Here is a 144,179-nt window from a genome sequence, read left to right on the forward strand (position 1 = left end):
TACTGATTGCAATGAAGGATCGAATAGCTTACAAGTTTAATGGTAATCCACTTGAAGAGAATTTCTTCATTTTTTTTTTTGCTTTTTCCTTTCATTAGAATTTTAGTGTTGTCCAGCACTGAGTAGTCAGATGATGCTATTCAGCACACTGTTTCCAACATCCTTAAAACACGAAATCTGTAGTTTAGAGATGATTTTTTTCTTGGAAGGTTGTGTGGTTGGTGGCCATATGTGAGCATGGAGGATAATTTCCTTTTCTTCTCTTTCCCATTAAAGTCCTTTATTACAGTTTGGAACTCTCATATAGAGATGAATGTTGCTGTAGAATAAAAAAATCATGGTGTACAGAAAAATGGACCCTTTGGGTATATCTATACACCAAACAGAGGGGAGAATAAATTTAACTTACTGTTTTTAAAGAAATATAAATATTTCATTGTTTTCTTCTCTGCCCTTGTCCAATCAAATCGTATACATCCCCAAAATTTGTAGACTTTAGTGCTAAGGGAGCCTTAACCCAGTTGTATTTTTTCCACACCCCTCAAGAACATTGTACAGTTAGGGATGAACCATATCAAGTCCCTGGCTCTAGCAGGCCTGTGATTGGCCACTGAGCTAATCTGATAATACTTGCACCCATGAGCCCAGGTAGATGATAGAGGAGTCAAAGAGCTACCTTAACTTCCATTGGTAGTAGTCAGTGAGCCTGGGTTTTTTTTGCTTTCTTTTTTTTTTTTTTATGTTGTTGTTAAAGATAACAGGTTAGTCAGTGTGGCATTGGAGAAAAAGGTTGTGCTTTGAAGTCAGACAAACCTGGGTTTAAATCCCTGCTTTGCCTCTCTCAACTAGCCATTTGTTTCATGTTTGTTTTTCCTTTTCTAATGAGAATCCTAATACCTATCTGCCGTGCAGGGTTGTTGAAAGAGGTATTGATAATGTATGATGTACATGGCCCAAGTTAGATGCTCAGTAAGTGAAATTATTATTATTAGTCTCTGACTAACAATTACTGTTTGTAGTTCTTTTGTTTTTAATTTCAAAGACATAACTTGAATGAAGTAATCCCATTCTTCGCTTTTTTAATTTCAGAGAGCTCTGCTTCTAATTGTTCTTTTCTGATAGTAACTGGGTTGCATTGATGTAAAGTGTATTCAATGATTTTTTCTTTTGCTTTTCCTCTGTTCTTTTTTATTGAAGCTGTACCTCTTGAGTTTCTATGAAGCAGGTGTGTATCTCTATCAATACTATGAAGTCTGTCTAGACCTTCCTTTTTTCACGAGATTAGTATTTGTTGAGTGGTCTCTGCCAGGCTCTGAGGATGCATAAGTGTGCACAGGGAATAGTCAGAGAGCTGAAGTAAAAACTTGTTGTGACTAGAATAATCCTATTGTCCAAATTGTCCCTATAAACTCAGACTTAGGAGTTGTTGAAGCAGGTATAAGCCTACATGGTGAAATTTTCCAGGACTAAATAATAGGACATTTCCCCATCAATTTATAGTAGACCTGGTGCTTCCACCCTGAGAATCAGTGTTTAGTCAAGGCCTTGACTCTTTTATCTGCTGATGAAGGAGAATGTGTGCAAAAAGCTACACTTTTCCCCTGCAGCATTCTCTGAGCACATTAGCAAAATTTCAGTAATAGATCAGCAACATTACCTTAGTAAAGAATAGGGAACTGACAGAATACACTCATGAAAGATTTGCTTTCGTTGGGGAGGCCATCTGGAGAGGACTGCCAGGACAAAGGCAGCCTGGGACAGGGTGGAAAACCTTGGGCCATTAGGGTCTGTGGTCACCTCCAGGATGACCTCCAGTGATTCTCACTTCTTGTTAGTCACACTGTGTGTTGTTCTCTCCCATTTTGAATAAGGGTTACCTTAGTAACCAATAGTACATTGTGGAAATGACTCCTAAGTGTGACTTCCAGAGGCTTCTGCCTTACTCTATGAGATCCCTCAGATCAACTGCTCTTATGGGAAGCCAGCTGCGATGTCATGAGGACACTCAAACAGCCCCATAGTTTCTTGGGGTAAGGAACTGAGGCCTGCTGCCAGCAACCAGCACCAGTTAGCAGTATGTGAGTGAGCCACGTGGGAAGTAGATTCTTCAGCCCCAATGCAACCTTCAGTGACTGTAACCCCAGCTGACGTTTTGACTCTAACCTTTTGAGGGACTCTGAGGCGGAACCCACCAAGCTAAGTTCCTAGCCCACAGAAATTGTGTGAGGTAATAAATAATTATTATTTTAAGTCATTAAGTTTTTGGATAATTTGTTAAACAACAATACATAACTAATACAGAACCCAGCATGTGGTGCTAGATTCCTGGAAGAAAAGAGCAACGTTAAAAGAAATATTAAAAGGGTAGATCAGGGAGGCCAAAGAGACATTTTCTTCACGTTTTGCCCCAAAGTGGTATAGTTTACACTTCATAAAGGGGATGTAGTCATGGGGCTGGGAATGGTGGGAGAAAATGAATTCAATAACTAATTCTCAGAGCACCTGAATGAAAGGAAAAAAAGGCAAAACGATGAATGTTACTTTGGGAAGGACTCCTGAATATGAAGGCTTGGAAATGGATCTTTCAACATCCTGTGAAGTTGTGAAAATTGTTTTGTACTTGAACAACCCTTGGATTTCATCAGACAGTAGGACCACAGTAATGTGGGTAAAAAAAAGTCTCCTGAGATCCTTGAGTCATTCTTTTTTTTCCTCGTACAAGGCTCTAGTTAAGGCTACCAAAGACTATCTCACCTTTTAAAAGTCAACATGCCAATGAAGGCAGCAGTTTCAAGGCTTGGCAAAAGGTTTCACATTCATTTAAACAAAAGGGGCTCTTTCTAAAATTATCTCTAGCTATATTAAACTATGAATCATGTTTGTACCTCTAGGAAGGACTTAAGTGACATATTAGCATTTAGGGAAGAAGGCTTTGTATTAGAGAGTAAAAAATTTTTAAAAAACAAATTGCTGTCTTACTACATGGTTTTATAACTGTCAACTTTTTATGTGTTTTCAATTGGGGGAAAGGATGAGTTTCTTTGGAAAGGGGCAAGGCAGGAAATCAGTAATGATTCATACCACTTTTTCACATGCTTCCCTGATGAGTTTTAATCACAAATCTGGGTCCACTTGTGTAACAAAAACATTAAAAGAGGGTGTTTTAAACTACGTCTTTTTATTAATCATGTATTTGGTCTTGTAAACAATACACGCAAGCACATCCTTGTTACGTCAGTTGGAAAACAGTGATTAACTAGCTGTTTAGGAGACGGGAGTATCTTGCAATTTTATATGTACTTCTTAAGTAGCTGTGTGTTTTCTCTTGGGTGATTTAATTTGATTTAGGCAAATTAAATTTTAGAATTTAATTGATTTTTAATTTTAATGATCTCTCTCTTCTATGCTTTGCATTTAATGGCATTTTTTAGGACTGCCACAGTAGTCTTTTGAAAAAAGGGCACATTTACTTGAAAGAAATATACTTTGTTATTTCTGAGTCCCTTTGAAATCGCTGAAGATGGTTTTACTTTAGCTTTCCCTTCAGCCTAATTCCCTTTTCCCCTTTGTTTCTATTGGGATGAGGTAATCCTGGGTTTGTAGAGTCTTTTGTGATGGAAATGGCTATGACCACACAGACGCGGCATAATATTTACTTGGAATAAGAGAAAGAGAAATATCAATAGTGCTGCTCACCAAGCATTTGAAAATACTTGTGTCTTTCATTTCCAGAGAGAAAAATACCACTTTGCATGTTCATTATTAATTTAGGTAACTGAAATATAGTGTGTGTTCATAAATTGTGAATCAAAATTGAATGAGGAGTGAAATTTAAAAATTAATTATGGCAAGATCTGAAGTTATGAAGGCCAGATGTATTAACGATGCATTAATATAGTATAAGACATTCATAAGTAAAATAAGGAAGTTATATGGAGCTGAACAAGCTCATCGAACAAATAGGGGTGTATGTGAATACAGACCCTAGCTTCGTTGTTGTAGCCTGATTCTGAAGAACAGGTCAGCAACCTTTTTCTGTAAAGGGCCAGACAGAAAATATTTTAAGCTTGGAGGCCATAGGCCTCTATCACAACTACTCAGTTTTGCAGTTGTAATAGAAAGCAGCCAGGGACAATATGGGAATGAATAGATGTGGCAGTATTTCAATAAAACTTTATTTATAAAAGCAGGCTGCATGCCAGATTTGACTTGGAGACTGTAGTTTGCTGCCTCCTATCCTACAGAACATAATTTTTCTTATTTACTTATTTGTAGACCAATGCACTGGAAAGGGAGTTTGAAGCAGCTTACAAGTACAGGTCGAGCATCCCAAATCTGAAAATCTAAAATCTGAAATGCTCCAAAATCTGCAACTTTTCCAGTGCTGACAAGACATCCAAGGCAAATGCTCATTGGAGCATTTTGGATTTTGAATTTTTGAGTTTCAGATGCTCAACTGGTAAGCAAAAGGCAAATTTCCCAAAATTTGAAAAATCCTTAAAAATGTATATAGCAGGGTCAAGGCACAGTAGGACCTGGAGAGATTTTGTGGGTAGGAATGGAGTGGGCTCTAGCCTATAGTAGATTGAGTACATCTATTGCTAACATCCGGGAATCACTTGGGAGCAAAGTCAGTGTCTGTGGACCATTCAGTTTTCATTTGAGTGAATATTATATGTAACCTGTGCTGAGGATCTGCGTAGATGCCCTTCTTATCAGCATTGGTGAGAGCCTTCCAGGTGGGGCCCTTGACACCTAGAGGGGTGATGGTTGAAAAGAGAAATCTCCTACTCTATACCCCAGTGTGACTAAACAGGCCTAGCTCATCCCCTCAACCCCTGCCACTCCACTCACCAAATGGAACAGAAATTAAACACAGCCTTTTTAAATGTATATATCCTTTGTCCCTATGCTTCCGCTTGCAGGAATCAATCCTAAGAAAAATTTTAGGGAAGCTGCTAAAAACTGATATGTAGGCTGGGCGCGGTGGCTCATGCCTGTAATCCCAGCACTTTGGAAGGCCAAGGTGGGCGGATCACGAGGTCAGGAGTTCAAGACCAGCCTGACCAATGTGGTGAAACCCCGTCTCTACTAAAAACACAAAAATTAGCTGGGTGTGGTGGTGTGTGCCTGTAATCCCACCTACTCAGGAGGCTGAGGCAGGAGAATCCCTTGAACCCGGGAGGCAGAGGTTGCAGTGAGCTGAGATTGTGCCACTGCACTCCAGCCTAGTCGACAGAGTGAGATTCCATCTCAAAAAGAAAAAAAAAAAAACAAGAAACAAAAACTGATATGTAATATTCAAATTTCAGCTTCATTTATTAAACCAAAAATTGGAAAGAAGATAAATATCCAACAGGAGGAGAGTAGGTAAGTAAGTTCTGAAATATATGAGATGAAATAATGTATTATCTTTTAAATGGTTTTTGAGGACAATTTTATGACAGGGAAATGCTTAATATAATTTTAAATGAATATAGCAGAATGCAATATGATCATAATTTTGTGGAAACAATATTGCAAAAAGACTAGAAGAAAATATATTGTGGAGGAGATCACTAGCTATCTACCAGAATCCCTTCTCTTCTTCCTGATATATGGGCACACTACATTTCCCAGCCTCCCTTGCAGTTGCATGTGGTCATATGACTAAGTTCTCTCCAGTGGTTTGTGAGCATAAATGATGTATTCCATGTACAGATTTGACTCATAAAAATTTCTCACACATGTTTTTCTATGCCTTTAAATTAAAAAAAAAAAGTTTTACTGTCTTCAGTTGATTTGGATGTTGACACTCAGGGCAACCTTGGAAGTCACATGATGAAAATGACAGAGTGGCATCAGCTTAGGATCCTGAATAACCACAAAGAGATGAGTTGTCCTGCTGACCTGAGTGCTCATCTAGGACTGTTACTTGAGGACTGTTACTTGAGGGAAGAAATACATGTCTATGAAGTTCAGCTACCATGGTGATGCCTGATAGAACAGATGGGTGTGCATGTGAAACACCCACTGAGGACTTCCAGAAACATTTGGTTGGGGGGTGGAGAAGGCATGTTTTATAGGAACCCAAGGACTTTTATTTAAAAATGGGAATATAAACCAGTAACCTTTTAGCTGCTGTTCAAATCATCCCTTGCACCTGCATGCTGATGAGGTCTGAGAAAACTTGAGCTACATGTATTATTTGTTTGTTTATTTATTTATGTATTTTTGAGACAGGCTCTCACTCTCTTGCCTGTGCTGGAGTGCAGTGGTATGATTTTGGCTCACTGCAACCTCAACCTTCTGGGCGCTCAGTTGATCCTCCCACCTCAGCCTCCCAAGTAGCTGGGAAGAAAGGTGCATGCCACCACACCCAGCTAACTTTTGCACACATTGTAGATAAGAGGTTTTGCCATGTTGCCCAGGCCGGTCTCGAACTCCTGGACTCAAGCCATCCCATCCCACCACCATGGCCTCCCAATGTGCTGGGATTATAGGTGTCAGCCACCATGCCCAGTTGTACATGCATTTTTTTTAAACTTATTTTTAAAATATGTATTTAATTAGGAAAGTTAGGAAAAATACCAGTGTATACATAATGAAATGGGGAGGTATAAATAAATCTAAAAGTGTGGGCAGAAAAAGAACAAATTTATATAGAAGGTAAAAACCCAGGAAGATGCTGTACACGTGAGCCATTGAAACCTACACAGTTTCTGAAAATTGAGCAAAAGTTTAACTCTGATTTTCCTACCAACCAAAGTGATTTGTTAGTTGATTAATCCACCAGTCTCTTATCTCTGCAAATATTTCCTTCAGCAATTATTTCTGAAAGAAATTTCTCAATGTCTCTTTATATAGGAAACAGCACCCTCAGCAATATCCCTTAGAAAATACCAGAATGGGATTTACAGTGCTGCCTCAAGATGAACTGAAAGGACATTGAATCAAAACAAACTTTAGGAAAAGAGAATCTAAAGAGGGATTGGGAGGGACAACTGGACAATGGGACATCGGTGATGACAGCCCCACTTGATCCAGGAATTAAACCTGTGTCCAGAAAAAGCTTTGGAATTTCTGTCTTTCAAATAGTCTTTCATTCATATCCTTGCTCTTTGAGGCGTTTTACAAGTTGGGCAGCAGGTGATTTTCAGGAGCTTTCTCAGTAACTGCTATAGGCTCCCATCTTCTTCCATTTGCCCACATGTCTGCAATAACTGGTGGAGAAAAATAACTTCTCTATTGCCATCTGAGTCTTGAGGGAGTTCTTTTCAAGAACAAAATTTAACTTAGAACCATAGTTATAAGGGATTCTGGGAAATGCATTTCTGAGTTTCTCCCTTGTGATGCTGAGCAGGGCATAGAAAGAGGAAGATATAGTGCTGAGTGGATAACAGATCATCTGGCACACTTTGGTATATGGGGCAGACTTCCAGTATGGCAAGCCACCAAACAGACAGGCAAACTGAATTTACCAACAGTAGGTAGTTATAACTCTTTTTTTTTTTTTTTTTTTTGAGACTGAGTCTCTCTGTCACCCAGGCTAGAGTGCAGTGGCACGATCTCAGCTCACTGCAACCTCTGCCTCCCGGGTTCAAGCTATTCTCTTGCCTCAGCCTCCCAAGTAGCTGGAATTACAGGCACTCGCCATCATACCAGACTAATTTTTTTGTTTTTGGTAGAGACAGGGTTTCACCATGTTGGCCAGGCTGGTCTCAAACTCCTGACCTCAAGTAATCTGCGCGCGACGGCCTCCCAAAGTGCTGGGATTACAGGCTTGAGCCATGAGGCCCAGCAACATTTTTTGATTAAAAACATCTGATATGTTGTGGCTCTGTCCCCACTCAAATCTCATCTTGAATTGTAGCTCCCATAATTCCCACGTGTCATGGGAGGTAATTGAATCATGGGGGTGAATTTTTCCTGTGCTGTTCTAATGCTTCTTGTTAGCAGCTGCCACCTGTCTGGTGATTCTGTCCAGATCTCTCGTCCCTGAGGTGTCAGTTTGCAGCCCCCATCTTGGTCCTTTTCCACCATTTTCAGCCCCTCCTGGGCTTGGAGGACCCAGCGGGCCATTCTCTTGGAGCCTCGGCTGAAGTGGCTGGGCATGACGCTTTTACTCTGATGTCCCCCATAGATCTTGGTCATGGAGTTAACTCCAGCACCACCTGTAGGTACCGGTGCTGTGCTGTGGAAGCAGCTCATGTGTAGAACCAGTTTTCATCACAGGGAGGAAGCTCTTTGTGCTTGGCCAGCTTGATGGTGTCCACCCATCCAGGGACTTTCATCTTCCTGGACTTTTTGAGAATGGCTGCCAGAGCTCTAATGAACTCCTGCTGGTTCATGTTCTTTTTTTTTTTTTTTTTTTGAGACAGAGTCTCGCTCTGTCGCCCAGGCTGGAGTGCAGTGGTGCGATCTAGGCTCACTGCAAGCTCTGCCTCCCAGGTTCATGCCGTTCTCCTGCCTCAGCCTCCAAGTGGCTGGGACTACAGGCGCCTGCCACCACACCTGGCTAATTTTTTGTATTTTTGGTAGAGACGGGGTTTCACCGTGTTAGCCAGGATGGTCTCGATCTCCTGACCTCGTGATCCACCCGCCTTGGCCTCCCAAAGTGCTGAGATTACAGGCATGAGCCACTGCGCCCAGCCAGTTCATGTTCTTTACAGTAATTCCCCAGGCATTGTGCAGCCTCCGTGCTGCCAGCCAGGGGAAAGGGATCAGATGGTTTTATAAAGCGCAGTTCCCCTGCAAACACTCTCTTGGCTGCTGCCATGTAAGATGTGCCTTTGCTCCTCATTTGCCTTCTGCCATGATTATGAGGCCTCCCCAAACTAGTGGAACTGTGAGTCCATTAAATCTCCTTCCTTTATAAATTACCCATACTCAGGTAATTTATAATTACACATACTCGGGTATGTCTTTATAGCAGCGTGAGAATAGACTAATACAACACCTCAAAAACAAAATTATATGCAGAAATTAAAGCAAAATTTTATTAGAATTCTTAAAAGTGTATGTGGCATGCTGATTATAGTTAATAATGTATCATATACTCAAAAATTGCTAAGAGAGTAGATCTTAAATGTTTTCACCAAAAAAATGAGGTGATGAATATGTTAATTAGCTTGATTTAATCATTTTGCAATGTACACATAATATTAAAACATCACATTATACCTCACAAATATATACAATTTTTATTTGTCATCTAAAAATAATAATAATAAAAAAATTTAGCTGGGCACGGTGGCTTATGCCTGTAACCCAGCACTTTGGGAGTTTAAGGTGGGCTGATCCCCTGAGGTTGGGACCTCGAGACCAGCCTGGCCAACATGGCGAAACCCTGTCTGTACCAAAAAATACAAAAATTAGCCAGGCATGGTGGTGGGCGCCTGTAATCCCAGCTACTCAGGAGGCTGAGGTGGAAGAATTGCTTGGGCGACAAGAGTGAAACTCTGTCTCAAAATAAATAAATAAATAAAAATTTAAAAACCAGATATCGGTGACCGCCAGAGTGTTCACTACTTTAAGAATGTAATCTATTTGGCATTAGTTTCTGAGGTGCTAGTGCCTTATGTCTAAATATTCACAGAAATGGCTAAATCAAATGTTTGCTTGTGCAAAAAAAGTTATCTATATATAAATGCACAGGGAGAAAGATACACACCAATCTGAGAATAAAAGTACATCAGGAGAGGGGAGTAAGGTACTGTAGGACCAAAAGTAACTTTTATATAATTTACATTATTTAAAAATTATAAAATATAATTTTTTGTGTATTAATTCTGTAATTAGAAAGAAAAAATAGAGCTATCCCAGGATGATTAGTACCTAAAACTAATTTCTGTGATGCCGTATTCTGTGACAGCTCTTGAAGTCAGCAAATGATGGAGAGCTTGAGTTCTACTACAATTTCTGCATTAGCAAGATATGGTATATGACTTTGCTTATTATTTTATGCTCCTAGGCCTGTTTTCCTGCTTGTAAAACAAGAGGATTGGAATAGATGGTTTCTAAGATCCTTCTCAGCACAGAAAGCCTATAATTCTAGGTTTTGTTGGAGTGAAATACTGGAAGCATGGAACAGTTCTGGGGGTGGGGAGATGGTACTCCAAGGATGGTCTCTGGGAAGCAGGAACTGCTTGAGGCTACTAGGAATTCAGAAAGTGGAAGGATGGGCAGTTGAAGCAACTTCGTATCTATTAAAATTTCACAGAAGTTCAGCCTTTTCCTATGAGGCACTTGAGCTTGCACAGGGAAACCTGTCCTAATGTCTATTAACAGGGTTTAGTTTTAGCTGGTTTGCAACAAATTGCTCTATGGGTAAGTTATGGTGGGTATCCTTTCTGACTCTTTGGGTGTATGTTACATAGATTGTTGAATATAAATTCTAGCCATATGTCATACTTAGGTGCATCCAAAGAGAGATACTTTTTCCTTATATCCATTAGGAAGAATCTAGATGTGGAGTCTTGATGTTTTCACCATTTTCTACTATTCAGGGATCAAATTTTGCTAACAGTTTATGTTAAAGCAGGGGATCTACCCTTTTAGGGACTGAAAGACTGAAAGTGAATGTGAATATCCTTCAAGTAAAAGTGAAACTAGACGAATTATTTATGCAATTTAAAGAGAAGAAACACATAAAGACTTTACAGCATATCAGTTGAAAAAAAAATCTCTTAGTAAAAAAGCATATCAGCACAAAACAGCCTTAGTTTTCTGTTACTTGTTATAAAACATAATACATTTTCACACCACTTCTTGGGTAGTATTATTTATTTTGACATTTATTACACATCATTTATTTCCTGAATACTGCATGTTATACAGCAGAGTCTATTAGAGACACTGTGCTTTAAAAGCCCCAGAAAAATACTTAGAAAGATGGAAGACACAGGTATAGGAGCTGAAAAGTAATTCTGTATGTTCACAAATAGAAATGGTCAATATTAGGATGTTAATTTTCCCCCATTGACATAAATTCAACTCAAACCTAGTCAAAATACCAGTAGAATTTTTTTTGATAAGCTCATTATAAACTTTATGTGAAAATGCAAAGGATCTAGAAAAAAACAACAATTTAGAAAAAGATGAACAAAATTGGAAGACTTACTCAGCCTAATTTCACGACTTATGCTAAAGCTACAGTAACTGAGATGATGTAGTCTTGATGTAAAGATAAAAAAAATAAATTGAGACTCTGTCTTCCAACAACAACAACAACAAAAGATTAATGACTGCCCTTCTGGATTTCAGACTTGCGCGGGGCCTGTAGCCCCTTCGTTTTGGCTCATATGTCCTATTTGGAATGGGAGCGTTTATCCAATGCCTGTAACCCCATTGTGTCTTAGAAGTAACTAACTTGCTTTTTATTTTACAGGCTCCTAGGCAGAAGGAAGTTGCCTTGTCTCAGATGAGACTTTGGACTTGGACTTCTGGGTTAACATTGGAATGAGTTAAGACGTTGGGGGAAATGTTGGGAAGGCATGATTGGTTTTGAAGTGTAAAAAGAACGTGATATTTGGGAGGGGCCGGGGCAGAATGATATGGTTTGGCTCTATGTCCCCACCCAAATCTCATCTCAAATTGTAATCCCCATAATCCTCACGTGTCAAGGGAGGGAAATGATGGAAGGCAATTTGATTTTGAGGGTGGTTTCCGCCATGCTGTTCTCATGATAGTGAGTGAGTTCTCATGAGATCTGAGGGTTTGACAGTTTCTCCTTCACATGCTCTCTCTTGCCTGCTGCCATGTAAGACAAGCCTGCTTCCCCTTCTGCCATGACTGAAAGTTTCCTGAGGCCTCCCCAGCCATGTAGGAACTGTCAGTCAATTAAACCTCTTTTCTTTATAAATTAAAAAAATAAATCAATGGCACAGAATAAAAAGTCTAGAAATAGACTCATGCATATACAATTGATTTAAGAAAAGGTATCAAGGCAATCCAATGCAAAAAGGATGATCTTTTCAACAAATGGCACTGAAGCAATTGGCTAGTTGTGTACAAAGAAGTGAACCTTGACCCTTACATCACATCATAAACAGAATTTAACCCCAAATAGGTCATAGATCTAAATGTCAGTACTAAAAACTATAAAACTGTTAAACAAAAACGTGAGAAAATCTTTTAGGTGGTGAGCTTCTTGTGGCTAGGGACCCACCCCATCACTCTTCATTTGTTTTTCTCTCTCTTCAGCACCTACCCTGGCTCATAGAAGGTATCCAAGGAATGCTGGAATTCAGTGAGACCTTGCTTTGTGGCTCTGACAGTGCTGATGGTCAGGGAACCTAGATTTGTGCACTTATATTTCAGATCCCCGGTATATTACCCCAAGGTTTGGCTTCACTCCTTTTGTACTGTACTGGTGGAGAATGGGGAGTTGCAGAAGCATCAACCCCCACTGGGTAATTCTTTGATGCCCCTCCCCTTGGGATTTGCCTACAGCATTTCTAACCTGAAAGAATGTGACCTCCAATATTGGGGGTCCAATCAGCGCTAGTAGATCCTACCCTGGTTTGAACCCAGTGATGCATTGCTCCCTGGCCACCCATACTGAAACCCTGAGAAAACACAGTGTGCCAGAGCACTGAGGTTTATTGGTGCAAAGGTGGCTCAGCTCATGGTAAGGGTTGTTCCAAAAGAATATAGTGAAGGGCACTTAAATCACCATAAGCAAGCAAAATATTTATTTTTAAAATATGCACTGGAAGGATTTGATACTATTTTTATTAGGGGAACAAACTCTCTTCATTTCCTGTTCTCTGAATTAGAGGCCTCCAATTCATTTGGCTCATAACCTAGACAAACCCTGGGAAGATATACTGCAACTGGGAATGCTTTTGACTTCCTTCTTTATAGCCTCACTATTATGCTACCTATTTTCTAAGCACTGGCAACATTTTCATGGAAAACTTGAGATGATCTAGTCTGGGTGGAGCCAGAACTAGAACCAGACTCAGGTGAGTCCTTGTGGAAAACTGTTGTCATTTAACAACATAGGTCCTACTCGCAACCGGAATACAGTTGCAGTTTTAGCATGTGTTAGAACTGAATGGTTGGAGATTAAGAAGGGTCACCTTGCTCAGAGCACACCTTGTACATCTGTGAACTTTAGATTCATGCCTTCTTAGTAGGCATCACGTCTTTTTCCTTGATGGATTTTCATTCTCTTCCATTGTGGTTGAAGCACTGGTTTGTCTCATGGCAGTGGGTGCTTTACTTTCAGTGACAGTTTTCTTCATGGAATACCGAAAGAGTATTGCCAGATAAGCATCGTTTGATTCAGGTCAAGATTACTCTAAGGTAGGTGACTTCACCCAGAAGATGGACTGCTCTAGGATCTAGAGTTACTTTAGAACACCCTCCTACCACACTCAGCACTTCACCGATTCTATTTCACAAACTATAATGGTCACATATGACAATCATTTAAGCAAGAGCTGTGATAGTTACTATGTTGCTATATTGGAGGAATTCTTGATAATCACATAATTTATTCCCATTTCCAAAATGACCATACCTATATGCTTGGACATTGTATAAAAACATTATATTTGAGGGTTAAATTAGCAAAAGTTATCTTCAAACAAACCTAGATTTGTATGTGTTACTTAATGATAACGATGGGGATACTTTCTGAGAAATACATCCTTCAGTGATTTCGTTGTTGTGTGAACATTATAGAGTGTACTGTCACAAACCTAGATGGTATAGCCCACTATGACCCAGGCTATATGGTATAGCCTATTGCTCCTAGGCTTCAAACCTATACAGCATGTTTCTGTACTGAATTGTAGGCAATTGAACACAATGGGAAATATTGGTGTATCTAAACGTAGCCAAACATAGAAAAGGTTCAGTAAAAATACAGTACAAAAGATAAGAAGTGGGTTGGGGGTGGTGGCTCATGCCGGTAATCCCAGCACTTTGGGAGTCCAAGGCGGGTGGATCACCTGATGTCAGAAGTTCAAGACCAGCCTGGCCAACATGTTGAAACCCCATCTCTACTAAAAATACAAAAATTAGCAGAGCTTGGTGGCAGGCGCCTGTAATCCCAGCTACTCGGGAGGCTGAGGCAGGAGAATAACTTGAACCCGGGAAGCAGAGGTTGCAGTTAGCCAAGATCATCCCATTGCACTCCAGCCTGGGGTACAAGAGCAAGACTTCATCTTAAAAAAAAAAAAAAAAGGTAAGAAGTGGTATATCTGTATGGGATATTTACTGTGAACGGCTTGCAGGACTGGAAGTTGCTCTGGGTGAGTCAGTGAATGAGTATTGAGTGAATGTGAAGGCCTAGGACACTACTGTTCACTACTGTAGACTTTATAAACACTGTACACTTAGGCTACACTAAATTTCTAAAAGATATTTTTCTTTCTTTGAGAATAAATTAACCTTAGCTTACTGTAAGTATTTTACTCTATAAAGTTTTTAATTTTTTAAACTTTTGATGCTTTTATAATAACACTTAGCTTAAAACTCATAGTGCACAGCTATATAAAAGTATTTTCTTTCTTTATGTTTCTGTTCCATATGTTTTCTTCTATTTAAATTTTTTACCTTAGTTTTTCTTTTGTTTTGTTAAAAACTAAGACCACACACATACATCAGCCTAGGCTTACATAGGGTCAGGATCATCAATATCGCTGTCTCCCACCTCCACATTTTGTGCCACTGGAAGGTCTTCAGGAGTAATACCATGCATGGAGCTGTCATTCCCTATGAGAACAATACCTTCTGGAGTACCTCCTGAACGACCTGCATGAAGCTGTTTTACAGTTAATATTTTTTCATAAGTAGATGATGCACATGGTAAAATACCAATAAAAAGTATAGTATAGTAAATACATAAACCAGGAGCATAGTCACTTATTGTCATTATTATATACTATACATAATTGTATGTGCTATACTTTCAAAGGACTGAAAGCACAGTAGATTTGTTTACACCAGCCTCACCACAAACATGTGAGTAATGCATTGTGCTATGACTCAGAGATGGCTGCAAAGTCACTGGGCAATAGGAATTTTTCAACTCCATTGTAATCTTGTGGGACTACCATTGTATATGTGGTGTATCATTGACCAAAATGTCATTATGCAGTGCACAACTGTATATACATATATGAAATGCACATGTACGTAGGTTTTTTTGTTTGTTTTTACATCTTTCAACAGGCTTCATAAAGTCAAGATCTTTTTGTCTCTCCTCACTGCCCACTGCTCCAGATACTTTAAGAGTAGCTGGCACATTGGCCCAAGTCAAGCAGAAGAAGGGCTGAATGTTTCATCTGTGGATTTCAAAGAACTTAAATTTTATACTACTTCCACATTCTCTGCTACTGCTATAACACTGAGGCTTTTTTGTAAGCTAGTGTTCAAAAATCACTGCTAAGAAAGCAATGTATGTTGATAGGTTCTAATGTGAACTAGGGGAATTCCACCTGAAGTTGGTGGTGGCTTTTATGGTGCCTGACTTGCCTTCAGTGCTGGAGTTTCACCTTGTGAATTAAGATCTTCTAGGGCTGCTATAACAAAATACTATGCACTGGGTGGCTTAAACAACATACATTTGTTCTTCACAGTTCTGGAGGCTGGAAGTCCAAGGTCAAGGTGCCAGCAGGGTTTGATTTCTGGTGAGGGTTCTCTTCCTGGTTTGCAGATGGTTGCCTTCTTGCTGTGTCCTCATGGTGGAGAGAGAGAGGCCTCTGGTCTCTTTCTCTGTACAAGGGCATCAATCTCATTATGGGGGCTCCAACTTCAGGACCTTATCTAAACCTAATTACTGCCCCCCTCCAAAGGCTCCACATCTATTCCATCACATTGGGGATTAGGACTTCAACATATGAATTTTGGGATAACACACATATTAAGTCCATAGCATACTTCTTGCCCCTAGTTGCATGTTGGTTCTTTCTATGACTTTACTGAACACAAAGCATAGCAACCTGAATAAGATTGTAATTGTGCTTCTCATCATTGATCCCCGGGAATAAAAGGCCTTGTGAATTTTAATTCTTATAAATTTTGCCTTAAAAGAATATTATGTGGCTATGACTAAAGTCTAGCATCCAGAGAAGTCTATGTTAAGAATTCTTCAAAATGAAATTTATTGGGGATACCCTGAATAGCACACTGGCAGGAGTTATATTTTTAAACTGTGTAGGCTGGGAGGATTTTACTATTTACTTTTGGTATAAACAGATTTTTATCCAGCACTTACCAACAACTTGACCTACATTTCACATGGTACAACAAAAAATTTCAATGAAAAATAGAAAACAAGAGTACTGGATTAAAGCCAGGAATATTTAAGAGAGGGGGTGTTTATAGGTACTTCTATTTACTGTCTTAAAAATGGATGTAATACCAATGAAGGTTCTAGGATTTTATTTCTGCCCACATTTAAAATGTTCTGAATACCACCAATGCATGTGGTTTACTTTCATAAAATGTTTACAGAGCACAGTTAAACAGCATCCAATTTCTGGGGTTAAACTCAGAATATTACGTATTTTACTGAAGTAGAGTGCGATCTCTTGAGTAAAGCTGGACAGTAGGGGCATTTATACTGTGCTTTTAAGTTCTAAGCCAATTCCATTAATTGTATTGATGCTCCAATCCATATTTTAGTAATAACCACTGTGGCAAATGATATTTATTGTTCTTTCATCTTTCTATTTTGGGTGAAGGACAAATATTGTCATATATTTTGAAAACCTTTTGGAAAACCCAGAAAGAAATAGACTTCTTTTTCTTCCACTGTGCCAGGCCTCTTGGTACAGTTTTTGAAACCCAGTCAATATTTTAGCATTAGAGTACATTTCAACTCAAAATAGCTGCATTTTGGCCGGGTGTGGTGGTTCATGCCTGTTATTCCAGCACTTTGGGAGGCTGAGGTGAGCAGATCACCTGAGTTCAGGAGTTCGAGACCAGCTTGGCCAACATGGCGAAACCTCATTTCTACCAAAAATACAAAAATTAGCCAGGCATGGTGGTGCGTGCCTGTATAAACCCAGCTACTCAGGAGGCTGAGGCAGGAGAATCACTTGAATCCAGGAGGTGGAGGTTGCAGTGAGCCGAGATTGTGCCACTGCACTCCAGCCTTGGCTACAGAGTGAGACTCCATCAAAAAAAAAAAAAAGCTTGTTTCAAGGGCTCAATAGCCTCATATGGGTAGTGGCTACAATGTTGAATAATGAAGAGCTAGAAGAATAAACATCAAAAATATTAATAGTTGTCATCTATAGGTTGTACAATTATGAATTTATCTCTTTGCTTACTCATATTTTCTAGATTTATAATAAACATATGTTACCTTCATAAGATGAGAAATCTATGCTTAATTTAAAATACGTCATAAAGGGACTTTATATGGTGAAACTCTCATTTGTTCATACCTCTAAAAATTCTAGTGGAGAGAGACGTAGTCTGTTTTTAAGACAGTTGAAGTTTGTGACTTCAGTACTACAGGCATTTCAGAGAACTGTGTGTGTGTGTGTGTGTGTGTGTGTGTTTATGTATATAAAGATCGTGTATGAAGTCCTTTCTGTGGACCCTGGCAATCTCTACAGTCATGGAGGTGTAGTGGCCCTGAGGCACAAGAACAAGCCTTTTGGTGATGATCATTAGCCTGAAGTTGCAGTCCTGAATTTTGATCAAATCTATTTTTCTTCATCAGAGTATTTTTACATTTGTCAGCCCAGGACGACCTACTGGACCAAACACAAAATCTGGGATAGATAGTTCTTGGGTTAGTTGTAGAGGTTAAGCGTGAGCATTTCAGAGTATTTGGGGCCAGATTCCCATCAAAAACAATCCGTTGGGAATTTGGAGTACCCAACTGTTAGCCAAATTAGGGTCTAGTTCAGTATTCCTATGAAATGACACACTGGAATTATTCTGTCAGAGGGAGCTATGGAATGTACCCCACCACATGATTAGATAGCTCTGAACTATAAACAGTGGAACTGTTGGAATGCCAAATGGAGTCACATGGAGATAAGTGACACTTTACATCTTAGTGGCATCACAACAAACTACTATATTCGTTAAAGATTTACACTTTGGGTACCTTGGCCTATGTAAGTGATGGCCTAAAATGATGGCCTAAATCATTTCTTGTTCCCTTAGTATTTATTATAGTAAAATTAGTCATGATAAAAATCATTTGACATTAATGCCCATGTCATAAGTACTTATCAAATTTCTGCCCCATGATTCATTATTAATTTTTCAAGATATTCCCAGATGTTCTGGGGATGGAGTTAAGATGTCCCTGGGATGATTTTCCAAGGTTATGACTAGAGCAATTTGGTCCAATCTGACAAAGTCTCATGTGCCCGTAAGCATAAAGCACCTGCCAAGACACATGTGCACCAGACCACTGGAATTCCTTGGCATTGTTTTACGAAGCAGGAGGCTTGGGTAGTGGGACACTCAATAAACTACTCAGTATTTCTTTTTGTTTTAAAAACAAGGCATTCTTACAAAACAAGCCTTGTCTTTGGTTTCCGAACTACAAAATTCTGAAGCTGGGGTTTTCAGGAAACCACTGTATTTCTGAATGAAATGTTGCTAAGCCCCATCATCATTTTTGGTTATTGCACTCTGTTCAGAGGCTCTCATGGTTTATTATAAGCCATTTCATACAGGCCTTGGTAAAGATACTGTTGTAGAATTAAAGAGAAAACATGTGACATCTCTTCTTTTTTTAGGCTACAAGAATTAATTGACATTTTCCCTGGCCTTTTCTTTGACTCATTGGCAGAATAGATATGATACAAAACTGCTCTGTTCCCTGTTTCATAGAACAAACTATTTGAGGAAGAATGTTTTCAATGACATTCCATGGAGTGGAAAAATTAGTCTCCCCTATGTACAGGGATAGTCACAGAAATTTTATGGTCTATCAAACCTAGGATTTGGAAAAAATAATCCAGTGAGCTTTACTAAAGTTTCCAAAAAGACTTTGCATCAGGGCCAATTGCTTTAACAAATAGACCCCAAAGTATATAGGTTTAAATATAATACAAGTTTATTTCTTTTCCATATACCAGTGGTAGGCAGGGGAAAATGTGGGCAGTAGCTTTCCTCCACACAGTCATTTAGAAATCTAGGTTGATAGAGGTCTTGCTAACTTCTGTATATGGATGCACCAAGGTTTTCCCAACAGGGATTTCCTACTAGGGAAAATAAGCCAGAGAAAAGAATTTTATGGACCAGAACTGGACATGGCATGTAACATTTCCATGGCATGAGTGGAAATCTTGAGTTCATAGGCTAGAACTCAATTTATATGGTCTTACCTAGTTGCAGAGAAGACCAGAAAAAGTAGTCCTTAGCTGGGCAGTCACTTTTCAAAGAATCTCTACACTGTGGATGGGAGACCATGAATTTTTGGTGACAGTTAACTACCTATATCATGTGCTCTACCATATTTCTTTTGAGAAAATTTAGACAGATAAAGAATTAACACTAGTGTTTGAAATGGAAAATAACAGAAGAATAAACCATTCTCCCCATGAATAGCCTTAATGGTGATACCTTCACCACTGTCTCTACTATCTCCATGAAACTACTGTAGAGGAGACTGAAGAAGGAAGAAAATGGAAGAAAAGAAGGAGGGAATCTCAGAGGAGGGGAAAAGGAAGAGAGAGAAAAAGAGAGAAAGGGAAAAATATTGTGGGAAACATATGATGAAGGAGTGAGAAAAATAAAATTGGACTTCCCTGGATACACTTGAGGGATTAAAAAAAGTTAGCAGCATTTTACTTCTCTTGCAGTTTTCCCTCTCAAATGTGAGATAAGTTCACACAGATTTTGTGTGGGCATAGCTGGGCTCTGGTTTCCCTTCACTTCAGAAATGTTCTAATACTGATTTACCATTACATTACATCAATAAAAAGATAATATGTGAAAAGACTTTGTAAAGTACAAAGAATTATCCAACTGTAATTAATATGGATTTTAGCATGAGACCTGATACATATTTTTTTAAAGGCTGTTTAAAGGTTGTTCCTGGGCTAACTCAGAAAATCATGATTTATTAATTGCAAGTCCTTTATATTTTGTTTTAAAATTGTATTTTATATTAAAATATAAAATGCATACAGGTAGAGGCATAAATCCCCATTGTGCTGCTTGATTAATTTTTGCAAAATGATTAGGAAGAAACATAACATTACCAACACCCAGCCGATCCTCTCATGCCTGTTCCTAATAATGATCCTCTCTTGTTCCCTCAGAGGTAACAACTTACACTTCATATAAATGAAATTATATGCTTTGATTTTATTTTCTGTGAGATTAATTTATACTGTTGTATGTGGCAGTAATTTGTTTATTTTTATTACTGTATAAAATTTCATGATATAAATATATTTACCTATTTTACTCTTCAGGGGCATTTTGGTTTCCAGTTTTCAGCTATTACAAATAACATTGCTATGAACATTCTTGCACATGCTCTTTTGTCTGCATATATACACATTTCTCTTAAGTATTTTACCTATGAATGAAATTTCTATGTCATTGAGTGTGTATACTCTTGTAGTATATATAGCTAAATGGTTTTTCAAATGGTCACAATTTATCCTCCCAGTAGCAGTGGAGGAGAGTTCCAGTTTCTCCACATCCCAGTCAGCACTTATTATCATTAGTCTTTTTAATTTTAGTCACTCAGATGGATACAAATTTCAAATTTTCTTGATTAATGATCCTGAGCGCTCTTTCATATGTTTGACAGCCATATCCTCTTATGAAGAGCATGTCCATATCTTTTGCAAAAATAATTGTAAAAATAAAGTTGTTAGTCTTTTTCTCATTACTTTGTAGGAATGTCATATACTCTGATCAATCTTTTGTCAGATATCTATAATGCCTGTATCTTCTCCCCTTCTGTGGTTTGCCTTTTCATTCTCTTAATGATGTCCTTAAATGTGCAAAAGTAATTAATTTAAACAATCATGTTCTTTAAGGATAATGCTTTTTTCATGTGATGGTCAAGAAATTTTATACTATTCTAAGAATATGAAGATAGCATACTTTTTTCTGGGGATGTTATTGTGTGACAACCTTTAATATATATATTTACAATGCTTGGAATTAAAGTTTTAATATGGCATGAAGGTAATTCAATATTTTTTGTGTCAACTGGATATCCAGTTTTCATATCACGAGTATAGAAAAGACTCTCCTTTCACCACTTGTAATGTAATAATGTCTTACCCAGATCCCCATTTAGCAAGCCAGTGCACCCACACCTCTAGATGCTGTGTGTCAACTGCTAACAATGTCAAATGTTTCAGAGAATTGCCATCTTCTAATGAGAACCACCACCCCTGGGAAGTTATATCTCCTCTGGGAATGGTCCTCAGACAGTGAATGACTAATATGGGACTACTGCTGGATTCCTTGCCTCAAGAAGGGTCAACACCGTGGTGTGGTTTATGCTTCTGAGACTCCCCTCTGGATTAAGCCGTAGCTAGCCTTTACCAGAAAACACAGCCTTACTTGGCTCTTTAACCTTTCCTGTTATATTTCCTTCTCTCCCTATATAGGAATAATTTCCTGAAAAGCACTCTCTCAAATCACATGCATTACAAACCCTGTCTCAGGCCCTGTGTCTGGGGAACTCAATCTAATGCAGTCATTTCCAGAAGTGCTTCCAGGAAGCAGACTCTAGGAATGGTATTCCCAATTTGGATCACTTTCTGGATGTATGACAGAGTACCTCATTACCAGTTCTGATAGCCTGTTGTGGTATGCAGTAGAGGACAACTGCTGAGACATTCACTTGTAGTGAACTAGGATAGGATATTATGAAAGAGGTTGCATAGGTTTGTAAAATATCTATGACATTTGGAACATAGAAGAGAATAATTACAAGAACTGGAAAATTTGGTGGTTGTTGCAGAATATTTTGGAAAGAGAAAATTATAGGCTCAGGAAATCTGCCACCATTTTATTTTATTTTATTTTATTTTATTTTTGAGATGGAGTTTCGCTCTTGTTGCCCAGGCTGGAGTGCAATGGTGCCATCTTGGCTCACCACAACCTCTGCCTCCTGGGTTCAAGCGATTCTCCTGCCTCAGCCTCCCGAGTAGCTGGGATTACAGGCATGTGCCACCATGCCCAGTTAATTTTGTATTTTCAGTAGAGACGGGGTTTCTCCATGTTGGTCAGGCTGGTCTCGAACTGCCGACTTCAGGTGATCTGCCCACCTCGGCCTCCCAAAGTGCTGGGATTACAGGCATGAGCCACTGCACCTGACCATCTGACACCAATTTAAAGCAAAATGTGAGAGTTAGGGGGCTGCTTAGGTAGCCTTCAAAGTGACTTCGTTTCTCGCTAGTGGAGGACAGATACAGCTGAAGATCAGGCCCAGGACCTAATTTCTAGGAGTGGCAGTACTTCAAAGACAGGTGAATTCTCAGTCTAGCCAAGTTTCCTATGCTAAAGATAATTCCCTGATAGAGAAGGAGTGAGACTGTAAGACTTGATAGAAGGTTATCTGGGTAGATATACTTGAGCATTAATAATCCTCTTGTGCTCTCTGGGCTTGCAGAAGTGGCACCAACTCTCCATTGCAAAAATATAGAGTCTCCCTTTCTTGAAGACTATTAGACAGGTAGCAACAAAGTGTTGATTCTCTTCAGAATTTGCCCTCAATTCTCCTTCTGACCACTAGACCAATACTAGGATTACATTTAAGCCTGAATCATCTAGGCATATGCTGGGGAAAACTAATAGGGGGAGTGATTATATATTTTTTAATGAGAAGGTACTGTCCATGATACAGAATTTAACATATGGCAAGCACCCTTGGAGATAATTCTAGTACACTGCTGGATTGCTCTTGGACCTTTATGGAAAGTCATGGTCCACATTAAATGAGATAGAGAAGCAAAAACTGGCATGGCAGATTGTAAAGAAAGGAATAAAAAAGTTTGGAGATTCTATACCCATGAGGTTGCTAACTTGGATTGAATTGACTAATTTCTTAAAAGACACAATCTAAAAAATAATTACATAAAATACACAATCTAGTAAAATTTGCACAATAAGAAATAGCTAATTCACATAGGTGTATATCATTAAAGAAATGGAATCAACAATTAATACTGTACAAAATAGAAAGCACCAGGCCCAGATGTTTTCACTTGTGAATTCTACCAAACATGAAGGAAGAAATAATGCCAGTGATTTACAATATCTTCCAGAAAATCTGAGGAGAGCAAAACTTCCTAACTCATTTGTGAGGCTAGTATTATCCTGATACCAAAACCAGATAAAGACATTACAAGAAAAATATACACTGACACCTCTTGTGAACACAGATGCAAAAATCCTCAATAAAATATTGCAATTTGAACCTCAGGAAACTCAAGACAAAAGGGAACAGTGCCTGGTTTTAACTTCATATCATTAAAAAGGCATAAGAGGGTAGAAAAGATAGTCTTGAATTGCCGCCACCACCCCTTCCCCATTACCTCAACAGTTGCCACATGGCATGGAGAATCTGTGTGCTTGGGGAAGGAAGACAATAGTGATTGTGGGATTTTGCTTTAGAACTCCATGCTGCCTTGTCACAGTGAAAAGCAATTTTAGGCAGAATTCAGCTAGCACCCACAGAGTGAGCATTTAGACCAGCCCTATCTAGAAGAGACTTGCTCATCCCAGCAGCTGGAAACTGAATTCTGACTAAAAGGGGCTAAAGTGCTCTGTGGCTCCAAATAAACTTGAAAGGCAGTCCAGGCCAAAAGCACTACAATTCCTGGGCAAGTCCCAGTGCTATGCTGGGCATGGAGCCAGTGAACTCTGGGGGCACATGACTCAGTGAGACACCAGTTGGAGTGACCAAGGGAGTGCTTTTGTCACTCCTCACCCAACCCCAGGCAATAGAGCTTGCAGCTCCGGGGGAGACTCCTTCCTTTGCTAGAGGAAAGGAGAGGGAAGAGTAAAGAAGACTGTCCTGCAACTTGGATACCAGCTCAGCCACGTTAAGATAGAGCACCAGGGAGAGAGCTGAGACCCTATAATAGTCCATTCTCACACCACTATAAAGAGCTTCCCAAGCCTGGGTAATTTATAAAGAAAAGAGGTTTAATTGATTCACAGTTCCACATGGCTGGGGAGGTCACAGGATATTTACAATCATAGCAGAAGGGGAAGAAGCACATCTTACGTGGTGGCAGGTGAAAGACAGTGAATGCATAAAGGAGGAGCTGTCAGACACTTATAAAACCACCAGACCTCGTGAGAACTCACTCATTATCACGAGAACAGCATGGGGGACACCACCCTTGTGATTTAATCACCTCCTACCAGATCTCTTCCTTGACACTTGGGGATTAAAATTCAAAATGACGTTTGGGTGGGGACACAAAGCCTAACCATATCAGATCCCCAATTCCAGGCCCTAGCTTGTAGACATTTCCAGACACACCCTGGGCCAGAAGGGAACCCACTGCTTTGAAGGAAATGACCCAATCCTGGTAGGATTCATCACTGCTGATGAAACAGCCCTTGGGCCCTGAATAATCAGTAGTGGTACCAGGCAGTAGTCCCTGTGGACCTTTGGTGAGATTCAGAGATGTGCTTCAGATGTGACCGGGCATATTCCCAGCTATGGTGGCTATGGGAAGGGATTTCTGCTTGAGAAAAGGAGAGGGAAGACTAAAGGGAACTTTGTCTTGCAGCTTAGGTACCAGCTCAGCCACAGTGAGGTAAAGCAACAAGTGGGCCCTTGAAGGCCCTGATTCCAGGCTTTGGCTCTTGGACAGCATTTCTGGACCTGCCCTGAGCCAGAAGGGAGCCCACTGCCCTGAAGGGAGAGTCTCAGGCCTGGCACCCTTCTCCATAAGCTGATTGAAAAGCCCCTGGGCCTTGAATGAACATCATTAGTAGTCAGGTAGTACTCATCATGAAAATGGGGCAGTGGTAGCCACGAGGAGAGACTCTTCTACATGTGAAAAGGGGAGGGAAGAGGGCTGTGAGGATGGTTCAACACATGCAAATCAATCAAGGTAATACATCATGTCAACTGAATGAAGGACAAAAATCATATGATCATTTCAATTGATACTGAGAAGAGATTTGATAAAATTTAACATCACTTCATGCAAAAAGCCGTTAAAAAGCTGGGTTTAGAAGGAACATACCTTAACACAATAAAAGCCATATGTGACAGGCCCACAGCTAGTATCATACCAAATGGGGAAAAACTGAAAGCCTTTCCTCTAAGATCTGGTACATGGAAAGGATGCTCACTTTCACCACTGTTATTCAACATAGTACGCAAGTTCTTGCTAGCACAATCAGACAAGAGAAGTAAATAAAAGGCATCCAAATTGGAAAGGAAAAAGTTACATTATCCTTGTTTGCAGATGATATGATCTTATATTTGGAAAAATCTGAAGACCACTAAAAAATTATTAGAAGTGATAAACAGATTTAGTAAAGTTGCAGGACACATAATCAACATACCTAAATCAGTAGCATTTCTGTATGCTAACAGAGGACAATGTGAAAAAGAAAGAAAGAAATGAGTCCCATTTATAATCACCACAAATAAAATTAAATACTCATGAATTAACAACAACAACAAAAAAAAGGAAATCTCTACAATGAAAACTATAAAACAGGCCGGGTGCAGTGGCTCACGCCTGTAATCCCAGAACTTTGGGAGGCCAAGGCGGGTGGATCATGAGGTCAGGAGTTTGAGACCAGCCTGGCCAACATAGTGAAACCCTGTCTCTACTAAAAACACAAAAAATTAGCCGGGCATGGTGGCGGGCACCTGTAGTCCCAGCTACTTGGGAGGCTGAGGCAGGAGAATCACTTGAACCTGGGAGGCAGAGGTTGCAGTGAGCTGAGATTACGCCACTGCACTCCAGCCCGGGTGACAGAGTGAGACTCCATCTCAAAAAAACAAAAAGAAAAACTAAACCCATGAAACATTGATGTAAGCAATTGAAGAAATTGAAGAGGACACAAGAAAATGAAAATATATTCCATGTTCATGGATTGGAAGAATGAATATTGTTAAAACATCCATACTACCCAAAGTGATCTACACATTAAATGCAATCCCCTCCAAATACCAATAACATGCTTCACAGAAATAGAAAAATAACCCTAAAATTTATATGGAGCCACAAAAGACCAAGAATAGCTCAAGATGTCCTAAGCAGAAAGAACAAAACTAGGAATCCCCATTACCTGACTTCAAATTATACTGCAGAACTATAGTAACCAAAGAGCATGGTACTGGTATAAAAACAGACACATAGACAAATGGAACAGAATAGAGATCTCAGAACTAAATCTATATTTTTACAATGAACTCATTTTCAAAAAAGATGCCATGAAGATACATTGGGGAAAGGATAATCTCTTCCCTAAATGGTGCTGGGAAAACTGGATATGCTGGGAAAACTGGATAACCATATGCAGAAGAATGAAACTAGATCCCTATCTCTTGTCATATACAAAAATCAAATAAAAATGGATTAAAGACCTAAATCTGAGACCTCAAACTATGAAACTACTAAAATAAAACATTCATGAGATGAGACAACCTACAGAATGGGAGAAAATATTTGCAAACCACCCATCTGACAAAGGATTAATAACCAGAATATATAAGGAGCTCAAACAACTCTATAGGAAAAAAAAAATCTAATAATCCAATTTAAAAATGGGCAAAAGATCTGAATAGACATTTCTCTAAAGAAAACATACAAATGGCAACAGGCATATGAAGAGGTGCCAACATCATTATGCATCAGAGAAATGCAAATTGAAACAAAAATGAGATATCATCTTACCCCAGTTAAAATGGCTCTTATCCAAGAGATAGGCAATAACCAATGCTGGCAAGAATATGGAGAAAATGGAACATTTGTACACTGTTGGCAGGAATATAAATGAGTACAACCACCATGGGGAATAGTTTGGAGCTTCCTCAAAAAACTAAAAATAGAATTACCATATGATCCAGAAATCTCACTGCTAGGTATATACCCAAAAGAAAGGAAATCAGTATGTTGAAAAAATACCTGCACTCTCAGTTTACTGTAACACTATTCACAATAGTGAAGATTTGGAAGTAATGTGTGTTCATCAACAGATGAATGGATAGAGAAAATGTGGTGGTACACAATGAAGTACTATTCAGCCATAAAAAGAATAAAATTCTGTAATTTGCAACAATATGAATGGAACTACAGTTTATTACATTAAGTGAAATAAGATAAAGATAAACTTCACATGTTCTCACTAATTTGTGGGAACTAAAGTTTATAAGAAATGAACTCTATAAGATAGAAAGTAGAATGATGGTAACTAGAAGCTGAGAAGGGTAGTGGGGTGGGGGAGAAGTGGAGATGGTTAATTGATATAAAATTATAATTAGAATAAATAAGATCAAGTATTTGATAGCACAACAGAGTGACTACAGTCAGCAATAATTTATTGTACATTTTAAAATAACTAAAAGGGTATAATTGGATTGTTTGTAACACAAAGAAAAGATAAATTCTTGAGGTGATGGGTGCCCCATTTATCCTGATGTGATTATTACATATGGCATGTCTGTATCAAAATATCATATCATAAATATGTACATATCATAAATATGTACACTTCCTTTGTACTCACAAGCAGTTTTAAAAAATTTAAAAAGTGCTGTTAAAACTTTGTTTCATCCATAAAATTATTAAAAATATTGTATAAAATTTCCTTCTGGCAATGTATACATGAAACATACACTAATTTTGTGTTTAGACTTGGGTCTCAACATATCTCCTTATGTATGTGTAAATATTCTGAAATCTGAAAAAATTCAAAATCTAAAACAGTTCTAGTCTTAAGCATATTGAATAAGAGATATGCAATCTCTGTTTCTTATGTGAGTTTTGATAGTTTGAGTCTTTCAAGGAATTTGTCAGTTTCATCTAAGCTATCAAATTTGTGAGCATAGAGTTGTTTATAATATTCATGTATTACACTTTTAATATTCATGGGGTTAGTAATGGTGATTCTTATTTTATTCTTATATTGGTTATTTGTGTCTTCTCTCTGTTTTTCTTTGTTAGCCTGGCAATAGTTTTGTCAACTTTAGTAATCTTTTCAAAGAACCAGCTTTTGATTTCACTGATTTTCTCTTATTATTTTCTCATGTTCAGTTTCATTGACTTATGTTCAAATTTTTATACTTATTTTCTTTTGTTTCATTTAGACTTTAATTGTTCTTCTTTCTCTGGTTTCTTAAGGTGGACACAGGTTTTTGATTTTAGATCTTTCTTCTTTTTAATGGCATTTAATGCTACAGATTTCTTTCTTAGCACTGCTGTAACTCTATCCTACAAAGTTTGAAAAACTGTATTTTACTTTTGTTTAGTTCAATATTCTAAATTTCTCTTGATATTTCTTCTTTAAGTCATGTGTTATTTAGAAATATATTGTTCAACTTCCAAATATTTGAGTGTTTTCCAGCTATCATTCTGTTGCTGATTTCTCCTTTAATTCCATGGTTGTCTGAGAACATGCTTCATATGATTTATATTCTCTTAACATGTTAAGGTGTACTCGGTGGCTAAAAATGTGACCTATCCTGGTGAATGTTCATGTGAGCTTGAGAAGAATGTGTATTCTGCTGTAGTTGGATGGAGTATTCTATAAACATCAATTAGATCCAGTTAATTGATAGTGATTTTCAGGCCAACTGTATCTTTATTAAATTTGTGTCAGCTTGACCTATCAGTTACTGACAGAAGCATATTAAAGTCTTCAACTATAATAATGATTTTTTTCATTTCTTCTTGCTGCTCTATCCATTTTTGCTTCATATATTTTGACATTATTGTTAGGTGCATACATGTTTAGGATTGTTATACCTTCTTGGAGAATTGAGCCCTTTTTCATTGTGTAATATCCTCTTTAGCTCTGATAATTTTCCCTCTTCTAAAGTCAGTCACATTTGTCTGAAGTTATACAACTACTTCAGCTTACTTTGATTAGTATTATTGTGATGTTCTTTCTCCATCCCTTTACTTTTCTCTTGAGTCTTATATTTGTAGTGGGTTTCATAGAGACATATCTAGTTAGGCCTTTTAAAAAAATCTGCCTTAACAATTGTAGTCTTTTAATCAGTGTTTTATACTGTTACCATTTAAAGTGGCTATTCTGGGCATGGTCGTGTGCTCGTATAATCCCAGCTATTCTGGAGGCTGAGACAGGAGAATAACTTGAACCCAGGAGGGAAGGTTACAGTGAGCTGAGATTGTGCCATTGCACTCCAGCTTGAGCAACAGAGCAAGACTCTGTCTCAAAAAAAAAAAATGGCTATTTATATAAATAAGTTAATATGTACTATGTAACTATTTTTTATTTATTGCATTTTTTTGGTCTCCCACTCCCAGTTTTAATTGATCATTTTATAAGATTTTTAAAAAATCTGTTTTAGCATAACAATTATACTTTTTTGAAATTAAAAAAAAGTTTCCCAGAGGTTGTAATATATATATTTAACAAATATCAGTTCACTTTCAAAGAACACGTGTAATGCAGATGCCTTATAACTGTGTGCTCAGTTCCTCTTTTCAGTCTTTGTAACATTGCAGTCATTCATTTCACTTATCCATATGCTATAGACATTGTTACTATTATAACTTTAACAAATTGTTACTATTATTACTTTAAACAGTTATCTTTTAAGAAAAAGAAAAGTAACAGATTCTATGTTATCTTTATTTGTTTCTTCACCGATCCTCTTCTTGTCTTTCTGTAGTTCCAAGTTTCCGAACTAAAAAATTTCCTCTGCCTGAAAGACTACTTTTAACACTTCTTTTAGGGAGGTCTGCTGGCAATGAATTCCCTCAGTTTTTGTTTGTCTGAGAAAGTCTTTATTCCTCTTTCACTTTTAAAGGATAACTTTGCTGGACATAGAATTCTACACTGGTAGTTTTTTAAGACTTTAAAGATTTTACTTCATCCCTTTTTTGTTGTATAGTTTACGATGAGAAGCCCATTGTAATTCTTATCCTTCTCCCGGTACAGGAAAAAAAGTTTTTATCCTTTGGATTCGTCTCAGATTTCCCTTTAGTTTTTATTAGTTTTTGCAATTTGAATATGACAGTGTAGGTATGTGTGTGTATGTGTGTGTTGATATTTATCCTGCTTGGTGTTCTCTGCACTTCCTGGACTTATGGTTTGTTGTCTGTCATAAATTTTGGAAAATGCTCAGTTTTTATTAGCCTTTGTTCCTTCAGCTCCTTCCTTCTTTCCTACCTCCTTCTCTCTCTCTCTCTCTCTCCTTCTCTCTCTCTCTCTCTCTCTCTATATATATATATATTCTCTGGCGTTTCAACTATGCACATGTGACACATTTTGCAGTTGTCTCATAGTTGTTGGATTTTCTGTTAATGAGGTTTTTTTTCATTCTCTTTTCTATCTTTGTTTTAGTCTGAGAAATTTTGTCAATATATCTTCAAGCTCACTAATTCTTTCCTTGATCATGTCTAGTCTACTGATGACCCCATCAAAGGCATTCTTTATTCTGTTACAATGTTTTTGATTTCTAGCATTTCCTTTTTATTCTTTCTTAGAGTTTCCATCTTTCTGCTTACATTATCCATTTCTGTTTACATGGTGTCTCCTTTTCCTCTTAGCGTACTTAACATATTAATCATAGTTATTTTAAATTCCTTGTCTGAAAATTCCAAAATCTGTATCATATCTTGTTCTGATGCTTGACTTGCCTTTTCAGACTAAGTTTTTTTTTTTTTATCTTTTAGCATTATTTGTGTGTGTGTGTGTGTGTGTGTGTGTGTGTGTGTGTGTATCTGAAAGCCAGACATGATGCATTGAGTAATAGGAACTGAGGTAATAGGCCTTTAGCATGAGGTTTTATATTTATCTAACTAGGATTTCAGCTGTTTAATGTTTGTTGTAGCTGTAAATGCTAGAAGCTTCAAATTCCCCTAATGTCCTCGATTTTGTTTCCTCCATTGTCTTTAGACTTCCTTAAGAACTTCCCTTGACTCTTTACATATAGTCTACATCTTGTGTCTCTGTCACAGTTGTTTTACTAGGGCCTGTTGGTGTGGTGGTGAGGTGTGAGGAAGAAATGGCATTTTGTAATCTTATAATTAAATTTCAATCTTTTAGTGCACCCGTGTCTCTGGAATGTGATCTTAAAAGTGTTTTCCAGTAGTATAGCTCATTCCCTAATTCCTTTCCATGGCTGCAGCTCTATTACTTTGAAGCTATAACCTTTACTGACTTTTTTTTCCCACCTTAGGGGAGGTGGGTTAGAAGGAATGCCCTTTCCCCAGACAGGATAAAGCTCTGGCAAAGTCTTTTCCCCTGTAAGTAGAACTTTGGTTAAGGAGAGGGCTCTGAACATATTTCACAATGATTAACCTTTTCCCACCCCCAACTGCCAGAGCCATGAGGGGATTTCTTTGGGATCTTCACTGTGATCACTTGGTAGTGCTCCTGGAGGTAAAGCCCATGGAAATCTGGGGAAATACCTAAGAAAAAGGCCTTTAGGAAATTTTTACCCTCATAGTAGTCCATACCCAGTCTCCAGAAGTTCATCAAAATTTCCATTTAAGTGTTCCTATCAGTTAACAGCTCTTGCAACTTTTTCTTTAGGTAGTAAGATTTCAACTGTGACTTAGGATTCACTTGTTTCTCCAGATTTTAGGGTGATGGTTTTCCCTGAAACTTAAGTTTTCTGATGAGTCCAAGAAAAGCCATTGATTTTCAGATTACCCAGATTATCTTGTTATAATAGGAGAAGTGATGATTTTCATGCTCCTTACATGTTGGAATTGAAACTTTAAGTTGCCCAGTGACGTTTAATATAATTATGAATATGATTAAATTTAGGCCTACCACTTAGTTAATTGTTTTATGTTTTCCCTCTGTTTTTTTTGTTTAAATAGATTTTATTTTTTTAGAGTAGGTTTAGTCTCACAGCAAAATTGAGTGGAATGTATAGAGAAACTTTTCATATACCCCAATCCTCTACAAATGCATAGTCTCCTCCATTATCAACATTCCCCACCAGAGTATTACAATTTGTTACAATTGAACCACACTGACACATCATAATCATCATCTGCCATTATAGTACCATACAGAATAACTTCATAGCCCCCAAAATCCTCTATGCTTCATCTCTTGTATTTTTTCATTTTCCCCTTTTTACCTTCAAGTAGATTACTTGAATATTTTGAAAATTTCATTTTAATTTCATCTGTTGGCTTGTTAGCTATACCCTACATTATTTTTAGTGGTGGTTGTAGGGGACTACAATATGCATTCTTAATTTATAAAACTATCTTCTTAGACATAACATTGTGAAATTTCAGACAAAGTGTAAGAATCCTGCAATGGTATAATTCTATTTATTGTCCCTTCAGATCTATTGGCAATTCATCCCCTTAGTTTTCTCTCTTCTGAAAATGCCTATATTTCACTGTCATTCTTGAAGGCTAGTTTTGCTAGCTGTAGAATTCTTGGCTGAGAGGGCTTTTTGCTCTTCATTATTTCAAAGATTTTGTTCCACTGTATTTTGTCTTCCATAGTTTTAAATGAGAAGTCAGAATTCTTGTTTCTTTGTGTTTAATGGATGGGTTTTATATGGCTGCTTTCAATATTTGCCCTTTATATTTGATTTTTAGCCCTTTGACACTGATATGTCTACTCTTGGTTTTCTTTGCATTTATTCTGTTAAAATTCACTGGTTTTCTTAAGGCTGTAAACTTACACCTCCAAATTTGAGGTATTTTGGCTATTATTTCTTCAAATATTTTTTCTCCCCCATTCTTTCTTCTGTGTCTATTGATATGATAAAGTGATTTTTCTTTTCCTTACCTTGTTAATGTGATGGATTACATTACTTGATTTTTGAATGTTGAACTAGCCTTGCATGCCCCGTATGAACTCCACTTGAGCATATATAATTATTTTTATACATTATCGGATTTGGTTTGCTAATATTTTGCTGAAGATTTTTGCATCTATGTTCATAAAATACATCGGTCTGTAGCTTTTTTCCTTGTATTTGTCTGGTTTTAGTATTAGGGTAATGCTGGCTTCAGAATAAGTTAGGAAGTATTCCTTCTGCTTCTATCTTTTGAAAGAGATAGTAGAGAATTGGTATCATTTCCTCCTTAAATGCTTGGTAGAATTCACCAGGGAAACCATCTGGACCTGAGGTGTTCTGTTTTGTAAGATTATTAGTTATTGATTAAATTTCTTTAGTAGCTATAGGCCTATTCAGATTGTCTATTTCTTCTTATATGAGCTTTGGCAGATTGTGTATTTCAAGGTATTGGTCAATTTCATTAAGTTATCAAATTTGTGGGCTTGTAGTTCAAAGGTGTGTTCATGGTTTTCTTTGCTTATCATGGAACTCTTTATCTATTTGTTCATATGTTTTCTTTATTATCTTTCTGATGTTCCTGGGATCTATAGTGATGGCCTCTCTTTTGGTTCTGATATTGATAATTTGTGTCTTTTTTCTGTTTATTCTTAGTCTGGGAAGAGGTTTATTAATTTTTTAGACTTCAAATTGCTATCTTTTGATTTTGTTAATTTTTGATTTCCTGTTTTCAATTGTATTGATTTCTGCTTTGACTTTCATTATTTCTTTTTTAAAGCTTACTTTGGATTTAATTTACTCTCCTTTTTCTAGTTTCCTAGGGTGGACACTTAGATAATTGATTTTAGATGTTTTCTTTTCTAATATACTCATTCAATGCTGTAAGTTTCCCTCTAAGCATTGCTTTCATTGCATCCCACAAATTTTGATAACTTGTATTTTCATTTAGTTCAAAATATTTTCAAGTTTTCTTCAAGATTTATTCTTTGACCCATGTGTTATTTAGAAATGTGTTGTTTAATCTCAAAGTATTTTGGGATTTTCTGACTATCTGTCTGTTATTAATTTCTAGTTAATTCCATTGTGGCTTGAGAGCAGATGCTGTGTGATTTCTATTTTTAAAAATTTGTTAAGATGCATTTTATGATACCAAATATGGTCTATCTTGGTGAAAGTCCCACCCGAGTTTGAGAAGAATATGTATTCTGCTGCTGTTGAATGAAGTGGTTGATACACATCAATTTTATTCATTTGATTGCTGAGCTTGACTATGTTTTTTTCTGATGAGCTGCCTGCTGGATCTGTTCATTTCTGATGGAGGAGTATCAAAAATCTTCAACTATTATAGTGGATTTCTCCATTTTTTCTTGCAATTCTATCAGTTTTGCCTCCTACATTTTGATGCTCTGTTTTTAGGCACATACACATTAAAGATTGGTATGTCTTCTTGGAGAATTGGGCCCTTTGTTATTATGTAATTCCTGTCTTTATACCTGGTAACTTTCTTGAATTGTAGCTCCCATAATGTCCATGTGTAGCTTGAATTGTAGCTCCCATAATGCCCACATGTCATGGGAGGGACCCGGTGGGAGGTAATAGAATCATGGTGGTGGGTTTCACCCATGCTGTTCTCGTGATAGTGCATAAGTCTCATGAGATCTGATGGTTTTATAAAGGGTAGTTTCCCCGCACACTTCTCTCTTGCCTGCCATCATGTGTGACTTTGCTCCTCATTTGGCTTCTGCCATGATTGTGAGGCCTCCCAGCCATGTGTAACTGTGAGTCAATTAAATCTCTTTCCTTTATAAATTACTCAGTCTCAGGTATGTCTTTGTCAGCAGTGTGAGAACAGATTAATATCTACTATGTTTGTAATATCTATATTGATATAACTACATGCCTAGGTGTAGATTTTTTTCCATTTATCCTTCTTGGTGTTCTCTGAGCTTACTGGATCTGGAGTTTAAAGTCTGATTTAATTAATTGGAGGAAATTACCAGTCATTATTGTCTTGAATATTCCTTCAGTTTCTTTCTCTTTTTCTTCTCCTGATAGTCACATTACCTGCATGTTACAATTTTTTGTCATTGTCCCACAGTTCTTGAATATTCTGTTCTTCTCTAACATTTCATTATTTATTCCTTTTCAGAATGTCCAGTTATTCTTTCTTAGAATGTGCATTACCCATTCATTATTGCATGCTGCCTGGTTTTTTCATTACAGACCTTCACATATTAAATCATAGTTGGTTTAAATTCATGGTCTGATAAATATAACATCTTTTCCATACCTGGGTCTGATTCTGATGCTTGCTGTGTTTCTTCAAACCGTGTTTTTTGCCCCTTAGTATGCAATTTTTTTTTGTTTAAAGCTGGACATAATGTGCTAGGTAAAAGGAACTGGGGTAAATAGGCCTTTAGTAATGTGATGTCGTAGTAAAGTTTGGGGGAAAAGGAAGCATTCTGTAGTCCGATGAGTAAGTCTGTGTCCTTTGGTGAGCCTGTGCCCTGGGCTGCAAACCTCATCATTGCTCCTCAGTTCATACCTTCTTCCCCTTAGGTGGCACAGGATGGTTAGAAGGGGCTGGGGGTTGGATATTTCCCTTTCCCCAGGTAAGTTAGTCTGATAAAACCTTGGCAGGTTAGGGTCTGGTAAAATTGCTTTTCTTGAGAGGAGGCCTTATTAGGAGGGACAGAATGCTCTGGCATATTTCAAAATGATTATTTTTCCCCATTCCCTGGTGGAAGCATGAGGAGATATTTCTCTGATCTTCACTGTGATAACCTGATAGAGCTCCTGGAGGTAAAACTAAACTGTGGAGGCTGCCTAATGACTAGGTCCCCCTAGTGTGTTCAACTCTTAGACTTGTCCATTCTGAGCCTCCAGCAATTCGTCTATTACAGTTCAGGTTTTCCTAGCCCACTGCTGATTCCTGCAGAGTTTCTGCTTATGAGTTTTTGCTTTGGCAAGTTGTGATTCTCTGTATCTGTCTGTCTCTCCAATTTCGGGGGCAGTGGTTTGCCTTGTGATCTCACTTCTCTGATGGTGTAAGCTGTTGATTTTTCAATTTGTTCAGTTTTTTACTTCTTGTTATGACAGACAGAGTGGTGACTTCCAAGCTTCTTACATGCCAGACTGGAAACTAGGAGTTCTTTTCTTTCTTTCTTTCTTGAATTCCATTTACACATGTATTGGACTTTTGATATTGTTCTACTTGTTCCTTTAGTTTTCTCATTAAATATTTTTTCTCAGCCAGGTGTGGTGGCATGAGTAATCCCTGCACTTTGGGAAGCTGAGGTGGGAGGATAGCATGTGCCTAGGAGTTTGAGACCAGCCTGGGCAACACAGGGTGACCCCATCACTACAAAATATAAAAACATTAGCCTGGCATGATGGCTCACACTTGTGGTCCCAGCTGCTTGGGAAGCTGAGGTAAGAGGATCTGCCTGAGCCCAGGAGGTCAAGGCTGTAGTGAGCTGTGATCCTGCCACTGCACTCCAGCCCGGGTATTACCCACAGAGTGAGACCCTGTCTCACACACACACACAAATTCTCTTCTTCACATTAAACAATTTCTCCTGATCTACCTTCATGTTCACTGACACTTCTGTCTGCCATCTTTATTTTGTTGTTAAACCAATCCTGCATACCTTCATTTTAGAAATTTTATATTTCAATTTTAGAATTTGTGTTTTGTTCTTTTTTATAGTTTCTATTTTTCTTCTGAGATTTTTATCTTTTCATTCATTAGGAGTGTATTTTCCTTTACCTTACTGAACTTTGTTGAAATAGCAGCTTTATAGTATTTGTTTGGTAATTTCAATGGCAAATTCATCTTATGGTTGGCTTTTGCTTTTCTATCTTCTCCCTTGAGAATGAGTCACATTTTCCCACTTCTTCACATATCAAGAAGTTTTAAATTATATCCAGGATACTGTGAGTTTTATGTTGTATGGTCCTGAATTCTGTTATATTTTTCCAAAAAGGATTTATGTTTCTGTGCTAACAGGCAATTTACCCAGTGAGATGCAAATTGCAAACTCTGTTTTGCCTATGGTAGGTAGCAGCTTAGATATCAGTTTTGTTCTTTTAGTTTCAACTGGAAGTTGTTTTGGCTCCGTCATCTGGTTCTTCATACAAGAAAGATAAAGGTTTTTTGTTGTTGTTTGTTTGTTTGTTTGTTTGTTTGTTTGACAGCGTCTTACTCTGTTGTCTAGGCTGGTGGAGTGCAGTGGCACAATCATAGCTCACTTCAGCCTTGACCTCCCCGTCTCAAGTGAGCCTTCTACCTCAGGCTCCCGAGTTGCCACAATGCCCGGCACATCTTTTTGATTTTTTGTAGAGATGAGATCTCACTATTGTTGCTCAGACTGTTCTCAAACTCCTAGACTCAAATGATCCTCTTTGGCCTCCCAAAGTGCTGGGATTACAGGTGTGAGCCACTGCGCCCAATTTAGAACGTTTCTGTTTTTTCAAACAAAACAAAACAAAGCAAAGTATAAGCCACCTTGCAACATGCCATGACTACAGACAGACTGCTTTCAGAATAAAATCACAAAAATAGAAAACTCCTCCTGCACTGTTGCCTTCTTCCAAATGTCAATATCCCCTTAACATCTCCCTGGTCTTTTCATTCCCTAGAGCCCTGAAGTAGTTGCCCACTGTATTTTGTCCAGAATTTATATTTGTTATTTGCAGGTTGTTTTGTCTGTTAAGGATTTATTCTACCATACTGGAAACAGAAAACTTTCAGACTCTGGTTTCACTGCAAGATTCTCTAGTCTGTACCACAGCCGAATGACCATCAAAGAGAATGTTTAGTTTTCTGAAATTCCATTGCCTCACCAGTAAAATGGAGTTTCAAATGAATCAAAACATGTAAACAATGTATTAGTGTTCTCCAGAGAAGCAGAACCAATAAGATATATAGAGATATATGAGAAGAGATTTATTATAATAATTGGCTCACTTGATTATGGAGGCTGTGAAGTTCCACAGTATGCTATCTGCAAGCTGGAGAACCATGAAAAGTGGTGGTGTGATTCAGTATGAGCCTAAAGGCTTGAAAACCAGGGAAGCTGATGATCTAACTCCCAGTCCTATAGGCTGGAGGCTTGAGAATCAGGGTGGGAGGTGATGGCAGGTAGGTGGTGGAGTTTGCTGGTGTCAGACTCTTAAGTCCTAGAGTCTGAAGTCCTCAGAACCAAGAGCTCTAATGTCCAAAGGCAGGAGAAGATGGATGTCCTAGCTCAAGAAGACAGAAACGGAATTCATCCCGTCTCTACATTTTTTTTTTTTTTTTTGGTGACGGAGTCTCCCTCTGTCGCCCAGGCTGGAGTGCAGTGGCGCGATCTCGGCTCACTGCAAGCTCCGCCTCCCGGGTTCACACCATTCTCCCGCCTCAGCCTCCCGAGTAGCTGGGACTGCAGGCACCCGCCACCACGCTAATTTTTTTTGTATTTTTAGTAGAGACGGGGTTTCACCGTCTTAGCCAGGATGGTCTGGATCTCCTGACCTCGTGATCCACCCGCCTCGGCCTCCCAAAGTGCTGGGGTTACAGGCCTATCTCTACTTTTTTGTTCCATTCATGTCCTCAAGGGATTGGATGATGCCTGCCCATGTTGGTGAGGGTGGATCTTCTTTACTCATCTACTGATTCAAATGCTAATCTCTCCTAGAAATACCCTCAGAGACACACCCAGAAATAATGATTTTTCAAGTATCTGGGCATCCCTTAGTCCAATCAAGTTGAGACATAAAATTAACTATCAGAGGCAACAATGAAATGTTAATTTTCTTTCTCCATATCTTCTCTTCTTTCACAGACAGATTCAATCTGTAATCCTGGATTTTCCATGTTCAAAAGCCAGCCTGAAACCATCATTTCTGGCAGCAATTTTATAAAGTAGAGGCTCTAATTTTCTGGCCTTGCTCCATTTAAATGAGAACTTCCCCTACCTGTCAGGTAGTGGGAATAGGACAGGAGGAAGTTACCTAATCTTAGTAAAACCAATAGCTTAAAGCTGAACTAAAGTAAACATATTTGTTCTTACAAGTCCTTTGGCTTTTTCCCCAAACTCCCCCAATGCCAGGCAGTTTTTATAAGTCATCTCTTCTACTAAGCCTTCTCCATGTTGCTAGTTCCTTCAGTTTTTTCTCCCAGTTTTTCATAGGGAGTTTACTGACCTTCTAAAAGTATTAATTCATTTTATATGCAGAAAGGTTTAGTTATAATCTTGTCTTATCTTATTTCCTGTAATTATCTAAAAGCTCTTTTTTTTTCACAAATAAAATGGCCATGAAGTATTAGACTAATTGAACTCATTTATACGCCCAGAGAGGAGTACTATGACCAATGACCAACTTTTAAGCAAGGATTGTTGGTTTTGTTTGCTTGTTTTGAGATGGAGTTTCACTCTGTCACCCAAGCTGGAGTGCAATGGCTTGTATTTTTAGTAGAGATGGGGTTTCACCATTTTGGCCAGGCTGGTCTTGAACTCCTGACCTCAAGTTATCTGCTTGCCTCGGCCTCCCACAGTGCTGGGATTACAGGTGTGAGCCACTGCCTGTGTTGTTTTTTTAAAGTTGCCATTCCATTCACTTTACAAGGGAAAGAAAAATGATGTATATCGGCTCGCAAGATCTTATTTGCAATTCTGAAATCCAAAAAGCTCTGAAAATTTAAGTTCTTCTGCAAGTTTGGTACAGATTCATTTGGCTGAAAAGCCTGACTGCAACTTGTATGAGGTTTTTCTTAGCCTTTCATTATCAATTTAGTGTAAGCATTCATATATGTCGCTGCAAAAATATTGATGTGGTTGATTATGGGCTGCTGCTCAACATTCCAGATTTGGTGTTTTGTAATATATAGCATTATACATTACCTGTCTAGAATTTGAAAAGTTCTTAATTTCATTTTAATTAATTAATTAATTAATTGATTTTTTTGAGGCAGGGTCTCACTCTGCCACCCAGGCTGGAGTGCAGTGGTGCCATCACATAGCTCACTGCAGCCTCAACCTTCTGGACTCATTTGATCCTCCCACTTCAGCCTCCCGAGTATCTGGGACTGCAGGCGTGCACCACCATGCCTGGCTAATTTTTATATATTTTGTAGAGACAGGGTTTCACCATATTGCCCAGGCTGGTCTTGAACTCCTGGGCTCAAATGATCCTCCTGCCTCATCCTCCCAAAAGGCTGAAATTACAGGCATGAGCCATGGCAACTGGCCCGAAAATTTCTTAATTTTAAAACAACACATCTTGTTCTTAGGGTTTTGGATAAGGGATTTCAGATCTACATTTATAAAGACAATGTTTTACAAACTTAAAAATGCTTCATAAATTTTTATCACACTCACCTTAATAAATTGTTAGAAATTATTAAAACAGTACAAATTCATGGTCAGAGTATCACCTCTAAGTAATTTCTAATAAACAGATGGAATGGAAAACTTCTATTTTATATATATATGAAGTATAGAAGTATGGACATATTCATGTCTTATATTTTATATTAAAAATTATATTCCATAAAAGCAATTATTTAGAGATAATATACTATTGTGTTAAACAACCACCAGCAAATTAAATTCGACATGATATAATTAACTAACATTAATTTGCATTTAGATGTTAAGAAAAGCAGCAATTGGAAAACCACAACCTACTCTAGTCAACAACATATGCTGATTGCCCGAACTACAAAAATTCTAACTTTCTGCACATTTGCATCACAGTCCAGTCCAAACCTTGCAAAATTTCAAAAAGTTGTATGATAGCCAGACTTGAAAGCAAAGCAAATTCTCAGAAAGCCTTAAGAATGAGCTAATGTTAACTTATGAATATAAAATGTCAGTAGCCTTTAATTAGTCATTTTACAGTTATAAGGTAATAAGGTATGTAAAAATGAAAGCCAAAATAATTTATCTTTTCAGGTTGGGCACAGTGGCTCACATCTGTAATCCCAGCACTTTGGGAGGCGAAGGCAGGAGGATCGCTTGAGTCCAGGAATTTGAGACCAGCTTGAGCAATATAGTGAGACCCCCATATATACAAAAAAACGTACAAATTAGTCAGGTGTAGTGGTGTGCGCCTGTTGTCACAGCTACTTAGGATGCTGAAGTTGGAGGATCGCTTGAGCCCAGGAGGTTGAGTCTGCCGTGAGCCAAGATGGTGCCAGTGCACTAAAGCCTGGGCAACAGAGTGAGACCTTGTCTAAAAAAACAAACAAAAGCCCCCAAACAAACAAATACAGGGTTTTCATTTTTATGGTTAATTCATGACTCATTAAGATTACCCAGTAGGCCAGAAACCATACTATAAAGGTCATTGATCTAAAATTATGGTTATTGTGTTGAATGGGTGATGGTATTTGGTGGTAGGGCTGAAGACAGACGGTAAGACTCAGTTTTTCCAACATAGTACAGTCATCAAAGACATAAGAGCAGGAGTGAACAATGAGATATCCACTTTGTGGGTACTCATAGAATTAACATTAACAAATATAAGGAAAATACTCTGTATAATTGTTCTTTGATGCAGTTCATAAGATCCACAAAACCATTTCATTTTCCTACATTTTGTCACAAGTGCGGATGTTTTAAAATGATGCAAGGAAGTTACATTATAGCAACAAGGACAGGTCGAAGCCCTTAAGTTGTTTTAGGTAAATGGACCTATGGTTAGAACTTTGTAACTTTTTACTGTCAAACAGGCCTCATGAGTTTTTCGTTTTGATGATTAGGGAGGAGAGGATTTTAATGCAAATAAAATTTTTAGTGAAATTGTACCGTTGCCATTTAAACCTCCAAGACCGAAATTATATTGACCCTGTGAGTGCATCTTTGAGGTCCCGATCGAAATCACTATATCTCTTGATTAGATGTGTGTATTTTCATTTTTGTTGGTTTTCTTTGTTTTCTTGATTTACAGGGCTCTGTAAAGTCTTTCATTATTTTCCCTTCTAATCTGTAGATTTTCTTTCCTTAGATTATTTATTATGGCTGGCTCTTTTTAAATTCTTGCCTTATTTTAAATATCATTATCACTTCCCTTACCCTGATTCTGTCCTTGCTTTATTTTCATCATAACACTTTTCTTCGTAACACTTAAAATTATGTTAAATGTTTCTTTCTTTTTAATTTCTCCCCCGCCCCCTCCTTTTTTTTTGAGACAGTCTCGCTCTGTCTCCCAGGTTGGAGTGCAGTGGTGCGATCTTGGCTCATTGCAACCTCTGCCTCCTGGGTGGAAGCAATCCTCCTGCCTCAGCCTCCTGAGTAGCTGGGATTACAGGCATGTGCCACCACACCCAGCTAATTTTTTGTATTTTCAGTAGAGACAGGATTTTGCTGTGTTGGCCAGGCTGGTCTCAAACTCCTGGCCTCAAGTGATCTGCCTGCCTCAGCCTCCCAAAGTGAATGTTTATTTCTAGTCTCTCTTCATACCATGCCCATGTAGGTTTTAGGACAGCAGCAACCTTGTATTGTTTCCTACTAAACTGCTAGTCCAAGAACAATAGGTAACACAGAACAGGTACTTAATAAATATTTGTTGAATAAATGACTTAACATGTGAATGAACAGATGAAGAGTTAAAGTGAAGGAAAATTGCAAGTATTTGCAATGGGTGAAAATGCGAGATCCACTATCACTTAACTATTTCTTGGATATCTTAAATGCCCAGTACAATATTAATACTATGGAGTGTTTAGATTTTGGCTTAAAGACTTTGAAACTGGGAGTGAATAAAAAAAGTACTGTCCTCCAATATATCTCAAAAATTGCTGTGATTCTTTAAAATGCTTATCTCTAATGGGACACACAGAAAAATGGCAGCCAATGCATTAGCATAGCATTCAGAGACATAAAGCTTAGTGATACTCAAGGCTGGAAAGGTCTTTTATTCCTTCCCTTAATTCCTTCCCTTCACTGTCTGATTCCTCAGCACAGGAGGCTGGATAAAGTTGAACTGTGTTCCTGATGAGTCAAGCCAGGGCTGGGCTGATGTCCTGCAGGGTAGGACAAGGCGTGCCAAAATTAAAAAGTAGAGTATTTTTTAGTTTAAAAGGTAAATTTGAGCTTCCAAAAATAAAAATCGTAGTATATTGGGTAAACAATGAAGTAAAACTGAGGACAGAAACAGAGTAATGTTGTCCAAGAAAATGACTACACATGTTCATGACTCATTGCTTTTGCTCACTAAACTATACGATGCATGGGGAGATTGAATTGGTATGAAGGAAGAGATTTGAATAAGGCTTGTAGATATACTGAGAAGAACACTAAATGTGGCCTCTAGCCCTCAAGATATACAATCTAAGGAAATAATCTAACTTCTTTGAATATGTTTTCGTATCCATGATGTGCAAATATAATATATGCCTCAAAGTCTGTGTGTGTGTGTGTGTGTGTGTGTGTGAAAATTAATCAAGAGGAAGTAAAATAAGCTATCTTGCCTACAGGATTTACTCAATTTGTTGAAATGTCATCTTATGAATGCTAGATCAATATTTGAAATCTACTCACCTTTTGAAAAGCCATGAATCTGAAATATAGCCTAGGATATTGAGAGAGCAATTTTCTCAGGATTCATCATTAATCAAACATGTATTGAGCACACCAGTTTGCATAAGCACTGTACTAAGCTCCCATGACCCAAAGACAAAAGAAATATAATCTAATGGAGAAATTAAGAAGTATATAATGCTGTTGTTATAAAAATGTCTTTCAGCTACAATACTGTAAATAACAATGATTTAAAGTAGAACGTGACTAGTACAAGAAGAGAAAATAAAAGTGTTGTACGCATTAGAAGACATAGACAGAACTTTCATCTGCAGCAACATGGAAATACAGGGAAGGCAATATGGAAAATGGAATGCTAGATAACAATTCCTTTATAAGTTAATGTGGCACAGGTATGCTATAAAGATAGTTTTACATGGATATATTTTTTGATGCCTCACTTTAACATTGCAAAGTGTCAATTTTCCTAGTTGTATAACGAATATTTTAATTTTTTCATTCTTTTATTTGAATAGTGTTTGTCATTTACAGAGTCTATAATGTACCTATTAAACCTTCGACGATTTGTAAGAGTGAGCCCAGAATAGAGCTAACAATGGATTAAATTGTGAGTGGCTTCAATTCTTCTGATAGAAATTGTGAGACTGTCACACTTGAGAGCTAATTTCTCAGCAATATAAACCATTGGCTTCAGGAACATTTTGTTCTGAAGCAAATGCTCAAGGTATCTTGATTTAAGTGAATTTATTTAGAAAGTGAGTGGGGTTGAATCTTATGCAACTGTTTGATTAAGTTTGACATTCTTGGGAGAGTGATACTTACTAAAAGGTAAGGCTGTAAATGACAAAAAAGTTCCAGAGGAGGCTCTAACAAAATAGAGAACATGGAAACCATTTGAAAGTTTGAGAGTAAAAGTTAGTGAAGTCGTGGAAACTGTTAACCTTTGGAAGACAATTTTGAACTGTGTTTAGGAAAAAGTCATGTACAACTCAACTACCTCTCTGGGATTTGAATCTCAACCTCCATTACTTAGTGTCTTTCAGCTCCCCACACATATTGTTTCCTATCCAAAAATCTTGGACGGAAAAAATATCAAAGTCCTACATCGACTTCCTGTAATTATAATGCCATCATTTACATGAAAAAATTATATTGTATAAACATGGAATGACTCTGGGAGGCAGCAAGACAGAATTGTTGAAAAGTTCACATTATATTGAAAGAAAGGCATTATCATTTTCATAAGGCACAGAATACTTTGAATTATCTGCAAACAAATCCTTACCAAGGCGAGAGAAGGCCTGCTGTGTTTTGGTGAATAGATAAGATGGCATTTGAAATAACACATTAATTGTTTATATACAAATGATGCTATTAGATAGTACTAGAAAACAGTTTGTTCTCTTAAGTAGGTCAAGCATTCCCTCCTGAAACCTTGTTTACATCAGAGATTTCACAAACATAAATTGCTCTCTAGAAATACTGCAAAGGAAGCCCAAGTCAAATATCACAAATTCCAGATTAATGGAGCTTGAATTGAAGAGAGAGTGCTGCCTTTTACTTATGTATTAAAGTTCATAATATTTCGTTATTCTTAATCAGTTGATAATCTGCATGTATCCACTGGTTAAAAACAATTTTACTGAATGTTTGGAATGCTTTCCTGTGAAAAACTTCAGATGATAAAATATGGACATGAAATTCTAGATCTTCCAGAGTCAATATTTAGCTTAATTCTCCCTTATTTTTAAGGACATGAACATTTCAGCTGCGAGATCTAATGGGCAGAGGTGTTGTAAATAGACTCACCGCCAATGGTCTCTTTTTGACATCTCTGCCCTACCCATGTGCCTGAGCTACACAAATGGCCAAAAATGGAAGAAACAAACCAACATTGTAGTTTCTTTGTAAATGTTCTTTTATTCTCACTTCACTTCTTTGAATGGCCTTAAAAATTACACTAATCCATGACAATCATGCTCTTTGCAGTCTCTTTTCTTGAAGATATTTGTCACAAAATGGATCTGCAGTGCATGCTGTCTTCCTTGGAAATTTTCCCTTCCCTGGCCTTCCCTTCCCCTCCTCTCTTCTCTCCTCCTCTCCCTTCCTTTTTTCTTTTCTCGTCCCTGTCCGAATCCTGATGGAACAAATCCTCACTGCCAGAGTTAGCAGAATCCAAACTATAATCGTCCTTTTAGTATAACACATACAATAACATATTATAGCAGTGAGCCAGAACTAGAACCTTTGTAATTTATTTTTTTTAAAAAAGGAACGAAATCTGTTGACTTAAAGATGAACTAAGACCTTATTTTCAGACTAAAAATTAAAATAAAATCAATCCCCTGGGTTTTTCTTTTCTTTCTTTTGTTCTTCTTTTTCTGTGTGGCTTCATTATGAAATAAAATGGCTTTATAAGTAAAACAAACCTGTATACAAATGACTAAAATAAAGGGATAAAGACTTATCCCATTTTTTCTCTTTTTCACCCAAGGAACTATTTTTTCACCTAAAGAGAGATCTGAAGACTTAAACATGATTCCCTGAAATAACCAGCCAGCAATTCTGCAAAAAGGGAACCAAAATAAATACATCTTCTTAGAAGTCAGTTATAATTTCACATCTGACTTTTTTTTTTCTCTTTTGCTTACATGTTTCTTAATCCCTATTCCTCTCTGTCCCCATTCTACCTCCTTTGGGGAAGAGCCAAAGATCCCGGTAGGGTATCTGGTCTCCCCCTTCCTTGACAACTGATATTGCTACTTGAAATATTTCTCATGCAGATTACTTCAGGAGACTGGTGAATTAATGCCTTGTGATGACAATGACCTAGAAAATATCCTTAAATAATTGCTGCTAATAGGCTCAGTTTTGTGATGGATATATTCTTAGAAATAAATTGTACCTGAATTTTAAGTGAACAGCTCAGGGTTAATCTGATTTCCTTTGGTTTATTTTCAAAGGAATGAGTAGTTTACTTCCAAGAAAGTTTATATTTTGTTTATGCTAATGTTCTTTTAGGCTATATTTGATGCCTCATTATAAGGCTGTTCCTTGTGCCATGACCTTCATGTCCAATATGGACGAATTAAGCCTTTTGATTATCCTCTAATTCTAAATGTACAGAGACTAATGTCTTGATGATGAAATGATCTTACTTCCTTATTTCAAGACGCAATGGATTTAGGTCTAGTAATATCTTTGTCTGAGGCTTGTAATCTTGATGAGGTTTACTATTTTCCTGTTGATCTATATCTTCCTTCTTTTTGAACCAGTGATTTCTGATCATTCGTTCTTAAGACTAGGTTCTAATTCGCATATCTAACTCCAACTCTTAGAGTTATTTCTCTGCATAAACTGGGCCACACATTATACCTTACTGAATATAGGAAAAAGAAAGAAGAAATTTGCATCTGGTCATGCCCATGATACTTTTCTCTCAGAGGATCTTTACAAGTAGGTTTATTTGTGACTTCAGATTTTAGATAATCAGTTTTACTCAGAGGTCGAGAAGTTCAAACTTTTTTTGTGGGGAGGGGATAGATGGAGAAGACAGTGAAATTTCAGAAATAAGTACTTCATTCCAAGATCTGGATGCTGAGTGTTGGAGGACTCATTTGACATTTTATTTTAGAAGCTGACCCAGGAGGACTCTGGTGAGGTGGTATTGAGATATCCTAGTTAATGTGATATTTATTCTTGAATGATTTGATTTCAATACGTATTTGGAATCTTTTAGAAGAAAAAAAAACCAAAAAACCTTCAGCATCTATGGAGGAAAGCAGGTATATGCCACATGTCTTTGACAGCAATGCATGCTGTTTTGATTGATGCAACATATTTACCTTGATAAGTTCCCTCTCATTAGTTTACATCTATACTAAATTAAACTAAAATCACCAAGGAACTGTTGTCTTTTCTGTGATGAGGACCAGTGTGATTTTGCGTATATGCAAATAAGTACTTTAAAATATTTTAATAAAACATTTTAGGTTGAAAAAATTAGCACAAAGTCATGAAATAGACAAATGTCTATATAACTCTAGCTTAAGAAATAAGACTTTTCAGTTACTATTTCCTTCTTCCCTTGACAAAGATAAACATAGTCTTGAGTTTTCATGCATGTTTTTATTTATGTATTTAATTTATTTTTATAGATTTAAGGGGTGCAAGTGCAGTTTGGTTACACAGTTATATTGTGTAGCGGTGAAGTCTGGGCTTTTAGTGTAACCATCACCTGAATAGTGTGCATTGTAGTCATTAAGTAATTTGTCATCCCTCACACTCCTCCCACCCTCTGGCCTTTCTGAGTCTCCATTGTCTGTTATTCCACTTTCTGTATCCATGTGTACACATTATTTAGCCCCCACTTATAAGTGAGAACATGAGGTACTTGAGTTTCTGTTTCTGAGTTATTTCACTTAAGATAATGGCCTCCTGTTTCATTCATGTTGCTGCAAAAAACATGATTTCATTCTTTTTTTTATGACTAAGTAGTGTGCTACAGTATTTCCATACCACATTCCCTTTGTTTAATCATCCACTGATGGGCATCTAGATTGTCTCCATGACTCTGCTATTGTGAATAGTGCTGTGATAAATATCCGAGTGCAGATGTCTTTTTCATATAATGATCTGATTTCCTTGGGTGGATACACAGTAGTGGGATTGCTGGGTGGAATGATAGTTCTATGTTTAGTTCTTCAAGAAATCTCCATGCTGTATTCCATAGAGGTTGTACTAATTTACATTAACAACAGTGTATAAGTGTTCCTGTTTCTCCGCATTCTTGCCAACATCTGTTATTTTTAGACTTTCTAATGATAGCCATTCTGACTGGTGTAAGATGGTATCTCTTTGTGGTTTCAATTTGCACTTCTGTGATGATTACTGATGTTGAATGTTCTGTCAAGTGTTTGTTGGCTATTTGTGTGTCTTCTTATGAAATATATCTTCATATAATTTGCCCACTTTTTAATGAGGTTATTTGCTTTTTTCTTATTGAGTTGTTTGAGTTCCTTGTAGATTCTGGTGGATATTAGGCCTTTGTCAGATGCACAGTTTGCAAATAATTTCTCAATCCTGTAGGTTGTCTGTTCACCCTGTTGATTCTCTTCCCATGTAGAAATTTTTTAGTTTAATTAAGTCCCATTTGTCTACTTTGTATTTTTGATGAATTTGCTTCTGAGGTTTTAGTCATGAATTCTTTGTCTAGGCCAATGTCTAGAAGAGTTTTTTCTACGTTTTCTTCTAGAATCTTTATTTATTTATTTATTTATTTTATTTAGAATTTGTACTTTATAAGTTTCAGGTTATACATTTAAGTCTTTAATCCATCTGGAGTTAATTTTTTTAATATGGTGAGAGATATAGATCTAGTTTCTTTTTTTCTGTTTTTTAATTTTTTTTTTTAAGAAACTTCACTAGCAGGAAAGGTCCAGTTTTATTTTTCTGCATGTGGCTATCCAATTTTTCCAGCCCCATTTATTGAACAGGATGGCCTTTCTCCAGTGTATGTTTTTGTTGACTTTGTTGAAGATCAGCTGGCTATAGGTATGTGGCTTTATTTCTGAGTTCTTCATTCTGATCCATTGATCTATGTGTCTATTTTTATACTAGTACTATGCTGTTTTGATTACTATAGTCTTGTAGCATAATTTAAAGTCTGGTAATGTGATGATTCCAGCTTTGTTCTTTTTGCTTAGGACTGCTTGGGCTATTTGGTCTCTTTTTTGGTTCTATATGAATTTTAGGATTGCTTTTTCTAATTCTATGAAAAATGACATTGATATTTTGATAGGAATTGCATTGAATCTGTAGATTTCCTTGGGTAGTATGTTCATTTTAATGAATGTTCCTTCCAATCCATGTGCATGAGGTGTTTTTCCATTTGTTTGTGTTATCTACAATTTCTTTAATCAGTGTTTTTTAGTTTCCCTCATAGGAAACTTTTACCTCTTTGGTTCAATGTTTGCATGTTTTTATATTTTGCTAATTTTGCATGCAAGCTTAAACAATGGTATACACACACACTTACACACACACACACACACACACACACACATATGTTTATAGTTGGTCCTCATTTGTGGATTCAATACTTGCAAATTTGTCTACTTACAAAAATGTATTTGTAACTCCAAAGTCAATATTAATGCTGCTTTTACAGTCATTTGCAGGTATACACAGAGCACAGAAAAATTTGAGTTGCTCAACTCACATGTTTCCAGCTGAGGACAAGCAAGGTGATGCTCTACCTTCTTGTTTCAGCTCTCATACTGTAAATAAATGTCCTTTTTACAATCCATTTAGTGTCATGTTTTTCTGCATTTTTGCAAATTTTGTTGGTAATTTCAGTTTAAAATGTAGTGTTGAAGTGTTTCTAACATTCCTAAGTGCAAGAAGGCTGTCATGTACCTTATGGAGAAAATGTATTTGATAAACTTTGTTCAGGCATGAGCCATAATGCTGTTAGCTGTGAGTTCAATGTTAATGAATCAACAACATATATTAAATTAGATGTCTTGAAACAGAAACACACACAAAACAAGAATATGTATTGATCAGTTGAGGAAAACATTGTACCTGAAATTCAGAGGAATCTAACCCTGTATTTCCTGTTTGAGCAATGGTTTAGCTAATTCAGTGTTCATGGTGACTTTATAGGAAATAACTACCATGAATAATGAGAGTTGACTGCATATATATATATATATATATATATGAGAAAATATACATTTCTCTTTGCAAATAAAAGTCCAATTTTGTGAAATTTTGTTTTAGATATATAAGTATGTGAGCATATAAATATATATATATGTATACATATATGTCTATGTATCTCGGTGATTGTATAAATTATATTTCTTACTCTTGGTCCTGGTAGAATTTTTTAAAAATTTTAATTTAATTTAATTTTAAGTCCTGGTATGTACATACAGGATGTGCAGGTTTGTTACAACCCATCACCTAGATATTAAGCCCCACATGCATTAGCTATTTATCCTGATGCTCTCCCTCCCCGCTCTCCCCTGAGATGCCTCAGTGTGCATTGTTCCCCTCACTGTGTCCATGTTCAGCTCCCACTTAGAAGTGAGAACATGTGGTGTTTGGTTTTCTGTTCCTGTGTAACTTTGCTGAGGATAATGGCTTTCAGCTGCATCCATGTTTCTGCAAAGGACAAGCTCTCATTCCTTTTTATTACTGCGTAGTATTCCATGGTGTATATGTACTGCATTTTCTTTATCCAGTCTATCATTGATGGGCATTTGGGTTGATTCCATGTCTTTGCTATTGTGAACGGTACATGCATGTATTTTTATAATAGAAAGATTTGTATTCCTTTGGGTATATACCCAGCAATGGGATTGCTGAGTCAAATGGTATTTCTGATTCTAGGTCTTTGAGGAATCACCACACTGTCTTACATAATGATTGAACTAAATTACATGCCCACCAACACTGTAAAAGCATTCCTATTTCTCCACAGCCTTGCCAGCATCTGTTGTTTGTTGACATTTTAACAATTGCCATTCTGACTGGCGTGAGACTGTATCTCATTGTGGTTTTGATATGCATTTTTCTAATGATCAGTGATGTTGAGCTTTTATTCATATGTTTGTTGGCCGCATAATGTCTTCTTTTGAGAAGTGTCTGTTCATGTACTTTGCCCGCTTTTTAATGGGGTTGTTTGTTTTTTTCTTGTAAACTTGTTTAAGTTCCTTCTGGATATTAAATCTATGTCAGATGAATAGATTGCAACATTTTTCTCCCATTCTTAGGTTGTCTGTTCACTCTGATGATAGTTTCTTTTGCTGTGCAGAAGCTCTTTAGTTTAATTAGATCCCATTTGCCAATTTTGGCTTTTGTTTTTGTTTTTCTGTTGAAATCTTTGCCCTTGCCTATGTCCTGAATGGTATTGTCTAAATTTTCTTCTAGGATTTTTATAGTTTTGGATTTTATATTTAAGTCTTTAATTCATCTTGAGTTAATTTTTGTAAAAGGTGTAAGGAAGGGGTCCAGTTTTGATCTTCTGCATATAGCTAGCCAGTTTTCCCGTCACCATTTAGTAAATAGGGAATCCTTTCCCCATTGCTTGTTTTTGTCAAGTTTGTTGAAGATCAGATGGTTGTAGATGTGAGGTCTTATTTCTGATATCTCTATTCTGTTCTATTGGTCTATGTGTCTGTTTTTGTACCAGTAACATGGTAGAAAAATTTTTAAGCCACTTATCTATAATGGTATTCACATTTAAGTTCTCCTGGACTAAAGATTGTGTACATCAATGAAGCCAGTCTAGAGGTTAATTAAGTTGACTTCTATAAATCATTTAACAAAAAAAATTGCAAAGTTCAAAATAACTTTCTAGAAATAATGGCTCAATGTTTAGAAGAGCCAACAATTATTACATCTATCAATAGGGCTCAACTGAGCTAAATTTCTTTAGGATCTTTAGTAACTCAGGTTAGTATATCTTAAAGCTTCTAAATTTCAAAGGTGTTAGGGCCATGTCAGGGTTTTACTTCAGGTCTGTTCCGTGCCAAGTCAAGTGGACATAATTCTCATGGGAGGGAAAGCTAGGAAGATTCTTTCCGCATGATTCTTGTGCATGAGAACAACCCTTGGGAAACATAATTAGGGAAAAGAGAATAGGAAAAATATATCAGCTCCTTAGAGAACTCGGAGAACTCGTTAAAGAACAAGATAACTTGATGTTAATGATCTGCAATGCACTGGTTAGGTTGTTTGTGTTTGGATCATATCAAATGTTATTCAGTTCAACACTTGGAGTCAATAAAACTTAAATTATGCAAACATCTTTTGGATCTCATAATTAAATCTCATGTTTTCTTATTATCTTCTCTTTCATATCTAATGCTAATATCTATTAGAAGAGGTTTTGTTATAAACCACTGCAATAGAAAGTCTAATGTCTTCAGGTTGCCCTAATAAAGACTGAAAAGTAACCTCTAAAACTGGCACTGTGGATTTAATGGAAACAAACAAGACTTGAAATTTGCGTTTGATCAGTTGCATTCTCTTGCATCATCTAGACTTGTTTTATTCATAATGTGTTTCAGCCCATCAGAAAAACAATGCCAAAATATTAACAATGCAAGCTTTTGAAGGCTTGTTTCCTTGCATTATATTGTGTCATCTTTGGCTTCATCTGTAAAGTTCAATTTTTATGTTTCTTGTTAGGTAGAAAATTCTTTCCCTGAAGGGATGTCATTAACACTGTTAGTGAGTAGGTGCTAAGGGATGCAACACACTCTCTTTAAATTATGTAAGCCAGTTTTATTGTCCTTTCTGCTGGAATTCCTGCACCTCCCCTGCTGTTGATTGGTCCTCCATAGGCTTTGGCTCTTGACTGGTCTCTGCTAAGACAGAACAGTCTTTTTTTGTGCTGTGTTTAACATTAAATTGTGGTCCACAGAGTTCTTGCAAACCGGTAAAAACTAACTGAGCTTCCCTTAAAGTCAATTTCCTCATTGGAAGGTTCTGAGTGATTTCTACAGACTTACACTTGGGTCCCCCAAGTTCTTTAGGGAGCTAGAACTTTCTGAGTCAGAGGCTCTTATTAAAGTTCGTATATTTCAAGCAGGTGCCTCTCATTCTAAAGAACTGTGGGTAGAGTGAAGAATGATTTTGAAATTTCCATTCTTAACTCTTTCTGCCTGGCTTCCCTGCTTACCAGATGTCTTAAATGTGTTGCTGTGTCACCATTGTACATTGACTCAGCTAGACGTTGACCTTAGATTTACCTCAAGGCACTCAAGCCAAAGGAAATAGTTAAGCAGGAGCTAGAGCAAACAAATAGGCCCACATGCCTTATATGTTTACTATAATCACCTGCTTAAATGAAGGCAATGTTAATGCAACTAGGAATTATTTTTGCATTAATAAAAAATACTTCTGATGATATCTAATAGCAAAAGTAATTCTGACAAGGAACAGTGGTGGCCTCAGGGGAGATAAACTGGGTGGCTAGGGTAAAGGGAGGGAGAAAGAAGGAAGGGTGATTTACATTAATTTCACTGAACAACCTTTTGGAGTTTGTATTATCTATTTAAAAATAGAAAATGTAGAACAAAGCAAATGTAAATAAAGACAATGAAAAGAGAAAAATATTTCTGCCCAATTACTTTAACTAAAAGGGAAACAATGGCATACCGGTTTTTAGGAGAACTTTCTTTTTTTATTGTGGTTTGCCTTCTGATGAGTCTGTAGCCTTTCTGAACCTAAGATAAACCTTGGGGGTGGTGAGGAGGATACTTTGATGAACGTTGAACTCTCTTTTGCTCACATGCAATGGCATGTGCTATTTTGTATCTCAGGTTTCATTTGGGCATTTATCAAAGCATCAAAGAGTCAGAAGGGTTGCTAAAGGCCATCATTTAGAATTAACATCTATCCCCCTTTTTCTTTTTACAAATGAGAAAGCTGAGGCTGAGGGCTACATCAGGAAGTATTCAAGCTTACACAGGCCTGGTAGGGCTGGGTATGATGCTAGATGGGGGGTTCTTTCCTCAATATAGTTATAGCTGGTGACTTACTCATATAGAGAACAGTGACTTAGTTGGTGAATGTGGACATAATTACAGGCAGAATTTGGTGTCAGTATCAGGAAAGCCCAAAGATTCTTTGTTTTAAATTTATAAAAATGTCAGAATGGAGACAACTGCACCAAGTGAAGGACAATGTAAATTACAATCCAACCTCATTTCTCTATTGGAGTGGAAACTTGGATGGGAAAGGCCATATTTCATGCAGTGATGACTACCCTAACAGTTTCACACACTCCAGTGAACATTACTAGTTTTGCTCTCCTTGTCCATATGTGTTTGCTTTTGTGCCTCAAGGAAAATGGGAATAGAAAGAGCAAGGCCTTTCCAGGAGTGGAGGCTAAATGGCCTGGTCTTCCAAGACCTCAATGGAGTAGGCTCTTAGGAAAATACTACGTTGGAAGAAAAATTTAATTAATTAAAATCTAAATGTTGGCTGGGCACAGTGCCTCATACCTGTAATCCCAGCACTTTGGGAGGCCAAGGTGGGCGGATCACCTGAATTCGGGAGTTTGAGACCAATCTGACCAACATGGAGAAACCTCGTCTCTACCAAAAATACAAAATTAGCTGGGTGTGGTGGTGCATGCCTGTAATCCCAGCTACTCGGGAGGCTGAGGCAGGAGAATTGCTTGAACCTGGGAGGCAGAGATTGCAGTGAGGTGAGATCACACCATTGCACTCCAGCCTGGACAACAAGAGTGAAACTACATCTCAAAAAAAAAAAAAAAAAAAAAAAAAAAAAGAAATCTAAATGTTTTTGTGAGGACAGATCAAGAAGCTTGTGAGAAAATAAAATTGTGGTGTTCTGATGCAGATGCTGGTTCTTAAGAAATAGGAATTTGCAGCAAGTGGCCTATGTCACTCTGAAGGGGTTTTCACCATTGGAGCTGTACTAAGTTGTGCCCAAGGATGGGGCTGTGGTCTGGGTCAGAAGTGACTTGATTGGTCCATTTTTACTTGTATTCCCAAGAGTCCCTGAAATCTTTCCCTGAGATGGAGCTGTATCACTACAATCCATCAGCACATGACTATTAGAATGTACTTTAGAAGACGTACTTCCGATCTGATGAGAATTGCTTAAAATTTTTAACAGCTTCCCATTGCCTTTGGTCAAAACTTGTTCATGAAGTCAAAACTTGTTCATGAACCTTGCAAACCTGGTCAACATCCCAGCCCCATTTTCCTCCATTCCCCATGAACCTGGAAGTCCCAGCCTCTCTGAATTGCTTGCAATTCCTTGAATGTACAGCAGCCTGTCATGTCTCTGAAACCTGGTTACCTGCAGTTGCAAGATGCCACCTCCTTCTTTTTATTTTTTAACCCATTTCCTGTTTGTATTTGATATCTCAGTTCAAGCATCATTTCATATATTATTTAGTCATCAAAGATTATTGTTACCGGGGACAAAGATGAGTAAAACATGCACCCTACTCTGGAGGAGCTTTTAGTCAATGAGCAATAGATACGTAAACGAATGATGAGCAATTTCCAGATCTCTGTACAGGCAACAGTAGGGCATACGAGAGAAACGGAAAATATTTTTTGATATCTCCAGGCTTTCAAAGCCCCTGACTCAGTGCTCCCACACTTACTAAAACTACCACACACTCAAATCATTTGGATCTTAATCACTGGCCCATTTTCTCTTCCAGGAGAACCATCTTGATAATTTCTAAATCTCCAGCCTCTATTGCATATTGGCCTATGAGAGTGCTCCCAAAACGTTTACATTTAGTAAATAAATGTAGAAATGATGACACCCAAGAAGTCCTAGAATCCTGTGTAATCCAGTCAATGGTAGGGAGCTGGGAGTCAAAGAGAATTGGGCCCTGAATATGTGACATAGCAGGACAAATCTACCCATAAGCTCAGATAATGGAGGAGAAGCATTCAAGAATCTTATAGATTAAGCCACTCAGCCAAGAAAAGAATGGAACAGGTGCCGAAAAGAAGTAGAAACAAGAAACCTGAAGACCAATAAAGAAGGGAAGGGAGAGAGGTACTGGTTCATCCTCTGAAGTCAGGAGAGCCAGTCCCATCTAACTCAGCTGAACATTTCTAGGACGTTTCCTAACAAAATGTTCTGATTTCCCCCCTTGCACCCTCCTTATTTATTTATTTAGTATTTACTTATTTATTTATTTTTAGTGAGCTTAATTAGGTTTTTTTTATGCAACCCTAAGAAATTTTACTTACATATTATTATTAATGAACTCACGTTTTTAGAACAACACGAGGGAAAGTAATTAGCACATAATTCATGAATTCATGAGGACACTTCCCCCTACTGACTATGTTTTGATCTGCTGTCATATGTTTACATTTAAAAAATATTTCTGAATAGATTAAAAAATGATGATGAGTTTGTTAGTCTTGTTACCTGAAAATGAAAATGACCTGGACTACTATAGCCAAGAGAAGGAATGAAATGGATCAATTATTTGCTTCATTTGGCTGGTCATCATTATTGATTTGTTTTGGTTTAAATGACCCAAAAGAGTGTTCTGAAGCATCTCCCAAGGATCATAAGCAGTCCTAAGTCCACATCCAAATCTGTATAATTAGTAATTCTTGTAACTGGCAACATGACCTAAGAGCAATTGGGAACACTTTGCATGCAAGCCATAAGAATATATATCCTATTATAATAACAAAGGTCAGATGTATAGGGATATTAATAAAACCAAGAAATTCCTAGTGTTCTTGAAGAAAAGGAGTAAGATTTGACTAATTAACTTGGAATTCAGGTTTAGAACAGATAAACATACATTCATCAATTATGCCAAGCTTTTCTAATTATTCAAAGCTAAAAACTATTTGGAGATATTCCAAAGACTTCTACATTTTTATAAGTATTGATAAGAAAAATAAATCTCCTCTTCCTGATTTTAGGGAAACAGACCTATATGCTATGTTTAGTTGCAGACACTTTCCATCTCTTATGTTCTATGATAGTACATCTATCTCCTTTACAATTATGTTGCTTTGTTCTTCTGTTAATGGTTTTATTATTGATATGTCATTTATTTTAAGTTATCCCCACTCCTGTTGAAAATGAATAAATAGAGGATATTTCCTTCTCTTGCAGCTATATTGATGAATCTTTCACAGTTTTTATTCCTTCCAGTCTGAATGAAACTCCCCACCATCCAAAGCAGACAGGAAAGTCCCCACATGTTGGAATGGGATGCTACGCTCGCTGTTCCCAGGGCAGCAGACCTTCATCGTTCCTTCTATACAAAATTTTTCAAGCAGTACACAGTCTCAAATTCTGGGCAATAAAAAGGAAGTGACTGGTTTTTATTATATGCAGGATATTAATGCTTATAAACATTTATTAATAATATATATTTTCATACTTAATAACTAATAGCTCAAGAAAGTAGTTTATATATCCCTACCTACAGAGGGAGGAAAGCCAAGATCCAAGACACATCTCCGATTTGGGATTTAAAATCTGCTTCCAAATTGATGTGCTTAAAATCAGTTGTAAATTCTAATACTTTGAAATTCACTTTGGAAACTTTGGTTTGCTGTTGGAGAGAGATATGACATTTGCAGAAGAAAGTTGGCTGATGCGTGAGCTGTGGGAGGAGCATGTGCCCTTAACTAGCAGTGCTTCCTTCTTCACTGCAAGGTTCCTTTGTGTTCTCTGCACTCCTTTGGGGAAAGACAGCTTCAGTGAAGCTCTGCATTCTCAAACATCTATTACTCTTTGGCTTGAAGATTCTCTTTTCTACAAAACTTGTTGGATTTTCCCTGACTTCTTTTAGAAACTAATGTGCACTATTTGATTTCTTTTTTCCCTAAACAACTAATAGTTGTGAGCCTTCGACCAAGAATTACATCATTTAAAATGGAGAGAGACCACATATTCACACTGAGCTTTCTTCTGTGATCCAAGTCATATTCTGTCCATGCTAATTTTCATATGAGTACCCAAGCTATGGAAAGGAAGATGGCTAAATATTCCCTAAAGGTTTTTCAAAAAGACTGACACTAACTGTTAAAAAAAGAGACAATTAGAACATTTTGAACATGGGTGGGCTATTTGTTATCATAGAATCATTTTTAATTGCTTAAGTTGATATAATGAGTTTTTGGCTATTTTTTAAAAGAGTAATTATTTTACGGAGATATATTGTGAAACATTTGTGGATACAATAATATGATATCTGAGATATGCTTTGAAAGAATATGGAAAGGAGAAGTAGATGGGAATATGGATCAAATAAGATTAACCCTTAGTTGATAATTGTTGAAGCTAGGTTCTGGGAATAGTTTGTTATCAGTTCTGTCTACCATTTTATGCATTTAAAATGTTCTGTAGTAAAAAGCTGAAAAAAAAAGTCTTAAAATATTCTATTGACAATTTATGGTTTCTTTCTGTGTGCTGTCCAGTCCAGTCTTGGTTCTAGAAACCACAGGAGTGAGTAGAGAGAGGAACAAGACTAAGCATAGAGTTGGTGATTGGAGTGTGTGACTGTGTCTATTTCAGTGTTTTTTTTGTGTAACTGTGCATTTGCTCATATGTGTAGATTGGTCATTGATTAAGTGAAAAATTGGAAATATATGTAAAAGCTTAATAATGTATTCACTGTTTTTATATCTATACATTAAATTACTCATTTTTTAAAATCCCTTTTATTAGTTATGTGCAACTGTATGATAGACTTGGAAATATCTTTAGTTCTCAAGTTTTTTAGCTGTTCTGTAAGCAAACTTTCAGGTAAACATTACTTTTGCTTAACCACAGAAAAAAATTTAAGAAAGATTGAACAACTTTCCTAACATTCATTGCATTAGTAGCATAGGCAGAAAATAAGACCATTAGTAATATTTTTAGCTCTTGGTTTACCAATTTCCATGTTATCCTAACATTCCCATGAGTTTTAGTCACAATTTTTATTTTTTACTATAATAAAATCAAATATTTTAAAACTTAGGCATCATGGAACAAGTTTAGATAATGAAGTGCCAACTGGATTTTGGCACCGTTCCTTGCATATTTGTCATCAAGAGTCAAAAGTAATAGGAAAGAAATTAGATAATAGCAGTTTGGTTTCGCAGAAATGGAATTGACATTGTACAGTCAGTGCTGTGGAATTCCGGATTCTGCAACTACAACTACCATCCTCTCTAATCAGTTTCAGCAGATACATTGGGTTGAATTAACATCCGGAAATCTTTTACTACAACGAAACTAAACATTTTTGCCTAAGTCTACAATGTTTAGTCATAACTCATGTTTGTTCTTTTTGCATTCTGAAACTATTATACATGGCCTGTCATTGAATTACTTTCCTTTAGTGTTCCTTTGTTGAGTTTGGCCAGGAAGCTTGCCCAGCCTTATGACCAACTAATACAGTATTAGGCATTTTGGAGACAGTGCTGTATTTCTTTTTGTAACAAAGTTTTCAAAGTCAAAATTGAACCAAATTCTCTTTGTCTCTCTGATATCACTAACTTTTAGTAAAAGGAAACTCCATTTTAAGGTAATCTCCCTGTCATGTGGTATTTCTCTTCCCTAACAGAAATTGTGAACTCCGTCTTGGGCCACGCGCCACCAAGTCCACTTGAACCACCAAGCACAACAGTCTTTATTTTATCTTTATTTATTTTTTATTTTCTGAGATGGAGTCTTGCTCTGTCACCCAGGCTGGAGTGCAGTGGTGCGATCTCAGCTCACTGCAACATCTGTCTCCTGGGTTCAAGTGATTCTCCTGCCTTACTAGCTGTGTTTACAGGTGCCCGCCACTATGCCTGGCTAATTTTTTGTATTTTTAGTAGAGACGAGGTTTCACTGTGTTGGTCAGGCTGGTCTCGAACTCCTGACCTCAGGTGATCCTCCTGCCTCTGCCTTCCAAAGTGCTGGGATTACAGGTGTGAGCCACCGTGCCCGGCCTACACAACAGTTTTTAGATTTCAGCTAGGGTAACTGTGGTTTACTTCCCCAGTTCCTTAGACATGATTAAACAGAACACATTGTGTAGCTATGTGTGTGGACCTGGAGGGAGTTCACAGTTTTTGTTAGGGAAGAGTTAGTGCTTTGCCTAAAACAGATGGGACATGTGTGTACTACACTTGAGACCTCCATAGATTAGAATGAGTGTGAGAATCAAAGCCATTCTCTTTCCAAGTTTGGATTTGTTTATTTCTTTCTGTTTCTGCTTAATTCACCCTTTCAGCACCAAGTTGATAAAATATTACACGGAGATATTCTTATTTTGACACCAGCATACCAGCAGGTAGAATTGTGGGCAGGGAATAGACAGTATCCAAAGATTATTTTTGCTTGTTGGTAACTTTTGGGTAATCTTAAAATGTTAAACTAGATTCCATACAGTGGTTAATCCATACAATGGCTCTCTCTGAGAGACAGTTTACTGGTGGCAACATTACCAAAGTCACAGGCAAATACCACTTCTGTGCTTTTTCCTGAGTCCAGATGATTGATTTTAAAATTAAGGAGTTTCTGCCATTTTCAGTGAAAGAGATTAAGGAAAAATAAAAAGTGGTATAATAATAATGACACCATGGCCAGCTAGTTCCTCTCTAGCCACTACAGGTCACATTATAATAATGGAAGTATTAATCCTTACTTATCCCACCATGAAACAAAGATACAATGGTGATCACTGTTTTAAATGGCAAATTCTACTCTGGTAAGTAAATTAGTCTGCAAGCTTTAACCAATAAGGAAACACAGAAGAGAAAAAGTCAAGAACAGATAAAATTTTAAAATGTGCCTAAGGTCATGTAGATGACTGTGTCAGTGTTTAATCATCCTGCCTTTACCCTTTGACAGATAGAGACCCTCCCTCAGTCATCAGTTGGAACAGCCAAGCAACTCCTCTGCAGTGTAGATCCAGGGGACAGAGTGACTCATAATCCTTCAGTGGTGATGTTACTATTAGAAGTCAGATCCAGCCACAAATATGTAACCCAGTAAGATATCCATAGGAAAATAAATTCAAGACAGACTATCCTCTATTCCAAAGTTAGTCTCTTAGAATTAGTCAGGCCTTTTTGATTTGAACTATGTTTTAGAAAAGGTTTAACTTCCTATGGAATAATTCATTTGCTGAATGATAAAGTCAGTTCAGAAGTATCTGGGGTTGCCATCTACATAGCTTGCACCCAAATAAAGAGAAATAAGCTAGAGTAAGCTTTGACCCAGGTGCCTAAATAGGTAAGTTAATACACCGAAGTTCTCAGCAGTCACCGTGAAAAATAAAAAGTAAAACTCAAAGACTACTGTTTGCACAATTCTTGACCAAGCATTTAAAAGTGCACTATGAAATGCTTATTAAACACCTTGCAGACACATATTAACATTCCTATTAAAATTAACCTGATCTTGGTTCAATAAACTCATGCCATGAAGAAATATGACATCTGTGGAACATTTAATCTCAGTAATTGGGTCACAAAAATACTAAACAGAGACCTAAACTCACATGGAAATGTTTACTTTTATTTAAAAACAGAATTCTCAAGTGCCTCTCTGCTTTCTGATTTCATTCAGGTCAAGAATAAAAATACTGAAATGTGGCAGGATTTCTAACAGAATGAAAGCCAAGAAACACTGAAAACATAGTTTTGAGATTTCCGGTTTAATTTCCAGGACAAAGAGATTCATTGTTGGTTTTATCATCTATGCTACGTAGATACCTGGATAAACAAAAGCTGTCGACCTCTTCGGGGTCACCTGTTGCCCCATTTTGGCTCTGATTTTGCACTGCTCTTCACAATACAGTGCTGGGATGAATCCAACCTCTCTTTACCACAATGGCTCCTAATCATTCCCAAAGGAAGAACTGGAAAATACTTGGAATTTTTCTTCTATAGTTTCACATTAGTTTATTCTCAGAGCACTTATCATCTGTGTTTTGAGCCACATGTTGGGTAAAGAAATATGTAAGAGGGATTTAATCACTTTTTCTCCCTGAAGGGTGATATTGTATTTTTGTTAGCATAGTGTTTATTTTGTTTTGCTTTGACACATGGCTTCTGTAAAAATTTCAGTCAGTCTTCCTCTTCGGATTTAAGTACTCAATTCCAGGCAATGAAGACAAACACCAAAGCATGACTTTTTAATATTGTAAATTTAGTTGCTTTTCATGATTAATCTTTTCATGGTATCATTCAGCTCATTATCTTATACATATTGTCTGTAACACAAAAGAATGTATCAATTTTGTGAATTCATGACAAAATTTATGAGTACTCAGGTTCCACTTATCACAATCACAAATGCTGTTTTCTTTTCTTGTAAACTTACTTCATTCTTATGCTCAAATGAAGGAATAAAAGCATTTGCTAGCAGCCAATATTCTAATATCAGCTTTGCATACACAGTTTTTTAAAATAAGACAAAGAAAAAACTGAAAAGGGAAACAGAAGTTATTAAATTTGGTTAAGGGATGACACCTGGTTTTCTGCTGCCCTGATTTGTTTTGGACTAGAATGCATTGAACAGATGTCATTCTTTCTTTCTTTCTTGCTGGGATTTTTGTCGAATATGTTTTGACATATTACTCTATTTATTTATTTATTTTTTGCATTCCCATAGCCACCACCCTATGTCCACTTTTAGCTACATTTCAGAACTCAGCCATAGCCTCCTAACTGGCAATGTGGTAAAATAGTAGCAAACTCAGGTGACTATTCATAACAGTAGAATGAAGCTGGTAAAACTCAGAAAGGCTGGGCTTAGCTGCTAAAACCCCCTTTGTGGTCAACTTATTGCCATTTGACTTCCATCTTGGATCATTCTTGCTGAGTTGCCATATACCCATTCTTTTTCACTACCTAAACCATTGCCTCACACCATGTTCCTTCAATGATTCTGCTACTAAACTGAAAGCTCCTGGTTTTATTCCTGTTTGGCATGTAGGAATGACTGTTCTTTTATCTTCGACCCTGACCTCTAACTCTGGTATTTGCTTTCTGCTTATGCTTCCTGGCTTCCTTCTACTCTGCATCCACTCAAAACAACTAGCACTTTGCAACAACAGACTTCAGCTTCCACGACAATTAATAGTAAAAGTTATGGAAGAATATAGCTCATCTTGATGCCCAGGTTATCTGCCACCAAGGGAATTATTCTATGGCTTTGTCTTCTGTGTACAATATCTGTTCTCTTTTCAGAGACCTTCACCAGTAATGTATTTATAAATGCAAACTGGTCTCTATTGGAAGGGAAGGTGAATAGCATTAAAGAATACTTTTGTATTCCATGAATTCTCAGAATGGCTTTTTGATAGATTAGAAGACTCTTCCAGGTTGCATGATTTTTTTTAGTGTGCTGACTTTTAAAGTTCTGGTATCATCCACTCTTACTACATCAGCTCTTACTACATCAATGCTATATTGGCATCCATTCCATAACCTTGCCTTCTTTATTTTTGTGTCACCTGACATAGCCGAATGAAGCATATTATACGATTTGTGGCATCTTAATCTTTGAGTCTTCAACTATTAATAGCACTTTCCTTCTCTGTGCTGGGTATTCCGCTGCTTTTTTTCCACTGGTGTCTTTTGATATCACATGTGCCATAGACATGTCAGCCCTTTAGGCAGAAGTTGCCAAAGTCATTTTGCTTTTGACTTTATCCCATTTCAGTCTGGCCTTTGAGTCTTGACTTATCTCCCAGTTTTGACCTATCTGCTATTCTTGGACTTAGCTGCTAATCTGGCTTTCTCCAGCTCTGGCATCCTTAATGGCTGAAACTCATTTGTCTGACTCTTTTTAATCTCAATCACATGGGTGGGATTTCCTCTTGCCCTGTCTTTAGCTCCAAAGACTCTACAACTTGATGATATGGTCAACTTTTGCGGCACAGAGCATCTTGATCCTCCAGTAAGGGCCTTCTGAAATACAATGCGGATTATTCTTCATTTCCCTCTCGAAATTCATTCTTTACCCTTCCCTTACCAGCTCCGTTCTCCAAAAGCCTGGCCTTTTTTGTTTTTCTTTTTTTTCTTAGATGGAGTCTTGCTCTGTCACCCAGGCTGGAATGCATGGCACGATCTCGGCTCACTGCAGCCTCCGCCTCCTGGGTTCAAGTGAATCTTCTGCCACAGCCTCCTGAGTAGCTGAGACTACAGGCGTGTGCCACAATGCCTGGTTAATTTTTGTATTTTTAGTAGAGATGGGGTTTCGCCATATTGGCCAAAGCCTGGCCTCTTTATGGACGGTACCACTCAAGCTCCCTTGGCTTCTGGTTTCTATTTGAGTTCAGCAAAGCTAGAGATTAGCAGACAGGAAGTGAGAGTAGGTGGGGTATTTTTATTCTCCCTGTTTCTTCTCAGTTTGGGCAGTGGCCATCTTACTTTACCTATATTCACAGCTATTTTAGTTAGGTGGTCCTTCTTTTATGATTCTGGCTCTCATTGGGTAACACGATCCTCTTTTTATCTTGAGTCTAGGGGAGGTAAAGGCTTTCTACTATACCAGTCTTTGCATGTTTCACCATCCCTCATTGGTAGTCTTAATCAGGTCCACACCGTTATAAAATGTTTTATCTTAAAACTTTTTTCCACTAGCCCTTTGATTGTACCATACGTTTCTTGCTGGATTTCTGATTAAGACGTGGGCATTGAGAAAAAGACAAAAAGCACAGGTAATTGGAAGTAAGAGGTCTTTATGAATGTGACTTCCCTTTAGGAGACAGTGATGTGAAGGTCATAGTATATGTCTCAGAATTATGTGTACCTACACCTCAGACAGATGGAAAAACAGGCACTGTGAGGAGAAGATTGCTCAAGGAATATGGAGACCTAGGATTTCTCTTTGAGGGGATATTATGATATGAACATTATGATGGATACATTTAGATAGTCTTTTACTCTTTTGCTAAGTTAGTTCTTTATAGAACAAGCACAGTAACAGGCAATAGAGTAGGCATAGGAAAAGTTAGAGCAGAAGTTGGAGCATTATGAATGGATTTCCATCAGACAGTCCACCCAGAAGGACTTGAACTGTTCTCGTCCTTTGGGGGCAATGAGTATCTACCATACTGGAGCCAACTTAATAATTAAATTTAAAACTATATAACTTTGGGGATTGGCTCTCCTCTTTGCTGAGGCAGAAAAAAGAGCAATGGACAAAGCTCTAACACCTGGAATAGTGAATAGGTAAGAGTGTTTTAGCTGGATAGTGTGTTGAGAGAACAACAGAGACATTTCTGGCAGTCCTGTAGACTTGAGTGGTTCCATGCTTATTATGCTGAGCAGGAAGAAGTGGCCATGGGCATGCACCTGTTGAAGAGTAATGACAAAGGATTCTGAGATTTCCTGCAGAGCTGTGAGTCCTTAGGAGCGGGACCAGTAAGAAGCTAGATAATCCTAATGTATACTCATTTTCTAATGAAGCTTCCTTAGTGATATGGCAATGGTGCCAAATTCAAAGTTTAATTCAACCAATACACAAGTGACCAAAGTATTGCCTTAAATCACTGAGTTACAACTCTAACATATATCCATATTTTTAAAGCCCATCAAATTGTAGGAAATTTGGGATATTCAATCACAGTGTGTAGCCTCTGGTATGTTTTTGGTCAAAAACACTGAACTATACAGCCAGAATTAAGTGGAAGTTTAGAGATTATCCAGTAAATTCTTTTGTGGCAACAGCCAAAAGGGATTATTTTGGTCTCTGGTTGATTTTTTTTTTTGGCTTATTTGGCCAATTTTAATTGGCTGTCTATGGCAGACCAAAGTTAACAGAAGACTGTGGGCTTCCAGACAAGGGACGATCATTAGCAGAATGAAATTGAGTCATATCCTGGGAAATCACAAAATCCTTTGTGTTTTAACTGGGATTAAAAAGGAAAAGTGAAGGACAATATATCTGTAACTTATTTTTGGCACTAAGAAGTTAAATACTGAGAGAAAATCAGATGATGTTAAAAATAGGAGTTACATGTTTTAAAATTTTAGGTCATAGAGAAAAATTATTAACAATAAATATTTATCTTTTGAGCTATGCCTATTGAAATAGTTGATATATAGACCCAATTCAGCAGATTTCTGCTCTGTTTTTTGGGCAGAGGTGATTTCAGACAAGCCTCCAATCTCTGCCCTCTCTGTTTCTCCAGTTCTATCCTACTTAGTAAAGAACCACACAACCTGCACTCATGGTGAACAAAGCTATTATTTAATGGAATCTTTCCACTGTGAAACCAAATTATTTTAATTGGCTTAAAATAATAATAAATACTGAAAGCCAAGTACGCGACCTCTGGCCCTGCTGGTGTTTAAGATATCATACTCATCATACTTTCTGGTGAGTCTCAGGCCTGTCTCTGAAGAAGGGCCAAATGTAAATAAATTCATCATGTTTAGATCAGGGTTTTGCCAATGTATATTATGTCTCATATAAGCCCTTATTATATAACTTCCTTCTTTGGGTTTTACAGAGTTCTTGTTTGTTGACATTCAGGGTGTGTCTAGAAAGTGTATTTTTGATTCATCCTACTCACCTAGGCAGAGTGCCCTGGACATTAGGGGTTCTGGTTTATACTTTGTGGTTTATTTTTTGTGGCTATATATTTCTTACATTTTGTTCATGTGCCCTTGGACTTCTCAGGAAACGCTTAACAGCTCATTTTTATAAATCAATAAATAAGTAACTAATACATCATGGATCAAAGGCCACAATAGCAGCACTGTAGAGAGATTTATATTGTCCTAGGCACTTATGCACTTATAATGATGATATCCTTGGACCCAAGGCCTAACACATTTTTCATTAGAACTATTAGATTCCATACAAGATCAACAATGACAAACACTCTAGTGAAAATGATGAAAATTTAACAGGCTTCTTTTACAGACTTCAGAGTTTAGTATTCTCATGTCCTCCTCTGTGGCCTGACTTCTTTCTATATTTCAGAATTCTCTTGTTTGATTTCCAAAAGCTACTCTGTTAATACCTCTTAAATTTAGAGGCATAATTGAAGAAGAATGAAACTTGGAGTTCCCAAATCTTTAACGACCCTCCCAGGAGCCAGGTTAGAAACTCCACCCAGGAGTAAGTATGCCTATCACTCTACATGCTCCAGGTTAAACTTTAGAACCTGTAGTTCAAGAGACGATTTTACCTCTTGTAAAATCTACCAAGTGTTCTTTGGGAAGAGAAGAGGGAGGTTTAGAGGGGCACTGCTTAGGAGTTGTAATCTGGAACATACCCTTTGCATCTGTGGATATTCATCTGCCCTGTTTAGCACTCTTTCTCAGCTCCTGACATAGTGCCTGGCACACGGGAGAACTCACACATTATTTGTCAAATTCATGAATGAATAAATGCAAATGTTGAAAGCAGGTAGAAAAACCAACAATTTAGTAGGTAGTATTAAATTTCTAACTTATACACATATTACCTATATTTCAAAGCAAAACAAAGGAACATTTGTTGAACAAAGAAAAATAAAGGCCTGACGCAGTGGCTCACGCCTATAATCCCAGCACTTTGGGAGGCCGAGGTGGGTGGATCACCAGAGGTCAGGAGTTCGAGACTAGCCTGGCCAACATGGTGAAACCTTGTCTCTACTAAAAAATACAAAAATTAGCCTGGCGTAGTGGCATGCACCTATAATCCCAGCTACTTGGGAGACTGAGGCAGGAGAATCACTTGAATCCTGAAGGCGGAGGTTGCAGTGAGCTGAGATTGTGTCATTGCACTCCACCCTGGGTGACAAGAGTGAAACTCCATCTCAAAAAAAAAAAAAAAAAAAAAAGAAAGTACAGAGAAACAGGAAAAATGCAGGAGAGGCATACGGTGAACAGAGAGAAGAAACAAGATTACAACACTTTATTCTGATAATGTGACTGAATGTTATGGTATGCCAATGTGCTTAGTGTTCTTGTAAATAGTTTCGTTTTGACATTTTATGATCAGTAGAACTGGGCAGACATAAGCAAAATTATGGTCATTGAAATTTGTCCCAAAATCACCTTTAGAAACTTCCCTTTCATTGTTTCATTTCCTGAAAATAATAATAATATCAACAGCAATAAATATAACTCACACATTTTGAAGCCTTACTCTGAAGCCATACTATGAGCCTAAGGATGCTGTTTATATAACTGCCCTGAATTCTCATGACAACCCTATGAAGTAGGTGCCATTATTCCTCCCATTCGACAGATGAGATGAGGAGGCTTAAAGAAGTTAAGTTTCTTTGCCCAAGATCACACAGCATGCATGTGGCAGATTTGAATGCAGGTGGTCTTTACTCATACCCTCTGCTGGGTGCCCAGTGTCCTTAAAGCATCCTCTTGGTGCCTACAGCCCAACCCCCACTATAGTGCTTCCTCTGGCTCTGAAGATTCAGGAGTCCTCTAGCATACCTGGATGGGTTCTACCTACTGAATATTTGTGTCCCCTTCCCCTGAGTTCATATGTTGAAATGCTGATTTCCAATGTGATGATATTTGAAGGTGCGGCCTTTGGGAGGTGATTAGGTCATAAGGATGAAGCCCTCATGCATAGGATTAGTGAACTTATAAAGGAAACTCTAGAGAGCTCTACTTATCCCTTCTATGTCAATACACAGAGGGAAGACTGCCATTTCTGAACCAGGAAATGGGCCCTCAACAGATGCTGAATCTGGTGGTACTTTGATCTTGGGGGTCCCAGCCCCCAGAACTGTGAGAAATAAACTTCTGTTGTTTATAACATTTAAGCTATGGTATTCTGCTATAGCAGCCCAAAAGAACAAAGATTAAGGAATTTTCTAATCTCCTGCCCTTTGAAACTTGTCTGTTTTATGTAATTTGGAGCCTACTGTGAGGAATAAATTATTGCTAATGGGTTAAAAGCTGAGAATGAGTTAATCTGTAACTATTCCAAGGAAATTCATTTATGTATTTAACAGAGGCTCCCTGAAGAGTGTGCTTTGCCCAAAGGAAGGACTACACTATTGAGAAGTTCCGACAGTTGGCATATCTCTGAAGAAGGGCACTAATTTGGTCAGGCTGTCTTTTCAGTGCCCTTGACTTCATGGTAAAAAAGCAGATGCCTTTTTGGCTTATGCTCTGGGAAGATGTGACAAGGGAGAGAATGTTGCATGTTCCTTCATTATTTACAAGTAATTCTAGTCATGCTCGTTCGTATGTATGTACTCATTTCACCTTTTGGTTATGAGGGAGAGCACCTAGGAAAGTTTTGGCTTGTATCCCCTGGGGTTTCTCAGGAAAGTGGGTAGTTTGAAGGAAAAAAGACTGCTTGCTCATTTTTATTGACATTTGTGCTGACGCAGCAAGCAAACAAGCTTCTCAGTGGGTGAGTGTGTTCCGAATCAATGTCAAAATTCTTCCTTATAGTATTGCCTGTTGTAGTATATGTGTGTGGATGGAGGAAGAGAGAGAGGAAAAGAAAAAAAAAGAAAAAGGATTTTTTTAAAACCCTGAATTTATTTAATTTGCAACTGAGTTTACATCCGTGCTTTTCTACAAGGCATACCATAAATAAAAATTTCAATCTTGAATTAATTGATTTTGACTCTAACTCTATATATAGTCCAATAGTCATGTTGGAAAACTAAGAATAAAGCACAAATGGTAGAAAGAACAGTGATCTTTGAGTCAGAGGTCTGGGTTTTTGGATTCACCCTGCTGTGTCCTAGCTTTGAGCACTTGGGCATTAATATGGTTTGCCTCTGTGTCTCCATCCAAATCTCATCTTGAATTGTAACCCCCAGGTGTTGAGGGAGAGACCTGGTGGGAAGTGATTGGATCATGGGGGCAGTTCCCTGCATGCTGTTCTTATGATAGTGAGTGAGTTCTCATGAGACCTGATGGTTTTATAAGTGTTTGGTAGTTCCTTTGTTGCTCATTCTTTCCTTGCCTGCCACCATGTAAGAAGTGATGGTTTCTCCTTCCTCCATGATTGTAAATTTCCTAAGGCCTCCCCAGCCAAGCAGAACTGAGTCAATTAAACTTCTTTCATTTATAAATTGTCCAGTCTCTGGTAGTATCTTTATAGTAGTATGTAAGTGGACTAATACAGGTGAGCTAACTCATCTCTCTGATACCTGATATCTGAAACCTTCTAAGTTTAGATATCCTTTAATTCTATGATTAATGATGTAAATCTTTGCCATTCATAATCCTGTACTTCAAGGATCTCGCCAGTGGTCTTAGGTTAGATTCCACAGTTGCAGATTACAAGACAAAGATTTTAAAAGGAACTAATTTTTTAAAGGCAAGTGATTTTTAAAGGAAGTGTCACAGGGAAGTTCAGGGAATGAATGGGAAGCAGGACAGGAAGTAGGAAGCCAAACAAAGATCCATCTCAAGGTTCTGCTGAACATTTCTTCAGCCTTATCCACAGGGGGGCTCTGGAGTGCAAGTTGTGCCACAGAGTTGTCATGACACATCCAGGGGAGCTGGGTTTCCTATCCCTGCACTCCTTAAAGGCCATTTTGTCTCCTCTGCTCTCTCTCTCTCAATCACTTGAATTTTGGGTTTCTCCCAAGCATGCATGCGAAGAGACTCTAGTAGCCTGAGCAGTTCTTCTAAAAAGAGTAGGTGCTGGTTATTGGAAGTGAAGTATTACCAACGGAGAATGGCACACAAAAATGGAGAATGATTTGAGGAGATCTGGGCGGAGCACTATTTTACTCTATGCTACTGTACACTGTGAGAAGACTCATGACATGACTAACTGACTGTCAACATTAAATATACAGGGAGAGAAAGATGGTAAACAAGGCTTAGAAAGAAACCACTTGAGGCTAAATACCATTGTCAGACCAAATCACTTCTTATCCTCAGGTCTGATTGCTTGCAGAGCTACAGGACATAACAAAGGGTACCAACAGTATCTGCTACTATGTGGAACTCAGATTCCCTCTTAGTTCGGTATGTTTAATATTTTTCACATTACTTATAAAGCAGAGATAACATTAGGGTAAAAGTTACCTGCTCTTTCTGTATGGAGTCCAGAATCTTATAAATGAGAGTATGGTGAAAGGTAAATTGCACGAAGGGTAAAAACAAACTAACAAAAAGATCACGAAGGGAATCTACAAATATCCAAATATTCTTAAAAGCAAAGACATTTATGTTCAATTTTCAGGTTATGGTTTTATCCCTCCTCAGACATACTTATGTTTTTAATGAGCTACTTAATTTTCTTGCAAGACACCTACATACTTAAAATGTTTTCCTTATGAATCAATTTTTTATTTGACAGAAGTAAAGATACTTGTGCCCATAAAAAATGCCATGTGTTTTTGAAGTGTTAGAAAAAACAGCTCTTTGGCACTAAACAAAGCTGAGGCAGGAACGCAGGACAGCAGCTGCAGAATGACAGAAAAAATGTAAGATAATGAGCCATGTGAGAGAATGTATAATTTAATGTGGGGCCTCAAAGCAAAGGGAGGGAGGAGGACCATAAATGAGAAAACAGTTAAAAATAGTGACTAAAATGACTTTAAATCCGATAAAACAGAAAATGAATCAATTAGTGCTTAAGCGTTGGAGGAGGCATGATGTTGTGAGAGAATCTGGAAAAGGCTGACAGATTTTTAGTCTATGAATTTAAATTCATAGGACCAACAATTTCTCTGCCTAGAGAGATTTACATGCTGTTTTTTCTTCTCATACTAGTTTACAAAATGACTTCCTTTCTATTCCACTTTCTGAGATGTGAAGCAATCTGTTAGAAAAGCCTCAGTTTTCAGTTTTCTGAAAACATTCCCCAAGATGTATGGCAAAATGTGTTTAAGTTTTAGAAAATTCCCGTAACTCCTGCTAAACTGTGGCTCTCTCTGCATATGGATATTAGAGGTGCTTTTTAGGAGTTGACTGAGTTGGCTCTTTGTGGCAGGTTGATGGAATTCTGGAAAATAGCATGTGGCCCTCTCTGATGCCTTTTTACTTCTTCCTGGCATTTAATTATATTATCCACTTCCCTGTGTATTCGATCCTCTAACAATAACATCCAGAGTCTTCCTGGTGAGTGCTTATTCCGTGGGAAGTTATGAAAGCTTTTAAAAACTTGAAAGCTTTGAAGAACAGCTTGGCTAGCTGTCTTCCTGGAATGGTTTAACTGATGCTTGCCTTGATGGAAGAGGCCTAGACAACTTCTAGTAACCCTTCCCATTTCTAGGAAAAGAGTGTGTTGTCCATAACAAATACTTACTCACTGCTGTTGGAATATATGAAGGGATAAAACAGTATGAAAATGAGGTTCAGGGGTTAGGCCCCAGAAAATGACATTTTCACCTTAGAATTTGGGGACCATAAGAAATCTTTTATTTTGAACTAAAAATTCATTCTAACAAATATTTTTTCTTACTTGTAAGTTTCTACATTTTCATAATTCTAGCCCTGAATCCATCTTATAATAGATGTGTACTTCTGATGAGTTAACTTTCCAGTTTTTTTTCCCCAATTTTCCTCTAAATTGATGGTATTTATAACAATCAACTTAGCCCTGAGGAAGCATGAGAGATAACATGTTTCTAAGAGCTCAGAAATTGTTCCCACCTTATCTCATTTATTGCAAGAATATATTTTGTAGAGAAATATGTATCAGAATTTTGTGACCAGCTTTGGTTTTCAACTCTTAGCTATTTATATTGAAGTAGTATTTCTAAAATAAGGTTTATGAACCCACTGCCTTGGAATCACCTTGAATGCTTCTTAAAATTCAGTTCCTTGGACTTCTTAAAATTCAGATTCCTGGACTCCAAAACAAACCAATCAAATAGAATTAGAGGGCTTGAGCCTTGAAATCTGCATTTTCCCCAGCTCCCGTGGTAATTCTTCTGAATGTGAAAAGTTGGGAGCTACTGGCCTGAGTGCAGAGTGAACCCCAGGCAAAATTGTGCAGTAGTCTTCAGTGAGGTTTGACTGCTTTTGTGTGTTCCTGCATTGCCTTCTGCCCCTCTGCTTGTTATTTCCATCCTTCAACATGCAATTCTGTAATGCATCAATGACTTGATTTGCTGCCCATCCTGATTTGTGTATTTTAAAAAACAGGACTGCTGAGGACAGCCTAAATGACTGCCTCTGTAATGACTGCCTCTGTAATGGTGGACTTTTAGCCACTGTGACAACGGAGTTTTTTGGGGCCAGAGAAACTTCCCAGCAACCATCACATCACTAGCGGAACTCACAAATGAATTTACCTACTCTCCAAGTGGCTTTTCTTAAGCCACTTTGTGTAAAGTCCCCGGAAGCAGGCACCTGGATAAGGGTGAGGGAACACTACAACAGCAAGCTTTTAACTCCCACTGTCTCTTTAAAAGTTTTGCATTAGGGAAAATTCTTTTCCTCCACCAGAGGAAAACTTGCACAGTTCCATGACTTATTTGGTCCTTAAAGTGAAAAAAAAAAATACAGTCTCAATGGAGTCATTTATTGTGTCTAGTTTCAGGTAATAATCAAAACTTAGAAGTTGATTTAAAACTAAATCTTCCTTTCTACCCAGCTAGGCCTTGCTTTGGGCTGTCTCCTTGGAGTGGCCTTTCTCTTCTTTTTTCCCATCTGGCATTTCTCTTTCTTTCCTAGCATGATAACTGTTATTTCTTATCCTGCCAGGCTTGGGCCAAGGGGATATTGGAGAATTCAGAGGGATAGGAAGGTTCTTACTTGACTGCTAGGGTTCTGAGATGGTTGGGCATTCTGAACCTGGAATGCTTCATCTAGTTCTTCTGAAACTGCCACTGGGTACCATTGACTGCATGGCTTGTGATATGGGTGATGCATTTTTCTCAAGTTGTCTGTTCCCTCCTTAGTCCATGATTTTCTCCCCTCTCTCCTTCTTTTGCTAACTCTCTTTTCCCTCCTTTCTTCTTCTCTTTCTTTTTAGAATCTTTTTTCCTTGTTGGATCACTCCACCCAGACTGGCTTACCATGAGACAGTCCTCTTGAGAAGTATTTTATATGGCTTAAAAATCAGTTTTCTCTCTTATTTGTGTCAATGTGCATGCCTCTTTTACCTCAACAAGTTCTGGGGATGTAGGCAGATTCCAGTACAGCTGCAGCCTCTCCTTTGCCTTGGACTAGCCAGCTAGCTGTTTCAGTTACCTATTGCTGTGTAACCAACAACTCACACAGTGGCTTCAAGTAATAGTGACTTTCTTAGAGTTCTTTGGGTTGGCTGGTTGGGTTTTCTACCAGTTTTGCCTGGGCTTACTCATGAGCTGGATTCAGCTGGAGGGTTGACTGGGCTGAACCCTCTCAGTTTATACATCTAAAGTTAATGCTGGCCATTGACTGGGGTGCCTCTCCTTGCCCTCTATCCCCACCCTACCCTGTGTTTTTCATCCTCTGGCAGGTGAGATTGATTTCCTAAATGGTGGTCTTGATGCACTGCCCAAGAACCAGCAGTGGAAATTGCAAGGCTTCTTAAGGCCCACACTTTTAAGTCACATTACATCCCTGTTAGCAAATTTTTTGGTCAGGACAAGTCTAAAGACCAGCCCAGATTCAAGGGCTGAGGAAGTAGACTTCATGTCTTGATGGAAGAAGTAACAAAATCACAATGCAAAAGAGCTTGAATATATGATGAAAGGAATTTGTGGTCATATTTTGTAATCCACTACACCAGCTTTTTAGTTTTCCAGATATATGCCAAACACTAGTTCAATGGGTCCCTGTAACTGCAGAAGACATGTGTGGAGCTCTCTGAGTGATTCTGTGGAATAAACTCCCTTACACTGGGCTTGACGGCAGGCAAGATGAAGGGTAGAAGGGCACACAGAACTGCTTATTCAAAAGAAATACTCTGCAAACATCCTCCTAATTTCTAATGTCCCCATCCTTTCACACCATCATTGTGGGTGAGGTGTTTAAGAGTTAAGTAACACAATTGCGGATGACTCTTTTGTAAGCTCTTTACCTCCTTTAAAATGCAATATTTATTGTCTTCGGTGTCTTAGCCATAAATTTATTTTAGCATTTTCTTATACTTGAAAAGGATTTCCAGTGGGAACATCTCTAACTTCTGAGCAAACAATAACTACTAGTGCAGCTTTGGAGTCATATGGGTCAAAGTCTGACTCTCATATTTGCTGATTACTTCTTCCCACTGAGCCTTAAATGATCATGTCTGCAATGGGACTAATGAAACATACATCATATAAGGCTGTTTTGACAATCCCATTTCTTTCTTTTTTTTTTCTTTTTTTTTTTTTTGACAGAGTCTCACTCTCTCCCTCTATTGCCCAGGCTGGAGTGCAGTGGCGTGATCTTGGCTCACTGCAACCTCTGCCTCCCGGGTTCAAGCAATTGTCCTGCCTCAGCCTCCTGAGTAGCTGGGACTACAGGCACGTGCCACCATTTCCTGCTAATTTTTGTATTTTTAGTAGAGATGGGTTTTCTCCATGTTGGCCAGGCTGGTCTTGAACTCCTGACCTCATGATCCACCCACCTTGGCCTCCCAAAATGCTGGGATTACAGGCATGAACCACCGTGCCCAGCCTCATTTCTCTTTTCCTGTGAATTATCTACTGTGCCTACATGACCCACTTCTTGCTAATTACATGTAAGATGAAGTTTGTTTGGGGTTTCCACAAAAGGCTTAAAAGAAGATGCCTCTTTCCTTTGACCCTCTTTCTTTGTTTTCCTAGTTTAGATGCTACTACGTAAGGACATGATATCTAGAGCTCAGACAGTCATCTCTTGACTAAGAGGTGACAAGCCTAAGGGCCAAAGGCCAATTCATGGAGAAGAGTGGAAATGTGGGATCGGAAGAAGATCCTGGCTGAGCCACTGAACTAATCTGGAAATGCCACTCCTAGGATTCTTATTATGTGAGAGAGAAAAATGTTTTTATTATTTTGTTACTGATGGTGGAGTATTTTACCTGCAACTTAAAGCATCTTCATTGATATAGTGGCTACTGTTATAGTAGGGAATAAATTAGTACTCAACTTTTTCAGATGAATTTAAAAAAATAAGTAAAATGAGACTGTGAGAGTTAAATATGTTAAATGAGGCTTGCTATTAATTAGTAGAAGATAGATGCCTGACCTCTAACTCCAAAAAACATTTCTAATCAGCTTTTAAAAATGAGCACCTACTAATGAAGTCCCTAGAAAGCACCTTCTTCCATGCCCTATGTTCTTGATGTCTGTCCCTTTCTATTTTTACTTTTTTTCTGGCAAGTTGTCTGTATAAGATTTTGTAGCCTGGAAATAAATATTTGTAATATGTAAATATATGTGTGGTTTTTTTTTTCCCCAGGCTGAGTGCAGTGCGTGATCATAGCTCACTGTAACCTTGAACTCCTGGGCCCAAGCAATCCTCCCACCTCAGCTTCCCAAGTAGTGTGACTACAGGGGCATGCCATGACACTTACTTAATTATTATCATTATTATTTGTAGAGATGGGGTCTTGCTATCTTGCTGTGTTGCTAGTGCTGGTCTTGAAATTCTGGCCTCAAATGATGCTCCTACCTCGGCCTCACAAAGTGTTGGGATTACAGGCATGAGTCACTGTGCCTAGCCAAATATTTTTTACTTAACCAAAAATTGAGATATATGTTCTGAGAAAGTGATCTTGGAAAAGTTGCTTAAATTATCTGTGCCTCAGTTTTCTCAGATTATTATAAAATAGGGATAATAATAGCACCTACTTTATTTCTTGTTATGAGGATCAAATAAGGTATGGGCATTTAGAACAGTGGCTGATACATGGCAAGTTCTCAGTGAACTTCAGCAAACATTATTATGGGAGAAATGAAACAGGCCATTCAGGTTCAGTTCAGCCAAGGAAAACTTAATTCTTTTGATTTCACTGTGATTTTTTTAGCTGTTATTTTTATGTTGGAATTAATCTTTAAAAATTATTTGTCCTCTTTCCTTATTTGGAAAGATTTTACAAGATATTATTTTTTATTGTCTATCCTAGAAAGATAAACTTATGATGTTTAGAGATAGAAAGAATATTGTTTGGAAAATAATAATCTAAATGTTACCTACTTTTCCTGCAGTATGGGACAGAGCCATATAGAAACTGAATTTGTCTACTCGTTTTCCAGGGTATATTTAAATATGGGAGCCAAATTTCTGGTAGATGAACTAGAGAAGTTGCTGAGATCCAAGACTCTTCATTTTAACATGAGTTGGCCTCTCCCAAGGAGTAGTGATAAATTCTACCTAGTTATAGGTATGGCATATCCACCCTAAGTTTGACTGGCATCTTATGGACATGTGCTCTCAAGCGAGAGTCATAGGTATGGAAAGATACCTTGGTGTAGCACATTTAGCGTATTAGTCAGGATTCTCTAGAGGGACAGAACTAATAGGATCGATGTATATATAAAGGGCAGTTTATTAAGGAGTGTTGACTCACATGATCACAAGGTGAGGTCCCACAATAGGCAGTCTGCAAGGTGAGGAGCAAAGAAGCCAGTCTGGGTCCCAAAGCTAAAGAACTTGGAGTCTGAAGTTCAAGGGCAGGAAGCATCCAGCACGGGAGAAAGATGTAGGCTGGAAGGCTAAGCCAGTCTAGTCTTTTCACATTCTTCTGCTTGTTTTATTCTGGCCACACTGGCAGCTGATTACATTGTGCCCACCCAGATTGAGGGTGTGTCTGCCTCTCCCAGCCCACTGACTCGAATGTTAATCTCCTTTGGCAACACCCTCACAGACACACCCAGGAACAATACTTTGCATCCTTCAGTCCACTCAATATTAACCATCACATTTAGTAAATATTCTTTTCACTTTTTCCTTTGGCAGAAGCCTGGCTGGGGGATGAGTAGGTACCTTAAGACCAGGACTGGGCAGAATCCCTTCCTGAAGCAGTAAGAGACACTAGAGCAAGCTGCCTAAGTAATAACCTGTGAAAAAGGCCAATGCCCAAATGCCAGGGAAGAATTGCTGAACAATCTGTCCTGAAATGGGCTCATTTGGCATTTTCTATAGTAAGCTATAGATATGAAGCTTGTTCCTGAGGCCCGCAGCACTGGGCAAACTGGGGCCTAGTCTATCTGAAATTATCTGGAGGCTCCATCCAAGACTGTATTATCTGCTGAGACAGATAATGGAAGCCTCAGAAAGTCCCAGACAGATGGCCACGGGAAGACAGGTCTCAGAACGGATCCTCAGAGACATGTAGAATCAAGAACACTGACAGCATACGCGAGTGACTTGGTGAAGCTGGGGACAGGAGACAGGAGGAAAGCTGTCTGACACTCCTGAAAATCTTAAGGAGCTACAATGAGATGAATTTAGTGGGTACAGGGAGGGAGAGTTTCTTTTGTGGTCCAAGAGACAGGGCTGTAAAAATATAGCATCTCTAGAAATTTGAAAATATTCCTGTCAGAATCTGATGTTTGGTTGAGGTGGCCAGACTACAGACAGTAGTTAAATGGCCACTGGATCCTTCTCCTCTGTTTTATCTCATAAACCTACTCCCTGCTGGGTCCTTCAGCTTAGTGTCCCAGTGAGTCAGCCCCAGATGTTCACTCTATTAGCTGGTTGCTGGCTTGTCTCTACTCTCCTGGCATGATTCTCAGTTGAGGTGCAAACCTTATGGTATGTATTCCAATGCCAGAAGCCTCTTGATGAGTTACTCCGTCAGGCAGTTTCTTGGACAATAGCCAGTGACTGGGCTTTCATACTTTCCTCATCTCTGGACTACAATATCGGGAGGCAGCCTGATATGTGGGAAAACAAGGTGGCCTAGTGAAAATAACATAGGCATTGCATCCACAGACAGGTCCTTCTGCCAATTACTGTATGATTTGAGACAAGTCTCTTTCCTCTGCTGGGCCAACTTCCCATGGCTGTCAAGTAAAGTTATGCTGACCTACTGTATTAGTCCATTTTCATGCTGCTTATAAAGACATACTCAAGACTGGGAAGAAAAAGAGGTTTAATTGGACCTACAGTTTCACATGGCTGGGGAAGCCTCAGTATCATGGTGGGAAGTGAAAGGCACTTATTACCTGGCGGTGACAAGAGAAAATGAGGAAGATGAAAAAGCAGAAATCCCTGATAAAACCATCAGATCTCATGAGACTTATTCACTATCAGGAGAACAGTATGGGGGAACTGCCCCCATGATTCAAATTATCTCCCACCAGGTCCCTCCCACAATACGTGAGAATTATGGGAGTACAATTCAAAATGAGATTTGGGTGGGGACATAGAGCCAAACCATATCACTGGGCAAGATTGTGACAAGGATTATATGCAAAATTAAGCAAGATAATGTCTATGAATCCTGCCCTAAGATGTGTCCATACTGGCCTTTCTAACATGTCAGTCAAGTGGTTGAGATTGGTTCCCCAAAGGCTGGTGGAGGACAGAATTCCCCTGAAAGGAAATTTGTAATTTTTGGAGCAAGAAGCCAAGCCAAGCCCAGCCCATTAGGGAAAATCTTTATCCCTATGCAAACCCAGGGGCCAGAGGCTGGCTTTAGTTGGTGGTAAGAGTAGTATGTGGGATTGGGGCCAGAGAGGGGTGTTTGGGAACTAGTGTGGATGAGGTTCCAGAAAGATGGCTGCAAACAACCTCAGGGCATCTGCAGCCTGCCTCTGTCTGTCACTGGGTCCTGGATGTGTGGGTGTGTCTGCCTGGTGTAGAAAGCTAGAGGCAAGGCACATGTAGATTTGCCAAGTGTGTACAGGATGCTCTAAGCAGAAAATCAACAAACTTTCTTTTGGACCTGATATCAAATGTTGGAAAATCCTTTTTCTCTCTGTTGTTGGGGTAGGGAAGAAGCTATACATCTTGCAGAAGGGCACATTACTGGAAGGTAGGAGTATGTTCTGAGAGTCAAGGAGGTTAAATAGGCTTTATCTTCAGGTGGAGCAGAGTTGGTCTTTGGATAGTAGGGAAGTATGCCAACCTGCAAATAACTTGACCCAGGGGCTTTGGGTGGAGGCTTGGGTGGCAAAGATTAATAGGAATCTATGTAAGATTGAGATACCGGCAAATGGATTGTGAGATAGAGATAATATGTAGACAGGAGATTTATTAGGAGTGTTCTCAGGAACATTATCTGTAAAAGAATAGAGGAAGCAGGATTGGGAAGAGGAAGGAGATGAATTGCAGTACAGTAGCAACAAAGGCCTCAGTCAATCCAACTAGTGCTGTGCAGCTGGGAGTGCCCTTCAAGAAAGGAGACCCTGCCTTGAGCAACCATTGGACACAAGCTGTCTGAGAAGGGGGTATAAACTTGAGTGAGGCAGCTTTCTTTGGCTGAGTTCAATTCTGAAAGAAGGGCATAGCTCTCAGCCATTCACAGCCAACATTCCCTATAGTTAGAAGAATAAGTTGTTCTTGAGGTGGAGATCTGGTTGGTCCATCACAGCATCCACTACAAAACCTAACTCTTGCCCCCTGTTAACCAGTATGACCCAATATGAGGGCTGCATAACTACTCTTAGCCCAGCCTGTCTTAAGGCATGAAAATTATTGTGCAACTGTTGACAAAAAATGCTTACAATATTTTTTGTGTGCAAGTTTTTGAGTACTTGACCTGTCTGTCAGTAACTAGAGTCTCTTACTGTTTCAGGTAGAGATTCTGCTCCAGCCCTAGTTCCCAGGCACCCTACCCCTCTCCAATCAAAAGGAAAAGCAAGAACTCTACAATAGGTGTGCTGCACCAAGAGTTGTTTCCACACCCATAGCTTTCACGTAGAAGCACATGTCCATAGATCTTAGTCAAATAGAGTGAAAATATTCAACACTGCCCTCCCTATAGTTAGAGAAAATGTATCACTACTTCTTGGTGGATCCCATGTCTTATTAAAGTGAAAATCTTTGACCCTTTATGTAATCTTAAACCACATTTGCAAGATGATCAAAATTTTATTGCATCATCTTATAAGTTGTATATGAAAAGCCTCAGCTCAAATTATTTCCCTCTCTTCCAACTGTCACAATAATAATCAGTAAGTGAAAACATGTAAGACAATAGGCTTCTAAGGCTGGTGTTAATGGTGATTTTGATTTTAGGACCTGAGATATAAACACATAATGAATGACTACTATATTAACTACTTTCCATGTATTCTTTTTCTTTTAATCCAGGCATCATCTCTATCAGTTGACACAATGATACCCCAATTTCACACATGATGATACTGAGATGTTGAGATGAGGTGGTTTGCCCAAATGCATGCAGCTGGTAAGTGGCAGAGCTGTGGCTGGAAACCAGGTAGAACTTACCTTCTACAGTACCCTGATGACCACCAACCAATCCCTATTTTGAGTGGTGCTAAAAAGCAGTACATGAGTAAATATCCTGAGATCTAGAAAATAGAATGTTATTAAACTTAAAAATAAGGAAATAAACTAAAGGTTTTTGTTAAAGTGTGTAGCATTAGTATTCAAAGATCATTTAGACATCAGCCACTGCATTTCCAGCAGAATTTGCTATCATGGGTAACTGTTTTCAATGCTGACACTCCATCTGAGACAGATCAGACAGAGCCCTAAAAGTAATAACCTTTAAATTGAGAAAGTTTACTCTAAAAGTTCCTAACACAACCCAAAGCCAGAAAAGTTCACAGCTCTACATTAAAATGTTAGAAAAAGATCACATTGCAGCAGCTGCTTATGTGGATTACCTAGTCTAGCCATTCTGCTAAGGCTTAAAAAAACCTGTCTGAGTTGTAGGAAGAAAAAAAAGAAAACAAGCCTCAAATTATCAAGTTGGTGCTTGTTGATAGAGCTGTGATTTCCCATTTGTTGCCCCAGAAGACCCAGGTGTATCTGAAAGTCAAGATTTTTTTTCAAACTCCGAGGCTGAGGAAGGATTTCTTTAGTGTACTTTCCACCAATGCCCTGTGCTGCTTCCAGAACCATAGCTTCCCATGGAATGCTTTGCAGCTGATCCAAAGCACATTAAGAAATCTGTCTCTTCTCATAGCCATTTTATACAACTTCTCTCAATACTTTACAAAGAAATAAAACCAATGTACTCTGCCTTTAACCTTTGTCTTACTATGTAAAGACTAGTGACACTATTAAGTGTGTCCACGTGTGTATGTACACTTGCTCTTGATTCTTTTGAAATTTAATGTACTTTAATGTTGATTAAGTTTTTAATCCTTAAAACTCCAAGTATGGATCTCTAAGGCATGATATAATCTCAATTTTACACAGCTTTGGACAAGGAAGAAGCTCTCACAAAGAAATTAGATACTTTAGTGGGGCTTTCAGCTATCAAATTGGATACCTCTTCCTGGGCTCCTAATGTTCCTTTTTTCTCCATAGTGCTACTTTCAATAGCAACTGTTTCTTGCCTTTCCTCATTTTTGTGGTTATTTTTTGGGTTAATCATAGTAAGAAAAGAGATGAAAGTAGATCCTACAATAGAATATTTCTTTGTGTGGGCGATATTAAAGAGCTGATTTCTGATACCACAAATTTAGTTCCAATATAATCATCTAGACTCAGAGATGAAAACAATACTCTTTTCTGGGTCAGAGGTTTGTTGAGAGGGGAGAGAGTGTTAGAGAGTGAGGGTTCTGGCTCACGCTACAAGTTTTTTACCACAAGGAACAAAATTGTCTATCTAGTTTGAGGATGTTTATGAAAAGTCATGAATTACCTGTAAAGTATCTGTGAACCTGAAAGAGAGAGATCGTGTTTCTCATCTCCTTGCTTGTAATTCAGAGTATTCAGTCGTCTGTTGTGAAATGTTTTCTGAACTTGAAATCTCAGGGTTCCTCATGCATAGAAAGAAGTGGCATAAAAATATACACACCTGATGTCACTTTAAGAATGGCCAGTGACATTTATGGTGTTGTTCTTGGAAGATAAACAAACTAAAAAGAATCAGCTTGGAAGATCTCTTGGTTTACTCTTTGCATAGCTTATTGGTCAAGATTTTGTTTGGCTGCATGTCATCTACACTTGAACTACAGTGGCTAACCAAACAGGTTGAATTTTCAGCCTTAGCCGGGAGTATGGAGGTAAGGATCCAGTGTCACTATTCAATAACATCATCAAAGAACCAGGACCCTTCTTTTATCTTGTTCTGCCATCTTTAATATATGGCTTTCATTCTCATGGGTTTAAGCTCTACTTCTAGGCATCATGTCCAAATTTCAGGTGAAGGACAAAAAGCAATAAACAAAAGGCACATATTAGATTACTCTGTCTCTTTTTAGTAATAATAATAATAATTTAAAAGCTTTCTAGAATCTTACCTGAGAGGGTTGCTTTTATACTTCTTTGGCCATAACTTGGTCACATGACCATACATACCTACCTGCAAGGAAGCTGGGGTAGGTATTTTAAAGTAGTGTTATAGTCACTCTAAATTTTGATTTTTGTTAGTAATGAAAAAGTAGAGAATAGTGATTGGATGGAAAGCCAAAAACGGATATGATTAATGCCAAAAAGAAGGAAGGAACATACCTTTTTTTCCCCTTAAAAACATTATACTTGATGTGTTATATAAGTTAAAATGTTTCATCTTCCATGAAGTTTTTCTTTATCCTCACTGTTTAGTCTGTATTCCTGCAGCACGTTGTCCTTTACTTTAAATAGTATCATGGATCACACTGTACTCCAGTTAGTTGTTTACATGCCTGTTTTCCTTAGAGAGTCAACTCCTTGAGGATAGAGACCTGGTTTAATTTGCTTTTGTAATCTCATCACTTACCCCCATGTCTGGCAATCTTGTGAGAACAAAAAAGCCAATTGAATAAATAAGGACAAAGTAAGGTATGGGTAGGTCATGATCCCTAGGAAATGAATGGGCTCTGAGAATCTGGGGTCCATCTACCTGCCTCTTCCCCAGACTTTCTTGAATCCAGTCTTTCATTCTTTTTCCTCCTAAACCCTTGACCATTCTGAACCCCCTTCTCTCACCTGAACATCTCACCCCAAGATTCTGCACATACACTTACCTTGGGTCAGTTTTTTTCCTACACAAGTGGATGATCATCACTGCCTAAAATTCTGTCCTTTGGAAGGATAACCCCTCACCTTGAGTTGGGTTATAACATAGTAATAAGGCAGTTTTGGCTTGTACCACATACCAAGATGACTCATTGGTAAATAAAGTTCTGTTTTTTTTTTTTTTTTTTTTTTTTTGCTCCTCCAAGATCTGGTAAAAGAGGTTCCCACCTGCAATAGGGCCAAGGTGTGAGCTGAGGAAGAGGCATGGGGGCAGCAGCTGTGGACACATGGAGTCTGGCTGTTTGCTCAAGCAGCTTGTTTGTACTTTCTGGCCCTGATTGTGCCTGATCTCTAGTGTTCCACTTCTGTCCTATGCTTTTCATTTGGTTTGTCTGAAAGAACAATGGCTTGCCGGCCAAATATGGGTTATTTTTGTAAATAAAGTTTTATTGTAAGATGGCCACATCCTTTGTAATAATAATTCAAGTAATTATTGTCTACAGCAGCTTTGACACTCCAACAGCAGAGGTGAGCAGTTGTGATAGCAATCCTAGGGCTCCCAAAGCCTAAAATATTTACCATCTGGCCTTTTACAAAGTAAGTTGGCTGGCCCTGGCTGAGGGAAACCTGGGATTTCAAGATTTTGGGCTGAATTAACTCATATATCCCCTTCCCAATTTTCAGAGTTCCACTCTTTCCTGATCAGAACCTTGACCTTGGCCCAGTAGACCTCTGAGGCTGGGAATTCAGCTTTCTCTGGAAAGCTTTCTCAGTCATTAGGTACTTGGCTTAATCCTAGCTTTTTCTACCCTATGGCTACAGGAGATGAGAATCTGTTTATTAAATGACAAAAAATTCTGTCTTTTACATTTTTACATTGGTAACTAATCACCGTCAGCCTTTCATTGTCTTTCTCCAATGCACAGATGCATTGACATATTGATGCATTGATGGCCCTCAGGAACAGCCATCCAATTTCATAGTCTTTATAATTATTCTTTTTCATGAACATCTCAAATATTTGAGACATTTTAGCTGCCATTGCATTTCCTTCTCTCAATATCCCAATCCAGTTCACCACTCAAGGCTGGTTTCCAGGATTTACCTGGAGCTGCAGAGGGCCCATGCTTAGTTTAATGTTGTGCAGTTACCATCTTGAAATTTTTAATACTTTTATCTTTGAACTGTGTTTTGTAAGTAAAGTCTGATGGGACAATGGAGATATGCATGAATGGTGTGAAGAGATACTTGAATATGCGTGCCCATCATTCTTTGCCATTCCATAAGCATAAAGAGTTTGTGATGTTCATAAATGAGAATTCTCCCAGCAAACATAGGGGTTCAAGGAGTTGCAAAGCAAGTAAAAGATAAGCATTTAAGTTTGCAACTGATAGGCCATAATTTCCATTTGAACCCAAATTGCTTCAAATGCAGAAAGAGGCAATGACAAAAACCTGAAAGACCAATGAATGCTACTATATATAATTTTGTACTTGTGTTATTTCCTTGTATTAGCCAACCACTTACTGCAAATGATAACAGAAGAAAAGAGAAAGATAGGACATAGATTTTCTTTCTAGTCCTTCCTTACTCATCACTAAGCCAAAGAAAGATAGTGTTGTAGAAGTGTGTGCATTAAGAAGTCAAATGAAAACAGTTGAGTTAGCTTTGAACAGTGTTTCCATTGTTCTGCTAAGAACGAAATGCATGTGCATGCATAAGCTAGGAAATATGATGCAGCCATAAAAAAGAACAAAAACATGTCCTTTGCAGCAATATAGATGCAGCTGGAAGCCCTTATCCTAAGTAAACTAACTCAGAACACCAAATATTGAATATTCTCTCTTACCAGTGGGAGCTAAGTCTTGAATTTCCATGGACATAAAGATGGGAACAATAGACAGGGGATTCCAAAAGGAGGGAGGGTGCAGGGGCTGAAAAATTTCCTATTGGTACTATGTTCACTATCTGAGTCACTACACAGGATGAATAGAAGCCCAAACCTCAACACCATGCAATAAGCCCTTGTAACCACCTGCACAAGTACCCCCAAATCTAAAATAAAAATGGAAATTGAAAGAAAAAAAGGAAATATGAGTTGTGTAATTTCAGTGTGTTCTAGTCCATTTGGGCTGCTGTGGCAAAATACCATAGACTGTGTGTTTTGTAAATAACAGAACTTTATTTCTCACAGTTCTGGAGTCTGGGAAGTCTAAGGTCAAGATGCTCTCAGATTCAGTGTTTGGGGAGGGCCCACTTTCCGGTCCATAGATGGTGCCTTCTCCCTGTGTCTTTATATAGTAGAAGGTACAAGGGGTTTTTCTTGGGCATCTTTCACTACTGTGAAGTTTTTCACAATTGCATTGTATGCTAATGGCAATCAGTATACTACTTACCACTGGTCTTTGTTATTGGCCAATTGGTGAGAGATCCAGCTTTGTAATCTCATTTTAGCCTCTAGGTCCCAGGAAAACAAATGGCAACTATCTTAGATTTGGTTACCCAGGGGGAAAGCTCTAAGAAGGAAATGTGCTCATAGGTGCACCTGGGTACGATCTTGCAGTTGTCTATGAAAGCCAAGGGAAGCATGAGGTCAGAAGGAGAAGTTGCATTGTAATGTGGGACAGGACTTTTGAATGATCGTATGTGGAGCTCTGGAGCTGGGATGGTCTTCAGAATTGTGCCAATTGAGTCAAGGGAACAAGCCTACCCTCACTTTGATTAGTCATGGCTCGCAGGCTGTTCCCAGAGAGCAGATCATAACCTTTGGTAAGGTATTCTCCTTCAGCTGAGGACAATTCCTGGAGAAGGACTTAGTTGGAAGCAGTGACAACTAATACTCGCAGGAACTGGGGAATGAGGGCCTCTGTCCTGCAGGGGTCAGGGCAGTACAGCATCCACTGAACAAGGTCCACACAACAGCCAGAAACAGGTAGGCATCAACAGACTCCACAAGAACCAAAAGATTTCCTTTCAATCTTACATTTTTTAAAAAATTCAGACAAAGTAGAGCAGAAAAGAAAAATGCTGCCATTACATACACCACACAAAAACTTCAGTGGTTTAACTGCTGTTATTACATTAGAGTCAGGCAAAATCAATTTTATTTAGTACAACACAACTACTACTCTTTTCCTTTAAAAAATTCACCCTCTTTTTTTTGTTCCAGGGGATCAGTCTCAAAGCCTGTTCCATGTACAGTCTTTACATCTGAAGAAATGTGGAAACTAGCATACTTCTTTCTAAAAAATGTTAACCTTGTGGCTTTATTACAAGAGGAAATGAGTCAAACCTATCAACTTCATGATACTACAGTTAGGTGCCGTAATCCAAAAGTTACAAAACAGCCTGCAGGACATAATGCAGTTTTAGAGTGAAAAACTTAAAAATGCTTCCCTTATGATTGATGAGTTATAAATGGGATGGGCTGAGATAGCATGTGAACTTGTGCATGTGTGTGGGTATGTTAGTTGGGGGTAGAGTTGGGTTGAGGTTGGGGGGTGGTGGCGGCGCACCTTGCAAGTTTAAACTGGGCAAGCTCAAAGGAATCATGCTTGGCTTAGGTCCCATGGTACAAGTTTGTACTGGGCCATGAAAGACGATGCTTGGTCCTGTGTGTGACACCTGGCATATAGGCTGAAAGAAAGGTGTGCCTTGTCAGGGATTTTCCCAGATGCTTTCTGGATTTCTTCACCATTATCAGCAGCTCCTTTTAAACACACAAAGCATGTGTACCATGCATTGCCAGGGCACTGTTCTGGGAGTAGCCTGCTAATTGTTCTTTCTCGTTGGTATAATCCTGGGTGAAGGGAGAAATCGGCAAGAAATCAGGTTTTTCTCTCCACCCAATCAAGGACTCTATATTTTTGGTTTGAAAGAAAGGATCAGATGGTTTGGTCTTTGGACAGAGTACCCAAGATTATGGTGAGAGCTAGGCTCTATCTCTGTCCATATTGCCTAGGATAGTAGAGTCAGATGAAGAGTTCAAACTTACAAGGACATTGAAGAAAACTCAAAGCCCCAGCCTCAAATACAAGAGAGAGGCTGGACTACTCAGGTCCCTCTTTACCTTACTACTCCTACTCCAGCTTGGGATAGGGTTGGGGAGGGAGCTGCTGGAGAATGTTATTTAACCACTAGTTATAATCTTGTTAAAGGAACAGAATATCACTCGTTTTGGACCTCAGGCTGGCTGGTTTCATATAGTTAAGCACAGCATGAATTGGCATTAAATAAACTCAGAATGGAGGAAACATGTTTCACAAGGCAGGGAGAGATGTGGGTACATTACTGTTGGCGTTTTAAAAGACTAAACTTGGACTAAAGTCTTCTCATCGTGAGCAGAGCAGATTGTCACCAGGCCATCCCCAGCAAGACAGCACCACAGAAATTCACCCCCAGCTTCCCAATGCCTACATCTTCATTGCCACAGAAACAAAATCCTGACTCAAGAGATTAAAAATTTTTGTAAAAGCCTCATTGACAAGGCATTCAGCCACTGTGCTTTTACCTCATCAGATACCATCCCCTCTCACTTTCTAGTTTTTCCAGCACCTAGGAAACATAAAATTGTCATGGTATTCAGGATACTTTCTCTGCTCATAACACAATAATCACATTGTAAACCCAAGAGTGCTGCAATAGAAGTCTTTCTGGTCCTTTATTAATGCTGCTGGTATTTGTCTAGCCTTTAAAAAGCTTTTGGCTCAATATCCTACTCATATTTTTGGGCTATGGCTTGCTAGAGTTGTCAGGACAAGTAAATCATTTCCCTTTCAGCATTCATTACAAGAAAAAAAATTCTATTGTATTTCTTAAAAGTGACTTGTGACTCATCTCCTTTCTTGGGATAGAGTTATAGCTTAAGGTTTTGCCAGTGGTGTACTTCCCTGTGGTGATAAGTAAAGCAAATGTTCAGAGGTGAGAGATACTGAATTTGGATATGAGTTTTATTTGTTCATTTGCCACACCTACAGGATGCTACAGAACTCTGCAGGAACATTTTAATGAATAAATCTTATGGGTTTTTAGTATAACTCTATAATTTAAGATTGACCTCTGAATTCCAGCTGAAATTTATATTGAGAGAAAGGAACAAAGTGCCCCATTAGTGCAGACTTATTTTGACAAACGTATTTTTATTTATTGTTTGAAAAATGAAAATAGCTTTATTGCTTCCTTATAGTTAGTAAGTAAATGTTTGACTTTAAAAAATTATTATAAGCAGGAAAAGAACCCAGTTATACATGCTATTGCAAATATTTCAGAAAAGACAGTGACACATAAGGAAGGAAACATAAATTATTTATAATTTTACCAACCAGTGATAATCAGCTTTAAGTGATAATCAGCACTGATTATAGGCTACATTGGTTTATAGCCTAACAGTCTATTTTTCTATGTATGCACACAGGTAGATTTTATTTTGCCAAAATGAAATTGTACCATATGTGTCGGTTGGTGGCTTTAAAAAAATACTCATCAATAGACGAACTGTATCATTCCTCACCTTTTTTAGTAAACAGAAAGAGTTGTAAATTGTATGACTTTTTAGACTGCTTGCTATGGCAGAAGTGGAAACATTTTCAGAGCAAATGAATTGTGCATCATTTTGTTAGCAAATCGTTGGAAAGACTAGATAGGTCAGAGAAAGCGCAACTATTTCGCTTTGAACTTCTTGCACGATTATATTGAAGGAAATTTTCTGGGGACAAAAATTTTTTGACTGTCATAGAGCCAAACAAAATGGCTAAAAGTTGTTGAAAGCCCTCTCAGAATATCATGGTGCTGTGCATTCCCTGGGCCATCTTAGAAAAGAAGGAATATATTCTTTCATCAACATTAGCATGGAGCTTCTGTCAGAAGAGGCTGTGCAGTACATCTGTGAACCATTTCTTTGGACTACTAAAAGTATAACTCTAACTCCATGATATTATTTGCTCCCAGAACTTTTTCTTTCATTTTTTTTGTAGTTGTCTATAGAACCAAAAAAGAATAAAACCAAGAATAGGGGCGGAAAGGTTATAAATACATTATGTTTGAAAGTGTTTGGCTTACATAGATGAGGTCAAAGTTCTTTTTAGCCAAAATGTAGTTTGTCTTTTTCATTTGTTTGCATCCCATATTTGTGTAAACAAAAGGAAATTACTTGATGAAACTAGAATCCAGTGAAAAAGTTACCTGTTTGGGGTTTTGTAAACAAAGAAGCAAACAAACAAACAAAGACACAGTAGGCCAAATTTGTCAGGTACTGTTGAAGGTAGAAAATCTACAGTGGTTGAAATTTGGCTGTTTCCTGAACCTGAACTTGGTTATTAAGTGAGTATCTGGACTGAGTCACGAGGTGAATGCTGAATAGAACCTATAGGATGTGACTTTTGCTCTCTGCCTGCACATGCCCACACAGCCTTCCAAGTTGATCCAAAGGGGATGCCTCTTTGCTTTGTCATAGTCACCTCCCATATTTCTGAAATGAAGCTTACAACCCAGAGAGGATAAAACTCCTGGGAAAATAGTTGAAAGACTTTGAAATTACCAGAAGTCTTGGCTTATGCTATCACATGACTCTGAAAGCCTTTTGCTGATAGAATCACAGGGCTGAAAATGATAGAAAGAGGTCATTTAGTTCATTTATCTGCCCAAGGCAGAAACATAAATGTACCACTGGTGGCTTTGCTTCTTGTTAAAATGCTGTTTCTTCAAACAAGAAAATATCTTCTTTTTCTAGTAATTACTAAGTTATATTTACTTTGGATAAAGTCTCAATGACTTTATCTCACTGTTTGTTGTAGAGCAAAAACAAGATACTGGATACTGAGTGATTAGGTTTCACATAAAATTAATTTGTGACACTGATGAAATTAAATAGTAAAAATGATCTAATAGGATAATAACAAGGTAGGGAACTTGTAAGTATACACACATATTTGTCGATCAGCAATAGCATCTAATTACAGACATATTTTCAAAAATCAGTTTCCCAATAATTAAGGTTTCAGCTTTTGGAAAATGTGCATGGAAACTTCCTTGAGCATTTTGCTCTACATTCAACTATAATAACAATCACCTTTTACATTTTTCCCATTCATAAAAACAACTAATTCCAGAAGAAATAAATGAAATTCATAGGAGTTTTTTTTGAGGCTTTCCTAAGTTGAATTCATACCATTAAAAAATCTTTCATGTTTAAATTCTATTTCTCTCTTCAAAATATATCTTGAACAAAAGTTTCATGCAAACCAGTGCCAGATTTTCTGGTCACTTTAGATCAAGCTAAACTCGCATGCAGACACTACCCACAAGAAGATTACAGCTGGATTTGGGAATTAAGGCATAGATATATAAAGAATTAAATAGCAAACTGAAAGTTTACACAAAACTATTGCAGATTTCCAGATGGGCAGGAAAGGCAGTTGCCTAAGGTCAAAGGTGGCAGAAGATCAATCATGTTGTCTCTATTATGTAAGAGCAAGAATAGATGATTTTCAAGAGCTCCTTCAGGTTATGACTCCATGATACCCACTCATTCACAATCGGTGTGACTTGGCAAGACTGGACTCAAGGAAGTTGTGTTTCTTTCCTTGATAATACAGAAAAATAAGAAAAAAAGAAAGGGCTCCTTTATATTGTGTATTATTTACTGGACCCTATGGGGGAAATAGACAGGTAAAGATATAAACAGTACAGAATTTGCCTTAATACTGTGCCTGTACACACGGACAAACAATGAAGCTCATAACCAGAAAAATAGCCATTAGGCTTTCAACCTCTTTGGTGGTAGCCATCTTGGACACTCCTTGTTTCTTTTCCCTTTGCTTTCATTCTGTTTTCTCACTGCTCACTACATTCCTCTTGCTCTAATGTTCTTGTCCTTTTCTCCTATTTCTGGCCATGTTCTTGCTCATGGCCAGAAATAGGAGAAGCTAGTGGCAACCTTGGCTTTCTAAGTGTTAACCCTGGGCAGCCTCAAGGGTACATCTGGTATTGGCTTTTGACTTTCTGGACACTGAACTCTCTGTGTTGCCATATAGTCTTCCCCAGTGTCAGCACTCGGTGGCAGTACTTGGACTCTATCTTGAACAATTAACTCAACCCACATGAGATAAAATAAAAGAGCATTCCAAACCAAGGCAATAGTGTATTCAAACTGTATGAAACCATGAAAGAAATTGGCATATTTATTATACTGTGATAATATATTCAGATGTTAAACAATCTTCAGAGGGACCTCTGTTGTTCCATTTACAATTCGTTGGGTTGGATCTTGGCAGAACCCATAAACAGGGATGCTACAGTTGCTCTACTGCCTAGGTATCTATAGGCTGAGCATTAGACCTACTATTTTAGGACAAGTTCATCTTTGTCACCATTGGCACTTTGAACAAGATTGCTCTCTTAAAAATCCTCAAAATCTACTCTAGATCACCTATAATCATTTGAGGTGTTTTATGGTTCACCTGCCACCTTTACCACATCTTCTAAAAGCAATGGCTTCAATTTTCACCTTACATCAAGAAGGTCATTTTGAAAGAACTTCAGGTTTACATGTGTTGCTTCATTTCTATCCTTTAATTGTAAATCATTGCCAAATTTTCTGGTCACATGGAATTACCTTGGACAGAACTAAACTCCCATGCAGATACTACCTTCAAGAACATTACAGTCATATTTGGTAGATATTCCTTTAGCAAAAAATGTCTCCCAATACTTGAAGCCTACTTCCCAAACTATTGGAGTGTCTCAGGGCAAATTTACAGCAATTTATTCCATGCCTGGTCTTCAAACAATACTTTTTCTTGCAATAATAATGCACCCTACTCCCAGTTGCCAAGCCCAGTTGTTGGGTGATCCCTGAATGCCTAACACTCATTAGAAAAACATTAACAGACCCTTCAAACCATGTTGTGTTCTTTAAAGAAGAGGAAAAAGACCACAACCAAAAGGAAGTACATGCCAGGGAAGTTAAGTGTCCGTATCTGAAAAGAAACTTCAAATCCTAGAGCAAGAAATGATTGAACACGCTAGGAATATTATGGCTACCGAAGAAAAGAGAATGAATATAATTGTCTTCATATATTTGAAAGTTGTCATCTGAATGAGAGATTAGATTCATCCTGTATGTTTTCAATGGACAGAATTAGAACCAACATTGAAGACGTAAGGTAAAAGATTTTGGTTCAGTATGAGCAAGAAATGTCTGATAAATAGAATTGTCCAAAGATTAAGCAAAGAAATTTGAGAGCTCTCCATCACTGAAATTATAGTAAAGGCTGTATTCAAGCATAGGAATGTGAAAGGAGTTGGGGAATGTGTCTTTTTTTTCAAGAGCATGTGATTACTCCATAAAAATTTGACATAGATGTAGGCTTCATTTACTCATTTACTTATTAAATCTTTGAGTGCTTACTATACCGCTGGCCTAGTGTGAGCTTCTAGGAATACAAAAGTGCATGAGTCACAGCCCTGCCTTCAAAATACTTTCAATCTAGTGAGAAAAGTACATGATAATTCAGACAGAAAGGCAAACAAGCAAGACAGCACCATCACATTGTAACATGTTTAATTATCTATCTTCCCCACTGGAATCTAAGCTTCTCAAGGGCACATATACTGTGTATTTTGCTTGCCATTTTTTCTCCAGCACTCAGTCTGTGCCTGGCAGATAGTAAACAAAGTTTTATTGACTGAATTTATTGAATAATGTGGGAATCTATTCTGAATGTGATTAGTATAGTGGAATACTAAGGAAGGAATGTTCAATGTTATCTGACCAGAGGGAAGTGTTCAGAGAGAGGATGTGATTCTATGTCTTTAACCTCAGAGGAGGAGTCTGATCTGACATAGAAGAGGAGCTCACAATCAAGAAGAAAGGGCATTTAAGCTTGTTTGAAGGCAAAGACATGAAACAGCACTGTCTATGCTGAGACGGACATGAAACAGCATTGTACATGCTGAGATAACAAGCAGTTTCGCATGACTGGAACATATGATTTAGGGCAGTGAGTAGTAGGAGACAAGTCTGAAAAGGCTGTAGGAGATTGAATCATGGGTTTTAATGAAGAGAGTAACATGATCAGATTTTCCTTTCAGGAGGAAAACTGGCAGCAATGCGGTGGGGATGGGAGAACTGATTAAGACCAAAGTAGAGATAAGGAATAATAGGAGGATATTGCAGTCATCCGGGCAAGAGTGAGGAATGTCTAGAAGAGAATAGTGGCAGCAAAGGCAAAAGGACAGAGATAAAATTTGAAAGGTATTTAAGGTAAGGAGTTTATGAGACCTTGGTTCTGATGGGATGCAGATGGTGGTGAGGCTGGTAAGGTGGTTATAGTGAGAAGTGAGAGAATGACAACTAAGTTAGAGAGGCATAGCCATATAACAAGGCTTGGAAATATAGGGGGTGGAGGATTTGGGAGCTTGTAGCTTATTCAGCAGAGAGAGCCTAGTAGTGGGCAATTGGTATTATGGTCTGGGCAGAGAATAGAATTATAAATCATCACACATACTAAGGAGAAGTGAGTACAGATGAAGTCACCAAAGACAAGTGTGCACAGTCAGAATCGACACGAGGAAAGCATCTGGGGAACAGAAATAGAGGACTGTTGGGAGTTGATGCTTGGCATCGACTAGGATGTGACACCAATACGAACCTCAGTTCTAAGCAGGTATATCACCAGAGTTTGGCATTGAAACATGAAATATGGTATGTTCACAAAGAGGCGTTTGGTTTTGATCGGTAATATTTATCATTAATAGTACCATTGGTAAGGATGAGACAGAACTAAGGAGTGCTGTGAAATGGATAAATGGTAACACTTTTAAAAGACTTTTTATAGAAAACCTCAAACAGCAACATTCCTATATTTACAAAATATCAAGTAGATCCATAATAGAGATAATAAAATATTCAGGGAAAAGTTCAGATGAAGAATATGCTATTATTTTCAAATTCTCACATTCTGACTTTAGTATATTTTAACGTATTTTCTTTTGTTAGGCAATCCTTTCTCCAAAGGGCCATGGGTCCCTAAAATTTATATTCTCTTTCTATATTGGAGCTAATGGCAGTCAGAAGCCTTATTAGCTAAGGCTGATTTATTCAATCAGTTTGTACAGGCAAGGAGTGGGGTTAAACTTGGGTGTGCCACTAAAATGGTCATCGTTTGATAATAAGAAGCCTTACTGCCAAACTTCAGGAGTCTCCAAAGCTCTCTCTAGTCTGCAGGTCATTCTTCAGTTTCTCTAATTCTTGTACAAAAAAACCCACACAAACAAACAGATAATATGCAAATATACTGATTTCTTGTTTTTACAATATGTATAAGCTTTTTGATTCTGCACTGGCAGCTAGCTGGTCTCCTGAGACATGGTTCTGGACTATATCCAAAAACAAATTTAGTTTCTGAGGAGGAACATTGTGAAATCAGTAAGCAAGCAACCTTGCTGATCCAAGTAAGCAAAATGCTTTAGTTGGTGGGTGCTCCAAGCAAAAATGCTTAAAGGGATCCAAGAGTTCTATTTCTCATTTGACTCAGATTCAGTTAAATTTCATTTCTGTGGAATCCCGGATGATGAGCATCACCAAGTGCAGAAGCTGAGTTGGGTGGAACAGTTGCTCACAGTGGGGCAGCTCACTCATTGCCTTGACACATGCTCTTGTTTTGCCATGAACGTAAGTGACCTTAAACACATTTTTTTTCCTAAAATTATAGCAACAAGGGACTTGAAAAAAAATGAAACTCATGAGACAGCTATCTCTCTTGGCTCTTGAAAAGGCTGCTCCTTAATTGCCTCAAGAAAGATGAAATGATGGTACTGACCCTATTTCTTAGGAATAATTGATGGGTCACTTCAGCAATAAATTCAAGAGTAGATACTGACTAAGAACAGTTACAGAGCTTTATTTTTGCCTTATATGTTTATAATGAATTCAAGTAACCAGGGCTCAAGATAGGACTTGCTTTTTGAATTTTGCAATGATTTCAAATGTAAAGTCACTAAAGACCTCTTGTGCACTTTTAACATCTCTTCCCTTCCCCCATGTTCTATGTAAACAAAGTATGTTTCTTGAATTGTACCATTAACAGTGCCAGATTATCAATTTTTCTCCTGAGCAAAGTTTGGATGCTTTCCTTACAATTTCCTTGTAATATAATTATGACATTTGAATGAAATAAGGAGTCATCAGAAAATATCTTTAAAAAATTACTGGCAATGATATCTGCTTAATTCTGGAAGAAATCAAGGCTCAGAGCTTAAGGGACAAAAATGAATAGAAATAACTACATTTCTTATTTGGTCTTCTAGGTAGAGAAGCCTTGTTTACTACCTGTATAAGGCAAACACAACCCCCACCTTTAAAAAAATTTTTAAGTAAAACTTCTCATGGGAAGTGGTGATGGTAGAAAGTATCAAGAGTTTTTGTTTGTTTATTTATTGATTGATTTATGTCCCACATTTTTTTCCAAAAACATTTAAACCCAAGAAAAGAATATGATTGAAATATTGAAAAGGTTTGTTGCAGAAAAGAAATCAAAGTATGTTACTTAAAAATTGTGGTTCTGAACTAGATAGGAACTATTTTTAATGGAATAATTTGAAGGACAATTTCTCTCTCTCTCTTTGTGTTTATTTAACAATTATTTATTGATTCTGTTCTTTGTATAGTCTTAAGTACTGGGGACCAATGAGAATATATGACTAAGATGGGCTTTCAGCCATTCATTCATTCACTGTATATAGGAGATTGGATGACTGATCTTCACTTTGCTGAGAAATTGCATAAATTATTATTATTTACAATAAAAAAGAAAATTGTTCTTATATTCACTAGATGCTTAAGTGTCTCACTAGACCAGTGCTTCCCTGAACCTGGCTAATCATCAAATCATTAGAGATACCTGCTAACCATAAATATTCCCAAGCCTCATTGATGGACCCTTAATCCAATGGGCATATTGTTGGGTGGTGATGGGAATCTCCAGTTTTATCAGGTAGTCAGGTGATTCTCATACTTCGCAAAGTGTAAATTACATGGTACAAGAGTATGAACTCTTCCTAGGCAGGAACCATGTCTTGTTTATCTTGGTGTTTAGTGCTTAACATAGTGTTGGGCACATAAGAGGTGCTCAATAAATGTTTGTTAAACAGAATAGTAAACATCTCCACAAATAACCTTTCTGGAGGGACTCATTTCTTGCTATATTTTTAACTTCATTGCTGTGTGTGCTTTTTGTTTCTTGATTTTTTTTCTGCATGGTATAAACATGCTTCCTTCCTACTCACCATGTCTTAATACCTCATGTCATCCAGATCAATAGAATTAGTCTGAATAGAAAACTAATGATCTGGCAGGATATTGCTCAGTGTCTTTGGTGTTTGGCAGGAGGATCTTTAGGTAGCAAATCAGAGTCTACAGAACTGGTTGTAGATTGGTATTAATCATATTATAGCTTGCATTTATGTAGTATCTTTCTCTAGTACTCAAATCCTTCTTCAAACATTATTTAACAAGGACAATCTATTCATCTCTCTGTAGGTGTGTATGTTGTTTTAAGAATGCCTTACACATGAGTCTAGTTGATTGGACCACCAAGAATTTAGTAGCAATGATCCTTCCACCTGGCTGCTTGGCCTCAGGGTGCCTGAAAAAGGTGTGTCCCAACAAGCAAAGGCATCTTCCTTTCAGACAGGCAATAGTTTGACACTTAGTTTATAACTAGGTGTTACCTTAGCTGAAGTTGTGGGACAGGCCAAGGGAGGAGTGTCTTGGCAAAGGGGATGGGGTGGATGCTAGAGGCTAGTGACAGACTGACCTGAATCTCAGCTGTGAGGACAGGAAATATCTGACCCAACAGTCTGAAATGACAATTGGTAGAAAGTGAAATTGAAGACTGGCATGCTGAAGAGATTTCCCTGAGGTCACTGGCTGGTTGACACAGCCATAGATAGAACCGAACTTTGACCTAAGCTCCAGTCACCAGACCACATCCTGCAGAGAGAATACTCAACATCCTCAAAGGTCTAATCAGTGACTTTGGCTGGGATGTGATTTGACAGATCACTGTGTTGTCTGGGCAAGGCTAATTGAAAGTTTTTCCTCTGAGAAGTATTTCTTTCCCTCTATTGAGACCTAGATTCTAGGAGAAAAATTCTTGAGGTTATTCATCCCATTGCTTCTGGGAACACATATGTGAAAGAACACTTCTTAGTCAAAATAAATTTCCATAGACAGTTGTCAAGCACTAAAGCTTTTCCTGACAAGGCATGTATTTCTATACTGCTGGTTAGTAACCGATACTACCTAGCATCAGATAATATTACATCAAATTTATATTTGTTTGCGGTTTGACTTTTGCATATTCTGAGAAGACAAGCCTGAATCACAGGTATTCAGCTATCTAACAGGTTCCCAGTACTTGCCAATCTTTGTAGTAACTTGAGATTTTCCCAGTTGGCTTCAAGCCAATGGGCCCTGTGGGCAGCACAAGATGCTTATGGAAACTCAGTGTATGCAAATTACTTCCAGGATCTTTGAACCCAGGGGTGGCAAATGTTTTACAATAGTGAAGAGAACTAAGGAGATGTGTATTTTTTTCTCCCCCAACCCCATATTTTCCTCAGGTATCAATCTTATTTGGTATTTTGATTGAACTCATTAATCCTCTATCGAGGCTACGGCTAATGGAGCGAGAATTCACTTTCTCAGAGAGTTTGTGATTTTCCCTCCAGAAACAGAAATCTAATGATGTAATCACTGAAGAGAATTTTTCTAGAATGGAGAGAAAAGTCACATTTTTGGTACACAGGGAAAGTCAAAGACTATATAACAAAGGGTAATACCCGAGCAACAATCCCATCTATCATTTTTAACTCATTATTTGATATCATACAGGCTATTTTACTGCTCCCTCTGGTCTCTGATAAACCTAGAAAAAGCTCATTATAGAATCCAGGGAAATGACATTTGTTATGTATTTTCTAGGAGTCTGAAACTTATTTCTTATCACAATTCTATAGGATAGATAGATATTTTGTGGCCATTTGACCACAAAAACTAAGCCTGAGAAAGGTTAAATAATTTTCCAGGATTACCCAGTTAGTAGTAGTGCTGGAGCTTGACTCCTGTCTGCCTAGTTTCAGAATTCCCCACAGCGCATCTCCTAACATGGTAATGGGAAAATAGGTGAAAATCAAAAGATTGTTTTTTGGCTTGGTTTCACAACCAAGTGCATGGACTTAGAAAATTGTGTTCTTTCCAGCATCTATCCTCTTGTTCACACTGCTCGCTCTCATTTTATCCCCCAGATAAACTTGTGGTGGGGCCTATTTACAGCCCTGGTGCCAAAGTTTCAACCACAGTGAGAGACCTAAGGATTTCAAGGAAAACTCAAAGCACCAATATTCAGTGATAGAAGACTCAGAGGTTTGATGCAGAGTTCACTCTCTGAAAATGAACGTTCAGGTAAGTGCCCAGTTGGCTCCAGAGCTGAGTGTAGATCAGTATTAATAATGTAACTTGTGTTTATGTAATAGCTTTTTCTAAGACTGAAATTTTTCTTCGGACCTATTCAGCAAGTACAATGTTTTCATTCCTCTGTAGGTGTGTATGTTGTCTTAAGGATGCCTTACACATGTCTTCCAAACTATGTTTACTGGTTGGGTGTAGATCAGAGGGTTGTTCTCTCTCTCTAGAGCCTTCAGAAAATAATTTCCAAGTCTGACTCAGTGGAGTTGAAATAGCAGTCTAATGCAGTGGTTAATTTACAATGGTTAACTTAAAATTCCCAGGGATCTCTTTTAAGGTTTTCTGAACTATTAAGGCCCTGGAACTTAATATGAATTACTCTAAACATTTAAGATTCCACCTTTGAAGAAATATGTGACCTGAAAATAGAAATTTATAAAAACCAATCAATCAGGGAAGCCTATCTTCTCTGAATAAAAGAGTAAGTCCTGGTTTTCATTTTGTTTAAAGTGTTTCCTAGTGCATCCAAAATACAATTTAAGTTTCAAAAATTGGTTTTTCACATAGCGTTAACCAGCCCTACCTGTCTTCTGCAGCATCTTACAGTGGCAAGGGTCCTGAATAGCCTGTCAAAACATTTGTGTTTTTGTCTTGGCTCTCCCATTAGTTAATGCGTATCCTTGGGCAATTCATCTAATCTCTCTGGATTTCATGGTCATTATTTGTAAATGAGGAGATTGGGCATTTGAGGTATTATGGTTTCTGCCAGGTGTGAAATTCTATGATCTAACTGTATACCATTTGGTTTCTGGGAAAGAAAGAAAGCAAACAACCAAAAAACCCAAACTAAGGGTTTTCCTATAGAATTACAGGAAATACATATAGGAATATAGAATAATATATCATATACATTATTACTACTAATAATTTCTTGTTAACTATTTTCTAGAATGCTATGGTACAAATTCATTTGCTACTGGAAAGAGCTCAGGAAATATAACATTACATATTAATATAAATTTTTATTTAAGGGGAAAGGTGTGGGGTTCCAAGTATTTCATGAAGAATTAAGTATTGTACTTGTTTATTAAGCTATTAAACACACACAAAGAAATGAGGAATACATGGATTGTGGGAAGCTGGGAGTAACTTTAATTTTATTCAAGAACACATACTTTATTTCTCAATATTTTGGTGTTGGAATTGTAATCATGACTTTGTTCTCTTCATCTCTCCTTTCTGGCCCGATAAGCAGACATGTTGTCTTACATAGCAAGGGTGTTGATGGCATCTGAAAGGAAAACAATCTGATTTTTGAACAGATTGTTTTTTATGGGTCAGCACTTTTGTAACTATAGCAGACCATGACTGATTAAGACAAATGGTTATTGGATGACTTGAAGGAAAGAGAGGTTCATTCAGTGAGTGACTATACAGGGTAATAATTTTGGGCTTGGAGAGCTGTGGGTGTCTCCAGCCACTGAGCACAAACTCCACTTACAGAGACCCAGGCTTGGCAAAATCAGATCTCATTTGGAAGACTTTTTTTTTTAATATACTGGAGTATATCAGCTTCTCAGTTGAAAAGAGGGAAAATTGGTTGATACCTTCGTTAAACACAATTCTGATAAGACTAAAGAGATGTGATGAAAAGTAAATACAGTGTATGATCTTGCATGTACTGAAAAAAATTTGGACTGAAAAAATTGTGTAATGGATGTCACTGGGACAAACAGGACAATTGGATTATGGACTTTGAATTAGAAAATAAAATTATATCAATGTTAAATTTCCTGATTTTGATAATTATAATTATGTAAGAGAATGCTTTTGTTAAAAAATACACAGAAGTATTTAGAAGGAAAGGGGTATACTGTATGCTATTAACTCTTTAGATAGTCTATTTAAAAATTATGGACATAGAGATAGTAACAGATAAAGCAACTTTGCAACTTCTTTGTAAGTTTAATTAAAATACAAAGTTAAAAAAATAGAAGAGAGAGATAAACAGCTGTCTGATTTTGCAGAATTGGAGAGAAAATGTTAACCAATAACGTGTTTTATCACCTTCCCTTTGGCGAGGACCAGCAAGCTGGTAAACTTCTGGCCTAGAAATTCAAGGATTTAGCTGAAAATAAAAGTCCTAAACTTATTATGACCATGAAACCATAAACCTCTCCTTCTCTCCATACTCAACATCATAACTTGTTCTTTTGTATCTTTATTCTTTGTTCTGGATCAGTCTGGGTTAAGAGCTTGAGTTAATCAGTTCCACTCCTTCAGAAAGTACTTCCAATACCTTGCCCTAAATCAGAAGAAATATATGTAAAATCTCCCCAGGAACTGGGGAAGACCAGTATTTTTCAAGCCAGTGGGCCCTTTCTTGTTGTAAGCCAAGATCTATAGATTATATTTCACTTATCTCCCACCCTGGCTTAGTCTCTTCTCCCTTTTCTTACCATAAAGGGAAAAAAGTCCAAATCCTGACTTTTGTGAAGCCACTATTTTTTTTTTTTTGCAGGAGGTGGGGCATGCAATTTCTGTCATCATTCAGATGATGATTGATAGCAGATCAATCAATGCACAATCAATAATACTTTATGACATTTTTTTGACCTCCGATGGGTCAAATTAAAATGGATACATCTAATCCTGTTTTCTCTAAGAATTTTGCAAAGTTTAGGGATGGAGTGAAGGGATAGAATCATTGGGAGCTAACAGAAAGAACCACAATTTAGGGTCTTTTATTTAATGAGAGTGTTTGTTTTTACATGTGGGTTTTCATTGCTCCTAGAGTATTAACAACATAATACTGAAGATGCCAGTCTTGTATTTCCAATTCTCACCCAACGAGCTATCTTTGATCTTATCTGGAGTTCATATTCTGAGAGTCTTAGGGAATAAAAGTCTTTTCTTGCTACTTCATGACAGTAAAAGCATGTCTGATTTGGAGGCTTCATATAAACTGCCTGTGAAGTAGACGCCACTATGCAGGAATCCGGTCAGCTGTAACATTCCTGAAGGAGGAGGAGGATGGTTCAGAGAATGCGGTTCTTCTTCGAAACAAAGATCCACATCAGAATCATGAGGCTGAAGGAGGTTAGAAGGATACTTTTGCCTTCAGGGTGTCCCATCTCAGCCACTGGGTACTAGTCTGGGCAGGCAGTGCTTTCGTTGACACCTTCAGGATGAGCAGACAGGGAGAAACTTGTAGTCATTTTTCTTGGCAGAAGCTGCAACCCAGCCCAAGTTAATTATGTCTGAGAAGAAGAATAATGTCTGGGCACCTGCAATTTTCAATTTGGGACTTTATGTGCCAGTGCCAAGTATTCTATCAAGCCATTCACATGTATCTTCACAAAGTCCCTTTCTGGTTTCATGTCAGACAATGGGAACACTGAGTTTTAAAAACTCCTTTATAATTGTCTCTGTTTGCTAAGAACTTCATATGTGCCAGAGCTGATTAATTTATGTACCTGCATCTTGCTATTTAATCTTCATAACAACCTTCCGAAGAAGATATTATTATTTTTCCCACTTAGCAGTTGAGAAAACCAGGACTTAGAGAATATCTTGACTCAAATCACATGACTAAATAATGTGGAATTGGTGCTTGAAATTAAGCCTATGAGACTAAAAGACTCAAAATTAAGCATACCAGACTTTGCATAAAGTTCTATTTCTAACATTCCTATTAATTAGAAGGTGGGCATTATTGGTCCTGATTTCATAGTCAGACCTTACTTAGGGATATTTACCCAGAGCTGCAGAGTTGTTAGAGCTAAATCCAGAACTGCTATTCTCTACTCTATTTAACTCTCTTCCTTTCCCTAATAATAAACGTCACCAATCTTGGGGCTCAGAACATGATACCCTAAAGTACAGCGCTTTGGCATGCTGAGTACTTTGAACTGAAAGAGATCAAAAGGGCCTCAGAAGCAAGACCTTCTCCTGCCCTCCTCTCTCCTTCCCCCATTTCTCTCCCAAAGCAGGTCATAAAAACTAGAATTCCTCTTTCCCAAGGCAGATCATAGAAACTACAACTGCTCTCCCTCAAAGCCAGCCATAAAACTAGAAATACTACTCTTTGACTTCTCCCTTCTTCCCTAAAAACTCTCATGTAACAGGTGTCCTGCCCTCTACAGGTACAGGAAAGAAATGATAGAGAAGGATGCTGCACAGTGGGAAGGAATGCTACACAAGAGAGGACTAGAAACCTCTTTACAAACAGGCCCCGCTGGGTTTCTACCTCATCCTATTATCATTACATTATGTCCTTTTTGTCCAATCACGTTTCTACTCAGCTGTCCATTCTTCATCAAACCTAAGCATAAAAATACAAGTTTTCCCTGGGTCTTCACTTTTGAAGGCTCTTATGTAATACAAAATTTAATATAATAAATATTACGTTTTCTGTTGCTAACATTTTTTGATTATAGGAGTGTCAACCGTGACCCTTGTGATGGGTGGGGAAAAGCTATTACCTTTTTACCCCTACACTGACAGTGTATTATCCATAGAAAAGGCTCTAATTTAAGAATTAGGGAAACCTGAGAAAATTAAATTCAAAAATATATAATTTGCCTTTCTACTGACTCCTTCCGCACAATCCATAAATATGTTCAAGTCTCTCATCTAAAACAAAACATAATGAAATAAAGCAAAGAAATCAAGAAAATAAACAACTAAACCCAACTTCTCTCAACTCTGCATCCCTCCTCAGCTCTAGTCCTATTTATTTCCTTCCCTTAGCAGTAAAGCTTCTTGGAAAAAAAGTCAACGATTTTCATTTTTTGGCATTCTACTCCTTCTTAAACCTACTGCAATGTATCTCTTACACACATCTCCCAACTGCACTAAACCTGCCCTGAAAGGTCATCAATGACCACCCAATGTCAAAGCCAATGGATCATCCCCACTTCCCAAAATTTTATTATAAAATTTTTAATTATACAGAAAAACTGAAAGCACTGCTCAGTGAATACCTGTATATGTAATACCTATATCTGACCATTAATATTTTACTATATTTTCTTTATCAATCCATTTATTTTTTAAAATTGCAATTCCAATAACTTGCAGATTTCAGTATACTTCCAAGCACTTCAGCATGCTTAACATAGACTAGAGTTTTTAGTGCATCCTGATATTAAGTTGGCATGACTTTTTGCCACAAATCTCTGTGCTAAAATTCCCAAATCCATTCTTAATCTTTCCCAACCCTCATATTCAAATGCCTACTGAATAGTTGGCTGTCAGTCTTATAATTCTCCTTTTCTTGTTGTATTTCTTCTTTACCTTTATGGCCTTTCTCTCTCAATAGATCTTCTGTCCCCTTTTTCCTACCAATTCTTTAAATAGTGATATGTTTGATCTCTCTAGTTTTGACTATATTCTTGTGTATCTTTCCCCTTTTCCTGTATCTTAGGTTCAGTCCCCAAGAAACAGACAATAAAATGGAGATTTGCTTGTGGGAAGTTTATTGGAGAGTGCTCTTAGAAACAACAGAGGACATAGTTGATCTCAAGCAGAGCCCTGTCTAGGCCTTTTACCCTTACATCAGGTGGTGATTGGAAGTCCAGTATCATATCCACCTTTGGGAAATGCACTACTGTGAATTGCTGTGTAATATGACTTAGGACTTTTCCTGGTAAGGAACTGCACTATCTCTGAGAATGATTGTTTGCCCAAGGAAAAGGGAAACCTGTGTGTGTGTGTGTGTGTGTGTGTGTGTGTTCAGAGTTACCAATAGGAAACTAGAGAGATACAAGAATAATTGGGAAATGTGGACATATTTTTATCACTTACTAGCAGAGAAGCCCTAATGCATGCCTGAACTAGGAAATGGGGTTGTCACATATAGTGATGTAGACTCTCTAATGCAAAACTCCAGGGGTTGCCTTTCATCTCATTACCAAATCTACTACTGTTCCATTCAAATGATCTGTTTTCCCTGATTATTTTATGAGACAAGCCCACACTCTTGAATGTATTTTATTCCCCTTCATTTTTATCCACAATGATCTTTTTGTCTACTTGTTTTATCAATTGTTGAGAGGGGGTCTATTGAAATTTCTGACTATAATTGTGGATTTATCTGTTTCTCCTTTTAATCCATTGGTTTTTACTTCATGTATTTTTAAACACTGGTTTACATGCCTACACACTTATGATTAGTATGTCTTTTAGGCTTCTTTATAATTATTAAATGTCTTTCTTTATCCTGATAATATTTTTTGTCTGGAAGTTTACTTTCTCTGGTATTAACATGACTACCTCAGCTTTCTTACACATAGTGTTTGCATAGTATGTATTTTCCCATCCTTTTACTTTTATTTTTTGAGATGGGGTCTTACCCTGTCACCTAGGCTGGGGTGCAATGGTGTTATCTCAGCTCACTGCAACCTCTGCCTCCCAGGACTCAAGGAAACTTCCCAACTCAGCCTCCTGAGTAGCTGGGAGTACAGGCTCGCATCCCCACACCTGGCTATTTTTTCATATTTATGGTAGAGACAGTGTTTTGCCATGTTGCCCAAGCTGGTCTCAAACTCCTGAGCTTAAGAGATCTGCCCGCCTTAGCCTCCCAAAGTGCTGGGATTACAGGTGTGAGCCACTGTGCCCAGCCTTCATCTTTTTACTTTTAACTTGAGCCTTTATATTTGAAGTGAGTTTCTTGAAAATAGCATATAGTTGGATTTTGATTCTTAACCAATCTGATAATCTCTGCAATTTAATTTGAATGTTTAAACCATTTATATTTAATGTGACTGTTGTTATAGTTTGTTTAAATTTATCACCTTGCTATTTGTTTTCTGTTCATCCTATAACACCTTTCTTCCTCCTTTCCTCCTTTCTTGCCTTCCTCTGAATTTAGTATTTTGTATGATTGCATAACTTCTACTATTGTTTTATTGGTAATAACTCTTTGTTTTGTATTTTTGGTGGTTGCGGTAAGATTTACAATACATATCTTTCACTTATAACAGTTTATCTTCAAAAAATATTTTAGCACTTCATATTTAGTGTAACAAAACATATTTGTCAATTTTCACCTCCTATCTTTTGTGGTATTTTATACGTAAGACTCACAGTATATTGTTATTATTTTTCTTTTTAAGCAATTACTTATCTTCTAAAAAATTTTAAAATTTTCTTATACTTACTAACATGTTTACTATTCCTAGTGTTCTTTATTCCTTTGTGTAAGTCCAGATTTCTATCTGGTATCATCTTTCTTTTGCCTGAATAACTTCCTGTAGTACAGGTTTGTTATTGGTGTATTATCTCAGCTTTTGTTTGTCTCAACAATCTTTATTTTTGTTTTGAAAAAATATTTTCAGTTTTGAAAAAATATTTTCTTTGGACATAAAATTCTAGGTCGACAGTTGTTTTCTTTCATCACTTTAAAAATGTCATATCATGAAAAGCAAGCCCTGGAGTTTTGCTTTACATAGCTTACATTACCATATGTGATTATACCATTTCCCCATGGATACTTCAGGGCCTCTATACTATTTTGTGATGAAGATATGTCCTCCTCCCTCCATTCTTCTTATATACATCTAGTTTTCTATTGGAAACTCCAGATAAAACACACACACACACAATCACACACACACTTAAATGTTTCCTTGATCAAACTATAATTCTCAGAGGCAGTGCAGTCTAATTATCTATGAAAGCAGAAAAGCGTTTTCCTCAAGTTAATGTTATCTGCCTGCATGCAGCACTTTACATAATTCTGCAGAGCACATTAAACTTCCCTTCTCTGATGTTTTTGATTCATTCCATCCTGTGTCTAACCCATACACAAGAAATTGGATTAATAGATAACAGATTAATTGATTAATAGTATGAATAGATAACAGAGTAATCTAACTTCTTCTTTTGCTTACATAAAGAACTGTCAAAAATTTTTGAAATTATACTATTCTCTTATATTGGGCCACATCAAGTTTTTATTCTGCTTCTAATCAGAGGAAATAACTAGATATTTGCTTGTTTTTTACTTTCAGATACATTTGTATGACACATTTCTCCTTCCTTAAAGATAGGACTGATTATTATCTCCTTTGGGATCTCATTGCTTTCTAAGGTTCAATCATAACAACTGTAACACTTCACTGTATTTGTTTATGTGCATATCACTTTTTATTCTATATATTTCTAGAAGATAAAAGTCTATAATTTATTATCTTATTCCTGGAACATTACATGAGGCATGGGATATAGTAATCTAAGAAACATTTGTTGAATGAATGAATGAACAAGACACTAGGCAAGTATTTTGGTGCTCTTGTCTGAACCCTGAAATTGATCAAGGATGTGTGATGGTCAGTCTTGCTCAAAGAGTTTTGATTTTTGCAATATCAGCATGATTTCATAATATGCATAGTCAGTCTATTTTGGGAAGCCAATATGAAAATTATAGCAGTGAGACCGTTTTGAAAAATAAACCTGTGACCTCTAGAAGAAATATTCCCATGTGATCAAAACACTTGGAGAAATCATTTAGTATCTACTTTTTGAGAATGTCTGCTGTTTAAAAAATAAAAGATCCAGTAGACACCGACGGTGAAGAGTATTTCATTTTAAGTGTTTGAAATATTTAATGTGTGAGGCCAAACTGTGACATAAAAATGCATGAAAATGAATGGGAAACATGACAATGGTGACAATCCTTTGAAAATCCAGGCCTATTCATATAAGCCTCTCTAGATTGGAGGCCTCTATAGGATCAGGAAATTAAGACAGAAGAGTCTCTGCCATCTCCCCTTCTCCGTTGCACAGAGTCTCAGTGGAATGCTTTGGCATAACCTTAGAGAACAACAATTTGTCCAATCTAGATATAGTTAGCCTTAGGAATGAACAGTAGCTCACTGCCTCTTCATAACAGTCCACAGAAAACTTAGTTTATTTTATAAGCTGGCAAGATATGCATTAGCAATTTTCTTACTATCACAGAAGCAACTAAATAGGACTCAGGTATATGAAACCATTTGGAAAAGAAAAAGGAAACAGAGAACATTGCTCCTATGCATGTTTCCAAAGGACTTCTGGGAGGACGTTTATTGGAGGAAAACAGGGATGTTCAAAATTTGGCATAATTTAGCTTGGGAGCTGTTTGTACTGGGAGAACCTTGGCAAGGACTACAAACTAGGGACTCGGACTTAAATTTGATTTTTAGAAAAGGAACAATCTTGCATGTTAAGAGGATGCAGAATTAACACTATTCTGGCCATTCTTTGGTCACATCTGCACTGCAGATTTGGCTGTTAGTTGAGTGGTTGCATTGTCTAGTCCTAGATCTGGGAAAACATGGTCATGAGTTATCATAATTATAAATATGATCTAAGTAAATGCACGCATATGTGTTTAAGCACAAGCATGCGCCTCCTCATAAATGGTGCCACAGTTCTAAAACAAGCTAGACTTTGTGGGTTGTTATTTGCATCTTTGTTTTTCTCTCCAACAAATGACTGTAATTCAGAAGTTATTTGTAAACTGGTTGTAGCTAGAATTAGAAATTCAGAAGCTCTCAGGACAGTGTGTACTTTAATTTGGTAACCCAATTTTTTTGATATGTATGCTTTAGTTTATTACATTTCCCTACCTTATGTAAGCAAATCAGATTGTATTTAATGTAGTTCTGGGGCACATACAGCTGATAAGTTTGTTCAGGTATCATTTATAGGACAGTAGTGCCCTTTTTAGCATGTGATATCAGGTCTGAGCCTTCAACTGAGAGGTCTGACTGGTAGTCTTCAGTATGCCCTGTCTTGGAGGCATACAGCTGCATGTACATCAGACTGTACTTCCAAAGATGAATCTTCAAAATACAGCACACCTCATGCACAAATAGGAATTATGTCTTTGATTATATGTTAAAACATTTTAAGTCCAGAAGTCCAGCTTAGACTAAATACCATGCTCTGACCTTCTTGAACATTTTGCACTGTGATTTAAAGAGTGTTCTCTGGAGTTAGAGAAATTGACTTTGTGAGTTGGTATTCCTACTTACAAGGTCTCTATTTTCTCATTTGTAATACATGGCTATTAATGATATCTATAGCGTAAGGTTATTTTGTGGAGCCTTTCACAGTGCTTGGTACCTGGTAAGCACTCAGTAAACCTGTGAACCTTATTACAATTAAAACAATTATTATTACACTACAAGAAGGTCTTAAGTAATCTCTATCATCTGTTCACTCTAAGGAAGGGGTCTGGTCTGCTAAAATACTGGTAAAGTTTCCGTTTCATGGAAGATCAAGTAAATGTAAATTGCCATGTTTTGTGCATCTCAGATACAGGGAAAAAAGCCAGATGTGGCCATAAATTTCACTGGGGCTTTATTTCTTAAAAGTATAATGATATGTGAAAGCTAAGTCAAATAAAGAGCTTTATGAAATCAGCACTATTTTAATATCACATTAGCAATTACATGGGATTATCCTAGCGTGATTTCCAAATGACTTTTTCTATCACCCAAACCAAAGCATTTTGTACAAACACAGGCATACACTTGCATGTGAACATGTAACATCCAGTTATTGATTGAGGAACAAAGCCTCTCCAAAGGAGTTTTAAAAACTGCTATGTCCCAGCATGCCGCTTTATATTTTACATCCATTTTTGAGTCAGCAGAAATGTGTGTAGAATCATATAAAGTCTGAATACTCCCCTGCTAGTCCATGAAGTCAGAGCCCACACATGGGAGTTATCCTATCCTAGGTCTGGAATATATCATTACCACAAAATTCATTGCCTAAGCAATCATCAGGGCTGATGGTAATATAATAGTTGGGGCATGAAACCACAGTAAATTGTCAGGATTGTCTAGCGTATGGTGCATCAGACACAGAGGTATTGCCTTCTGATATCTGGAGAAGCAATAGCATGCTGTAGGCTGGGCAGCAGGCCACTAATTTGGGGCTAAAAATTTGAATTGTTCTTTTGTCACTGACCTGTGGTTTAATCTGCAACTAGTCAAGTGGTTTCTTTGTATGTAGATGAACATACACTTAGAGGCCTATCAATATGGTTGCAAACAGTCTTTAGAATAGATATTAAGGCAAACTAGGAAGGCCTATTCCAAAGTCTTCTGATTATAAGGATCAAATTAACAAATCATGCCATTAGAGGGAAAATGTGATCCAGTCTCACCTTGCTTACCAAAATGTTGTGGGAGAATAATGATAAACTAGCTAGTCAACTTTTTTATACCATAGAGTGGCATTCTTGCAGGTTCATCTGGTTGGTATAGATCCTATGGCCTCTTTCAGTGGCACTCAGGCTGCTCAGGGCAATGGGAATAACAGGGATCAGTGTAATGCAATCGTAAAGAACTTGGACTTTGGAGACAGATGGTCAAGGGGTTGGATCCCAACTCTGCCATTTACCATGGTATGACCTTACGCAAGTCAGTTCACCTTTTTCAAACTGTCTGTTCATCTTTAAAAATGGGGAAAAGTAATGGGCTCTTCCTCATAATATGGTTATGTGGATCATATAAAATCTCTGGCATATTGTATACTTCATAGTCAGCTGTCGAGAAATGTACAGTGATGTTATTGTTATGCATTCAAAATGGGGATTGGTAGTTACCATTTTAGACTATGGAACTGTAGCCCACACCTCATACATATTAATCTCCAGGGGATTCTGAGGATTACTTGCCAGGAAGGGTCCAGGAGCCCAGGAAGGCATAATGAGACTTTGAGAATATTGGATGGTCAGTTAATGTCAGCTTTATGAGGTATTGTGAAGAATCTCCAATCCTGAAACAGTTTAGTAATAACTATTCCTAAGGTTGCTGTGAGATTTAGATAATATAGGGTACACAACATGACAAATACACTGCTTGACCTGTAGTAGGCACTCAGCAACAACAGTTTTTCTTCTCTCTCTCTCTCTTTTTTTTTAAACAACTATCAAGGCAAGATATTCACTTCTCCTTTTGTTTCTCAGGTGCACCTGCCTTGGGGTTCTGCAGCTTAGGTTTGTCTCAGGGCAGCTGGTGCCACTGTAGGACCTGGCAGTATCCGAGGAGTTTACAGCAGATGGCTGGGCCTAAGGTGGACTTCACCTGAAGGACTTCTAGTATATTGGATTGGTTACAAGACTGCTTTGAGGAGCACAATCCTATGAGAGGGAAGCAGTGTGATATACCAGGAAGATCCTAAGGAAAACTACTCAGAAGTATTGTGTTCTAAGTACAGTAGTTCGACCACTTACTGGCCTTTTCACCTGAGGGCTTTACCGATAATCTAAATTTTGCTTTATTTTCCTTAAAATGGAGGGAATGTTCTATGTCAGAGAGTCTAGTACAAAAAAAATGTGAAAATGTGGCTTAAAGTACTTTGATGATTGGAAAGCATATAAGTAAATGGAAGATGGGAAAGAAGTTTGTTGTAAGCCACCTGGGGCCCCTTACATGTGTCAAAGCTAGATCTCCACCACGTTGCCTGAAGTGGTTGTGGACGCAGTCAAACTCAGGTTTGTTCCTCCTGCATCCTCTACTTGCACTCCTTACATGTCTAAACTTTAGAAAGCCCCTCAGTTCAAATGCCATCTTTTCCATTAAGCCTTTTGATCCCCTGTTCCCACCTCCTCAATGCTGAAATGAATTGCTAAAATCTCTAAACATTTATAATACCATATCCACATGACCACTGTCCAATAGAAATATTGTGTGAGCAACACCTGTAATTCCATGTTTTCTAGTAGCCACATGGAAAAGTTAAAAAGAAATAGGTTTAAATAATTCTAATATTTTATTCAATTATGTTCAATAAATATTTTATTTAATTGAATAAAACATTTTATTTAAACTTCCTATTTATTCCAAATATTATAATTTCAATATGTAATCAATATAAAAATTAATGTTGGAAAACACTCTTCAGGATATTATCCAGGAGAACTTCTCCAACCTAGCAAGACTGGCCAACATTCAAATTCAGGAAATACAGAGAACACCACAAAGATACTCCTCGAGAAAAGCAACCCCAAGACACATAATCATCAGATTCACCAAGGGTGAAATGAAGGAAAAAATGTTAAGGGCAGACAGAGAGAAAGGTCTGGTTACCCACAAAGGGAAGCCCATCAGACCAACAGCAGATCTCTCTGCAGAAACCTTACAAGCCAGAAGAGAGTGGGGGCCAATATTTAACATTCTTAAAGAAAAGAATTTTCAACCCAGAATTTCATATCCAGCCAAACTAAGCTTCATAAGTGAAGGAGAGATAAAAATCCTATACAGACAAGCAAATGCTGAGAGATTTTGTTACCACCAGGCCTGCCTTACAAGAGCTCCTGAAGAAAACACTAAATATGGAAAGGAACAACCAGTACCAGCCACTGCATAAACATGCCAAATTGTAAAGACCATCGACACTATGAAGAAACTGCATCAACTAATGGGCAAAATAACTAACTAGCATCATAATGACAGGATAAAATTCACACATAACAATATTAACCTTAAATGTAAATGGGCTAAACGCTCCAATTAAAAGACACAGACTGGCAAATTGGATAAAGAGCCAAGATCCATTAGTGTGCTGTATTCAGGAGACACATCTCATATGCAAAGACACACATAGGCTCAAAATAAAGGGATGGAGGAATATTTACCAAACAAATGGAAAGCAAAGGAAAGCAGGGTTTGCAATCCTAATCTCTGATAAAACAGACTTTGAATCAACAAAGATCAGATGAGACAAAGAAGGGCATTACATAATGGTAAAGGGATCAATGCAACAAGAAGAGCTAACTATCCTAAATATATATGCACCCAATACAGGAGCATCCAGATTCATAAAGCAAGTTCTTAGAGACCTACAAAGAGACTTAGACTTCCAAACAATAATAGTGGGAGACTTTAACACCCCACTGTCAATACCAGATCAACGAGACAGAATATTAACAAGGATATTCAGGATTTGAATTCAGCTCTGAACCAAGCAGACCTAATAGACATCTACAAAACTCTCCACCCCAAATCAACAGAATATACATTTTTCTCAGCACCACATCACACTTATTCTAAAATTGACCACATAATTGGAAGTAAAACACTCCTCAGCAAATGCAAAAGAACAGAAATCATAACAAACAGTCTCTTAGACCACAGTGCAATCAAATTAGAACTCAAGATTAAGAAACTCACCCAAAACCACACAACTACATGGAAACTGAACAACCTGCTCCTGAATGACTACTGGGTAAATAATAAAATTAAGGCATAAATAAATGTTATTTGAAACCAATGACAACAAAGACTCAACATACCAGAATCTCTGGGACACAGCTAAAGCAGTGTTTAGAGGGAAATTTATAGCACTAAATGCCCACAGGAGAAAGCAGGAAAGATCTAAAATTGACACCCTAATGTCACAATTAAAAGAACTAGAGAAGCAAGAGCAAACCAATTCAAAAGCTAGCAGAAGACAAGAAATATCTAAGATCAGAAATTACTATGATCAGAAATAACTAAGACAAGAAATAACTAATTGAAGGAGATAGAGACACGAAAAACCATTCAAAAATCAATGAATCCAGGAGCTGGTTTTTTGAAAAGATTAACAAAATAGATAGATGACTAGCTAGACAAATAAAGAAGAAAAGAGAAAAGAATCAAATAGACACAATAAAAAATGATAAAGGGGATATCACCACTGATTCCACAGAAATACAGACTACCATCAGAGAATACTATAAACACTCTATGCAAATAAACTAGGAAATCTAGAAGAAATGCATAAATCCCTGGACACATACACCCTCCCAAAACTAAACCAGGAGGAAGTTGAATCCCTGAATAGACCAATAACAGGCTCTGAAATTGAGGCAATAATTAATAGCCTACGAACCAAAAAAAAGCCCAGGACCAGGTGGATTCACAGCTGAATTCTTCCAGAGGTACAAAGAGGAGCTGGTACCATTCCTTCTGAAACTATTCCAAACAATAGAAAAGGAGGGACTCCTCCCTAGCTCATTTTATGAGGCCAGCATAATCCTGATACCAAAACCTAGCAGAGACACAACAAAAAAAGAAAATTTCAGGCCAATATCCCTGATGAACATTGATGCGAAAATCCTCAATAAAATACTGGCAAACCAAATCCAGCAGCACATCAAGAAGCTCATCTACCACGATCAAGTTGGCTTTATCCCTGGGATGCAAGGCTTGTTCAACATATGCAAATCAATAAACATAATCCATCACATAAACAGAATCAATGACAAAAACCACATGATTATCTCAATAGATGCAGAAAAGACCTTCGATAAAATTCAACACTGCTTCCTGCTAAAAATTCTCAATAAACTAGGTATTGATGGTAGATATCTCAAAATAATAAGAGCTATTTATGACAAACCCACAGCCAGTATCATACTGAATGGGCAAAAGCTGGAAGCATTCTCTTTGAAAACCAGCACAAGACAAGGATGACCTCTCTGATCACTCCTATTCAACATAGTATTAGAAGTTCTGGCCAGGGCAATCAGGCAAGAGAAAGAAATAAAGGGTATTCAAATAGGAAGAGAGGAATTCAAATTGTCTCTGTTTGCAGATGACATGATTGTCTATTTAGAAAACCCCATTATCTCAGTCCAAAATCTCCTTAAGCTGATAAGCAACTTCAGCAAAGACTCAGGATACAAAATCAATGGGCAAAAATCACAAGCATTCCTATACACAAATAATAGACAAACAGAGAGCTAAATCATGAGTGAACTCCCATTCACGACTATTACAAAGAGAATAAAATACCTAGGAATACAACTTATAAAGGATGTGGAAGACCTCTTCAAGGAGAACTACAAACCACTGCTCAAGGAAATAAGAGAGGACACAAATAAATGGAAAAACATTTCATGTTCATGGATAGGAAGAATCAATATCGTGAAAATGGCCATACTGCCCGAAGTAACCATCAAGCTACCATTGACTTTCTTCACAGAATTAGAAAAAACTACTTTAAATTCCATATGGAACCAATAAAGAGCCCAAATAGCCAAGACAATCCTAAGCAAAATGAACAAAGCTGGAGGCATCACGTTACCTGACTTCAAACTATACTACAAGGCTACAGTAACCAAAACAGCATGATACTGGTACCAAAACAGAGATATAGATTAATGGAACAGAACAGAGGCCTCTGAAATAAGGCCACACACCTACAACCATCTGATCTTTGACAAACCTGACAAAAACAAGCAATGGAGAAAGGATTCAGTATTTAATAAATGGTGTTGGGAAAACTGGCTAGCCATATGCAGAAAACTGAAACTGTACCCCTTCCTTACACCTCATACAAAAATTAACTCAAGATGGATTAAACATAAGTACAAAAACCATAAAAACCCTAGAAGAAAACCTAGGCAATACCATTCAGGACATAGGCATGGGCAAAGACTTCATGACTAAAACACCACAAGCAATGACAACAAAAGCCAAAATAGACAAATGGGATCTAAGTAAACTAAAGAGCTCCTGCACAGCAAAAGAAGCTATCATCAGAGTGAACAGGCAACCTACAGAAAGGGAGAAAATGTTTGCAATCTATTCATCTGACAAAGGGATAATATCCAGAAAGAACTTAAACAAATTTACAAGAAAAAAATAAACAACCCCATCAAAAAGTAGGCAAAGGATATGAATAGACACTTCTCAAAGGAAGGCCAACAAACATGAAAAAAAAAAGCTCGTCATCACAGGTCATTAGAGAAATGCAAATCAAAACCACAATGAGACACCATTTCACACCAGTTAGAATGGTGATCATTAAAAAGTCAGGAAACAACAGATGCTGGAGATGAGTTGCAGAAATAGGAATGCTTTTACACTGTTAGTGGTAGTGTACATTAGTTCAACCATTGTGGAAGAAGGTGTGGCAATTCATCAAGGATCTAGAACCAGAAATACCATTTGATCCAGCAATCCCATTACTGGGTATATACCCAAAGGATTATAAACCATTCTACTATAAAGACACATGCACATGTATGTTTATTGCAGCACTATTCACAATACCAAAGACTTGGAACCAACCCAAATGTCCAGCAATGATAGACTGGATAAAGGAATTGTGGCACCTATACAGCATGGAATACTATGCAGCCATAAAAAAGGATGAGTTCGTGTCCTTTGCTGGGACATGGATGAAGCTGGAAACTATCATTCTCTGCAAATTAACACAGGAACAGAAAACCAAACACCACATGTTCTCACTCAAGTGGGAGTTGAACAATGAGAACACATGGACAGAGTGAGGGGAACATCACACACTCGGGCCTGTTGGGGGGTGGGGGCTAGGGGAGGGATAGCATTAGGAGAAATACTAATGTTGATGACGGGTTGATGGGTGCAGAAAACCACCATGGCACATGTATACCCATGTAACAAACCTGCATGTTCTGCACATGTTTCCCGGAACTTAAAGTATAATAATAAAAAAATTAATGAGATATTTTACATCTTTTTTTCTATTGAGTCTTCAATACCTAGGGCATACTTTACACTTACTCTACATCTCAATTTGGATACACTACATTTCAAGTGTTCAATGGCCACATGTGGCTGGTAGCTACTATATTGGCCAGCACCGGTTTATGCCTTTCCATGTGTGTGTCTTGTATTTGTATAAGTGTTACGGATATGTTATTATTAGACTGTCAACTTTGAGGACGGGATCCCTGTATGATTTGTCTTTTTCCCTTGCACAGCATTTTGCATATAATAGGCACTCACTCAGTGGGTTGAATGAATCAATATATTAACAAAGAAACAAATAAATGAATGAAGAGAAGAATGAAAACTCATAAAGAGCCAGTTTCCTTTATTCATCTGAAAATTTGGTAAGTTGGCACTGTCCGAAATGTTACTTTATTATAGTCACATGATCTATTAGTATTCTACTACTTGATTCAACCAATATTTACTGAGTACTTAATATAAATAAGGGATTGTGCTAAGTACTACAGGTATATCATATTGAATAAAGACACAATTATTGTTCTAAATGACCTTAGTTTTAGTGGTTCCTAAGTTAGAGATGAATTGCAATTTTCTGTGTACCAGTTTTAAAAAGAAAAAAATAGCTCATCATGCTGTTCAGTAATCTAGGGTCTTAACACAACTAAAGAGTTAAAGGTATTTATTTAAAAATTTATCATTTTAGCTATGCCAAACAACTTTCATAAAATATGTGAGTTTTTCCCATATTCCATCATTTTAGAGGTGAACAAAATGAGGGAGTATTTTAAATTCACATTACTAACTTGCAATAAGTTATCCCTAAGGGACTTAAGAACTTAGTACTATTTTGTGCTTCATGGAAAAAAATTGACACTGAGTGCTATAAATATATCAAGGACCAATCCAACTCAATGGCTTGGGCACATAAATTCCTCAGGGGAGTTTCAAAATCCATGTTCTGGCCCTGAATACTTAATTATGTCTTTGGACTTTTAGTCAGTAGAAAATATTTACTTGTCTGAGGCCTTTCCTGAATGGGAATTCTTTGAGGGCCAAGAGTGTCTGTCTGTCTGTCTATCTATCTATCTATCTATCATCTATCTATCTATCTATCTATCTATCTATCTATCTATCTATCTATCTCTGTCATAGTCTCTCTACCTACCTGTCTGTCTTAGTCTATTTTGTGTTGCTATAACAGAATACCTGAGACTGTGTAATTTATAAAACCAGAGACTTATTTCTTACAACTTTGGAGACTGGGAAGTAGAAGATGGAGGGGCCCACATCTGATGAGAAACTTCTTCCTGTGTCATCTCATAGCAGAAGGCAGGAGGGCAAGAGATTATGTGTGCAGGAGAAAGAGAGGGGGTGGAAGAGAGAAAAAGGGGGCTGAATACATCATCATCCTTTTATCAGGAATTCACTCGTGAGGGCAGAGCCCTCATAATCTAATTACCTCTTGAAGGTCCCACATCTCAACATGGTTGTGCTGGGGATGAAGTTTACAACACATGAATTTTGCGGACACATTCCAACCCTAACACTATTAATCTACCTATCTATTTACCTACCTACCTATCATCTATCCAATTGTGCACCTAGCACAATTTCTGGCACATATTGGGGCGTAAATAAATATGTTAAGAGAATAATGCAAAGTAAAATCCATGATGATTTTCATTTGTGATTCATTACATGAATCCTCTAAGTAATTTGCATTTGCCAGATGAGGAGAAAATGTGAATGACTAAGGTTGCACACTCTATTATACTCTTTTTCACTGACTAACTATATCCACAAATTTGTGGTGTACTTTCCTATAATGGTTTTATTTCCTCACACCTTTTCTGCTTCATCTGACTCACATTGTTACAATCCTTACATATTAATCATTTTGAAACCACAGTACTCTGAATCATTGATGGGTTACAATGAAATACATCCACTAGGAAGTGAGAGCACTTCTAGGAAACATCTTGGTGCCACGTGCCTATTTTGATAAGGTTCCAGGCTATCAATCTGGGCCCACCTAGAGCAAAGTACTAGAATTGATCTTCAGTATTCCTATAGGTTAACTGAGAAGTGCAAGGACATTTATTAATACTGTCAGAGTTTCCTGAGGCTATTACATGACTGGGGATGTACTGCATTTTAACCTTATTTCAACCACTTAGGATTTTTATAATCAAAGGTTATAGTATATGATTGAGGAATGAGTTTTTACACAGCAACTCTACAGTGGACATCAAACTTTTCCTTTTCCTGCTCAAGGTCCATTTGCATGTCATTAGAAGCTGAATTTCTGTGGTTTGTTTCTAGACATAAAAATTGGTTGTCAAAGCCTCTTGGGCTTAGAAGCCTTTAATCTTCCTATCTAACCATCTTAACATGGGTTATGTTTGTTTTGATAAACATACTAGTAAAAGATTTTAAGCAGTTTGGGCTCTGTGAGAGACAAATATGCTGGCTGAATAACTGAATGGATTACTGGAAGGCTCTAGAGTGGATGTTTTACTGGTTGTGAAATCAAAGGCTGTTATAATCTCGGTTGATATTTAAGTGTTACAATATGCTGCCTACAGACTAGGAAGGTTACATGTCAATCTAAAATTCTAAGTACTTGATATCTTTATGTATTATCACTCACCATTAGTATCTCAGTACTTTCATTTTTTCCAGTTAAAGATAATTTGTTTTTAATGTTAATTTTTCTCTTAAAAAGTATGTAATAACTGAGCCAATTCTTTGGAAACATTTACAATTTCTCCTGGGATTATAAAGCTCTCCAGGATTTCAACTTCCTCTTGAGCCAATTTGGTAAAATAAAATATGACGCCAGAGTACTGGACAGTGGGACTCATGGCTTATAACCAAAACAACATTATCGTTTTGATATACTCCCAGCAAAACCCCTTTCTGTAGGTCTAGTTCTTCTCTGCCCTTGGCCCCATATTTTCCCCCACTGACTCCTAGAAATCATGTCCCTTTCAGTTATAAGAAGAGTTTTATTTTAGAATTAATATGTCATGCCTACTGTAACAATTAAAAAGCAAACAAAAGCTGGGTCTTTACCTAATTTAGGGCTGCTACAGGCCAACCTACAGGGTGAAGGGCATGTTGCTGGCTTCTCTAGTTCCCCTGCCTTGTTCTTCTCTTCCTCTGCTATCATTTCCCCAGGTGGTGTTGGACTCCTGCAAGGTATAAGAAAGATGAGGGAAGGAGAGGCATACTTGCAAGATGCAGCCATCATCTGGCACTCATTTCCTGGAGTTGAGGCCATTGTTTAAATCAAACTCTATCCTGGGAGTGCCGTGTGGACCTTCCAGAGATCCTGCAGGGCCTTTTGGAGCACCTCTCTGGACTAAAGCAGTTGGTCACACAATCTCCCTATGCATGGATATCTCAAATCTGTTTCTGCCAAGGTGTCCAGCCCAGAGAGGCATGCTCTTGGGTGTTGTTATGGGTTGTACTGTGTCCCCTAAAAAGAGATGTTGAAGTCCTAACTTTTGGTAATTGTGAATGTGACCTTGTTTTGGAAATAGGTTATTTGCAAATGTAATTCACTTAAGACGAGTTCATCAGGGTGGACCCTAATCCAATATGACTGGTGTCCTTATAATAAGAGAAGACAGAAATACACAGGGAGCGTGCCATGTGACAACAGAGGCAGACACTGAACTGATGTTATTGCAAGCTGAGGAACATAAAGGATTGCCGGCAACACCAGAAGCTAGGATGACTCAAGGAATGACCCTCCTCTAGAACCTTCAGAGAACGCACGGCCCTACTGACAACTTAACTTTGGACTTCTAATCTCTAGAACTGTAAGATAATAAATACCTGTTGTTTTAAGCCACCAAAGTTTGTGGCACATTTTCTTGTTATAGCAGCCCTAGGAAACAGAGCTATCCATATTTGTATAGATTGTATGATACAGTTGCACAGCTTCCAGTGACCGCCATTATAGAAGCTAGGAAGAGTCAAGGAAGAGAGTTCTGTCAGAGACTCAGAGGTTGCTGAGTAGCCAGGCCAGGCTGACATCTTGATTTCAAAGTTTTAGCCTCCAGAAAGAACACATTTTTTTTGTTTGAAGCACCCAGTTTGTCGTACTTTGTAATAGCAGGTCTGGGAGACTACCATGGATGGTATCCCTTCCAATGACTCCATCATGATATTATCACTGAGCATTTCCCATACGGTGTCCAGGAATTATGTGCATACAACCCACCACAAGTGAGAAAGTAGTAATTTCCCAGCTTTGCCACTGGGCTCTGTTTTCAAGGATGAGTCAGGTAGCAGCCCACTGTGTGTCCCAGACTGCAGGGGACACATTTTCCCTCATTGGGGCAGGAGGAGGAACTGACATTGAGCCAACACCCTTTTATTTCTAACAGCTTCAACCCTTTCATAGCTTCTCGTTGGCATTAGGCTGTATGGATAAGAGGCCTCTATTGCAGGATCTGCACAAGTCATTCAGTGCCTCACTTTGGAGATTGGAAATACTGCACCTGTTCTTTTAGTTTCTGACTTTTGGAGCTTTTGAGAAAACTGAAACAGAAATTGTCCCATTTCGATATTCTGATTTAAACCTAAATTAATTTCTGCCAGATTTTCAGGTTTATTGATATTAAGTTGCACAGAGTGTTTTTTAAAGTTTAAAAAATCTTCTTTGGATATATTTGGTTTTTTTCTCTCACATGTTTTCTTAATCAAACTTGCTGACCTTTGTTTTGTATTCTGTACTAGTCTCTAAAAAAAGAATCATCTTTCTATTTTACTGATAATTCTACCAATATATTTGTTATCAATTTTACTATTTTTCCTTTTAATATTCATTACTTTCTATCATCTCTCTGGTTTATTTCATTGCTTAGCTTCTAGAGTTGAATACTTCTTTGGTTTTTATGCAAAATTTTTTTCTAATAAATGCATTTTTTTTCCCTTGGGTATCAGCTTGGCCATGTAGGAGACATGCCCAGCCAGCGTTCATCTGCCTGCCTCACCTTTTCCTCTTTTCTACTTGCTGTATGGAACTTACATCTGGTTAGGAGTCGGTCCCACTACATTAGATACATAGGGCTGTCATGCCAGTTTTCTATATGGTATTTTTAAAAATTCTGCCTTGTTTCTTCTTCGATCCAAAATTTATTTAGAAGACCTTAGTCTTCTAAATATCTGCTGATGCTTTGGAATGGTTGCTGGCCTTTTGTTGTTAGCTTTTGGGTTACTGACCCTTTGATGTTAAATTTGAATTTTCATTGGATTTTAATTTACTGGATTTTAATAAAATTTTATTATATTTCAATAAGTTAAAAGGGTCTGCATGAGTTGTGCTTTGAAAATTTGTCACCATTTAAAAAAATTTCCCAATATATTGTAAATTTGTGAATGTTCCATCTGTTTGAAAATAACATGTATTCTGTTTCTTGGATACAAAGTTCTACCACAATTTATAGATCAAGCAATTTAATTATGCATCCTAAATTCTCAATATCTTTAATTTGTTAATTAATATTTAAAGATACACTTGTTGAAGTTTCTCATTGTGATTATGAAATTGTTTATTTTTCTTTTAATAAGATTTTTATTTCAAAATTAAGTTGTTAGGAGCACAAATATTCATGATAATAGTAAAGTTTTAATGGAGTTAACATTTTATTAATATGAAATATCCATCTTTGTCCCCTTTCAGTAGTTTTTATCCTGAATTCTACTTTATCTCATTTTAATGTCCCTATATATGCTCTCCTTTTGTTAGCCTTTGCTTTCAATACCTTTTTGCCTTCTTTTATTTTTAACCTCCCTATGTTGTGTCATTGTATTTGGATTTCTGAAAAATAACAAATGGCTGTAACATTTCTCCAGTAGGAGAATCTTTGTCTTTTAATATATACATTTAACCCAGGAAAATGTATCATGATTACTGATAAAATTGACTATGTTCTCAGAACCATATTTCGTAGTTTATCTTTTATATGCTTTCTTGCTGTCTCTTTTCCTTAACTGCTTATGTGATTAAGTTATTTGTTCCTTTTTTTCCTCCAAATGATTTGGGAGTAAGGCATCCTAATTCTCAGTGGTTAACCTCAAGTCTTTAATAAGTATGCTTAAATATATACAGAAAATCAAATCAAAACCACAATGAGATACCTACCATCTCACATCAGTTAGAGTGACTATTACTAAAAAGTCAAAAAATAACAGATGCTGGTGAGGTTGCAGAGAAAAAGCAACCCTTATACACGGTTAGTGGGAGTGTGAATCAGTTTAACCATTGTGGAAGACAGTGGGGCGATTCTTCAAAGACCTAAAAACAGAAATACCATTTGACTCAGCAATCCCATTACTGGGTATATATATACCCAAAGTAATATAAATCTTCTATCATAAAGACACATGCATGAGTATGTTCATTGCAGCACTATTCACAACAGTAAAGACATGGAATCAACCTAAATGCCCACAATGGTAGACTGGATAAAGAAAATGTGGTACATATATACCATGGAATACTAGGCAGCCATTAAAAAGACTGAGATCATGTCATTTGTAGGAACATAGATGGATCTGGAGGCCACTATCCTTAGCAAACTAACACAGGAACAGAAAACCAAATACCACATGTTCTCACTTATAAGTGGGAGCTAAACAATGAGAACACATGGACATATAGAGTGGAAAAACAGACACTGGGACCTATTGGAGGATGGAGGTTGAGAGGTGGGAGAGGATCAGGAAAAATAACTAGTGGGTACTAGGCTTAATACCTCAGTAATGAAATAATCTGTTCAACAAACCCTCATGACATGAGTTTACCTATGTAACAAACCTGCACATGTACCCCTGAACTTAAAATAAAAGTTAAAAAAAATGTCAAAAGCTAGAGTCAATCAGCATGTATATTTCTCCTCCTGGGATGACAAGAACATCACCTTTCTTTCTCATATCCCTCCCTGTTCTTCCTTGCCACATGCCCCTCTGCAGCCTCCTAGCTCCCAATCAGCTTCATCTCATTTTTCTCTCTCCCTGCAGTGGAGTAGGTGGGTTGGCAGCAGAAGTAATTTCAGGTTCCTCAATTCTTCTGCATTGCTGGTGAGGGTCTTAAGTGCTGAAAGTTATTCATACTGAAAATAGATAATTCTCTTGTCAATACTGACAAACTCTAACAACATACTTTTGATGAATTATTTACTCTAACACAATCTTTGTCTCTTTTCTTCATTTAACCAAAGACTCAGTTCCATGACCCGAAGAAGACGGATGTAGAGAGAAAAGAAAGAGGAGTGGAAAAACACTCCTATATTGAAATAGCACAACCTTTCAATATTTGGTCATTACTAGATAAACAATAAAAAAAAAAAGACAAATCACATAGGCAAAAGAATTTTTGTAGTACCAAAATATATAAAACCTGAATATCAAGGCTGCTTCCGAAAACATTAAGAAACAGAACACGACATGAAACATGTTACTGAAAAATGCAAATGACTGATATACACATAAAAAGATGATGAACATCAGTAATAAGTAATGCAAAATAAATGTAAGCCACAGTGAAATGCCATTTTAAGAATTGTGCTTGTCAGATTGGCAAAAAAATTAAAAAGTGAGTGAAAGTACCAAATATTGATGAGGATGTAGGAAAACTATAATTTTGCTTTTTGTTGGAAGGACTGTAGACTGTTACAGTCTTGTAGATAGATTGGTACAAACTTTAAAAAATATTTTGGTTATGTCTATTAATTTATTATTTCTATTAATATAAAATATAAATTACCTAAAGAACCAGATCACACTGCTAAGAATTGATCTTATAGATATAATATATTGAATATTTAAAGACATTCCTTCTTTCTTTAAACAAATGTTTTTGACTGCTGACTAAATGTCAGTCATATTCTATGCACATGAGAAACATCAGTGAACAAAACAAAAATCCTGGCTGGGCGCAGTGGCTCACGCCTGTAATCCTAGCACTTTGAGAGGCCAAGGTCGGCAGATCACCTGAGGTCAGGAGTTTGAGACCAGCCTGGCCAACATGGCGAAACCTCATCTCTACTAAAAATACAAACATTAGCCAGGTGTGTTGGTGCGTGCCTGTAATTCCAGCTACCCGGGAGGCTTAGGCAGGAGAATTGCTGGAACCCAGGAAGTGGAGGCTTCAGTGAGCCAAGATGGCACCTCTGTACTCCAGCCTGGGTGACAGAGTGAGACTCTGTCTCAAACAACAACAACAACAACGAAAAACAAAGATCTTTGCTCCTGTGGAACATACATTCTTGTGAGGGAAATACCAATAAATGTAAGCAATTATTCTTTAGTCTCAATTTTCATCTCTAGGATGTGATATTTGTTGGAATGGAAGGCATAGTCAATGCCGAAGATGTCAATACTGGTAATTCTTTTAAATGTAAATAAAATATTTTATAAGACTGCAGAAATATTTCAGATAACTTGACTAAAGCTAAGAGATAAAAATCTTATGTGACTTATTTTAGATTCAGTGTGTCTTTTTAACACGGTAGTTAAAACTTGTATAACAAATCTTATCATAAATTACTTATTCCAATTAGACAATTGTCATTTCATTTTATAAAATGATGAATTTAATTTAATATTTAACATTAACTAACATTATTTAATACACTAACATTAAACAACATTCATTTTATATTCTCAATCTCATTATTTTAATATTTTCAATTTTTTATTAAGAAAAAATGTACATGTCATGTACTAATCTTAACAGCTTTTAACTGTATATACCTTTATCCTTTACTACCACATGGAAAAGTTTTGATCATGATATACAATTAAATTACTAAAATTATTTTTGATTTTTATGAATGGTTCTCATTTAATTATTCCTTGAAGGCAAACACTGAAGTTTCATACATAAACACACACAATTATACTTCCCGATTAATGAATAACTTATAATTTAGTTACACAAAACATTGCATTTGTTACAAATTAAGTAATGAGATTAATCTTTTTTAAAACCTACTATAAATGGCTGAATTTCTTACACTGGATTATACGATAATAAGTTTGACTTGATTGCTTTTTGTAATCTACCTTTAATATATTTCCTGTATATTTATTTGTCCATGGTTTCATAGTCTATAAAACTCATATTAACATGTTTATTTTTACTTAAAGTTAGCTTCTTTTCTGCAAGAAAATAAGTCTGACTTAGCTGAAGCACTTGACAACCATTATTGGGTTTGCCAATAAAGTTGTATGATGGAGACTTTCTATATAAGTTACGTGATAAAAATGATAAATCAACAGGTCTAAAGATATGACAAAATGTATTCAAAATACATAACATAAGAAGAGTCTATTTAAAAAATTATACTGGAGATCAGGCATGGTGACTCACACCTGTAAAATACCGGCACGTTGGGAGGCCAAAGTAGAAGAATAGCTTGAGCCCAGGAGTTCAAGACCAGCTTGGGCAACATGGTGAAGCTCCATCTCTACAAACAACAACAACAAAAATTAGCCAAGTGTGGTGGTACATGCCTGTGGTCCTAGCTACTGGGGATGCTGAGGTGAAAGTATCACTTGAGCTTTGGAGGTTTGAAGCTGCACTCCAACCTGGGCAACAGAGTGAGACCCTGTCTCAAATAAGTAAATAAATAAATAAAATAAAAATTATATTGGAAAAAGATTATACAAGTCATGATAATTTAAGTTTTCTATTCTCTCTTAATGTATCATGCTATACAGAAAGCCTCTAGCTGAAAGGATAACAGATTTAATTATCAATAATTTGATAAGTGTTGGTTATGAGAAAATGAATGACTCAAATGAACTGGTAATAGATTTTGCAATCAGATGTTTTCAATTATTTGCATTTAACAACATTTCAGGAGTTCTTAAACAAGTTGTCAGCTCATAGATCAAAATAATTTTTGGTAAAAATCACTATTTGGCACTGCTAGTAATAGAAAATTCTCACTTTTCTTTACTTAGAAAGATATTAAGTAGCAAATAAAACCACAAGTTAAGAGCGACGTCTCAGAAGAAAGAAAAACGGTTTGTATATTATCTTTAACAGCACTTCTTCCTGGTTTTGGCCAAAGGGTCCCACATATTATTTTGCTCTGGACTTTGCAAATTGTGTTGCTAATCCTGTTCCTACCTCTATTTGGCAAAAGGATCAACAAACAAGCACACTGCCACCCTTTCTGGGAATAGGGGAGATGGGAAGTTGGATGTGGACTAGGAGAGTGGCCACAGTTGCCTGGTTGTCCAACTGTTTTGCCAGTGACTGGGTGGTAAGTTCAGTACTGGGATGGGGAAGTAGACTTTTGATTCCATGCCATGTTCTCCAATCTAGCTGTACCAACAATAAAGTGACAATTTGATCACTATCTGACTCTAGTGTTGCCTCCTGAAGTGGAAATAGACTAAAATTTCAGCAGAGAATTTTGCCTTCTCTCTCTTAGACTATAGACCTCAAAGTCTGAGGGTGTGTTTGTTGTAAAAGTAAGTAAATAAATTATTAGGAAACAATAGAATAATAATCCCAATATTTTGAAAAACTTTTATACTTGCCATTACTAGACTCAGAGGGCAGGTTTTAGTAGGAAGATAAGAACTTCCTTGCTGGCTTAGGGATGCTGGAGCCACATAGTGTAGTGGTGAAAAGGGAATATGAGTTTATGGATTCAGCCAGAACTAAACTCAATCCAAGTTTCTGCTATTTCCCCAACATATAACTCAATGCTGTTTTTCTCATGCACATGTAGCTCATAGGCATTTTGTGAGGATGAAAAGAAGCAAGGCTTGGGGTTGCTTAGCACAGTGTATGTTAGAAAAGTCCTCAATAAATAAATGTTAATTTGTCATCATTGTTAAGGGTTGGAAGTAATCTTCACTTAGGAGGGGATGATTCCTGGGTTATTCTCCATTCCTTTTTCATTCTCCCTCCCCAGTCTTCTCATTCCCTATGCCCTTGCTCTGCCTCATCTCCTGAGGGGATCAGTCATCATGAACGCAGACCCATGGATCATGATTGGATGGGAGAATGTGGAAATATATACAGAACAACACATTCAGGTAAGGTGAACAAAAGCCATGACTCGTAGACATTCTTCCAATTGTACTGAATGATTATCAGTACCCTAGTGTACCACCCCATGGTCACCCCAGTAACCATGTAATGGTACATAGTCCTTCTCCCAACAATCTTTCCTTCCACAAACATTTATTGAGTGTCTATTGCATATTAGGTACTCTCCTTGCATTCAAAGAGGTTGTAATGTAATGGGTGAGTGAATATATCATTTTAATGGGGTATCACAATGCTAGGAGATAGTACTTGGGGAGCCTGTGCGATGTTACCTAATACAGTCAGAATGATTTCTAGATGACTTCTTAGAATAGATAAAAAGTTACCTGAATATTGAAGAAAGAATATAAGTTAACCAAGTGGGTAAAGATGTAGCTGGGTGAAAGGGCTTTCAGTGCCAAATATAAAATCCTGGGAAGGGTTTATAATTTTAGAGACTAAAAGATTGGACAACAACCACTTGTTTTCTCTTGTTTTACTGAGTGGTTTTTTTTTTTTCATTCATTGCTTTATATATCATGATGTCCAAAAAATAAGAATTAGAGACTAGTTTGTGATCACATAAATGGTGAAAATAAGCTTAGATGAAAAAAACCTCTTTGGCTTAAATTGACTTTGTTAGGTTTTTCATATACTCAGACATGGTGAACAATTCTACACTAATATTATTGCTTCATCTCTCTTTATTAAATGATTCATTCTGTACTTTTTGTTTTTCTTGAAGAAATCTATTTTGATCAAATATGCTTATGAAGCAATGGATTTTTATCAAATGCTGCCATTACCTCATTGTAATGACTCTTCATTTGAACCCCTGGACTTTACATCCTTTTGAATGACTTCTGTTATTTATTTGTGGAAATTCCATTGGGTGGAATGCAATTTTCATTTTTACTTTCTATTCATGATTTTGATATTTGGTGATAATTCCTCCACACATACATACTGATCCCTTATTCTGTTCCAGGCACTATGTCAGAAACTGGGAATAAAACCATGAACAAGAAGAGTCTGCTCTTAAGCAACTACATCTAATCTGTGTTTTAGTTAGCATAAGGGTAGGGGTAGCGGCTGAAGCCAAAGTAGGATGGGTGGGAGGTGAGGATACAGAGAGATAAAAGGAAGTTAAAATGCAGCCATGATATTGGGGTTTGGGGCCAATGCACACGGTGCTTTGGAATACTTAGGGTAGAAAAAAAATATCTCAGGTGAGATAGTTTACTTAAATGAAACTAAGAAATAAGGGGAAGAAGAAAACATACTATTACAAGAAGATGTAACATTTACAATCTATGGAGAGCCACTGACAAATGAAGCAGCAGAGGTATGAGTGAGTCCATTTTGGATTTTCCAGTCTCAGTCAATTTCCCAGACAACTGTAGACACGTGAGAGACCCCAGATGAAACCAACAAAACATTGAGTTGCGTTCAGCCTCAGATTGCAGAATCCTGAACAAATAGATGATTGTTATTTTAGATCACCCGTGTTTTGTTACACACTAATGAATAACACGAACACCTGGGTTAATTATAATCCAGGTGCAAGTTCCTTCCAAAACCTGGTCTGTGTACCATTCACCTGAAAAATCTCTTTCACAGGATGTGTCATTTTACTATCTCTCAGGTTTCTCATGGTGTGGAGACTTTGCCATTCTCTAGCATGCTTTCTTGCTTTCCCACCTTGCCCAGTTTCAGCAAATACTCATTGGTCTGAAATACTTTGGAATACAGGAAGAACTTTAGGGAGTATGGAAGAGCCCAATTCAAGATGCAATTTTCTTCTTGGTTTTATTTAAATGGAGTTTGTTGTTTTCCAACCAAAAATGCCACAACCAAACAGAAATGTCTCTAATTGATTAAAAGAATTGTGTTTATTGCCAACAAGGAGGCATGCTTTCTCAGGATTATAAAAGACAAGACATTTTTCTTCCCCTAGAGCAATTAATTAGGTATAGAGTGGGAGCAACCCTTAGAAACATCTCTAGTTCCATCTGAGGAATAAGTGATAAGTGATGCCATAGGAAGAACCAAGCTTAACCGAGATGGAGGAGACAGTGAGCTCTTTGAAGGAACAATGTCTGTATTAGAGGAGGAACTACTGGGCTGTGTCCTAAAGAGATTATTTCCTACATACGATTTAACTTCCTTAAAGGAATTGAGGTATAGGTAAGGATGGCTCATGGGGCTGTAATCTTTGTCAGGAAGATCATTTTTAAAAGTTTCCTTAATTAGGTAGCCCAAGATTATGAGTTGTCTTCAATCATATTTTGCAATAGCAAATGGCAAGTTTTGCTGACAGAGACAGTCTTAACTCTGACAAGGTAGTTCTCCAGAGTCTTATTACACAATACAAGATTACAGAATCAGCTGTTATTCTGGAAATTTGCAACAGTTTGTGCTCAAGTGACCCTCCCTGAGCTTTGAGTGTTTGACAAAGGCAGTGAAAGATAAGAGGCAAAACAGAGAGTTCAGCTATTTATTTCTTTATTAACTACATGTAACCTAAACAGAATCCAAATGATGACTCCATAGCAATGAACTAGTTTTGCTTAGCAAAGATTTTATGAAATATTTGATCATATGATAATATGATTACATCATTGAAACTTTAGACAGATATGAAAAAACAGTACAGTCTTTTCACTTCTAAGCACTACTATAAGAAAGCTTTGATATCAAGTTCTATTTATATGGCTTATACAGTTTGATTTCTCTGTGAAAAAAGTTTTATTGTGTACTGGACGGTATTCAGGGTGATTTCTGACTTAAAACTGCTTTCTGACAGCATCCTCAATAACTTTGCCCCCTGCCCTTCTGATAATGTATCTACTCAGCAAACCTTTAGTCAACTCAAATGTTTGCCTTTGCTCCTCTTACAACTTGGCTGCCAGAAGCAGTGATACCATTATGCAAATGGTGCTACTGAAAATTTGTAGATAGTTTTCAGTTCAGCGCAACAAATTCTTGCACTAACTCACTAAAGGAGCTGTTCCAAATTATCAAAATTATTCTCAAGCACAAGGAACTCTGCTACCTTCTTTTCTTTTTACAAACAACTGTTTCAGGCAGAATATGTCAAGAAAACAAATCACAGGAGGTATGTTGACAGAGAAAATTGAATATAGGAGATTAATTTCAGAGGAATTGAAAAGCTGAAAAAAACAGAAGGGAAACTCAGCAATAGCCCAATTGAGATGGGAGAGTTCCCTGCTCCCCGCCCCCCAACCCACCACTGCGCACCTTGCAGGACTTGCGACAGGGGTATGGCTCTCTGTTCTGTCTCCAGGAGCTCAAACCTCTTATGGGAGGGGGAGCACACAAATGGGCAAGGTGCAGGAGCCAGGCAAGCACTTTGGGCTCCACCTTTACTACCAGTAGTGTCTAGGGGTGGGTGTCTGCAACTCTCAAAGCCCAAGTGGGTGTGTTACAGTGGGCTCTTTCAGCTTTGCCATCTGCAGATGGCTTGAATTTATCCAGCTCAGTGGACCCTCTCTGCCTTTCTGCAAGGGCAGAGGGCCAATGGGACAACTTTCTGTATCCTGAGCTTTTATCCAACATCTTGGAAGAATTGGGTCACACACAGACTTGAAGGATGAATGCGGTGGTTTTATTCAGTGGCGGAGGTGGCTCTCAATGAGATGGATGGGGAGCTGGAACAGGGATGGAGTGGGAAAATGATCTTCCCCTGGAGTTTGGCTGTCCAGTGGCCAAACTACTCTTTGACCATCCCCAGCCTGACTCCTCTCAGCACTCAAACGCTCCTTCTCTTCTCTCTTTCTCTGCTGTGCCACTCTGCCATTCATCTGCTCGTCTCCTGTCTCCTCGTCTGCTTCTGGAGCCTGGGGTTCAGGGTTTATATGGGTACAAGATAGGCGGTGTGGTGGGCCAAAAGGCAACCTTTTGGATGTGAAAACAGGAATGCCTGTCCTCATTCAGGGCCATGGGTATCCAGGCTTGAGGGTGGGGCCTTTGCCAGGTAACCACCCTCTTCTACTGAGTATTTCCCTGTCTCCTGTCCATATCACCATCCCTTAAAGCTGAGAAAACAAAAGAGAAAAATTGGGGGTAAGAAATCAAGGGAGGCCAGGTGTGGTGGCTAATGCCTATAATCCCAGCACTTTGGGAGGCTGAGGTGGGTGGATCACTTGAGGCCAGAAGTTCAAGACCAGCCTGGCCAACATGGTGAAACCCTGTCTCTACTAAAAATACAAATATTAGTTGGGTGTGGTGGCGGGCACCTGTAATCTGAGTTACTCGGGAGGCTGAGGCAGGAGAATGACTTAAACCCAGGAGGTGGAAGTTGCAGTGAGCCAAGATCATACCACTGCATTCCAGCCTGGTGACAGAGTGAGACTCTGTCTCAAAAAAAAAATAAAAAATAAAAATAAAAATTAAGGAAGGGGTTCTGTGGAGCTCAGACCTCTGAGGAGGGAGTGTGACTGGGATGTTGTCAATACCACTTAAGGGATGCAATGAGGTTGAGATAACTCATTGCCTAAAGATACTGGCAAAGAAATTTGGGAAAAATATATTTGCAGAGTCTCAGCACCAGCACTGTAGAACACAGTATGGGGAGTAGTTTTTGGAGAGACAATAGTCAAATAACTGGTATAATTTATGCTTTTGCTCTGTGTCTTACTCTGCTGTCTTAAAAAAAAATCCTTAAAACACAGGCTTAGGCACTGCCACATGATTGAGTAGCAGAGAGGCAGAAATTAGGAAAAAGGGGAAATCCTTTGTTGTTCCTTTTAGGTCCTCTCTTCAAGGTCCTTACCCAGATGCTCAGCGTTTCAGCTTTTGAAGGTTCACAGTTGATTTGTGCATGGAATTGCCCTTGGCAAAAGGAAACTGCCTTACTCAAGGTTATTCTCTCTCCCATGGTGTGCCCTGCAGTCAAAGTCCAGACATTTAAAAGCCCAAAAATCTTGTCTTAATACAATTCTGAAGAACCATCATGGCTCCAGAGCTTCTCAGAAGGTTGTCTGAGGTCTCAGTTAAACTGTGTGGCAGGTCAGCTCAACCCTTTGCCTTTCCTCCACTCCTGTCTTCTTCACTTCTTTGCAGGTGTATCTCACAGGAGCAGTCCCCTAGCAACCTGCATGCAACCCTCCATCTCTGTCTTCAGAAAATGAACACAAGCCAGTGGGATCGGATGGATCCTGGAAACCCTACTCTAAAATGGAATTTTGGAGATGGATCACTCACTGGTAGGTTGACATTGTGAACAACATCAACACTGGTGGTAAGTGGAATGCAGATAATCCTTGGCATGTAAGTGAGGTGCTATTGTTAAAATTTTCACCAGGGATGAAGTAAGATGACATATAACTGGAAGAGGACACACCAGATGATGCAATATTTTTGGCACTTGAGGTATATGAGGGAAATGGTAACTATAATAACCATGGTCTTGTTTGGCCTTCCTGAATACCATTGAATCATTGGACAGGTGGTGACAGGCATAGAGTGATTGTTCATCAATTCATGACAAAAATGTACAAGCTAGATTGTTTCCAAGTGAGCATTCAAGGAAATCCTTAATCTCCTGCAGCCAAAGGACAGAGTTGAGGACCAGGCCTAGAGTTCATATAAGAATAGTAAGACTTGAGAGAAGGTTGAAGTCTTACCTCCAGAAGATATTTTACATCAAGCTCAGGAAATTGATAGGAAAGGAGTGGGACTCTGAGACTTAGGATGGGAAAATCTGGGTAGATTCACTTCAGAATCCTGAGTTCTCAGAGTCTCCTGAAATCTTAGGTCCTATGGAAATGGTCAATGTTTCCCATTAGAAAAGAGTGATTTCAGCTGGGTGCAGTGGCTCATGCCTGTAATCCCAGCACTTTGGGAGGCCAAGGCGGGTGGATCACTGGAGGTCAGGAGTTCAAGACCAGCCTGGCCAACATGGTGAAACTCCATCTCTACTAAATATACAAAAAACTAGCCAGGCGTGATGGCACATGCTTGTAGTCCCAGCTACTTGGGAGGCTGAGGCCAGAGAATGCCATGAACCTGGGAGGCAGAGCTTGCAGTGAACCGAGCTCACATCACTGCACTCCAGCCTGGGGTGACAGAGCAAGACTCCATCTCAACAACAACAAAAAAACAAAACAAACAAACAAACAAAAAAACACCTGAGGCATTAAGTAGATATCCTAGAAAGATCAAGCCTTAATAGATGGGCCAAATTAGCCCTGTAGTAAACACTACATTAGACACATTCTAGCAGATCTAAAAGCCAAGCCTCAAAATAATCCAGTTGATATACAAGTAATTTAGCTGCCTATTAAAATAAACTCCATCTATCTTTAAAGGAAAAAAAAATCCAGATGCTCAACATGTCAGACACACACACACAAATGTCCAGCATCCAACCAAAAATTAGTAGATAGGCAAAGAAGCCAATACATGTGAAATTGTCAGGACAAAAATCAATCAGGCAAAATAGACCCAGAAATCTTAGAGAAAATGAAATTATCAAAGATGATAGATTTAAAAGAAAGTATGAACATCATGAGGAGACACAGGGAAGATAATAATAAAGATACAAAAAGAACTTTGATATGGTTTGGCTCTATGTCCCCACCCAAATTTATTTTGTAGCTCCCATAATTTCCATGTGTTGTGGGAAGGACCTGGTGAGAGATGATTGAATTAGGAGGCAAGTTTTTTCCATGTTTTTCTTGTGATAGTGAATGGGTCTCACAAGATCTGATGGTTTTAAAAATTGAAGTTGCCCTGCACAAGCTCTCTTTTTTTGCCTGCTGCCATCCACATAAAATGTGACTTTCTCCTCCTTGCCTTCCACCATGATTGTGAGGCCTGCCCCAGCCATGTGGAACTGTAAGTTCAATAAACCTCTTTCTTGTGTAAATTGCCCAGTCTCATGTATGTCTTTATCAGCAGTGTGAAAACAGACTAATACAGTAATACAGACTAATACAGATTGTTTAGTACCAGTAGAGTGGGGTGTGGCTGAAAAGATACCTAAAAATGTGGAAGCAACTTTGGAACTGGGTAACATTGGAAGAGTTTGGAGGGCTCAGAAGACAGGAAAATGTGGGAAAGTTTGGAACTTCCTAGAGACTTGCTGAATGGCTTTCACATAAATGCTGATAGTGATATGAACAACAGGGTCCAGGCTGAGGTGGTCTCACATGGAGATGAGGAACTTGTTGGGAACTGGAGTGAAGGTCACTCTTGTTATGTTTTAGCAAAGAGACTGGCGGCATTTTGCCCCTGCCCTAGAGAGCTGTGGAACTTTGAACTTGAGAAAGATGATTTAGGGTATCTGGCGGAAGAAATTTCTAAGCAACAAAGCATTCAAAATGTGATTTGGGTGCTGTTAAAGGCATTCAGTTTTATAAGGGAAGCAGAGCATAAAAGTTCAGAAAATTTGCAACCTGACGATGCAACAGAAAAGAAAATCCTTTTTTCTGAGAAGAAATTCAAGCTGGCTGCAGAAATTTGCATAAGTAACAAGGAACCGATTGTTAACCCCCAAGACAATGGGGAAAATGTCTCCAGGGCATGTTAGAGGTCTTCAAGGCAGTCCTTCCCATCACAAGCCCAGAGACCTAGGAGGAAAAAGCAGTTTCGTGGGCCAGGCCCAGAGTCCTTGTGCGTGTGCAGCCTAGGGACTTGGTGCTCTGCATCCCAGCCACTCCAGCCATAGCTCAAAGGGTCCAACATAGAGCTTGGGCCATGGATCCACAGGGTGCAAGACTCAAGCCTTGGCAGCTTCCATGTGGTGTCGAGCCTATGAGTGCACAGAAGAACTGAGGTTTGGGAATCTCCACCTAGATTTCAGAAGATGTATGGAAATGCCTGGATGTCCAGGCAGAAATTTGCTGTAGGGACAGAGTCCTCATGGAGAACCACTTCTAGGGCAGTGTGGAAGGGAAATATGGGTGGGAGCTCCCACACAGTGTCCCTACTGGGGCACTGCCTAGTGGAGCTGTGAGAAGAGGGCCACCATCCTCCAGACCCCAGAGTGATAGATCCACTGACAGCTTGCACCGAGTGCCTGGAAAAGCTGCAGTCATGCAACACCAGCCCGTGAAAGCAGCCAGGAGGGAGGCTGTGCCCTGCAAAGCCACAGGGGTGGAACTGCCCAAGACCATGGGAACCTCCCTCTTGCATCAGTGTAATTCGGATGCGAGACATGGAGTCAAAGGAGATCATTTTGGAACTTTAAGATTTGACTGCCCCACTGGATTTTGGACTTGCATGGGGCCTGTAGCCCCTTTGTTTTGGCCAATTTCTCCCATTCAGAAGAGCTGTATTTACCCAATTCCTGTACACCCATTGTATCTGGGAAGTAACTAACTTGCTTTTGATTTTACAGGCTCATAGGTGGAAGGGACTTGCTTTGTTTCAGGTGAGACTTTGGACTGTGGACTTCTGAGTTAATGCTGAAATCAGTTAAGACTTTGGGGGACTGTTGGGAAGGCATGATTGGTCTTGAAATGTGAGGACATGACATTTGGGAGGGGGCAGGGCGGAATGATATGGTTTGGCTCTGTGTCCAGATGATTGTGAGGCTTCCCTAGCCATGTGGAACTGTAAGTCCAATAAACCTCTTTCTTTTATAAATTGCCCAGTCTCAGGTATGTTTTTATCAGCAGTGTGAAACAGACTAACACAAACCTCAAGAACTACTAAATACAATATCTGAAATAATAATTCACTGTATGGGATTCATATTAGATCTACAGTACATAAAGAAAGATGAGACCTCTAGAACAATATCAAGCAATCTAACATATGTGTAATACATATATATAATACACAAAACATATGTGTAATACAAATCCCAGAAAAAAAGAACAATGCACAAGTAATCGAAGAAAAAGGCCAAAATTGTTTCACATTTGATGAATCTCAATTACACCTAAGAAAGATAAATATTTAAAGAAGCACAATGATGCGTATCATAACCAAATTGCTAAAAACTTATGATAGAAAAAGAAAAATCTTAAAAGAAGCCAGTGATCAAGATACTTTACTGAGAAGCAAGGTAAGAATTAGCATAAAATCCTCATCATAAATAAGAAAAAACCAAAGAAATCTTTAAAAATCTAGAATCTTAAATCTTCAAAATGAATAAATCTGATAAGTTAAAAAATATTCATTTTCTTTCAAAAATGAAAATAAAATAGGCAATTTCTCAAACAAAAGATGAGACAATGTATCACTATAATATCTTTACTAAAAGAAATACTAAAGAAAACTCTTCAAACAGAAGGAAAATAATAGCAAATAAAAATTTGGATCTACATGAAAGAAAAAATACATTTTCCCTAATTTCTAAATTTTAATAAGATAATTGACAATATCTTAAGACAAAAACGACAAATTGCAGAAGAAACATGTAGGAGAAAATATAATGAGATTTACACAAAAGATTGGAGAAGGGACTGGAAGCATTACCTTGTAGGCTCTTACATTATATGTGAAATGGTAGAATATTATTTGATGGTAGATGTGATAGATAAATGATATATTATAAACCATAGGGCAGCCACATACACATATAAACACATACATGCACACACAAATAAGGATGTATAGCTAATAAGTAAATGGTGGTGATAAAACAATTACCACAAAAGAAGTCAGGAATAAAGGAACAAAGAACAGAGGGGACAAATCAGAACCATACAGCAAAGTGAGATTTAAACTTGACCAAATTGATGATTACTTAAATGCAAGTTGACTACACGTTCTTACTAAAATACAGAGGTTGTCAGAACAGATATAAAAGCAAGACCAAATTATATTCTGTCTGTAAGAGACACACTTTAAATATAAAGACAGATAGATTCAAATTAGCAAGTGAAAGAGATGTAGTATACAAACATTAATCATAATATATTGGTGTGACTATATTAATAAAAAGATCAATTTATTAAGAAGCAATTCCAAATGTGTGTATACTTACTAAGAAAGATGTAGAATATATGAAGTAAAAACTGACAGATTATAAGAAAAATAGAAAGTAATAGAAAATAGAGAATCAATAATTGTCTAGAAGACTTTAACAATGCCATCAACCAACTACATCTAATAAATTTTTATAGAACACTCTATTTAATATTAGGAGATTATAAATTATTTTCAAGTGCACATGGAATGTTCCATACAACAGAACATATGCTGGAACATAAAATAAGTCTCAATAAATATAAAATGGTTTAAATAATAGTGTGTTTTCTGAACACAACAAAATTAAATTAGAAATCAAGAATAAAATAATACCTGGAAAATTCTTAAAAATTAATTAGTGGACACTTAAAAATAGCCATGGAAAAAGAAGAAATTACTAGGAAGTTAATACACATTAATTAGATTAATTAATAATAATCAAAGTTTCCCTCTTAAGAAACTAGAATAATAGCAAGTGAAAGGCAATGTAGAAGAAAAGAACTAATGAAGATGGAGCAGAAATCAGTGAAATAGAATATGGACAACAAATTTAAAAAATCAGTTTAACCAAGAGCTGAATGCTTTGAAACATTAATGAAAGTGATAGACCTCTAGCTAGACTGATCAAGAAGAAAAGTGAAGAGATATAAATTACACATATTAGAAGTAAAAGAGAAGATAGTACTACAGATACTACAGAAATTAAAACATCATGCCAATAATTCAACATTATAGTGAAACTGACAAATTCCTGGAAAGAAATATATTACTAAGACAGCTTTAAAAAGAAATATTAAAATGTCAATAACCCTACACCCACTAAAGCAATTAATTAATTTGCTTTTAATTCTTTCTACAAAGAAAAATGGAATTTGCAATTAATTCTTTCTATAAAGAAAACTCTATCCTAGGTAACTTTACTGGTGAACTCTACCAAATATTTGAACATGAAATAACACGAATTATACAAACTCTTTTAGAAAATAGAGTGAAAGGGAATATTCCTCAACTTGTTTTAGGTGGCCAGCATTTATCGTTTTAAAAGCGAAAGTCAAACATTTTTCAAGAACAAAAATTCTTCATAAAATTTTGGCAAGTTGAATCTAGTTATGTCTAAAAAAGACAATACACCATGATCATTTTATTATGGGATTTATCTCAGAAATAAAAGGTTGGTTTAACATTTGAAAATCAATCATTATACTTCATTATACAAACATAATAAAATTGAAAAACAATGTGATTATTGCAATAGATGCAGAAAAAAATATTTGACAAGGTTTAACATGATTCATGATAAAATTATTTAGCAAACTATGAATAGATGGGAACTCTCTCAAACTAAAAAGGACGTCTATGGAAACTTATAGCAAACATCATATTTAAAGGACTGATTCCTCAGATTGGGAATAAGACAAGGTTCTTCGATTTCACCACTTTTATTCATCATTTTATTCAATATCTTAGCCATGGCAAAAAGTCAAGAATATGAAACAAGAGGCATAAATCATGGAAAAAAGAAGTAAAATTGTTTTTACATTCAGATAACATGATTATGTATGCAGAAAATGCTAAGAAACTTACAAAAACTTTCTGGAACCAAGAAAGGAATTTAGCAAGGTCGTTGGATAGAAGCTGAATATGCAAAAGTCAATTGTATCTGCACATATTAGCAATTTGATTTTTAGTAGACCAAAACATGGAATACTTAGGCCTAAATCTATCAAAATATATGCAAAACCTGTATACTTTTACGAAAATTAGACCTCAATAATTGGAGAAATATACTGATGGATTAGAAGGCTCTCTATTGTTAAGACATCAGTTCTTCCCAATTTGATCCATTTATTTAACCTTATGCCAATCAAAATTTGCAGGTGTTTTGGAATAAATGCTCAGATGGATTCCAAAATATGGATATTTGTGCAAAGGACCTGGAATTGTTGAAACAAATTTGGAAAAAAAATATACAAGAATTCACTACTTTAAGACTTATTTTAAAGCTATAGCAATCGAGACAGTTGGCATAAGAATGTACATGTAGGTCAATGAAACAGAACAGAGTGATACATTGATATTATATTGATATTATATCTTCAACAAATATGTCAAAGTAATTCAGTGGGGAAAAGGATAATCTTTTCATAAAATTGCACTGGAAAAACTAGATATCCATATAGGAAAAAAATGAATCTTAACCTTTACACCATACACAAAATTTATATACCACACACACAAATTAATTCAAATGAATCATAGGCCTAAACATAAAAATTAAAGCATATAAAACTTTTGGAAGAAAACATGGGAAAAAATCTCCAGGACTTTGGAGTAGGCAAAGATTTCTTAAATAGCATATCAAAAGCATGTTTAATTAAAATAAGTATGATTGGATATTATCAAATTAAAATTTCCTTTTTGTGAAAGACATGATTTAAAAATTAAAAGACAAGTCACACACTGTGAGAAAACATTCATAGTACATGTATTTTTCAAAAGTCTTATATTCAGAATATATGAAGAACACTTACAACCTAGTAATGAGAAGACCAGGTTGTAAGTCTATTTAAAAATGGGGAAAACTCAAAATATACTCTTCAACATTGTCTCAGCCCAAAATCTCCTTAAGCTGATAAGCAACTTCAGCAAAGTCTCAGGATACAAAATCAATGTACAAAAATCACAAGCATTCTTATACACCAGCAACAGACAAACAGAGAGCCAAATCATGAGTGAACTCCCATTCACAATTGCTTCAAAGAGAATAAAATACCTAGGAATCCAACTTACAAGGGATGTGAAGGACCTCTTCAAGGAGAACTACAAACTACTGCTCAAGGAAATAAAAAAGGATACAAACAAATGGAATAACACTCCATGCTCATGGGTAGGAAGAATCAATATCATGAAAATGGCCATACTGCCCAAGGTAATTTATAGATTCAATGCCATTCTGATCAAGCTACCAATGCCTTTCTTCACAGAATTGGAAAAAACTACTTTAAAGTTCATATGGAACCAAAAAAGAGCCCGCATCACCAAGTCAATCCTAAGCCAAAAGAACAAAGCTGGAGGCATCACACTACCTGACTTCAAACTATACTACAAGGCTACAGTAACCAAAACAGCATGGTACTGGTACCAAAACAGAGATATAGATCAACGGAACAGAACAGAGCCCTCAGAAATAACGCCGCATATCTACAACTATCTGATCTTTGACAAACCTGACAAAAACAAGCAATGGGGAAAGGATTCCCTATTTAATAAATGGTGCTGGGAAAACTGGCTAGCCATATGTAGAAAGCTGAAACTGGATCCCTTCCTTACACCTTATACAAAAATTAATTCAAGATGGATTAAATGTTAGACCTAAAGCCATAAAAACCCTAGAAGAAAACCTAGGCATTACCATTCAGGACATAGGCATGGGCAAGGACTTCATGTCTAAAACACCAAAAGCAATGGCAACAAAAGCCAAAATTGACAAATGGGATCTAATTAAACTGAAGAGCTTCTGCGCAGCAAAAGAAACTACCATTAGAGTGAACAGGCAACCTACAAAATGGGAGAAAATTTTCGCAACCTACTCATCTGACAAAGGGCTAATGTCCAGAATCTACAATGAACTCAAACAAATCTACAAGAAAAAAACAAACAACGCCATCAAAAAGTGGGTGAAGGACATGAACAGACACTTCTCAAAAGAAGACATTCATGCAGCCAAAAAACACATGAAAAAATGCTCACCATCACTGGCCATCAGAGAAATGCAAATCAAAACCACAATGAGATAGCATCTCACACCAGTTAGAATGGCAATCATTAAAAAGTCAGGAAACAACAGGTGCTGGAGAGGATGTGGAGAAATAGCAACACTTTTACACTGTTGGTGGGACTGTAAATTAGTTCAACCATTGTGGAAGTCAGTGTGGCGATTCCTCAGGGATCTAGAACTAGAAATACCATTTGACCCAGCCATCCCATTACTGGGTATATACCCAAAGGACTATAAATCATGCTGCTATAAAGACACATGCACACGTATGTTTCTTGCGGCATTATTCACAATAGCAAAGACTTGGAACGAACCCAAATGTCCAACAATGATAGACTGGATTAAGAAAATGTGGCACATATACACCATGGAATACTATGCAGCCATAAAAAATGATGAGTTCATGTCCTTTGTAGGGACATGGATGAAATTGGAAATCATCATTCTCAGTAAACTATTGCAAGAACAAAAAACCAAACACCGCATATTCTCACTCATAAGTGGGAATTGAACAATGAGATCACATGGACACAGGAAGGGGAATATCACACTCTGGGGACTGTTGTGGGGTGGGGGGATAGGGGAGGGATAGCACTGGGAGATATACCTAATGCTAGATGACGAGTTAGTGGGTGCAGTGCACCAGCATGGCACATGTATACATATGTAACTAACCTGCACAATGTGCACATGTACCCTAAAACTTAATGTATAATAAAAAAAGAAAGAAAAAAATATGCACTTCAAAAAATAAGATATAAAAATGACCAATAAGCATGTGAAAAGATATTCAACAACATTATCAGGCAAATACAAATTAAAAGCACATGAAATACCACTACATACCAAAATCCAGAAGGGTTAAAAGTGAAAAGACTCATAGTACCAAGTGTTGATGAGGATATGGAAGAATTGTAACTCTTACATTGTTGGTGGGAATGCAAAATGGTAAAACTACTTTGAAAAACAGTTTAACAGATTTATACAAAGATATATTTATAACACAACCCAGTAAATTACACTCCAAGATATTTACCCAAAAGAAATGAAACTATGTGTTTACACAAATACTTCCATGTGAATACAAACATCTTTATTCAAAATAGCTCAAACCTGCTCATTCCTGCTATTTTCTTACATATGAAAGAACCTTCTATTAACATAATCTTGGCCTCTTTTTGCCCTTTTATTCACCTTTTTCCAGGAAAGAAGTTACTTTCTTATCTAACTGGTGAATTTGGGAGAGCTTCTCCCTGTCTTTTTGAGATCTGCCTGACTGCAGAACATACACGTTCTGCCCTTTGCTTGTTTGATACAAACCTTCATTTACTGGTCACATCCATAGTTTTTCAGTTTAATTCTGAAGCTCAGATACGAAAACTAGCTTTGCAGCATATTTAATTCATGTTCTCCAACATCAGCTTTAGTAGTTATAAAATTTACATTTACATTTTGCTTTTCTGCTGTCTGACCTCTACTATCCATCTCTCAGTTGGTTTTGGATGCCTGTGGGGAACTGAGAGAGTGTTATATATTCACTTCCTCATATCCTAAAGTTTCCTAGATGGATTTCCACTGTGAGATGAGTAGATCCCCCCTCCTCTTCTCCAGCCTTGTAGGTACACTTGGCCCAAATATCTGCTGAAAGTGGATGTACCGCCAGAATGCTCTGAGCCATGGCCCCCTTCTTCAGGAGCCACCAAACCTTGGTAAAAGGAATTACATATCATCACCCTTCCTGGGTGAGCTCCCTTGTGAATATTTATAACTATTCAAGCAAAGGCCAGGGCATGGGCACTTCTTCTGGAACTTTAACCCTTCTTAAGAACAGATTTTCCCAGCATCAGGATGGTTCCACTAGCCCTGTCCTCATTTTGGAGAAGGTAGAATTGAAGCATAGAGAAAGCAAAGCTGTATGTTTACTCACTTAAAAAATGTTTTCTTTCCACTTTACCTATAAAACTACAACTTTTAAGTAAGAAGTATGTACATTTCAGTGCAGTCTTCTTCAAGAATTATATTCTTAAAAAAAGAGTATCAATTCAGCAGTTTACAAATAAAGTTGTCACTTAATCAAAACATTCCAAATCAAGGTTCGAATATGAAAGTCCTAAATTCATATGTAACCTATTTGACTACGCTGCTTTTCTCAAACGGGTTAGATGGATTTTTAAAAATTTTCCTTCTGCATCATTTTGTGCATTCAAAACATCTTGCCAAATCTTGTAAGTAGACATCTAGTTTTATTAGTCTACTACATTTTTTTTAGCAACCTGCATTCCAATGAAAATGTCCCCAGGTACTAAAAATGAAAATTGGTATTATCTAGTTATCTAACACCAGTCATTTACATTAAAAAAATCAGTGGGTGGCTATAGGCAAGGCAGTACATAGATTTAAAATGGGGAAACAATAATACCAATTTTAGTATTAGCAATTGAGATGGATATTACATGCTTTGGGAACTATGTTTGTATTACACGTCAAATCCTATTACAAAATATGTCATTATAATGGGAAGGTTCATAGCAAAAATGATGTCCACACCCCTGGCCAGTGACCCATTTATTTCAAGTGACATTCAATACAAAACAGAGACATTTCCACTGTCTTTGGAATT

At 37.6% G+C, this 144,179-nt stretch overlaps 1 pseudogene; it reads right to left on the reverse strand.

The window, feature by feature from the left end:
- Nucleotides 1-7,918: 7,918 nt before the first annotated feature.
- LOC740589 (small ribosomal subunit protein eS19-like) lies at nucleotides 7,919-73,709 on the reverse strand (annotated as a pseudogene).
- Between the last annotated feature and the right edge of the window lie 70,470 nt (nucleotides 73,710-144,179).

Source organism: Pan troglodytes, chromosome 4, assembly GCF_028858775.2.
Source record: "Pan troglodytes isolate AG18354 chromosome 4, NHGRI_mPanTro3-v2.0_pri, whole genome shotgun sequence".
Classification (NCBI taxonomy): domain Eukaryota; kingdom Metazoa; phylum Chordata; class Mammalia; order Primates; family Hominidae; genus Pan; species Pan troglodytes.